The sequence below is a fragment of the Papio anubis genome, chromosome 2 (genome assembly GCF_008728515.1).
Source record: "Papio anubis isolate 15944 chromosome 2, Panubis1.0, whole genome shotgun sequence".
Lineage (NCBI taxonomy): Eukaryota > Metazoa > Chordata > Mammalia > Primates > Cercopithecidae > Papio > Papio anubis.
In genome coordinates, this window is record NC_044977.1 from 59,062,956 (window position 1) to 59,207,134 (window position 144,179).

A 144,179-nucleotide genomic window follows, 5' to 3' on the forward strand; every position below is an offset into this window, starting at 1 on the left:
CTGCCAGTCCCTCCCATCACAAGCCCTGAGGCCTATGAGGGGAAAATGGCTTCATGGGCAGGGCCCAGGGCCCCCATTGCTGTGTGCAGCCTCAGGATTTGGTGCCCTGGTTTCCAGCCACTCCAGCTTCAGCCATGGTTAAGGGGTAAAGGTACAGCTTGGGCTGTTGCTTCAAAGGGTGCAAGCCCCAAGCTTTGGTTGTTTCCACATGGTGTTGGGCCTACAGGTATGTGAAAGACAAAACTTGAGCAGTTATAGTAGTGTGAAAATGGACTAATACAAGTATGGATATTAGCACTAATAAATACGATTTAAAAAAGAAAGCAAGAAGACCACCATCAATGAAAATAAAGCATCTTCTAAATTAGGCAGGCAAAAGTTGCAAGTACAGGGTATGATTCTGGTCGTTAAGAAACTTTAAATAATTAATAAGAACTATCAAACTAGGGAGCAATGAAAGACTAAAATGAAATTCAAACTCTTGTGTGTTGGATAAATGTGAATTCTTCCAAAGAGAAGTGTAGCAACTTTCATCAGACAAATTCTCACCAGAACAATTTCTTTGTGACCCTAAGAAGTTGAAAAATCACTCCTATAAACAGTCAGGGCAAATGATTTTGAAAACATAACCATTTAAATCACAGGAAAACCAGATGTTTAATACTAAAGGCAAAAGAGGAATTAGCATACTTCTGTAACAATGATAACATCAACAATGATGGCTGATATTTATTGAATGCTTCTTATATTCCTCACCACTGTTCTATGACTTCTCTGTATATTATCTCATCAATATGTTTAGGTTACAGTAGAAATTGTATTCCCAAATGGAAGTCATAGGTAGACTTCACTAAGTTATAACCACAAAAGTTTTCTTTCAGACCCTGGAACTCTTCATGCTCACTTTCTACCTTGGGGCCACCGTACATATGTTAGATATGAGTTCTAAATTTCTTTTCAAAGAATCAATATGTCAGTATGTTCAATTCTTTGCCTTCTACTTTTAAACTTAACTTACTCCTAAAGCAAACTTTTTTGATCACCTGCTCTACCCTGACTCATTTCAATCACCTCCTCCACCTTGACTTATTCCAATTACCTGCTACCTGCTCCACCCTAACTTATTCTCCACCCTGCATAACCATTTTTCCCACCAAACCACTCACCCCATCAGGCTCTTTAAATTAGCCAATCAGAATTAGTTTAGCCTGTGCATCTAACCCTAGCCAATAGGGGAATGACACAGCAGCAGGGGCCATGTGCTTCAGGGATAAGAACCTCTTCCCCTCCCTTGTCCAAGTGTGCACTCACCATTGCTCCATCTGTAAGGGCCCACTCTTCTATAGAAGTAACTTGCCTTGCTGAGAATTAAAAAGAAAATTTTATATTTGAGTGTTATTTCTTTTGCAGCACCAAAACTTTATAACAATTTGGGGGCTCGCCCATGATTACTTTCCCCTCCGGAGGCAGTCTCTGGTTCTCTCTCATGAGGAGGTGCACCCCACCCCTTTGCAGCAGCCTCAGGAGTGAGAAATCAAGACTCACCCAGTGCAAGGAATAACCCAAGCTCTCAGCAACATGCAAAAAAAAAAAAAAAGGTAGCAACCTAGCTTAAAGGATCCTCACATACTACGGCAACAACTCTGTGCATAGACCAAAGAAGGAGAAGCCACGGGAACCAGTGAAGTATTTCCTTGGTGGTCAGGACTAAGGGAAAAAACCACGGGGTGGTAAAGCATTTTTTGGTTAGGACATACTAAGGAGAGATAAACTGCAAAGTGGTAAAGCATTCCTTAGTTGGGACTAGGGAAAGAAAGCCATGGGGGGTGGTGAAGTATTCCTTATTTGGGACGTCTTGGAGGTTAAAAGGAGGTGAAAAATCCCTATGAGTGGTGGGTTGAACCTCACACAAACCTCCAGTAGTAAGAAAAATATTCAGAACCCCCTTTCCTTTCTTCTCAGGGGAAGAAAGAGTAGCTCCACTCCCACCGGTCCCTCTAGGGGAAGGGAAAGGAGAGGGGAGAACAGCAGAATAAGCAGCTGGCAGAGGTAGGGAAAGAACAGCAGAGAGGAAAGAGAGTGGGGAGGAAGAGAGACAGAGGGGAAAGAGAGAGAGAGGCAGAGAGAGAGAGGAAGAGACAGAGAGTCAAAGAGAGAGAGAAAGAGAGGCAGAGAGAGAGAGGGGAAGAGACAGAGACAGAAAGTCAAAGAGAGAAAGAGAAAAAGAGAGAGATAGTAGTAAAGAGAAAACAGTGTACCCTATTCCTTTAAAAGCCCATGTAAACTTAAAACCTGCAATTGATAACTGAAGGTCTTTTCCATGACCCTGTAACAGTAACCCATGGATGGCCCATATGCATTCAATTTGTAGCAGCAACTGCTTTGCTAGCAGAAGAAAGTAGAAAAATAACTTTTAGAGGAGACCTCATTATAAGCACACCTCACCAATACAGAACTATCCTAAGTCAAAACAAACAAAAAAAAGCAAAAAGGTAGCTTACTAACTCAAAAATCTTAAAGTATGGGGCTATTCTGTTAGAAAAAGATGATGTAACATTAACCACTGATAATTCCCTTAACCCAGCAGGTTTCCTAACAGGGGATCTAAATCTTAATTAATTACCATACAAAGGTCCAACCAGACCTAGAAGGAACTCCCTTCAGGACAGGACAATAGATGGTTCTTCCCAGGTGATTGAGGGGAAAAGACACAATGGGTATTCAGTAATTGATATGGAAAATCTTGTAAAGGCAGAGTTAGGAAAATTGCCTAATAATTGGTCTGCCCAAACGTGGAAGCTGTTTGCACTCAGCCAAGCCTTAAAGTACTTACAGAGCCAAGAAGGAACCATCTATAACAATTCTAAGTTAATTTGGACTAAACAAGGTCTTAATAATAGCAAAGGATCATCGAAATCCCAAACTTACAAGGTTTTCAACAAAAGTAAAGTTTGCTAAAAGTTAACAGTGTAACATGTATTATCCTAACTTCTAATTGGTGGCCTTAGTTAAGTCTAGCCCACAGACATGAAGGAAGTTCACTTTAGAAAAGAATGTTTATCATCTTTGGGAAAAAAATGAGGCTGTGGAGAATTTATGTAAAAAGAATGTTATATGGTAAATTCTTGTCCTAAAATAAATCAACTGGCTGTTTAAAGAAAGGGATGTTTACAACAAGTCAAAAAGTTGAGACATGTCGAAGAATTGTCCATGAAAGTAGTGAAGCAAAAAATGTGTTATAAAAGGGTATTCAAGAAATGAATAATTTTAAAGTAATTAGACCTCCTGAATGTAAAACTATTGAAGAAACAGTTTATGTGCAAGGTGTATAAAGAAAGTAAAATATAATTTTGGTTAAGGATTATAAGGAGGCATAAGAATGTGGATTTTTACCTACATTAAAAGGTTTAAAAGTTTTTTGTTTTGAAGGTTTAAGCAAGTTTTAAAACATTAATTGTAAAGGAAATTCTGTGTGTAAACATATTGGCTAAAGTTAAAAGGGTATCATCCAGTTTTTCTGTGAACTGGACATTAAAATAAAAGCACAACAGGTTTTTCTTAAAGCACTAACCTGCTCTTCAATGAAAATTAGAAAAGGGTAAAAAGAGTCTGGAAAAATCTTACCTTAAGGTCAGACATTAAAATTGGATAAATATGTCTACAAGGTTTTATTAAAATTGAGTTTAACATTAATAACACACTAATATAAAGGTGAAATTTAGCTTATCTGGTATAAATACAGGAAGCATTGTCAAATATAAAATGGCGTTTGGCTTTCTTTGGTCTAAAAACTAATAAAAATAGGTGCTAAACGAAATTTCTCAGTAAGGCACCAAGGACTATAAAGTACACTGCTGATGTCCCCATATTTTAAAAAGTAAGATCAATTTCTTAGAAATTATATACTTGGTTTATCTTCCACTTTCCTTTCCCTCAAAACTGAAAGTCTTTTAGCACAAGTACTACCCCTAGAATTTCTGGTAAACCAACACCAGCCCGAGGAGCACATTCTCATCAAAGGGTGGAAAGAAGGAAAATTCGAGCCAGCCTGGGAAGGACCCTACCTTATGCTGCTAACCACTGAGACTGCTGTTCATACAATGGAAAGGAGATGTACTCACCACACCCAAGTGAAGAAAGCGCCGCACCCTTCAGAGTCATGGGCCATGGTCCCAGGGGAAAACCCTATCAAACTAAAGCTAAGAAAAATTTAACTCTCTTTCATCTATTATATTACTCTTTCTTCTTTCCTTGCTTTATTGCTGACCATCTAGTTACAACATAACCAAGTCAATTTTGCCTCAAACTATTGCATTTGATGCTTGCCTTGTTATACCGTGTGGGGACTTAACAAGTCAAAGACAGCTCTCTACTTCAGAAAAGTACCCTCTGTCCCTCCTGACTCTCCTCAGACTGGGCCTTAGGAAATTGGGACTATTTAATCTGGGAGATTTTGATAAAGTCCCCAGTGTCAACGAGGAGTCTTGCCCCCCAGTGTAGAGCTTTTATGCCATAGTTGGTCCAACATTCTGTGGACCACTAAGGAGCAAGGATGGACTGCCCCAACCGGTTTTTGTAATTTCCTAAAACCACACATTCATTTTACTAGAGGATCATAGATGTTAAAGACTTAAAACAGACTTTGGCAATTAAGACAGGATACCAAGTTGCAACTGCCTGGTTGGAATGGATCAAATATTCCACCTGCATGTTAAACAAAAGCAATTGTTATGCTTGTGCACGTGGCAGGTCAGGGGCCCAAACTGTCCTCTTTCCACTAAGGTGGTCCTCCAGTTGACCTGGTGTGGGATACATGGTAGCTTTTTTCCAAGATTCTACAGCCTAGAGTAACAAGTCATGCCAAGCTCTCTCTTTGCTATATCCCGAAGTCCAGCACCCTGTGGGTCAGCCCCTGAGGGCCATCCAGCTTCCATCTCCCAACACTAACTTCACTTCATGTCTCTCATGACAGGTAGGAAACTTAGCGTCCCTTAGAGACCTGAAGGGATGCAGTGAACTTAACAATTTTCAAGAGCTTATCAATCAGTCAGCCCTTGTTCATCCCAGAGTGGATGTGTGGTAGTATTGTGGTGGACCTTTACTGGACACTCTGCCAAATAACTGTAGTGACACTTGCACTTTAGTCCAATTGGCTATCCCTTTCATCCTGGCATTTCATCAACCAGAGGAAGGAAAAATAAGACATTGTAAAGCAAGAGAAGCTACTTATGGGTCTTTTGACTTTCCTGTCTATTTAGATACAATTAGAGTCCCATGGGGAATACCAGATCAATTTAAAGCCCAAAATCAAATAGCTGCATGATTTGAGTCAATATTTTGGTGGGTGACAATAAAAACATAGATTGGATAAACTATATCTACTACAACAAACAGCGATTTATTGACTACACTAGAGATGCTGTTAAAGGAATAGTTCAGAAATTAGGGGCTACTAGTCACATGGCGTGAGAAAATAGGATAGCCTTAGACATGATATAGCAGAAAGAAGGGGAGTTTGCATCATGATTAAAATTCAATGTTGTACTTTCATCCCAAACAACACTGCTCCTGATGGAAGTATAACAAAGGCATTGCAAGGTCTGACTGCACTGTCCAGTGAGTTAGCCAACAACTCAGGGGTAAATGGCCCCTTTACAGGATGGATAGAAAAGTGGTTCGGTAAATGGAAAGAAATAATAGCCTCAATTCTTACTTCCCTCGCAGCCGTAATGGGTGTACTTATTCTTGGCAGGTACTGTGTCATACCATGCATTTGTGCATTGGTGGAGAAGCTCATAAAAACAGCACTGACTAAAACCTCCCTTGACTATCCTCCACCTTATCCAGAGAAGCTTTTTCTTTTGGAAAATCAATCAAAACAACTAAGCCAAGACATGTTTAAAAAAAGTTTGAAAGAAAGAGCTGTAAGAAAATGCAAGAGGACGGGTTGTTAGATATGAGTTCTAAATTTCTTTTCAAAGAATCAATAAGTCAGTATGTTTAATTCTTTGCCTTCTACTTTTAAACTTCCTCCTTAAGCAACATTTTTCAATTACCTGCTCCACTCTGATTCATTTCAATCACCTGCTCCACCCTGACTCATTCCGATTACCTGCTACCTGCTCCACCCTAACTTTTTCTCCACCCTGCATAACCATTTTTCCTGCCAAACCACTCACCCCATCACTCTCTTTAAATTAGTCAATCAGATTAGTTTAGCCTGTGCATCTAACCCTAGCCAATAGGGGAATGACACAGCAGCAGGGGCCAGGTATGTCAGGGATAAGAACTCCTTGCCCTCCCTTGTTCAAGTGTGTGCTCACCATTGCTCCATCTGTAAGGGCCTACTCTTCTATAGAAGTAACTTGCCTTGCTGAGAATTAAAAATAAAATTTTATATTCTAGTGCTATTTCTTTTGTGGCACCAAAACCTTATTTATAACACAAACTATTCCATTTGGCTAGAATGCTCTTCCAAACTCTACCTGCAGACTTTCCATTTTTCAAATCTCAGCCCTTTCTCAAAGTAGCATTTCTAAATTACTTAAAGTAGGTCTCATGGACACCTTTTCCTTTCCTTCATAACATTTGTCCCAACCCAAACATATGTTTATTTGTATGTTTGCTTAAAATGACAAGCATTAACATTTATTTCCATTTACAGTGTGAAGACAATATTCCAAGTGCTTGGAGTCTAGCATCTCATTTTAGCCTTACAACACAAAATGACATATATAACCATTTTATATGCATGGAATCAGAGGCACTAGATTATGCAGTTTTAAGAAGGTGATTCAGCTAGTAAGTGGAGATGCTGGGATTTGAACAGCCTGACTCCATAGGTGTAACAACTTGATTAGTGTCTACATCATTAGATGTAGAGATCTCATGAGAGCAGAGAAGATGTCTTGTTTCTGTATAGTAACATTCTAGGCCCCTAACACAAAATCTGGCACATGTTCATAGCAGACTTATCAAAAACATTTGTTTAATAAATGAGCATAAAGATGAATTAATAATAAAGAGAAATGTTGCAGGAATTAAATAATTCAGAAAAGTTTAAAGGAAAGAGCTTGACATTGAGAGTAAGTATCCATTTTTTCCCTATAAATTAAAACTGTCACTGTTCACTTGTAATGATGGGCACTTTGGTTTAACTCACAGAACACCAATTTTCTTTGCCAGTGTAGAGGCACCAGACTAGATGAAATGTGAAATCCTTAGGGTGTGTGAATCTGATATGCCTGCCTATAAATGCCTCACGCTGCCTAGCCCAGTCACATAGATCCTTGCTGGACTGGCTGCTTGAGGAAGAAAGTTGCAATGTGGTCTTTAAATATTTATCCCATAGAATTCAGGGTCACAGGAGGCCTCAGGAATGCTTATCAAAATTTTCCATGGGATCCCCTAAGATGCTTCTCTACCAATAAGATGGCAATGGGGTGCAAAGCAGTTCTTTAGGCTACGGGTGACAAATTTCTGTAGGATATAATAAATTCCTCTTCAAAGGTTTTAGCCTGTAAATTGTTAAGTACAATGAGTTCTGAGATCCTCTCCAAGGAACCAATGTATCAGTGTTCAGCTCCTCTGTTCTTTGCTCTTCATTTTAAAGTTTAACTTCCTCGTTCTTTACATCTCCCTGCCCCTAGTTTCAGTAAACAACCCCCTCCTAGCCTCTATCATTTGCTCTGACCTTAGTCACCCTTGGTCACCTACTCTGTTCTTAGTCATCCTGAGTCACCTGTTCTGTAACCATCCTTCCTGCCAAACTACTCACCCTGCCACTCTGGCTCATACTCCTGCTCTCTTTAAAATAGTCAATCAGAATTAGCTTAGATTGTGTGATCCAAACCTAGTCAATAGGGGAACAACACAGCAGTAGGGGATACCTGTGTCAGGGATAAGAACACTTTCCCCTCCCTTGTTTAGGTGTGATCTTGCCATTGCTCCATCTGTGAGACGTACCCTTCTATAGAAGTAAAATTTCTTGGCTGAGAAAATTCATGTTGGAGTGCTATTTCTTTTGCGGCACTGAAAATTTATTTCCAGCAAATTTGGGGGCTCATCTAGGATACCCATTCTCCTCTGGGAAAGGGTCTTTGGTCCTCTTCCATGAGGAGGTATGCACCACTGCCTCGTTGTGGCAGCCTCAGGGGTAGGGAATCAAGAACCACCTGGTATGATGAATAAACCTGGACTCTCAGCAATGCAGAAAGAAACAGGCTGGCAGCTTGGGGAAAGGATTCTCACATACCATGACGACCAGGTAACTCCATTCACAGACCAAGGTAAGAAATATTGCAAAAGTGGCAAAGTACATTCCTGGTGCTCAGGGCCAAGGTAAGAAAAGTCACAGGGGGCAGTGAAGTATTCCTTAGTCGGGCTGTCCTGGAGGTTAAAAAGAGGTGAGAAATCTCCACTGAGGGGCATTGAGCCTCACCCCAAAAGGGGAGAAATTTCCAATAGGAGAAATTGAGCCTCACCCCAAAACCATCAAGATGTGAAATACCCCAAGTAATGTAAGAGATAAAAAGGATAAAGCTAGCAACAATAATATTCCCCCTAATAATCCCCTAGGCCTAATGTTAAAATATTAGAAGGATAAAACCAAAAACAAGAAAAAGCAGCTGCTGTTTCATAATATTCTCCTATCCCTGTTGTCCGCCTCCTTATAACCCTGCCTCTTGGGAATCAACCCAAAAGTCCACTTACTATCAGCCTAACTACCCTTTCCTAAAAGGACTTCAATGTGAGATAGGGCAATGTAAAAAGGTTATTCAGAACTTCCCTTTCCCCTCTTCTTAGGAGAAGAAAGAGGCATAATCCATAGAGCTGCTAAGGGAGCCTAGGTACATGAACACCCTCCTGGCCAAAATGTTCCTACAGCAGATCAAAAATTTCCCACCCAAGAGCCCTGGTGGGACAATAACAACACAGCCAACTGAGAAAATATGTAAGACCTTAGGGAATTGATAACAAAGGGCACTAAAGAACCAATACCCTGAACCCAGAATCTTCCCGAAACATTTGATATACAGCAAGGGGAAGATGAAGGGCCTATAGAATTTTTAGACAAATTAAAGGAACAAATGAGAAAATATGCTGGTCTAGGTCTTGAGGATCCTCTTGGACAGGGAATGTTAAGATTTCATTTTGTCACTTACAGTTGGCCAGATATTAACAAGAAATTACAAAAGATAGAGAATTAAAAAGATAAACATATAGAAGAGCTTCTAAGAGAACCCCAAAAAGTATACGTAAGAATAAACAAAAACAGAAGTCAAAAATTCTGTTGACCATGTAACAAAGTACCCAGGGGGCCAGAACCTATAAAGAACCTAGACCTCCACTCTCCAGGCAATATAAAGGGTACAAAAGAGTAAAGCCAGGAGACTCAGAGATAGGAAAAAAAATCTTAGCGAGAAAAAGACTGACAGAGCGAACAGAGGGAGTCCAGGAGAGAGAGAGTCAAAGAGAGAGAGACAGGGAGACAGAGAGGGAGAGAGAGAGAGAGAAAGAGTCAGAGAGAGACAAGCAAAGGGAGAGAAAGAGGACAAAACAAATGCTTCAAATTAAAAATAGATCCCTTCAAAGGAGAATGTCCCAAATGGGAAAAAAAAAGAAAAGTCATATATAAAAGCAAATCAGCTAATATTAAATGTCTGTTAATTCTGGAAGCAGGGACAAATCTGTTAGGAAGAGATTTAATGCTAGAATTAGGCTTAGGCCTACAAATCAATCATGGAAAATTCCTCCCCTCCCTAAACTTGCTCACCACCACGGACGAAGAACACATTTATCCTGAGGTATGGTCAATAGATGGGAATCGAGGAAAATTACAGATTCCTCTGATTCATGTTAAATTAAAAACCCCTGGGGAAGTAGTAAAGCAAAAGCAGTGTACCCTATTCCTTTAAAATCCAGGGTAAATTTAAAACATATAATTGATAATTAAAGGTCTTCTCCATGATGGGCTTCTTAAACCCTGTATATCTCCCTATAACACTCCAACACTGTCTGTAAAGAAGCCAGATGGGTCATACCGGTTAGTATAAGACCTTAGAGCTATTAATCAAATAGTCCAAACTACACACCCTGTTCTCAATCCTTATACTATTATCAGTAGGATCCCAAACAGTCACCAGTGGTTTACAGTAATAGATTTAAAAGATGCCTTCTGGGCTTGTCCATTAGCAGAGGACAGCCAGGATCTATTTGCCTCTGAGTGAGAAGACCCTCACGCTGGTCAAAAATAGCAATACCGATAGACAGTCTTATCCCAAGGGTTTATGGAGTCTCCAAATTTATTTAGTTAAATATTAGAACAAGTCATTTAATTAACAAAGGTAAACGGAAAATTGAGCTTGAATGGATTGAAGGCATCACATCCTTGCCTCCGCCAGAGACTAAACAAGAACTTAGAAAATTTTAGCATTAGTCAGGTATTGTCATCTATGGATAGACTCTTATGCCTTAAAAACATAACCCTTACACAAAAAGCTCATGAAAGACGGGCCAAACCCCCTCATTTGGCAATTACCAGAAAGCCAATAGGTGGAAAGATTAAAACATCTATTAGTAACTGCCCTTGTCCTTGCTTTATCCTCCTTACTCAGCCATTCCATCTTTTTGTCACTGTAAACAAGGGCGTAGCCTTAGAAGTATACACAAAAGCACAGAGGCCACTGACAACCCGTAGCCTTCTTATCAAAAATCCTCAACCCAGTAACCCACAGATGGCCCAAATGCATTCAGTCTGTAGTGGCAACTGCTTTGCTAACAGAAGAAAGAAAAATAGCTTTTGGAGGAAACCTCATTGTGAGCACACCTCACCAGGTCAGAACTATCCTAAGTCAGAAAGCAGAAAGGTGGCTTACTGACTCGAGAATCTTAAAGTATGAGGCTATTCTATTAGAAAAAGATGATTTAACCTTAACCACTGATAATTTGCTTAACCCAGCAGGTTTCGTAACAGGGGATCTAAATTAAAAGAGAGAGCGCACATGTTTAGGTTTAATTAATTACCACACAAAGGTCCGACCAGACGTAGGAGAAACTCCCTTCAGGGCCAGATGACACTTTATAGATGGTTCCTCTCAGGTAATAGAGGGAAAAAGACACAATGGGTATTCAGTAATTGATAGAGAAACTCTTGTAGAAATAGAGGTAGGAAAATTGCCTAATAATTGATCTGTTCAAATGTGTGAGTTGTTTGCACTCAGCCAAGCCTTAAAGTACTTACAGAACCAGGAAGGAACCATCTATACTGATTCTAAGTACGCCTTTGGCGTGGCTCATACATTTGGAAAAATTTGGACTGAACGAGGTCTTATTAATAGCAAATGCCAAGACCTGGTCCACAAGGAAATAATCACCCAAGTATTAAATAACCTTCAGTTGCCAAAAGAAATAGCTATTGACCATGTCCCCGGACACCAAAAAAGCCTTTCTTTTTAAAGTCAAGCAAATAACCTAGCAGATCAGATAGCCAAACAGACTACCATTTCTTAGCTGTACAACTGGCGTGCTTTGCAGCTAGGTAAAACATAGGACACATGGAGTTAAATGCTAGAATAAGCCAGAACTTATCTTCACTTATCTCTAGGTCTTAGGCTCTACACCTAGCACATAATTAAAATCCCAATCTTATAAGGTTTTCAACAAAAGTAAAATTTGCTAAAAGTTAACAGTGTAACATGTATTATCCTCACTTCTAATCTTGTGGCCTTAGGCAGTCTAGTCCACAGACATGAAAGAAGTTTGCTTTGGAAAAGAACGGTTATCATCTTTGACATTAAAAAGAGGATAATTTATGTCAAAAGAATCTTATATGGTAAATTCTTGCCCTAAAGTAAATTAACTGGTTGTTTAAAGAAAGAGATGTTTACAACAAGTCAGAAAGTTAAGGCATGTCTAAGATTGTCTGTGAAAGTCATGAACAATGTTATAAAAGGAAGTTTGTGCAAGAAATGTTGTATAATTTAAAAGTAATTAGGCCTCCTGAATGTAAAACTATTGAAGAAACAGTTTATGTGCAAGGTGTGTAAGAAAAGTAAAATATACTTTTGGTAAAAAGATTATAAGGAGGCATATGAACGTGGTTTTTACCTATATTAAAAGGTTAAAAAACTATTTTGAAAATTTAAGCAAGTTTTGAAATGTTGATTGTAAAGGAAATTCTGTGTGTAAACATATTGGCTAAAGTTAAAGGGGCATAATCCAGTTTTTCTGTGAACTGGACATTAAAATAAAAGCACAACAGTTTTTTCTTAAAGCACTGACCTGCTCTTTAACAAAAATTACAAAGGGTTATGAAAAGTCTATAAAAGTCTTACCTTAAGATTAGGCATTAAAATTGGATACATATATCTACAAGGTTTTATTAAAATTGAGTTTAACATTAATAACACACTAATATAAAGGTGAAATTTAGCTTATCTGGTATAAAATCATATAGGAAGTATTGTTAAATATAAAATGGTGTTTGGCTTTCTTTGATCTAAAAACTAATAAAAATAGGTGCTAAAGAGAATTCACAAGGAAAATGGATATGACCAGACCAGAGAGAAATGTTATCCAACCCGTCATGAGAAAAATCTTGTTCCAGCTGCATCAAGGGACCCATTGGGAGCTCCAAGCCACGTGTGATTCAGTCCTCAGAGTTTATGGGTGCATAGAAATTTATACCCTGGCCAAACAGTTACAGACAGTTGCTTAGTATATAAGAAAATGAATAAACAAACTATAAATAAATCACCCCTTGGGGGAAGGAGTCCAGGCTTAAGGCCATTCCAAAGTATCCAGATTGATTACATAGACATGCCTCCAATTGGTCGTCTAAAGTATTTATTAGTAATAGTAGCTCACCTTACTCATTGGGTAAAAGCTATTTCCTTTCCAAGTACAACAGCTAATAATATAGTCAAGCATTATTTGGAAATACTATACCCAAGTTTAGATTAATAGAAAACATTGATTCAGATAATAGGACTCATTTCACTGCAAATGTCATTAAGAAATTAGCTCAGGTACTGGATATAACATGGGAATATCATACTCCCTGCCACCCACCCTCATCAGGAAGAGTGAAAAGAATTAACCAAACTATAAAAAAGCCACAGAACCAAATTAGTCTTAGAGATTTGGTTGCCACGGACTAGATGCCTTCCCATTGCCCTGTTGAGAATCTGAACAGCAACTTGGAGAGATGTTGGCTTATCCCCTTATGAAGTGTTGTATAGGTTGCCCTGTTTGCATTCCACTGATTACATTCCCATGTTAAAAAAAAAAAAAAAAAAAAAAAAGATCAGTTTCTCAGAAATTATATACTTGGTTTATCTCCCACTTTCTCCTCCTTCAGAACTAAAGGTCTTTTAGCACAGGCCCCACCCCTAGAGTTTCCAGTACACCAGCATCAGCCTGAAGACCACATCTTCGTCAAAAGTTGGAGGGAAGGAAAACTCGAACTGGCTTGGGAAGAACCCTTCCTAGTGCTTCTAACCACTGAGACCGCAGTTCGAACAGCAGAGAGAGGATGGACTCATCGCACCTGGGTCAAAAAAGCACCACCCCCTCCAGAATCATGGGCAGCTATTCCAGGGCCAACTCCAACCAAGCTAAAGCTTGGTTTGATCCTCTTACACTGCACATCTTTCTTTTCCCCTTCTATTACTAGACCTCTCGTTAGTCATGTAACTAGGTCAAGTTCACCCCAAACTATTACTTTTGATGCTTGCCTTGTGATGCCCTGTGGAGATTTGCCAAACCAGAGTTAGCTCTCCACTTCAGAAAAATATCTTTATCCTTCCTAGCTCTCCTCAGACTGGAAATCTGTTAACTGGGATAAGTTAGTTTGGGAAGAATTTGAGGAAGATTCCAGTATGAACTGGAAATCTTGTCCTCCTAGAGCAGAGCTTCTCTGCTGAAGTTGGTCCAATGCTCTGTAAAATACTAAAGAGCAAGGATGGACTGCCCCAACTAGTACTTGCAGTTTCTTAAAACCATATATTCATTTTACTAAAGGAGTTACCCCTCCCCATTGTCAGCTGAACCAATGTAATCCAGCACAGATGACCATCTCTGCTCCCCAGAGTTCTTAACCTTCATTAAGCTGTTTCTATGGTATAGGAACAGAAGTCTCAGGAAAGGACCCCATAGGATCCTTTGCAATGCACTTCATTGCCTTCTCACCTCCTGCACTTGCTTCTCCCTCTCTTTAGTTCTCCAGTAACCAAACCTTCTCTTGTTGTATACCCAATGATAAAACCAAAGTAGTTGTAGAGGTTAAAGATTCAAAACAAATGACAGCAACTGAAACAGGGTATCAGGACGCAAAAGCTCGGCTGGAATGGATTAAACATTCTGTTCGCACACCAAACAAACGCGCCTGTTATACTTGTGTGACAGGTAGGCCAGAGACCCAAATTGTTCCCTTTCCACTTGGGTGGTCCTCTCACAGACCAGGCATGAGCTGTATGGTAGCTCTCTTCCAGAATCCCATAGCCTGGGGTGATGAGTCATGCAAGACTTTCACTGCTGTTCCCTGAGGTCAAGAGCCTTGCAGGTCAGTCCTGAGGGCCATCCAGCCTCCAGCCCCTGATGTTAACTTCACCTCGTGCCTTTCACGGCAGGGGGAAAAGTTAGCATTCCTTGGAGACTTAACAGGGTGCAGTGAAACCAAGCCTTTTCAAGAGCTTACCAATCAGTCTGCCCTTGTTCATCCTGGAGCAGATGTGTGGTGATATTGCTGGGGACTATTGCTGGGTACTCTGCCAAGTAATTAGAGCAGCACTCGTGCTCTAGTGCAATTGTCCATCCCTTTCACCTTAGCATTCTGTCAGTATGATAAAAAGAAAATTGTAAAAGAGGAAGTGCCTCACATGGGTCCTTTGAACCCCATGTTTATATCAACACTATTGGAGTTCCATGAGGAGAACCAGATGAATTTAAAGCCCCAGATCAAATAGCTGCAGGATTTAAGTCAATATTTTCATGGGTGACAATAAAAATGTAGATTGGATAAATTACATCTATTATGATCACCAGTGGTTTATTAATTATACCAGGGATGCTGTCAAAGGGATAACAGAACAATTGGGGCTCACTAGCCAGATGGCCTGGAAAAACAAAATGGCCCTAGATATGATATTAGCTGCAAAAGGCGGTCTTTGTGTTATGATTAAAACTGAGTGTTGCACCTTTATCCCAAACAACAGTGCCCCTACTGGGAGCATAATAAGATCCTTACAAAGACTTACTGCTTTATCCAATAAACTAACTAAACTTCTAGAGTAGATAACCCTTTCTCAGAGTGGCTAGAAAGATGGTTTGGTAAATGGAAAGAAATCATAGCCTTGATTCTTACTTCTCTTGCAGCCGTAGTAGGTGTACTCGTTCTTGTTGGGTGTTGTGTCATACCGTGCATCTGTGGGCTAGTACAAAGATTTATAGAAGTAATACTTACAAAAACTTCCCTTAGCTTTCCTCCACCTTATTCAGATCAGTTTTTTTCTTTTATAGGATTAGGTCAAGCAGCAAAGCCAAGACCCGTTAGAAAAGTTTGAAGAGAAAGTACTATGAAAATCGAAAGGGGGGAAATTGTAGGATAATAATAATAAATTCCTCTTCAAAGGTTTTAGCCTGTAAGTTGTTAAGTATAATGAGTTCTGAGGTCCTCTCCAAAGAACCAATGCATCAGTATATTCAGCCCCTCTGTTCTTTGTTCTTCATTTTAAAGTTTAACTTCCTCATTCTTTATGTCTCCTTGCCCCTAATTTCAGTAAACAACCCCCTCCTAACCTCTATCACCTGCTCTGACCTTAGCCACCCTTGGTCAACTACTCTGTTCTTAGTCATCCTAAGTCACCTGTTCTGTAAACATTATTCCCACCAAACTACTCACTCCGCCACTCTGGTTCGTACCCCTGCTCTCTTTAAAATAGTCAATCAGAATTAGCTTATACTGTGGTCCAACCATAGCCAATAGGGGAATGACACAGCAGTAGGGGCTACCTGCATCAGGGATAAGAACCCCTTTCCCTCCCTTGTTCAGGTGTGCTCTTGCCATTGCTCCATCTATGAGATACACTCTTCTATAGAAGTAAAATTGGCTTGCTGAGAAAATTCATGTTCTAGTGCTATCTTTTGTGGGACTGAAAATTTATTTCTGACATTCCTAACAGTACAAACACTTGGAATAAGTAGCTCCTTTCTCCCTTCCCCTTTTCCAGTGGCTGTAACACCACCAATACGAACTTGGAGATTGGCATATATCATCCTTCCATTTTAACCCATTCAAGGACTCTTTAGAAACCATCAACAAAGGCTATTCTCTAAGACATATGGCATGGGTCAGGGGCTAGCAGATGTTTTCTTGGAAAGATTACATAAACATCTTAGGCTGACAGGCCATATGTTCTCTGTCATACCTATTCAACTCTGCCATTCTAGCATGAAGGCAGCCATAAACATACATAAACAAATGGATGTTTCTGTGTCTCAATAAAACTTTATTTATAAAAAGGGCCAGATTTGGCCTATGGAGCTGTAGTTTGCTGACTCCTGGAAATAGACCTTATTTAATTAGTAATTACCTTAGTTAAATTTTCATCTTATTTCCCATCTTGGCTGAATTTGCATTCTGTTGCATACTAACTTCTTTGGAAAATCCCAGAAAAAGTATAGATAAAAGAGACTGGGCAGATACAGACAATGAAATAGTATTTGCATGAAAAAAGTTATCATTTCTATGGCTGGCTCTTTGCCTGTCAAATAAAACAATGTGTGTGTTGTTTCTTGAATACACTAACTCAGAATTATCCCCGTTACTTTAAATGAAATATGGGATGTTCATTGTTGAATATCTTTCCTTGCTACATACATTGATGCACAAAGAAATCAACGGAATTATTACCAATTCTGCTAAGTCAAACTCTGAATTTACAAAAAATAAATTAGTACTTGAAATCTTTTGATTTACTGTTCCGTAGAAACTCCATTCCATGGATGATAATTAATGAAACTGAGAGGTCATTTTAATTATGTGTCATTTTTATAAGATGTTTTTAAGAGTTTTAAAAGGCTGAAAGAGTCAAAGGATACAATTCTACTTAACCACAGAAAAAGTAATCTTGTGGTTCCTTTCCAATTACTGTAGGATGGTATTAGCTTCTTAGAGGGGTTTTAGGTTGATAAAATGATGACCGATCTTATATCCAAATACTTTTTTGGCATTTCTAAAGGATTATCATTTTGTCCTTTTTAAAGCATTTCTGCACCAGGCTCTTAAGACAAGATCCAATATAAGATATGTTTTGAAGACTTTATGGACTCAACCTAACAGACCTTAGAATAAATGTCAACTGAAACCACCAGGGTTCCTAAAGTCCAGGGCACACCCACTTTAGGAATCCTAGGTGTACAGAGTAGGAGTAAAGGAAGCAAATTAACACCCATAGAACTGCATTCTACAAGCATGTCCAGAGCTTTAGAAATATATTCTCTCATTGCATGATTAAGGCGAGTAAGAATAAAATGGGAATTTCAGGTTGCCTCAGATAAAGAACTGGTCTGGGAAATGTGCATTATACTTTTCAGCATCTATTTTCACAAGAATCTTTTCTTTCATATCCAATAAAGTTGGCAAGTAGGATAATTAAGTGGCTTGATAAATATTTGTGAATCTTGATTTTCTAGTGTAAACAGGATTTCCCCAACTTCCATCTTGGCCTATGTAACCCTTGGCCAGATGTAAGGCACTCATTTATAGGTCTATTATTTGGCTCTTTAGATACCTCTTCCAATTAAGAACATAGCTATGCATAATAATTGTACTCCAAGGTTACCTCACAAATGCCATGTTAGGATGCATGTAGAGGCACATTTATAGTCATTGTGTTTAGGAGTATTAACCGGGCGTTACAAAGAATCTGTTCTGCTCCCAACCCTGTGTCAGGTTTACACTTCTACCTGCTTGTCCTTAATATAAGCACACTAACATTTGCAAAGATGTGGGATTAATAATGCTTATTGTGTATTTAGTGCTATGTGCCAGGCATAATGTAAAATACTTCATACAACCCTGTGAGGCAGAAATTGTTATCCTCACTTTGCAGAAGAAAATCCAGCAGCCCAGAGAGAGGTTGTGATTTGAATAAATTCAAACCCTAGATAGTGGCTGAGACAGAATTTATACCAGGTCTGTCTCACCCCAAAGCCTGGGCTCTTAACCACAATGCTATGATTCTCTCTTATTTTCTTTATTTGTTTAAATTGTGGGAAGAATACTTAACATAGAGATCTACCTTCTTAACAAAAGTTCAAGTACACAACACAGTATTGTTAGCTGTAGGCACAATGTTGTGCAGCAGATAGATCTCTATCACTTAATCATCTTGCATAACTGAAACTTTATACCCATTGAACTGCAATGCCCACTTCTCCCTCCTCGTAGCCCCTAACAACCTCCAGTCAACCCTTAACATCTCCCATTTTATAATAATGATAGCTTTCAACTTGATTCCAGAGAATCTTTCCCAATCCATTTAATCCCCAGCCTCAGTACTCCTAGGAAACTCCCTCCTCCCATCATCTACCTTAAAGAAGGCTCTTTCCTGTGCCCCAGTTGGCTTTCCAATCATTTCCTCCTAATCTTCAAGGGTAAACAAAGCCAAAATGGTGGAATTAGAATCCCAAGTCTGTCAAGTACCTGCTGACTAGTCTTGGGCAAATTACTTAACTTCTCGGGGCTTTAGTTTTCTTTCCAGCAAAATTGGGATCAATGTAGGTAAAATTCCCTGGAAGCAAACTCTGAAACAATGATTCACATGAAAACTTGGATTTATTAGAAAGTGTTCCCAGGAAAAAAATAGAAGAAGAGTGGAGAAGTGGAGCAGTGATGAGAAGGGAATATGATTTCAAGAGGAGTCCCACAGAAGAAAACCTTGGATTGATCTCATCAGGGAGCTTTGGAGATAGTGCAGGTCTTACCTCCAAGCCATCTTCATCACGGACAAGGGAACGGAAGTATTTATACTCCTATGACTCTCAGTCATTGGTTCAGTGCCACACCAAAGAGACATAAATTCCCAAATGACTCTTTATAAACACAGACAAAGCAGGCTTCAGCAGCCTGGGCGAAGGTCTATGTCTGACATGCAAGTGTTGGTTATTGGGGCTAAAAGTTCATTGGAAATGGTATATGTAAAAAGTCTAAAGAGATCTGGGCAGAACACTGATACCAGCTGCCACAGGAGTAATAACAGTTCCTTCTCTATTTCTATGAGGGTTTTTATTGGTAAAATGCTTATAAGAATGCCTAGTTCAATAGTAGGCACTATTAAATATATGTTACATGAAACAAATAAAAAGGCTACGTGGTGATAATACGCAGAGTCCACAAAACAGTAATAAAAAAAATTTAAAAGAAACTCTAGATTCAAAGTCTGATCTTTTCTTCTTTTGGGAATGATCTTGCAAAGTTCTCAGGCAGGTTATGTAGGTTCATCACCCCCAGGAGAAGGAAGAATGAGAATCCAGGGCAAGGTAGCATGAAGCTCTGGAGGCCTAATTCCCACTCCCTGACTCGGCTTAACTCTAACATATTGAGTTAAACTAAATAAATCAATTCAAGAGTTCCAAAATCACAACATAATATTGAGCTCTCTACCAAGGCTGAGGAAAGACCCTGAGTGGCCCTATGGGGACTGAAAGCAGCGTTTTCTCACCACAGCACCTCCACAAGAGAAGTCACACAGGGAACCTTACACCTCCCACTGTCCTCCCACATCCTTTTGCCACCCTCCCAGCTTGTTCACATCCTTTGCCCTGAAGCCCTGTTCTAATGCTAACTCTTCTAGCAACTCACCCCTAATTCCTCCACACCCAGCGATGAGATAGCAGCTTTCTCTCCTTGGAATGGCCACTGTACTTTAAAGGAAAAATAAATTATGAAATGTGTCTCATTTACCTGCAGTTAGAGTGGAATTGTCTCCATCTACTTGCAATGATCTCTGCTTGTAGACAGTTCCTTCTTAAAGAAAAGCACTATGTTTTACTTGTTCTACACCACCAGGTATCTAGCATTATAGGAGAATCGAATGATTTTAATTTCTTAGAAAAATTTGTAATTGGAGAAGAACGTTGAAAGCAAGGTCATACCAACAGGTATCAAACAAACTCTGCTGTCATGATTATGGCCTACAGTACCCCCACTAATAGCAGTAATCTTAATACTCATATTCAAACCCTATATCCTAAAACTTCTTGTAAAACTTATCTCTTCTCACCTAGAAGCAGTTAAACTCCAAATGGTGCTGCAGACAGAACCACGCATGAACATACTCTTCTTCTGAGGATCTTCCGATCAACCCCAGGAGGAGCCCTAGCTGCTGTCCCCAACACAACACCCCTTTTCAGCAGAAAGTAGCCAGAAAGAGTCGTCGTCCAAAACCCCCTAATAGCAGTTAGAGTTACCACTCCAGGGGGGTAAATTATATAGAAGTTAAAAAGAAATTATTTAGGCAGACAATGAGGGTAAGGAAGTCTTTAGGAAGGTTTTTCTTTTAATGAAAAGCAGCGTCCCAAACCATTTCTTTTCTAACAAAGAGAAGCCTGTAAAATCGAGCTGCAAACATAAATAAGCAAGCTGGAAGCTTTCATAGGTGAATGTCGGCAGTTGTGCCAATAAGAAAAGACTACTGGAAGGGCAGGCATGTTCAACATGGCGGCTCCATCTTCCCTTTTCTTTGTCAACCACATGTACAGTAAGGAACAGACAACATGATGCCAGCCAGGTAGAGAACCCATCTGCATAATAAAAAATTATAGTGGGATGGCCAGCTTCCTCACACGCTATGCAAATGTCACACCTGCTCGGACCGATCTCTTGAGTACTATGTAAATCAGATACCATCTCTTCAAGCTCATCTATAAAACCCCATGCATTTCATCATGAAGTGGAAGACCCACTCAGGTGCCCCTCTCTCTCTGCAGGAGAGAGAGTTATTCTCTTTTCTCTTTCTTTAGTCTAGTAAACCTCTACTCTTCACTTCTTGCATGTTCACGTCCTCGATTCCCTTGGCATGAGACAACAAACCTTAGGTATTTACCTCAAACAATGCCACTTCGTTACTTTGAAAGACACATAAATTATTCTTATATCTATGGTTATTGTCCTGGTCTCAAATCTTACTCAAAATCCAAGAATGGCTGTGTCTAAGGAGTGAATTATTACCCCTGTGAAGTGATTTGAACAAGGAGACCTCTCTCCTTCAAGACTGCCAACCAAAATGCTAACATTCCCAAAGAAGTAGGTTAAGGCATTAAAAGAGATCACAACTGTGATTCAGAATTTATTAGCTTCCTAACATGAAGCCACACCCCACTGGTGGTCTATAAAATGATTGTAGGTAGCCTATACATAGCCATTTTTTAAATTTGAGCAGTGATATACTAATATATCAAAATATAATTGTTATCTACAGGCTACCTAAAATCATTTTAGAGACCAAATGATTTAGTATATTAGAATATGCAAATGTATATGCATCTATATATATGTGCATGGTGTGTGTATATATTTCAAACCTGTAATTTTCCAATCCATTCTTTTAGAGATTATAAGAAAAAGTCAATTGGAATCTACTAGGTATGCACATATTCAGCAAAACTTGTAAAGGGGGCATTGGAGATAATTCAAGTTTAAGAAATATTGATAAAGTGAAAATTACATTAGAGTTATAATAGAAGACCTAGATTCAAATCCTGTGGTAAAAATAAAATCCATATTACTGAGCAAGTCACTTACCTTATCTGAGTTTCAGTGTTCTCTTCAATAAGATAAAGTTTTTATAGCCTGTGTTTTTAAATATCTGTTAAATGTAAATGTCCTGTCTATGGTGGACACACATATTCCCTTATCATTAATTTCATCTTAGTGCAACAGAGTTTATCATAGGATTTGTTCTGGCATCTAGCTGGGTCCTAGAGAACTCTCACCAAAGCCAGGTGTATTTGTATGTGGAAAGCTAAAAACATGAAAAATTTAGAAACTACCTGGGAGGTAGAGGGAGTCAGTCTAAAATAAGACCAAAGTCTTAGGTAGAGATAAAGATGCAAAGACCATATAAAAGATGGAGGTCAGGTGAGTAAAGATGACTTTCATCTAACTTACAATTTGACTAAAAGCCGCCAAAACTACAGTGGTGGCTCACACATGTAATCTCAGTATTTTAGGAGGCCAAGGCAGGTGGATTGCCTGAGCCCAGGAGTTTGAGATCCACGTGGGTAACATAGTAAGACCCCATCTCTAGAAAAAATTAAACAAAAATTAGCTGGGCATCATAATGCATGCCTGTAGTCCTAGCTACTCAGGAGATTAAAGTGGGAGGATCACTGGCACCCAGCAGGTTAAGGCTGCAGTGAGCTGAGATACCCACTACACTCCAGCTTGGACAACAGAGCAAGACCGTGTCTCAAAAAAAAAAAAAATTACACATATATACATATATATATATATATACACATACACACACATATATGTATATACACATACATGTGTATGTATATATATATCACTTTATATTTCTCTTGATGACAAATGTGATCCTTTAAGCAAGCAAGGCAAACCTTAGGGGAAAGATAGAGTGACTTAAAAATAAATAAAAAATTATCCTGAGAAGATAAAGTTGTTTCTGAAATTATATTATGCCCAATCTATATTAATAGCTTTTATAAACCTAGATGTGCTCTTGTGTAGTCCCACTTTGGAAAGTGCTCTGAGCTTAAATTTAAAAATAAAGGACTTGACATCTGCCACCCTGAGTCTCAGTGTCCTGTGACTGGTGCACCCAGATTAGCTGGAGTCCGTGTTGTGATGTCACAGTGGCTTTAGACTAAACAAGCCATATTCCTCACCCAGAGGCCACCCCCAGCTGCCTTCCCATCCCACCTTCAGACCTGCACTAGAACACCCCATGGATTTAGGAGCCACTGGTAAGGTTATGACTTCCCTCATTGAATGAAATAAATGGACTCAGGAAGGAATAAAACCCAAGGTCTCCTCTTCACCAGCATCATTCAGAACCACCTCGCTCCTCAGGGGCCACAGAAGTGCTGAATAAAATGGAAAGGTATCATATGTCTTTAGCAAGACAATCAGATTCTATTAGAAAGAGAGCGAGAGAGAACTCTAAGTGTATTTAGAACCATGGTCTTGTTACTCCAGAACAGGATTAAATCTACTACATATCAGATATCTTCCATCATCTGGCAAGTGCTTCAGAGATGCAGTAGGCATCTTCTGAAAAACATTTAAAATTCACCACCAAAGCTCTACGTTAAAGATGACCATTCTGCTCACTTTGTGCAGATTTCTTAAGAAAATGTTGTCTACTTCAAATCACAGAAGAGGATTTATGTGATTTCCCCAAAGAGAGGAGGAGCAGTTATTAATCTTTGCACAAATATGCTAAGGTTAGCGAATTCCTATTTCTAAGGGAATGGTTACTTCCTGGATTTACATAGTGGCCCCCTAAATTCTGGGGATCAGGGAAAGAAAAATTAGGTTGGCCAAATAGCAGAGGGAAGTCTTTCCCTGCCAGCAACTCCATCTCAGAGAATTATGATTCATCATGTATCAAACTAATTATGGCAATTTAGGACACAGTGAATTCATAATTCTGTGCATAGAAGGCAAGACTGCACTGTCTTAAACATCTGTATTAAATGTCTTCATACCATGGTTACTATGAAAAGACTGGGTCTTTGCCCTTAGCCTGCTAACTCTGATACATAAGACAAACAGTACTTGTGTCCATTAAATACAGGTGAAAGTGACACATTAAGAAACACATGAGAAACCTACAATTTAAAAGCAGATGTTGATGGTTTAGATAGATATGAGGTTGCTTTCTTGTGCATTCTTATGAAGACAATAAGACATTTTTGAAGTAAAAGAGGATGAATTACAGTAAGAAAGGAAAAGCAGCAGAGAAAATAGCAGGAGATAAAGATAGCAAAGAGGTGAAAAGCGGAAAGCAATTTCTTTGTTCTCTTCCAATATATTTTTGTGTTCCAAATTTAATTTGTCTTATTCCATATATTTATGGGGACCTTTTTCAGTTTCTGAAATATTTTTATCACCTCCACCATGGAAAAAAAATATGCATCGTAGTACTAGAAATGCAGCTGAAGGAATCACAGGATAAGCTTGTTTACTATTGGACCTCAACAACCCAAGCTGGTAACCTCTTACCATATCCAGTTTTTGGGTTTTCTCGTGGTTCAGGTACTATTTCAAAAATATCTTTATTTGTAGCTTCTACGTTATTAACTAAATCCACCCTGAAAACCCTGTTTCTCCAACATTACCATTCCCTTAGAAACAGCGTTGCTAGGTAAAATAAAAGATGCCTGGTTACATGTAAGTTTCAGACAAACAACTAAATTTTTAGTATATGTCTCAAATATTTCAAGGGGAAAAGCATCCTGGTTTTTGGTTTTTGTACTGTTTTCATTCCATTTGGTTTGGTTCTTGCTAAATCTGAAAGCCCTGCTTAGAAGACAAACTTCACTCATCATGATAAAATTACACTGAGTGCTGACTGGCTTGGGCAAGGTTGGAATAGAAGTTTGAAGAGTCAGGGCAGATGTAAGAATGTGATTGATGTTTATAGCAGGTCAAAAATATGTTTTCTACTATTACACATACCCTCAATGCTGCACTTCCGACACCAGATGTGAGGGGTAGGGGTTGTTCTATACCAGCAACTCTCTGTGGATACCAATCGGGCGTCCTACATTCAACTCAATTCTGGCACTAGCAGGAGTTAGCATAGACCCTACAGGCTTAGGGCTCAATCTCACAAGACTGGCCCCAATTTCAGATGCCATTCACAAGTTCTAGATTGTTACCTGTGCTTCTGACCAACCAGCTAGAAACTGGAGGTTCCTACAACCTCCTCCTTGAGTTTGATCATTTGCTAAAACAGCCCACAAAATTCAGGGCAATTCTTACTATTACCCACTTGTTATAAAACTACAGAACTCAAGAACAGCCAGATGGAAGAGATACATAAGGCAAGGTATGTGGGGAGTGGTGCAGAACTTCTATGCCCTCTCTTGGTGACATGGTTTAGATGTTTGCTCCCTTCAAATCTCATGTTGAAATATCATCCCCAGTGCTGAAGGTGGGGCCCAGTGGGAGACGTTGGATCACAGGGGTGGATTCCTCATGAATTACTTAGTGCCATCCCCTTGGAGATAAGTGACTTCTTGCTCTGTTAGTTCACATGAAGGCTAGTTGTTTAAAAGGAGCCTGGCACTCTCTCTTCTCCCTCTTGCTCCCTCTCTTGCCATGTGGTAGGTCAGCTCCCTCTTCACTTATCACCATGATTGTAAGCTTCCTGAAGCCTCACCAGGAACAGACACCAGTGCCATGCTTCCTGTATAGGCTGCAAAACTATGAACCACAGGAAACCTCTTTCCTTTATAAATTACTCAGTCTCAGGTATTCCTTTATAGTGATGCAAATGAATTAACACACTGGTATTCTACGCTGGACATGTACCACAACTCAGAAGCTCTGTCAGCCCAGTCCTTTTGGATTTTTATGAAGTCTCCATCACATAGGCATGATTGATTAAATGAGTGGCCATTGGTGATCAATTCAACTTTTAACCCCTCTCCCTCCCCTAAAATAAGGGGTGAGGCTGAAAGTTCCAATGCTTTAACTACAGGGTTGGTTCCCCAAGCAACTAGCCTTCATTCTGAGGCTCTTCAGGACCCTGAGCTGTCAATCATCTCATTAGCATACAAAGAAACACTTAATCAGTTCAGATGTTCCCTGGGTTTTAGGAACTGTGTGTCAGGAAACTGGGTCAAGACCAAAATACATTATTTATGATAGCCAAAATCAGAGTTTCTGAATGAGTTGAGAACCAAAATTTATAAACCTCCCAGACAGGTTTGTGGGTATCTGCTATTTTTACAACAAACTCTCAATTTTCCACTTCATGTTTTTTTGTTTTCATGACACAGACTCAGAGAAACGTGTAAGGAGAGAGAGATCTTGGAGAGGACAGGATGAGGATATAAATCAGACCAGAAAGAGCCGCGGTTTCCTTGGAAAAAAAAGAGAAAGAATGGAGAAAGGAGGAAAGAGCAGGGGGTAGAAAAGAGTGGTGAGGGCTTGGTTTTCAAACTGTTTTCTTCTTTTGAAATAAGGAGAGAACTTTAAGATATTTTGATGAGTATACAGATGTATTTTCCTCCTACTCATAGGTTTTGGGAGTAAAGACTAAATGATTCTTTTTTTTTTTTCCACTTTAAATTCTGGAATACATGTGCAAAACATGTAGGTTTATTACATATGTATACATGTGCCATGGTGGTTTGCTGCACCTATCAACCTGTCATCTAGGTTTTAAGCCCCACATGAGTTAGATATTTGTCCTAAAGCTCTCCCTTCCCTTGTTCCCCACTCCTCCCCAACAGGCCCCAGTGTGTGTTGTGCCCCTCCCTGTGTCCATGTGTTCTCATTGTTTAACTCCCACTTATGAGTGAGAATATGTGATGTTTCGTTTTCTGTTCCTGTGTTAGTTTGCTGAGAATGATGGCTTCCAGCTTCATCCATGTCCCTGCAAAGGACATGATCACATTCTTTTTTACAGCTGCATAGTATCCCAAGGTGTATATGTGCCACATTTTCTTTATCCAGTCTATCACTGATGGGCATTTTGGTTGTTCCCAAGTCTTTGCTATTGTAAATAGTGCTGCAATAAACATACGTGTACATGTGTCTTTATAGTAGAATGATTTATAATCCTTTGGGTATATTCCAGTAAGACTAAATGATTCTTAACTACTTTTTGCCAAGTATGTTTCTTTGAAAGTGACACCACATGGAGACTGTGCAATGTAGAACTCCGCTTATATATTAGGGTTACACACAGGCTCATTCACTGTGGACTGACAGAAAACTGAATGGGATTAGAAACAGGTCCTTATTCTCCCCTATCCTACAATCCACATGTGTCCTTGTATGTCTCCCCAGGTTTGCAGGGTTTATCATGGATGCAAGACTTCATGAAAATAAGAAACACATTCACACTTCACCAGGAGAAAAAAATTATTTTAAAAAATTCATTCATGACAGAAAGGTAATCCAGAAAATACCAACAATAAAGCAACGTGCAATTTGAAAGACACTCTTTCTGATTTATCCAATCTTCCCTGCTCCTCCCCCATATTAAGAAGGCCAGACTTAGGACAAAGTTTCACCTCACTTATTTTTACATGAACTTCAAGTTTGCTGTCACTCTAATTAAGCTGGTGTGATGCATGCATAGACAGGACTTTTAAAAATGCATTGCTAGTAAGTGGCTCTTCTTATTCCTTCCCACCTCTCAATTACATACTATTATTTCATTCTATTTATGATTTGCATATGTACTCTAACATCAGTATTCAGTTCTAACAGACATGAATAAAATGTCCATAAAGTGATCATAGCTGGGTTACTCCATTTTCACACTGCTATAAAGAACTTCCTGAAACTGGATAATTTATAAAGGAAAGAGGTTTAATTGACTTACAGTTCCACATGGCTGGGAAGCCCTCAGGAAACTTATAATCATGGCAAAAGGGGAAACAGGCACCTCTTACATGGGGCCAGGCAAGAGAGAGAAAGCATGTGTCAGTGCAGGAAAATCTATCATTTATAAAACCATCGGATCTTGTGATAACTCACCATCACGAGAACAGCATAGGGGAAACTGCCCCCATAATCCAATCATTTCCCTCCAGGTCTCTCCCGAAACACCCAGGGATTACAATTCAAGATGAAATTTGAGTGGGTACACAAAGCTTAACCATATCAATAGCCCACTATGAACCTCTTCACACTGTGCCTCTTTAGCATGTGGCTGTAAGGGATGGAACTAAAGGAGAAGAAAGGGGGAGGAATTGCCTGGAAGTGTCAGGGCCTCCATCTGTGTCTGCTTTGGTATTGAGCCACTTCCCCAGTTTATTTTATTTCTGTAACACAGAGTAAGCATGATAGACCAGGGAACCACAGCAGGATGAAGGGTCAGAGGAAAGGAAAACCCAAGCCATGCTGTCATACTTCCTCATTCTGATAAACAAGCCCTCCAAATGACAAAGTTTACTAGAATTAAATGGAAAAACATTTTTTTTTAAAGTTTCAGGTCAATTTTCTTTTTAAAATCAGAACAGATCACATATGGACTTGAAAAAATACACTAATATTTTTGTAGGTACCATCAATATCAACCATCATATTGATCTTTATTTTTTCTTATCTCATCACATCTGGTAGTTGGACAACAAAAAATCAGCTTGACAGCGAGAGAGAGAGAGAGAGATGGGAAAGTGCAGGAACACTTATACAATTAGCTGATGCAATAATTTCTGGCACGATTAGAACCTTGTGAAAATTAACACTGACACAAGCAAGCCTGCAAATATTTCATTAAGACAGCACAATTCATTCTTTTTAATGTTCATTATTTTCCCTAATTTAACACTATCCAGTTCATGTTGACCTGTTATAGGTGAAGTCTAATCCTACTGCCAGAAATATTTTACATGTCTACTTCTCAGAAGTATAGAAAATGAGAGGAATAGAGAAATGAAAAAGATATAATTGAGTCCCTGAGGGAAAAAAACAGTCTACAAATGAACTAGAAAAAGCCAGGAAGGGGCAGGAGGTTAGTCACTGGGTTTTAAAAAATGATCATTACAGTCCTGACAAAAATAGCAACAGGAGGCAAGGTTTTCAGATATCAAGTTGAAAGTGAATTATAAATAGCTGAACAATATTATTAAATCCTGATTATCCTCAGGAGAGAGCATAGCACTTCTGTCCATAAATGCAGTGCTGGGAGAGCAGTAGAGAGGCACTCATGGTTAGGAGAGACTTTAGCTATGAGGGTAAGTCTTTCTATGTTCAAGCCCTCATTCCTGGCCATTCTCAGGCTACCAGTGTCTTTCCTGAGCATTCTTTGTATGCTTTGACAGAATTTAAGAAACAGAACCAGGGAATGTGTTCATCGAATTCCAGCCTCACTTGGTGTTAATGTTGTTATATGATTAAGGAAAGATAAGCATCAGATGCCATTGTAGACACACAATCCAGATGGTGACCCTGCAAAGCCACCACCTGCTTGCAAGCCTGTCTCTGTGCTTCTGTTGAGAAACAGCAAGCAATTTCCTTTAGTGCCTGTCTTGTAAATAATCACCCCTCCCCAAGTAGCCATTCCCCAAATGACAAGAACCATCCTGTGACCTTCTCCACTCCCCAGCCTGGCCTGGCCTCATTGTGCTTTGGAACTCTGTCCTCCCTCCTCACTCAAAAGGTACATGATTTGCATCTTACTCCCACAACAGAGTGATCCAATGTGACCACAGGCAGGGACTTTTAATGGGGTAAGTGGCTATTACCTGTCCCAGGTTACATTTGCATTCTAAAATGTGTTCATGAGTTCTGGCAATTTCAGTGGTCAGGAGGTGTGCTGGGGAGGTGGCTGCGGAGCATTTACTGGCATTTCAAAAAACTATCTGGTGGATGAATGCCAATTCAATCTTATAAGAGATGGCTTGTGTTTAGGGATGTTTCTCAGAGGTCTGGGGAGGAAAACAAGCTCACAAGTGGCTTAGAAAGCAGCAGCTCCACATAGAACTAATATTACCATATAATTGGCCAATTTCATGCCAGGATCTTTTGCAGAAAACCCAGCTGCCTTAAAGTGCTATGCTTTGGGCCACTTCTAGGAGAGATGATACCCTTCCTGTAGGAACAAGATTGTGGAGTTTTCTCCATCTCTGTCTGAACATTTCTCCCACATGAAGCTGGTGACTGGGATCTCTCTCAAAAGTTATTCTTTTATCATTTCCTTTCCTTCTTTCTTTCTCCACCCATCCACCAATCCAAGAAAGTTATGATGACAACTGGCAGCCTGTGGTAGGGGGGCAGCTGTCATAGGCCTTTCTTGCCTTGCTATAAACAAGCACCTGAGGCTGGGTAATTTATAAATAAAAGGTTTAACTGGCTCATGGTTCTACAGGCTTTATAGGAAGCATGCCACCAGCATTTGTTTGGCTTCTGAGGAGGTTGCAGAGAGCTTACAATCACAGTAAAAGGTGAAGGGGGAGCAGGCATCTCGCATGGTGACAGCAGGAGGAAGAGAGAGAGAGGGAGGATGCCACATACTTTTAAACAACTAGATCTTGAACAAACTATCATGAGGACAGCACCAAAAGTTTGGTGTTAAATCATTCACAAGAAATCCACCCCATGAACCAATCACTTCCCACCAGGACCCACCTTCAACATAGGGGATTACAGTTCAACATGAGATTTAGAGGGTGCAACATCCAAACTATATCAGCAGCACTGAACAAGCCAGACAAGATTGCTGCCCTCATGGAGTTTACATTCTAATCCCAAGGGGGAGGGCACAAAAAATTACAAAATATGTGGACATAAAACAAATAAACAAGGCAATATGATGTGAAAGAAACTGGATGAAGGGGTGACCATTTTCAAGAGTGTGGTTAGGAAGGGCCTCGTTAAGGAAGTAAGATGCTAGCTGAGGTACAAAGGAAGAGAAGCAGTCTATCATAGGGGGAACTGAAAAAAAATAATGTTTGAGAAGATATAGCTTGTGACAAGATTTTTGAAGTAGAAATGGTTTGACATGTTCAAGCAACAGAGAGCAGAACAATTTCTTGGAGTATGGTGAGACAGAGGTGCATGTAAGGTAGAGGGTTTCAATGAAAGGGAGCCCATTGAACCCTGTAGAAATGGAAAAGCACATAGATATTATTCTCAGAGTCATGGGGAGCCACTGGAAGATGCTAAAGTGGGGAATGGCAAAATGGGATTTGCACTTTTAAAAATATCCCTCTATCTAATCTATGGAGGAGAGGCTGGGAAAGGGCAGGGAATCATTAGGTGGAAATTACCTGGAAATGATCGTTCAGGTGTGTGTCGTGGGGGCAGGGCAGGGGGGAAGAGGAGGGTTGTAGCAGAGGGAACAAAGGCTTGGCTTAAGTGTGCCCTGGAGAGGGACAGAAGGGGATGGAGATTGAGGGAGAAAAGCATGAAATTAGTTTTGGATGTGTTAATTCAGAGATGTCTATGCAGAACTCAGCAACTGATAGTTAAGCAAACTAGTCTGGGCCAGGTACTGTGGCACACACCTGCAATCTCAGCACTTTGGGAGGCCTAGAAGGTGAATCATCTGAATTTAGGAGTTCAAGATCAGCCTGGGCAACATGATGAAAACCCCATCTCTACAAAAATAAAAATTAAAAAAAAATTAGCCAGGTGCCATGGCATGCACCTGTAATCCCAGCTACTTGAGAGGCTGAGGCACAAGAATCACTTGAACCTGGGAGGTTGAGGCTGCAGTGAGCCAAGACTGTGCCACTGCACTCCAGTCTGGGTGACAGAGCAAGACCCTCTCTCTCAAAAAAAAAAAAAAAAAAAAAAAAAAAGAAGAGTCTGAAGTGTAGGGAGAGGTTGGCACTGGAAGCCTCCTTCTATGTAACCACCAAAGTTTCTGGGAACCTGTCAGGATGTCTTAGCAACCTGCTATGTATCAGATGCTATAGAGATAGAAACGCTAAGAAGCTAAGCAATATGGTTTGGATCTGTCCCTACCCAAGTCTCGTGTCGAATCATAGTCCCTAGTGTTGGAGGTGGGGCCTAGTGGGAGGTGACTGGATCATGAGGGCAGATCCTTCATATATGGTTTAGCACCATTCTCTCAGTGTTGTTCTCGTGATAGTGAGTGGGTGAGTTATCGTGAGATCTGGTTGCTTAAAAGTGTATAGCACCTACCCTCTCTCTCAGCTCCTGTTCCTGCCATGTAAGATGCCTGGCTCCCCCTTCACCTTCCGCTATGATTGAAAACTCCCTGAGGCCTCCCCAGAAGCAGATGCTGCCATACTTCCTGTACAGCCCAGGCAATCATGAGTCAATTAAACCTCTTTTCTTTATAAATTACCCAGTCTCAGGTATTTCTTTACAGCCGTGTGAGAACGGACTAACGCACCAAGGATGTAGCAGTAATATCTCAAATAACATACACATATTTAAAAAGTATATAGAATATGTTGAATGCTAAGTGAATCGTAGAGAAAACAAAAAAAACAAGAGCTAATAGGGAGGCCACAGTGTCACTGTGCAAGGAGCAGCGTGCATGAAATTTAGTAAACCTGAGTTTTATTCTTAGCCCTTGCTGGCTGTGTAAACTTGAGCAATTCTTTCAGGCTCCCTAAGCCTTGATCTCTTCATGCTAAAATGGGCACTCTACCGCCATCCCCAGGTGTTGATATAACGTACAATAGAACATATTTTGCCGCATAAGACTAGCATCTACTAGGGAGAGGAGAAACCCAGCAGAGTTCCCAGAAGAGGTTGGATTTAGGATGGGCCTTGAAGAACAGCCAAAGTTGAGAACAACAAAGAGGAAAAATGAGGGCAATACGTTCCCCCCATAGCACAACTCGATTTTTGAAACTCAATGTATTGATCTTTGAAATGGGTCTCAAATAAATTTAGGCAAATGATTGTGTCTTCTTCAAAATGAAAGAAAAAATGACAATTTGCTTTCAGTATCATCCAGTATACCAGGAGTCACCATGAAAAGAATTTCAGTCCACTAAGACATAAAAGTTCATTATAGAGTTATATAAAGAATACATATAGTTACACAGAGAGACTATACATAATTACACATATAGGGAGACTATACATACATAAACTATAGTTACACATATAGAACATATGCATTATACATATATAGTAATATATATTTAAAAATATAAATACATTTAGGGTTCACTACATCACTATATAAGTTCTGCTATGGTTTGGCTGTGTCCCTACCCAAATCTCATCTTGAATTGTAGCTCCCATAATCCCCACGTGTCATGGGAGGGACCCTCTGGGAGGTAATTGAATCATGGGGGTGGTTTTTCCCAAGTTGTTCTCATGATGGTGAATTAGTCTCATGAGATCTGACGGTTTTATAAAAGGGAGTTCCCCTACACATGTGCTCCTGCCTGCCACCATGTGAGACATGACTTTGCTCCTCATTTGCCTTCTACTATGATTGTAGGCCTCCCCAGTCATATGGAACTTGAGTCCATTAAACCTCTTTCCTTTATAAATTACCCAGTGTTCGGTATGTTTTCATTAGCAGCACGAGAACAGACTAATATAACTTCTCAGTATAGCCCTAGTGTAAATGCAAAGAATAAAAACTCTTTGTATTTCTTGGAGGTCAGAGTGAACTTGGCCGTCTGAATACAGTAAAATGTGAAGGTTATAAGATACAGCTGGGTCTTGTTCAGGATCATCCCTGTAGCATACAGTTTTAATTTGCCAACCTCCTTTTATAGATATTTGTACAGTGATTTACAACTTGAGGGCAATTGATCCTCCTAAGAAAGAAGCCCCCCCATCTGGACATTCTACATCGGGCAACATGAGGGTTGTTCTGGGACTCTAGAGATGAAATATCATCATAACACTCTCCCTGGCTCTGCAAGGAAAATATTTTGCTAGGCACAATAATGAAAGCACTGTTTATTTGAAACCAGTCTATAGAAAACCTGCAGAAGATTTAATTAAGGTTATACCATAGAATGTAAATGTTATCAACCTTAGCAATATTAAAATTACAGTGCATCTGATAGAAACTGGAAGGGTGGGAAGATCGTTGGTATAGGGAACTGTTCCATCCATTAGGGCTTTGTAATATTATTTGATTTTTAATCAAAGTTCTTATGACTATAATCATATTATTTTATAATTAAATATGTAGAAAAACAAATTCTTGCTGAAGTGAACATCACCTTTGTCTAGTCAGTGGTCATGCTTCCTAACCTACACAATCCTATTTTTGTTCTGTAAGCAGAATACATTTGTGTATTTTTATATATTTGTGGAATGGTCACAACTGTGACCTCTGTCTAGCACTACTGAGGCAGACTGTTTGTACCCTCTAGTAGAGTATCTCAAAATGGGATCCATGGACCACCTGCCACAGAATCACCTGGGGCCTCTGTTTATTAAATAATAATACCACCACCACCTTCTTAGACACTATCTGAAACTAACAGATTTCTATGGTGGAATCCATACCTTTAACAAACTCCTCCCAAATTATGTTTATAAACATTACAGAGCTAAGAATCATGGCTCTAATGTTCCATTTCCAACAAAATATCCTCTCCTTGGGACCATAGATACTCAACTCTTTTTCTAAGAAGCTGGAATTAAAAGCGAAATCTCAAACTCTATCCCAAAGCTCCCCAAATGAAAGGTTTTGTTTTGTTTTGCTTAATTTCTATCAGTTTGGTTTAAGAATCATACAAATTTTCTGAAGCCTAACAGCCACAGTGCTTTGAATTTATCCTTAGAGAGAAGTTATATTTAGTACATTTACCACAGTAATTAGTACATTTAGTAATTAGTAATTTAGTACATCTTCCACAGTAGAAAGGGTACTAATGAATCAGAAGACTCAGACCTCAAGAAAATTTTAAAACAACAACCCCAGGAGCAGCATTCTGGAGGCCTTGTGCTGTTCCAGTCTTTATGCCGCTACTGGCTGGACCTGGAAAAGGCCCAGAAGGGAAAACTTGGAGTGCCCAGGGTAGTGGGGTCACTCAAGGCTGCTTGGGAGGCTGGATAATTACCAACTAGTGTGGAGTACATTAATATTTAAACAACCAGCGAGGCTGAGCAAGCACAACTAAGACACAGCAGCTGAATATCAGCCTGATCTCTAATGAGTCCGAAGTGGAAGCTCAGAGAGGTGATTTTACTGTAAGCTATGAAGGGCATGATTAATCCTTATTGCCTTGGTACACGTTACTTCTCTAACAAGTGACAAGTGACATGTTTGTGAAGGGTGTGAGGGAAGCAGGGGTGGAGCAGGTGCACAGATGAGAAAAATAAGGATTTTCCATACCAATTCCAGAATTATTTTCCAAAGGGTAACTGATCATGTTTCATCTGCATAAAAATATTTCGGACTCTTTTGCACCTCCCAGATTATGTTAAAACTTCATAAGGCAAGAAATCTCCTTCACAATCTGCTTTATGATTATCTGTCAAACCAAAGTAATGACAAAAACTTAGCACTAGTACCAACCTCTTCAGCCCTACACTCATGACAGACTTCACCACTCAATCAGGCATGCTCTCCATTAGAGCACCAAGTGAAAGTAGCTTCCTCCTTATCACAACTCCCAGGAAATTCCTGCCATTTAAAATAGTTGGCACAGGAGTCCATATCTGCTTTCCCCTGTTCTAGGTCACATAGAACCAAGATTCACCAAATCTGCTCTGATCTTTCTCTTGCAATGGCCATTCCAACTACCTAGACTGCTCACCCTCAACCATTAGGAAAACTTCTACTCATCCTTCAATAAGTCAGTTCACACATCATCCCCTCTCTGAAACCCTTAACCATGATTCTTTGATCCTAGGCTGTGTTTGAGCTTCTATGCCCTTATAATATTTTGTGAATATTATAGGAGACCATCTTTATTATTGTGCTGTGATTACAAACTGGCATACCCTTCTCTTGGCTAATGTTTGAACTCCTTAGACATGCATACTTGAAGCTTGACAACTCACAATCTGGAGATAAGCTGTACATTGCTATAAAATCTCCAACTACTAGAACCAAATCAAGTATGATCAGGATCAATGGCTTCCCACAGATGGCCAGCAACCTCTGTCAGTGACATGTTGGAGACCACATAACAGTAACCACTCTGTCTTTATTCCTATTTGTTAGCTCTAGGTCTCAGATCAAGGCCTTGGTTGTACTCACTAGTTGAGAATTTGGCTTATGTAAATCAAAATACTTGAGACTGGATAATTTATAAGGTGTAGAAATGTGTTTCTCACAGTTATGGAGGCTGGGAAGTTCAAGATCAAGGCACCAGTAGATTTGGTTCCTGGTGAAGGCTTGCTGCTTCTGGGATAGAGCCTCTTTGCTGTGTCCTTATGGGGTGGAAGACCAAAGGGCTTAGCTAACTCCCTGGAGCCCTTTTATATGAGTATTAATCCTACTCATGAAAGCAAAGCCCTCACAACTGAATCACCTCATAAATGTCCCACCCTCTTAACACTATCACGTTGGGTCTTAGTTTCCAACATTTGAATTTGGGGTGACACATACATTCAAATCATGACATATGGCAAAAAGTGGCTTAACACTTAGCCCCTGCCCTGCAAGCAAAAAGATTCAGTATATATATATGTGTGTGTGTGTATATATATAAAATTATATAGTTTTATATAAGATATACAATATAAATTATAAGTGATTAATAGTGTTGATAAAAATACTACATTTAATATATCTAACTTTTCAAAATTTCATATTTATCAACAAAAAATAAAATAGAAACACTTCAATCAAAATTAATAAAGAACAAACATAATCAGTTAATTTGCAGAAGAAACTCTAAGTGGTTAATAAATGACAATAATAAACGATATAATTAATACAGTGGCTAATTTTATTGTGTGTTTACTCTGTGCCAGACATGTTTCATATATTTTACTCATTCATTTTTCTCAAATTCATTAAGGCAGATACTTCATTACCCCATTTTCAAATGAGGAAACTGAGGTACAGGGCATACATGAGATACAGACACATTGCAATGGTTAATTTTATGTATCTGCTTTGCTGGGCCACAGTGCCCAAATATTTGGTCAAACATTATTCTGCATGTAAAGATGGTTTTGGGATGAGATTAACATTTAAATCAGGGAGCTTTAAGTAAAGCACATTATCTGGCATAGTGTGGGTGGGCATCATCCAATAAACTGAAAGCCTGAATAGAACAAAAACAGACTCCTGAGCAAGAAGGAGTTCTGCCAGGGGGAAGCCTGCAACTCTTCCCTGGGTTTCTAGCCTGCCAGCCGACTTCACCAAATTTTGGACTCTCCCAGCCTCTACTATTTGCTGTATTGTATAAGCCAATTCCTTAAAACCCCAGTCTCAACCTCCCCTTGTCCCCTCTCCCCACCTTTCTTTGCATATAACTATATGCATGCACATGCACACGTACCTGCAAACACATGCATATACACACCCTGTTGGTTCGGTTTCTTTGGAGAACTCTAATACATTATACATTTAGTAGCTGATAGATCCAGGTTTCAAACTCAGATTTTCTGACTCTCCACCACAACCAGTAACTTCTCTACCAATGTTTCATTGATATGAAAAATGCATGCAGCCTTTTGGGATAACAGTTTTGCTATATACCTCAAGAGCCCTTTAAAAGTTCATACATTCTAGGAGTCTCTTCTAAGTAAATAGTCAAATTCAGATGAAGGTTTATGTACACAGCACTTTCCTTAGAGTAGGAAAACTTGAATTCATTTAACTGCCCGACAGTAAGAGCATTAAATTATGATGCATACATAAGAGTAAATATTAGGCAGTTATTAAATTATGTTTCTGAAGAACAATGCCATAGGGAATTATTCAGAAGATAATATCAAATCTTTTAAACAAGCTAAGTCATTATATATAGGGTGTGATCTGAATTATGTTAAAAAATAAATGTGTATTCATAGATGTGTGGAGGAAAGAGAAAATTGTATCAAGATGTTTATAGTTTCATTTCTGAGTGGTGTTATTCACTCATTTTGTTCATTTTCTCATTTTCTTCAGCCAAGGCAACAAAAGGTAGCCATGGGTTCCACAGACCTTTGTGAGAGAAATATGTGACACATTAGGAAAAACAAGGTGTCTGCAGCCTGAAGACCTATATTCCCCATCAAGATTTCTTTACCTAATTAGTATGTGTGAGAACTTCAACAAGTCAATTGACTGGTCTAAGCTTCAGTCTCCTCAATGGTAAAATTGTGGTACTCTGCATACCTGCCCCATTATTTCACAGTAAATAGGAAGTGACAGAGTTTGGGGATTGAATGGTGCTAATTTATACAAATTGCTTTATAACAAGTATGAAGCACAATTTGTCATGATTTTTAACAGCTCTATTAAGATGTAATTTACATACTATACAGTTAACTCTTTTCAACTGTAAAATCCAGTGGTTTTAGTGGGTTCACATAGTTGTAAAACCATCAGTAGAATTTTAGGGCATTTTTGTTACTCCAGAAAGACACTCATATTCACTAACAGTCACTCCCCACTCCCTAATCTTCTCAGCCCCTGGAAACCATTAATCTATTTACTTTCTCTGTAGAGTTGCCTATTGTAGACATTCCATATAAATGGAATCGTACAATATGTGTCCTTTTGTGACTGGCTTCTTTCACTTAGCATAATATTTCCAAGGGTCGTCCATGTTGCAACATGTGTATTTAATTTATTTTGTCAAATAATATTCTACAATATTAATATACCACATTTTATTTATTCATTAGTCAGCTGACAGACATTTGAGTCACGTAAACTTTTGAATTATTATGAATAATGCTTCTACGAACATGTGTATACAGGTTTTTGTGGGAACATATGTTATGTATCTTGGATAAATATCAAGGAATGAAATTACTGGACCACCTGGCAACTCCATGTTTAGCACTTGGAAAAATTGCCAAAGTGTTTTTCAAAGTGGCAGTATCACTTTATAATACTACCAACAATGTATAAGTGTTCAAATTCTATTCAATGATTTTTAATTATATATTTTTTAATTTTCTGTTAAGTTCATGGGTACATGTGCAGGTTTGTTACATAGGTAGACTTGTGTCATGCAGGTTTGTTGTACAGATTATTTCATCACTCAGATATTAAGCCTAGTATTCGTTAGTTATTTTTCCTGATCCTCACCCTCCTCCCACCCTCCACCCTCTGATAGGCCCCAGTGTGTGTTGCTCCCCTCTATGTGTCCATGTGTTCTCATGATTTAGCTCCCACTTATAAGTGGGAACATATGGTATTTGGTTTTCTGTTCCTGTGTTAGTTTGCTAAGGATGATGGCCTCTAGCTCCATGCACGTCCCAGCAAATAACATGATTTCGTTATTTTTATGGCTCCATGGGGTATATGTCTAAATTTTCTTTATCCAGTCTATCACTGATGGGAATTTAGGTTGATTCCATGTCTTTGCTACTGTAAATGGTGCTGCAATTAACATATGCATGCATGTGGCTTTGTAACAGAATGATTTATAATCCTTTGGGTATATACTCAGTAATGGGATTGTTGGATCAAATGGTATTTCTGTCTTTAGGTCTTTGAGGAATCACCACACTGTCTTCCACAATGATTGACCTAATTTACACTCTCACCAACAATCTATATGCCTTCCTTTTTCTCCAAAACCTCGCGAGCATCTGTTATTTTCTTGATAGTAATAGCCATTGTGACTGGTGGGAGATGGTATCTTATTGTAGTTTTGATTTGCATTTATCTAACAATCAGTGATGTTGAGCTTTTTTTCATATGCTTCTTGGCCACATGCATGTCTTCTTTTGAAAAACATCTGTTCATGCCCTTTGCCCACATTTTTATGGGGTTTTTTTTTCTTGTAAATTTGTTTAAGTTCCTTATACATGTTGGATATTAGACCTTTTTCAGATGCATAGTTTGCAACACTTGTCTCCCGTTCTGTAGATTGTCTGTTTACTCCATTGATAGTTTATTTTGCTGCGCAGAAGCTCTTTATTTTCTTAGTGGTTGCTCTAAGACTTTAAAAGAGCATCTTAACTTTCATACTAACTTAATTTCAGTGAGATATACAAACTTAACTCTTATACAGCTCTATTCCTCCTCTCCTTCTTTTGTTCTATTATTGTTATACATATCACAGATATATATGTTACAAGCCCAACTATAGATTGTTTTAATTTTTACCTTGTATAATTTCATGTCTTTTAATGAAGGTGAGAGAAAGAGGGCAAGTATCTATTTATACTGTTTTAATATTCACTTCATTATTTGCCATTTCTGGTTCTCTTCATTTCTTCTTGTATATTTTTGTTTTTATCTGATGTCATTTTCTTATTCTAAAATAGCTTAGTTTCTACTCACCAGTTCCCTGTTATTATTTGCAAATGTATTACATGTCTTACACATTATAGGTATAATACCTATACACATATTATTTATGCAATTGCTTCTTAAATTAGTTAAGAAAAGAAAGGTTAAAACATTTAAGAAATGAAATATTCAATTATACCATCTTTTACAATTACCTTTAGCAGCCCTCTTTGCTTCTTTCTGTGCATTTGAATATAAACGTGATGTCACTTGCTTTCAGCCTGAAGAAGTTACTTTAGTATTTTTTCTCAGATGGGTCTGATAGCAACAAATTCAGTTTTTGTTCATTATGGATGTCATTATTTCACCTTCATTGTTGATAAATAACTTCAGTGGATGTAGAGTTGGTAGTTGGCAGTTGTTTTCCTTAACCACCTTGACTATGTCATCCCAATGCCTTCTGGCCTTCATTGCTTCTTATGAGAAGTTACCTGTTTTTCTTATTCAAGTTCCTTCATGCTATGGTTTAAAGGTTCCCTCCAAAACTCAAGTGGAAATTTAATTGCCATTGTGATAGTATTTACAGGTATCACATTGAAGATGTGATTAGATCATAAAGTCTCTGTTCTCACGAATGAACTAATGGATTATGATGGGGGTGATTTAGTTATCACAGGAGTTTGGTCCACTTTTTCTGTCTCATGCATTCTTTCACTTTCTTGTCATGTGATGCCTTCCACCATGTTATGACATTGCAAGAAGGCCCTCACAAGATGTAATACCTTGATCTTGGACTTCCCAGCCTCTGGAATCATCAGTCAAATAAACTTCTATTCTTCATAAATTATCCAGTCTCTGGTACTCTGCTATAGAATACAAAATGGACTAAGGCAACTCATACGTAATGAGGCTTTTTTCTTGCTTTCAAAATTTAATTTTTGACTTTAGCTTTCAGCATCTATGATGTAGGTTATTGATGCCTTAGCATTTACTTAGAGTTCTTTAAGCTTATTGGGGAAGTAGATATATATTTTTCATCAGATTTGGAATGTTTTCAGACATTATTTCTTTAAATATTTTTTCTGCTCTTTTCTCTGTATTCTCCTTCAGGGGCTCCCATTCTGCACATTTACTGTGCTTAACAGTGTCCCAGTGTCTCTGAGGTTCTGTTCACTTTTCCTCATTCTTTTTTTCTCTCTGTTCTTCAGACTGCATAATCCATAATCTCTATTGATCTGTCCTCAAGTTGCTGATTCTTTCTTCTATCAGCTCAAATTCACTGTTGGAACCCTCTAGTTAATTTTTCATTTCAGTTATTGTATTTTTCAATTTCATGACTTCCATTTGGTTTTTTATAATGTTTACATATTTACTAATATTTTCTATTTAATAAGACATAACCATTAATATGCAAGTAAATTTTATGTCTTTGAACATATTTTTAAACTCTGCTTTGAGGTCTTTGCTAAATCTAGGCTCTCTTCCAGACAAGTTTCTATTGCCTGCTTTTATTCCATGGTGCATGCGACACAATTTCTCATTTCCTTGTATATCTTATTTAATTTTGTAAATAACTGGACTTTTAAAATAATATAGCAACTCTGTATGCTGAACCACCACTATCAGCCTCTTTCTAAGGCATGTTATTTTCTTGATTTTTTAAAAATTTGTTTAATGACCTAGTGGACAATTTCACTGAAGTCTGTTTCTTCCACAGTGTGCAACCTCTATCATCACTACTCAGAAGGTACAGACTTGGGCATACACACAGTCTCTGTATATTTGGGCTGGTCTACCCATACTGGTATCCCACCAAGCTTTTAGTGTCTACTAATTGCTATCTGATTCCTTTGTTTTTGACATTGCAAAGACTTATCCAAATAAGGGAGGACCCATTTTCAGGGCAAAGTTTTGCCAGTCTTTGAGGCTCCTCAGACTCAGAAGGGCTCTCCTTAGCTGTTTTTTTTTTTTTTTTCTGATTCTCTCTTCTAAACTTTAAGTAGGTCTACAATTATGCTTATTGATATGATGAGTGTCATAGAGCCACCAGCCTAAGGGCACCACTACTAATTGGTCGCCACCAAGATCAACACCCCCAAGCATGGACTTCCTTACACTTTATTCCAAATAAAGTAAGTCCACTTAGGAAGATCTGTGGAGCTCTCTAGCCTTATAGCCTGCCTATCTCCATGGGCAGAATGTCTGTTTTAATACAACGGAACTTGGAGTAGGGAGAGTGGCCTGCATCTTCCAGAGGGTGATATCCTTACTCTATGAGCAGGGCTTTGTTCAAGGAGAGTAGCCCTTGATCTCAGGTTGCTTTTCCTGTTGTAAAATTCCCACCCTATAAGAAAGACAGTGTGGGTAATTCACAGCCCAGTATTCTTGGCCTGTCATTCCTTGATACAGTTTGGATATGTGTCCTGTGTAAATCCCGTGTTAAAAATGTAATCTCCAATGTTGGTGGTAGGGCCAGGTGGGAGGTGTTTGGGTCATGGCAGTGGATCCCTCATGACTTGGTTCTCTCTTCACCATAGTGAGTGAATTCTAATGAGTCTGGTTGTTTAAAAGTGTGGTGCACTTCCCCCCTCTCTCTTGTACCTGCTCCTCCCACCACATGATGTGCAAGCTCCCATTTTACCTTATGCCACAAGTAAAAGCTCCCTCAGACCTTGCCAGAAGCAGATGTCAGTGTCATGCTGCCTGTACAGCTGCAGAACCATAAGCCAATTAAACCTCTTTACCTATAAATTAACCAGTCTCAGGTATCTCTATAGCAATGTGAGAGCAGCCTAACATATGCCTGAGTGGGGTTCCAGCCGTAAGAGTGAGCACTCATTTTGGGTGAGGAGACTAGCCCTCTTGACAGCATCTGCCCAAAATGGAGCTTCTGCAGCACAAAACTGGGGAGACAGCGGATAAGAGATGCCAGTGTCATGCCCTCCTGTGGTAAAACAGCAGCACTAGACTAGAAGTTGTGGAAGAAAGAGACTCGTCTTCTTGGTTACACATGCCTGGAGTGTGGTTTCTACCACACTCAGCTGGGGGAGGGGGATTGAGGGAGCAGATCATAGCTCAAATGATCTCACCATTCTTACCAAGGTTTAGTAGATTTTTCATGTCTCTCCATTTTCTACATATCCTTAGGGCAATCTCCAAAGATTTTTTATTTAAACAAATAATTTTCAGCAGTGAAATAGTTGTTTCACTGGGAAGAAGGACCACTCTGCTGCTCATACCACCATCCCAAAGTCAATCTGATTGAGTTTTATAAGAAAAGACAAGTCATGGATACCGTGAAGTCAACAGCACTCAAAGAATCATAGTGCATGACATCAGACTGTCAATGTGGGAAGTGAAAACACTTAATAGGAAAGTCTCATTGTTGACAGCTTTTTCTACGGTGTCATATGCCACTGATCTCTTTCATATACTTGGTGCACCAGCAGAAGGAAACAGTATCACTGAAATGCAGCTAAGAGTTGATCCAGCATTCTCTCCTGCTTTGGAAATGAAACCCTTGATACCTAACTATAAAATTTAGCCATACTGATTAAAAGCACCTGCTAGAGGCTGCAGAGGATAAAGCAAACAATTCCACTTAAACATCTCAGAATCTGACTCTTAGAACTTTGGAGCCCAAAAGCCTAGTAAACCCACTTTAAAATCTCACATTGAAAAATCACATTTAATAAATATATATACCTTTCAATGGAAGCCCTTTGAGGCAACAATAAAAGGCCCATAGAGAAAAAGGTAAAAATCTTTTAGGAAAAAAAATTGGTAAGCAAGTAACTTAAACAACAGGCAGAAAATGCAAGGTTAGGCCATTTGGAAGCTTATAATTCATTTAACATTGAGATATCAAAATTCATTTTACACTTTACTTCAAGTTAGAGAAGTTTTCACAGCATAGGGGAAAAATATTGGAAAAATTTCATTCTCCAAGTACTGTAATTTAGCTATAGAATGCCTACCTAGTGGCAGAGGACCAGCAAGGAGTAGTACAAATAATTACAGTAATAAAAGTATGACAGACCAAAAATGCAGGAAGAGCTACCGCTGAGAAAGCAGCCTTGGGGATAGGTAGTTGAGAAAGAATTGGCATGACAAAAATGACTAATTCATAAGCACTTCCATGGGAGGCCCATATGTACCACCATCCCCTAGGAATCAGCCCTGGAGAACAACATCATCATCACCTCAAGAAGCCAGAAGGATGAGATCTTCTTTTTTTTTTTTTTTTTTTTTTTTTTTTTATTATTATACTTTGAGTTCTAGGGTACATGTGCATAATGTGCAGGTTTGTTACATATGTATACTTGTGCCATGTTGGTGTGCTGCAGCCATCAACTCATCAGCACCCATCAACTCGTCATTTACATCAGGTATAACTCCCAATGCAATCCCTCCCCCCTCCCCCCTCCCCATGATAGGCCCCGGTGTGTGATGTTCCCCTTCCCGAGTCCAAGTGATCTCATTGTTCAGTTCCCACCTATGAGTGAGAACATGCGGTGTTTGGTTTTCTGTTCTTATGATGAGATCTTCTTGTTGCATCTCAGGAAGAACCCTCCAGAAGGTATCTGAAAACAAAGGCCCCTCTGCTTTAACATGAGCCATCACGTGATGCCAGAGTTTGAGATTTCAAGACAGAGCTCTTCATCTAAGTCTCATCATCTTCCACTCCATATACTTCCTCCAGTTGTGATCACCAAGAGCTTAGTCATAGTCTTTTCTAAGGATATAAAGCCAGCAGTTATTTAGAGGTGGTACTTAAAGGTCATACTATCTACCTACCTTAAATGGTTTGGATCTGTGTCCTTGACAAATTTCATGTTGAAATGTAATCCCCAGTATTGAAGCTGGGGCCTGGTGGGAGGTGTTTGGATCATGGGAGCAGATCCCTCATGAATGACTTAACACCATCCTATTGGTGATGAGTGAGTTCACATGAAATCTGGTTGTTAAAAAGTGTGTGGCACCGTTATCCTCAGCAAACTCACATAGGAACAGAAAACCAAACACCACATGTTCTCACTTATTAATGGGAGCCGAAGAATGAGATCACATGGACACAAGGAGGGGATCAACACACACTGGGGCCTGTCAGGGGGGTAGGGTATAAAGAGGGAGAGCATTAGGAAAAATAACTAATGCATGTTGGGCATGGGTTAGCTAAGAACTATAATAGGTATGCTGGGTGATGGGTTGACAGGTGCAGCAAACCACCATACCACACGTTTACCTATGTAACAAACCTGCACATCCTGCACATGTACCCCAGAACTTAAAACAATTTTTAAAAAGTGTTTGGCACCTCCTCCTTCTCTCCTTTTCTCCTGCTCCTGTCATGTGAGACTCCTGCTATCCCTTTGCCTCCATTATGATTGTAAGCTTCCTGAGGCCTCACCAGAAGCAGATGCTGGTGTCATGCTTCCTGTACAGGCTGCAGAACTGTAACCCAATTAAACCTCTTTTCTTATAAATTACTCAGTCTTAGATATTTCTTTATAGCAATGCAAGAATGGCCTAATACAGTACCTCATCATCTCCATTCAGATAGTCCACCAGGCACCAACCCTGCAGCCATAGAAGGATACATACAGTATGGTCTTTGTCCTCCACAGCTGGACTGACTCTTGTGCCTGTAGAGTCCTTTTAAACCTCTTCTACCAAGTTACACCCTACTGTTTTTAGGGTTTATCCCTGGCAGCCTATTTTGGGGATGGTCCAGAGTTGCCTCAAGTTAGGGAACTCCTCCTCTGGGCTCATCTGGCACCTAGGGCTTTCTTCTGGCTCACCACTGTGGGCTTACTAAACCAGATCGCTGAGCCCCACTCTCAGAATATCTAATTAAGTAGGTCTTGAGTGGGGACTAAATACTTGTATTTCTAACAAGTTCCAGGCGATGCTGATACAGCCGATCCAGGATCACACTTGAGAACCACAGCTCTAGACGATGAGCTCTTTGCCTGCATGCACTCAATTCTGTGTGCATTTTTGTATCACCAGCAAATATCCAAATGCCTAGCACTTAGCAACTTCCTTAAGAGCCCATTGAATGAAGGTTAGATAGACAAAACTGAAAAATACCAGCATATATTACTTTACACACTAAAGAAACTGAAGTAACACAAATACAGTTATTCAAAGATGGTAGTCACCCAATGTAAGTATGTCATAGATGAGAAAGATCTACAGGTCCTTTCTGATTAGTAAATTATCAACTCATTTTTTATGATTGTCACTTATAGATATCAATACACACACTGCACAACAATAAATCAAGCAAAGCAAAATACCTAGGCTTCTGATATAGGCATGTTTCTTTTCCCCTGATAAAAAGTCAAATATGCAGTAATTAACCCAGAATTAACCTGTTTTATATTTACTAGGAGTCCTGATCTTGAACTTACATTGTCAGCTCCTTAGCTTTGTTGTGCTCCTACTGCAGGAATGTTAAACCTTTTGCTTCCCTCTGCTCAGAGATTCCTCCCAGATGGTGACACAAGTTCCCTCTCTTAGCATCTTAGAGTCTTTACTCAAATGTCACCTTTCTGAACCCCATTTAAAAAATTACAGTCCTCCCCCAGCACTCTCTATACCCCCTAACTTGCTTTATTCTCTGCAGCACTGATCACCATCTACATATTAAATATTTTACTTATTCTTTAACTATCTGCCTCTCACACTATAATGTAAAATGCATAAGGGCAGACATTTGTGCCTGTTTTGTTCCTTGATGTATCCCCCGGTGCCTAGAAAATTTACAGAAGTTCTTGGCACACAGCAAGTGCATGTAGAAGACACATGGAGATGCACTGCCCAGAATCTCTTTCAAGGCCGGGTTTGCTGTCCAACTATGGGTAGTGTGATCAACAAAAGGCCTGCAGCTCTCAGCTCCTTCGGGGTCTACCTCTGCTGCAAGGAGCTGCCTTGCTCAGGGTCACCTCCATCCTAGGAGAGACCAACCCTAAGCTCTGTCAATTGGACCCCTACACAGGTCACTTTAACAGGCAATATTGGCTCCAGAACTGCCCCCTACCAACCCTTGCAGTGGCTGGAATTTGCCAGGGCCTGTATCAGCATTTGATTACTCCCCTCCTCAAATCTATTATTTCCCCTTCCTTTCACAAGTGTTGATCTCTAATAAACATACTGTACCCCAACTCTGTCTCAGCATCTGCTTCCAGAACTCCCCAATTTGTAACATCACTCAATAAGTACTTGTTTAATGAATGAATAAAGGAATGAATGTGCTCCTGTATCAGAAGTGGTCTCAACATTATTCCACTATAGGGCACCTAGCATAATCTCCAAGAACTGAGGCAACTGAACTTCAGAAGTGATAGTGACACTGAGATCTGAAAGCTAATGAGGAGTTCAGGTGAAGACAGCAGGGCATTTTAGGCAAAAGGTCTGAGCCTGTGTCACAAAGAAGCCTAGAAGAAGGCCTGAGTGGCTGGAGAAGGCAGGGAGGGGAAGCATGATGGAAGAAGAATTGGAAAGCCATATTTTTTTCCTGCTATTTCATTATAGCTCTTGATGGCCAATCTGGAAGAGCCTTTGAGAGGTGAAGCCGGCTGGGCTTCTGGGTTGGTGGGGACTTGGTGAACCTTTGTGTCTAGCTAAAAGAATGTAAATGCACCAATCAGCAGTCTGTATCTAGCTAAAGGTTTGTAAAACGCACCAATCAGTGCTCTGTCAAAATGGACCAATCGGCTCTCTGTAAAACAGACCAATCAACTCTCTGTAAAATGGACCAATCAGTAGGATGTGGGTGGGGCCACATAAGGGAATAAAACAGGCCACCGGAGCCAGTAGAGGCAACCTACTTGGGTCCTCTTCCACACTTTGGAAGCTTTGTTTTCTCGCTTTTCACAGTAAATCTTGCTGCTGCTCACTCTTTGGGTCTGTGCCATCTTTATGAGCTGTAACACTCATGGTGAAGGTCTGCAGCTTCACTCCTGAAGCCAGCGAGACCATAAACCCACTGGGAGGGAGGAACAACTCCGGACGGGAGGAATGAACAACTCCGGCCACACCACCTTTATGAAATGTAACACTCACCGCAAAGGTCTGCAGCTTCACTCCTGAGGCCAGCGAGACCACGAGCCCACCAGGAGGAACGAACAACTCCAGACGCGCCACCTTAAAGAGCTATAACACTCACCGCGAAGGTCTGCAGTTTCACTCCTGAAGTCAGCAAGACCACAAACTCACCAGAAGCAAGAAATGCCAGACACATCTGAACATCTGAAGGAAGAAACTCTGTACACACCATCTTTAAAAACTGTGACACTGACCGCGAGGGTGTGCAGCTTCATTCTTGAAGTCAGTGAGACCAAGAACTCACCAATTCTGGACACACCTTGATCCCTATTAAAACCAGAGCCTCAATTATTAGAAACAAGTATATGGGTTCTCCATTCCTCTAGGAAATGAAAGATCCTGTGGCATGCAAAATAATGGTGCCCAAGATGTTCAAGCCCTAATCCCTGGGATCTATAAATATGTTACCTTAAAGGCAAAAGGGAACTTGTAGATCTGATTGAGGATTTTGAGATGAGGTGGTTATCCTAGAGTATCCAGTGGATCCAATGTCCAGAGACTGGAAGATGCTATGCTGCTAGCATTGAAGATGGAGGAAGGGGCCACGAGCCAACGAATGCCAGCAGCCTCTAGAAGCTGGGAATGGCAAAGAAATGAATTTTCCTCAAGAGCCTCCAGAAGAAACACAGCCCTTCTGACACCTTAATTTTAGTCCAGAGATGTCCATTTAAGACTTCTAACCTCTAAAACTGTAAGACAATAAGTGTATGTTTTAAGCCTTGAAGTTTGTTATTTGTTACAGCAACAACAGAAAACCAATACAGACCCATCCTTCAGAAACATAATTTCTTAATGTTCTCCCACTTCAGGGAAAGAGAAAAGGCCTATATTCTCCATCAAAGACTAACATCTTCCTCTACAGACTAGGCCAGTGACCCTTTATGTATAAGTGCACATACATATGTGGATGCTTTCCAACAAATGCAGTTTTCTCATAAAGAAATAACAGATTAAATATTCATATATTTATGAATATATGAATATATAATATATAGTGCCTATATATATATTGGCATTTCAAGAGTACCAACTTTGTCAAAGGATGATAATATCTGGCCCTTTATCATTTACTTCACTCCATACCCATCATAGTCCTGTAAATATTACTGTCTCCATCTTACAAGGAAATAAATATGATGTCAGAGAAATCAACTGTGTCCAAAGCCAAGATTCCAACACAGACTGGTCATACTCTTCCCAAGTTCATCATTCTGCCTCTGAGAGATTTAGGGAATCCTCACTACAAGCCCCTTTCTGCCTCTTTAGCTTTTCCTCTTTTCACTGTGCTGTCTGCCTCCCCTACACTCACACACCCTCTATTCTCCAACTGCAATGGAATTCTTTCTCCCCCATGGCTTCCTACTCCTTGGCCTTTATACATGAATCTGTCCCTATAAACTGTATCAAAGAAGTCAGGGAAGGAGGAAGGGGGAGAAGTGAGAATAAACTGAGCTGGCAGCACACTCAGCATTCATCATGAGGTCAGCCTGCTCTGGGACCTGCTTCCTCATAGCAGTACATATTGCCTCAGAATCACACAGTTACTGTCGCAACAGTATAGTTCCCTTTAACTGCACTATAGATAGCAACCTGAACATTGTGAAATGTTAAGCTTTCCCTTTGAGATACGCTTTCAGAGCCTGCATAATGGTGAAACTACTGACTCAGCTGGTCTGAGGAACGCCGCAAGAAGCTGGCTCACAAGCTGAAGTGCTCACATTTCATCTCCCTTACTCTGACCACTCAATGACTACAATTTTTCAGCCCCTCACCCTCCATGATCCCCTTTAAAAACTCCAGCCCAGAACTTCTTGGGGAGATAAATTTGAGAGTCTACCCCTATTTCCTCACTTGGCTGCCCTGCAATCATTAAACTCTTTCTCTGCTGCAAACACTGCTGTCTCAGTGTAATTGGTTTGTTACTGTACAGAGGGCATATGAACTTGCTGGTCCTGTAACATACATGCTGCCTTCTCTACATAAAACTCCCCACTCATCTTTCCTTGGTATGCTCCTACTTATCCCTCAAGTCTTGGCATAAACATAAATTTCTTCAAGAAGCCTCCCCTCAAGCCCAGGTCCTAAAATGGCAGATGCTTTTTGTTAAGCATTTTCATAGTATTCTGTCCTTCCCCAATCTTTGCACAAGAACAATCATGTTTTATGAGCTACTACCAGTTAGTTTGTTCCCCTTTTTCCATCCCCAAGATGTAACTTCCATGAGGGCAAGGATCACTTGGATCTTGTCCACTACTATTCTCAGTGCACACTACAAAGCCATAATAGAAACATAATAAATATTGATTATGTAATTAGGTAGGAGTGAAAATACTTCTGCATTTAGTAGTTGAAAAAGTTAAACATATTAAGTTATACAGTATAACAAATGGGTCTTAGAGTTTTCAACAGTTGATTAAAAGAAAAATGCTTCTATAATGTTTCCTTGTTCCATGTATTTTTAAATGATACCTTCCAAGAGGAGCTTCTGGGCTTGACACTGGGCAAGATTATATCATTTATTGTGAGCTTTGAGTCATGTAGCTGGTGATAGGGACCTGCATGAAGTTTTCTTATTTCCTGAAGCTAATAGTGATAAAGAAGCTCATTTTAACTTTCATTCTGTTTCACCAGAGTTAATACCTAAAGAAACAGTTTATTCCAACCCATTTGGTTGTCACTCTATGATCCAGGGGGATAAGGAGCAAGATTCATATAAACCATTATGTGAAAGTAGAATAAGGGAAATTTCTGTTCCGGATATAAAGATCCGCTCTTATATCAGTGTAAGATGTAGTATATATGCTGATCAGTACCCTGTGGCCCTAAAGACATAGAGATAGCTTTTGAATACTAGCCTTCCAAAATGGTTAGACAAGATGACTGATTATTAAGATGAGGGATTATTAGAACATGAAGAGTAACAACAGTGATAGTGGTAATGATGGTATCAGTAATCATTTAAGAGACCACTTCCTATGCGCCAAGCACTGTGCGTTATATGCATTATCTGAATTAACTCCTCACCATAGCCCTCAAAGGCAGATGCTATTGTGATCATCATTTTACACATGGGGAAACTGAGCTCAGAGAAAAGAGGAACTTCATATCCATGTATTTTTTACTCCAAATCTTGTGCTGTCAACTGCTATGATAGTTCTTCCCATCAGTTCATTGTGAGCACTGGTTTCCTCTTTGAGGGTAATTACACTAAGAAGGATTGTGCTTTACAATGTTTTTAATTGCATACAGATTAATATACATGGTTTGAGGGTGTTATTTTTAAAAAAGAAAATTAAAATGCTTAAGGAGTGATAGAAAGGAGTAATGGACAAGGGTTGAAATGGGTTCAAACAGAGTTTAGTAACTGTGAAGATTTATCTTCAACAGTAGTGCAAAGGAATAGCCCTAGTCTAGAATATCTGACTTTGCTTGCTATGTAAGAGGCTACTGTGGCAATATATGAAAAGTACCAGACCTAGAGTCAGAGGATCTGGGTTTAAATTATTCTGACTTAACACCTTGTACAAATCTAGAAAGATAGGAAAACATCTACTACAATGTACTAATGGAAAATTTTAAAATATCATTGTATAAAAGCTTACAACTCAATAACAGTGAATTGAATCTGATTTCACATTGAATCTAACAAATGACATATTCCAAAGGGAAATAATTCTGGCACCTCTGTTGCACAGCAGTATCACTGTTGTCAGCCAGCTGAATTATTTTTCTAGAAGACGTTGGCAGGTGCTTAACAGGTCATGGAAAAGTAACGTTTTAGGTTTAGTGCAATGAAACCACAATAGCCCCTCAGGACCAATTATTAAACAGCCTTTAGTATTTTGAAAACATAACATCAGTGTTCTATAATCCAATACCTATTAGTCTAGATTTAAATTTTAATTAGTAATTGACATTTTCAAATGTCCTATTTTGTACCATTGTTGATGTAACTATAGCTGAGAAAAAGTATATTCTTAAAGATGTTTAAGCTGATTTGAAGAAAACAGTTTAACATAGGCAGCTAGTTAACTCCTCTCCATCTCTGTGGTAGCCTTTTGTCTATCACATGCCCCAAAATACAATTATCTTGACCCCTCTCCATCTCTCCATCAAATGTCTGACAAGGTATTTGGTGTTTCCTTTCAGTATGTAGCTAGCCACATGAACATAAGTATTTCTCTGCAAGTCACTTACCTCCCTCATTAGAGAGAAAAACCTTTTCAGTGAACAAAATGTATCACGTATCTAATATGTGCAAGAGTCCTCTCCATCACTTGCTGATGGAAAGACAATAGGACCATTCACAAGTAATTTGTTAGAATCAGGAAACTCATTGTATTGTAACTCACTCCAAACAAACCCAGCAAACAACTATGTATAACAGTTTGTAATAGGATATAGCATCCATGTGTAACAACTAGTCCCTGAGACAAGTAAAATACATGTTTATCCAGATTGGTTAGAGAAAGTACATGTCTACATGAGAAGCAGAAAATAACTGTTCCTGCCCCAATCCATGTTATCAACCCACTGACACAGTAGTAACTACCAGACAGCCAGACATCCCAGATAGAGAACAGATGCGAATCCTTGATACAATCTCTAAGTATTCTACATATGACTTACTCATTTCAGAACAACCAGATTAGTCAAGTGAAATGAACTTCAATAGATGCAGATAGAATACCCCATGACCAAAATAAAGGCTTTTCAAGTCCTCAGGCATATTTAGGAATCTTGCAAGATTCAAAGACCATCAGCCACAAGTTACCTGGTTGACGTTTATTATTTTTTTATTTTATGTTACCATCTTGTTATGTTTCTAAGTCTAAGCTAACAGAACTTGCATGATCAAGCATGTGAGTAAAGAGTACAATGTGATAAATAGTTAATGGGTGTGACACCAAATAAATGTTTTTCTACATCTAATATATAATTCATGAAGATTAAAGGTATGCCCATAAGCTTTTCTGAGACCTGCTTTAGTAATATCTAGGCTACTTCCAAATGTCCTTTGCCTGTAATAAACAACATGTGGTTTCTCAACTCTTTTAATTTCCAGATTATATTACCCTTAAGGCACTAATTCATTCTGATTTCCAAGGTGGGCTCCAATATGATGTAACCTTACTCTTTTCCATAAAGCCAGTTCATTGTTAAAACTAAATGTCATGGGTTGTAAGCCTTTATTAAACTTCTCAGGTGAACAAACTCATGAACCGGAAAATAAATAGCCTTTTGTCAACCATATGCCCCCAGATATGATCATGTTTAAAATGCTAAAACATTCCACAATATAAAGTAGTCACTGAGGCAAACATAGCTCTAAGGTTTCATAACTATGTAGCCCACTGACACAGACAAACAACAGCCATTTGGATTTGGCCCAAGAATTTGTTCTCTTTCTCTCCAGGGGTGAAAACTCATGTGCATAAGAAAAATGATCACAACTTTGGGAAAAAATTAACTGAAATTGTAGACTTCATAGAAGAAGACAGAATAGAGTATCAACAACAGCAAACAGAGAGGAATTCAATTCCCTAAGAAATTATCCAGTTAAGTCAAAATATGTGGTTCAGTGTTATCATCACCAACCACCATTCCCTTGGTGACCCCAGGGATTTGCCAAGATACAGGTTGAGTGCTCTGTCTGCCCCCAAATAAGTGCCTGCTCTTATCCCTGACAGATATACAATAGTTTTATTTGGAAAATATTTCTCAATGAAGCAAGCACTCTCCACACAGAGCATCCCTTGGGCAGTAAGCATGTGTCCATATTAAATGTTTATCTGTTTAAATTAACAAAGGACAGCAAATGATGGAATAGGGCCAGCCTCACACCAAAAGCCATACATATTGACAAAGGTGTTTCTTGAAAAGCTACAGAACGGTGTCACTGAGACACATGTGTATGGAGCAGATGTATCTCAAGTAATTTGCATGGAACTCTGGGATCATTGTAGAGAGTAAAGATCAATGAAATTCACTAGAGTGGGCCATCCGCTAAGAAATAAGGGCCTTCTTCATTCTTCAACAAGACCTCTTTTGGAACACAGACTCCCAAGAGACACAATTGGAACAGATCTCTGTGTATCTTTATTTACTGTAATTAGAGGACTGTTGATAAGAAACACCAAGGGTAGATAAAGGAGGAAAACATTATCAGACCTCTCAATAAGCTTGCAGTCAGATCCTACCACCTCAATTTTATCAACTGACCTGGTGATCTAGCAGAGGCGTGATTTATAAATGTAGGCGTGTTTATGTGTCATCCATTGCATTATAAACTGAAGGGAGCACTGTCATTAAGCACAACTCCAGTGACCGTTCCCACCTTCTTCAAAACGCAAGCACATACTAAACCCCAGGGACCCTTTGCCATCCCTGTAAGCTACCACAATGCTAACCGGCTCACTTAGAGACAGGTTTATATAAATCTATATGAAAACCCAGCAAAGCACAAGAAATATTCACAAAGAAAGAGAATTAAGTGAGAATATAAAACATTACCTGGAGAGATTGACAGAGGACAACTCATTCAGAACCATGAAGGTCATGTGAAGGATTTTTTGTTCTTTATACTAAATTGGTGAAAAACTGTTGAAGGGTTTAAAATAGGGTAGTAGATAACATAATTCACTTCGCCAATTTCAAAGAGAACTCAGGCTCGGTGGAAGGAATGCATCAAGATCACCAAGAGCCCTGTGCATGTATGGTTATGCTGTCCTTCTGAAACTCATATCAACAAATAATGAATGTGTTTTCTGAATGTCTTTCCCACCTTGACTAGGAGCTCCATGAGGGCAATAGCTCAAGTCTTAACACTTTTTCTGGGCCTCTTCAGAGAGTACTTAAATGAATAAAACTTAATTAATTAATGAACTGTTTATATGCAAAATCTTCAAAAAAGAGTGAGAGGAGACTTGTTTTCTTATATTGGATTAACACTCACTGTGGAATCCATACAGATTCCCAATGTCTCTTCCCTGTAAAATGGTTTTCCATGTAAAGGTAACAAACCAGTACTGAACCGTGTCTCTCTGGGAACCTCTACTTTGAAAGTAATCCTCCCTGTAGTCTTTTCTCTTCTGCTGATAGGAGCTCTTCTTTCCATCACCTCATTAACCCCATGTGTAGACTGATAAAGATTCTGTCCTTTAGCAAATTACAGACAGGCTCTTTTAAGTCTGGTTAGACCCCATGTTTGGGCATATTCCTTACAGACCCAATTTAACACAAATCCTGCTAAGTCAGTTTGGCAAGAACTTACTACCCTCAATATCTGATCACTCTTTATAAATAAATCGAGTTCCTTACCCTCCAGCATTCCCCAGGCAATATCTGATCATCTTGGCCTGTCTTCAGCAAGAATCCTGTTAGGTCAGTTTAGCCAGAATCATCCTTGTACCCAGTATTTCCTCCTAGTAATTTTCCATTCACTGAGCCCTACATGTTGCTCCTTGGCTACAAAAACCCATTTATCCTTGTTGTATTTGGAATTTAACCCAATGTTTCTCTCTTACTACAAAGTCTTATTGTAGTGGTGCCTGTGCCTATCAAGACAGTGCCCTCAATAAAGTCTGCCTTTCCAAGCTTTAACAAGCAATATGCAAGAGGAGTTGTAGAATCTTCAAAGAGTCAAGTTAAATCTTTCTCTTTTAAGAAAAATAGAAAAGTTTTATCATTTCTGATGTGAAAATATAGGTCTGGAGGGAGAACATTTGGATATATTTTAATATTGAACATGTACAGAATAAACTCTTATTAGAATCTTCAAGTAAGATATTCTGGACTCAGGATACACTCAGCCCAATATCTTATATCATCTTCAGCACAACCCTGTTCAATGAGAATCTTACATCATAAGCAACCAGTAAATATTTGTTGACAATAAGAAACCTGGGAACTGTAAAGCCTTTCAACCATCACTGATAATTTAAACATATATTTTATTTTCATGGGCAGAGAGGAAAGTGACATTTTTCAGAAAGATTTTCAACAAGATTTAAACAGCAAACAAAAAGATTTCAGGTGCAGTATGAAGTAACTGAAAATTCCAGCTACCAAAACCGTCCCATTTAATGTAAAATTTTTGGTTTATCTACATTTTTTCTTTTTTTTTTTTTTTTTTTTTTTTTTTTTTTTTTTTTTTTTTGAGACGGAGTCTCGCGCTGTGTCACCCAGGCTGGAGTGCAGTGGCGCGATCTCGGCTCACTGCAAGCTCCGCCTCCCGGGTTCACGCCATTCTCCTGCCTCAGCCTCCCGACAAGATAAGTGAGATCATAAGGAAATAAGAATGGAAGAAAAACAAACAAAAAAAACACCTGAACCAGAAAGACATCATCATGAATTCAAAGACCTATCAAACCAATGGGGTGTTAAATACAGGGGAGCCCAAGGCCATTATACTCCAAAAAGAATTGTGAAGCTAACTGTCTAACTCACTACACACTTTACTTTGGAATTTCCCTTAAAAGAAATCTTTGTAAAGTGCAAAATCCCTTTATATTGCATTTTCCTCCAAGGTAACCAAAAGCTTTCCAATGAAAATGTCTAATATAATTTCAGTAACAGATGACTTAGGTGTCTTTGTTCTGTTAATATGTTAACTGAGATTTACCACAATGTCAGTCTTGATTGCTTTTCATTTTGATAGCTGGCTTTCTGAAAACATTGCACATAATATGCTAACCATTCCATTCACAAGGTTTGTCAACCTGAAATTTTACTGCCATTTTTTGACCACATATTATTAATAAAATAAATTTTTAGAAAAAACAAAGCATTGGAAAGACAGGCTATAGGAAGCAAGTGATAGGTTGGAGAGTGTGTTAAACAGCTTTATTGATGTATAATTCACACACCATACAATTTACTTATTTGAAGTATACACTAACAGGCCAAGCGCGGTGGCTCATGCCTGTAATCCCAACACTGTGGGAGACCGAGGCAGGTTCAAGACCAGCCTGACCAACATGGTAAAACCCTGCCTCTACTAAAAATACAAAAATCAGCTGGGTGTGGTGGTGGGTGCCTCTAATCCCGGGTACTTGGGAGGCTGAGGCAGGAGAATCACTTGAACCCGGGAGGTAGAGGTGGCAGTAAGCCGAGATCATGCCATTGCACTCCAGCCTGGGCAGCAGAGTGAGACTCCACCTCAAAATAATAAATAAACAAATAAGTATATACAATCAATGCCTTTCAGTGTATTCACGGAGTTACTCAATTACCATAATCAATTTTAGAATATTTTCATTATCCCAGAAAGCAAGGCTGTAGTTCTCCTTCTTTTCCCTCTCCCCTCAACTCCCAGCAACCACTAATCTTTCTGTCTCTACAGATTTACCCATTCTGGACATTTCATAATAAATAGAAACATACAAGAGGTGGTCCTTTGTGACTGGCTTTTGTCATTTAGCATGTTTACAGGGTTTATCCTAATATTTTAGCATGCATCAGTACCTCATTCCTTTGTGTCACCAAACAATATTCCATTGTATATACCACATACCATTTGTCTATTTATCAGTTAATGGATATCTTGTTTCCACTTTTGACAGTTATGATGAATAATGCTTCTGTGAATATCCACGTATGAGTTTATGTGTGGACATATCTTTTCATTTCTCCTGGGTGCATACTTAGGAGTAGAATGGCAGGTATATATGGTTACTGTATGTTAATCACTCGAGGAGCTGTCAGAGTGTTTTCCTAAACGGTTGTACCATTCTACTTTCCCACCAGCAGTGTATGAAGGTTCCAGTTTCTATCTGAGAGGTTTTAAACTCATGAACTCATATCTGTGTCCAATATTTGAATCCTTACTAAAATAGAGTTTTAGCAAAATGCTTAATGTCTTAGGAAATAACCTGTTTGCCTAAAAATTTATCTTGGACTTTTTTCTCCACTGAATTCTACTTTTGCCTTTCTCCTTTAAAACAAGATCTATTAAATTATACAGAGAAGTATTTGGCTAAAAGACAAGCTAGGAAAATTACTGTCAAACTGGTTTCTGTTTTTCGCACAAATATTTCTTCTGCTAAATTAGGCTCAAACCTGCACCAACCTGATTCTGTGGAGTTTCATACTTTTACTTCCAGGTTATGCTTAGGTTAACAATGATAATTCTGAGACTCCATATTTAGCATTTATATTACACCTGTTAAGTCATTTATTATTATCCACTTACACACACACACACACACACACACACAAAACAAGGTTTATTTTTCACCTCTACTTTCCCTCTGTTTTCTTCCATCTTAAGGTTTCTATAGTATGATGCTTCTGTTTGGTCACAGTTCTTTTTTGGACATATAATAATATATTAACATATAATAATAATATAATTAGTTACAATGAGATAGTATCCAAATCTTTTTCTATCTCAAAATATCTTTCCTTCACTTGACGTGGAAATGATTTTTTGACTGTGTATAGGAGCCCTTTTTCCAGTAATTACAGGTGCTACTCCCCCTTCTTCCAGTGTCCAGTGTAGCAATGCAGAGAATTCAGATGCCACTATGAATTTTTTTCCTTTGAAAATAACTTATTCTTTCTGTCGGGAAGATTGCAAGATTTGTTCTTTATGCTCAAAGCTGAAGAATTTTACTAAGCTTGTATCTTTTCTTATTAATCCTGCCTAGAAATCTAGGCGACTTCACAATCTTTGATTCAAGTCTTTATCTCAAGGAATTTTTTTAAATATCATTTATTTAATATGCCTCCACTATAATTTCCTCCTTCTCCCTCTGAGGGTACTACTACTGACTCATTAGAGCTCCTGGATCTGACTTCCAACTAACTTATCTTTTCTACCATAATTTCCATGCATTTGTAATATCACTCTATATTTTGCTTTTTTTTTTTTTTTTTTTTTACTTATTCATCAAGGACCTAAGTCTCTATAGTATTCATCCATCTTTCAATTAACATTTTCATTTGAAAGCCGCACCAGTTGAGTGTGTGTATGTGTGTATATGCGAGTTTGTCTGCCATCATGAAATCTACATGACTGTTCTGTCATTTGTTTGTTCAGATTGTTATCTAGCTCTTATAGCAGTTCTATTTTCTGAGAAGCCATTTGTTTTTCCTTTGTTTCGCTTATTCTCCCTCTTTCTGGCTGCAAAGTCAAAGTAGGTATATTTTATTTTCCCTTGCCTGCCCACTGATGCTCTGAACTAACTCCACCCATAGGCAGGCTATATTCCAGCTCACTGCCAATTCCATTTAAATGCAGCAGGAGCAAAACCCTCTACTTTCTGATTTTCTCAGCTACAGGAGAGTAATCTTTCTGCTTCTGCAATAAAACCATCTTTGCCCACTTATATGGCGGTCCTGCAACCTTTTCACAAATATGAATGCCCAGGAGTCTTCTTGAGAGCCATTCTGAGGACATGTGACCCCCATTTTGAGGAGGTTTCTAGGACGCCCCTTGTCACACTCTTAGGTTCCAATTGTTTCCCCAGGGTTCTTGAAGTTGATGCCCAATCCCTAAATACAGGTAAGAACTATCTCTCCTTTACAAATATAGAGCCTAAAGCTTATTTCTCTCCTTTCAGTCCCTCCTACTTCTGACCTGGTAATTTCTTCACTCAGGAAAGGTAAAAATAGTATTATTAACAGTAACAGCAATAGCTAACATTTCTGCGACACCCAAGATATAAAATATAGTATAGTAATAAACTGGAGGAGCATTCTATCAGGTGCCTATTCATTTTTCATTAATCAGCTCAAATGTGTACAATAGAAATTTCAAAGCAGGTGCAATACCTCTACGAGTAAAATAAGGCAAAGAGTTGGAAGAAATTGTAAACTGACTTGAAAACATTTTAGCAATTCACTATTATGAGGTTTGGAAAGGCTTCATACAATAGAAAAAAAATACAATCAAAGGTTTAGGTTTAGAGGTTTAAAAGTTCATGGTAATCAGTGTCTTTGAAAGAGCCAAAGCTTTGTTATTAGAGGAACCTGCAATTGAATCCCTAGGACAGACTTTATTTTCTGCATCTCAAATTCCTCTTGTGAAATGGGAACCATAACTTCTACAGAGGGTCCTTGCAAGGATTAAATGCAAAAACACTTTTTAGGACCTAGCATGTAGTAGGTGCTCAATATCATCATCTTGTTCCTAGACCTAACCGAGGGTCGGGCTGCTTATTTTCACAGCCCAATAATGAGATACAGATGAACTATGAAAGAAGAGAGTTTATTTCTATAACTGTGTACAGGGAGAAGGCTGGGAAAATATCTCCAGACCAACCCAAAATTACAAAGTTTTCCAGAGCTTATACAACTTCCAATCTATATATCATCTAAAGACATAAGTGATTAACTTCTTATCTATAACTAAGATCTGAGTCCTGAAGACCTTCCTCTGGAGCCTCAGTAAATTTACTTAATCTAGATGGGTCCAGGTGCTGGGGTGATTACCCTTATCTTGTCTCCCGCTAAATCAAGGAGGTTTAAGGAGTTCCTTTAGACTCCCACCAAAACTTGTTTGTGGAGATCTAGGGAGTTTCTCCAGACCCCCAGCAAAACTGGTTTAATCCTAAACGGGTCCTGTTAAGAACTCCTTTATTATCTTGTCATGCTTCAAGGCCCAGGAAAGGCCTAAGCAAGGCTTTTGGTGGGATTTTGTTACCTTCCAACCTGTGTATACCGTATACCGGCACTGGCTCTTTCAACTTTGAATATTTAACTCAACCACTCAGTCAGTGCTGAAACAGCTGTCATGGCGGCCTGCCTGATTAGCTGTTAGTGAGGCCCAGCCTGCCACAAACTCCCATCCTGCTTTCATGGAGGCCTGCCTGATTAGCTGTTAGTGAGGCCCGGCCTGCCACAAACTCCCATTCTGCTTTCTTTCAAACTAACTTTTCAAACAAAGCCTCTCAGGAGTAAGAGGTTTGCTTTGTTCTAACAACAGAACCGCTTCCTCCCCCCACCCAACCTCAACACACACACCAGAATATTAGTTCCCTGGTAGCGGGTGGAAGTGTGTGTCTGGCTCATTTACGTTGTGCTCCCAGCTCCTAGAATAGTCCCCGGCTTGTAGTAAGCACTCAGTAAGTATTTGTGGAATGTTCAACAGTAATATCAGCGCATGTAGATCTTAGCATTCACTGTCTCATCTGAGTAGCACAATAGTCTCTTTGTTATTTCTTCCATTTCTTAGATGGGGAAACCAAGACTCAGTGAGGCAAAACAGCTTCCTGAAATGGCAGAGAAGAGGGAATGATGCTCTGTCTTCTCATTCCAAGTTTGTGCTCTTTGCCCTTGTTTATACTGCCAGATGCTATTCTCTGATGACTTCTACCAGGGTATAAATGAGTTCCACCACAATGTCTATCTTTTTAAAAACAACCCATTCCAGTGGGTCAGGGAGGATCTGGGAGCCAAACGGTACAGAATGTACATCAGCAGCTGCTTAATAGTTCAGCATTCTCCTTCCCCAGCAGTACAGCAATGGCCTAAGGCAGCTAAGAACACAAATACTTCACAAAAGAGAATTAAAGTTTCCATATTCCAGGAGAAACTAGAGACTAGTACCACCATAGGGAGCTCAGACACAAAAAGGTTACAGGACAAGTTGCTCCAGGCCAAATTTATTCATAGACCTGGAGGAAACTTTAGCCATTCTTTGTGAAATGAGGAAAGCCAGTGTCTTTTACAGAAGAGGAAACTGAATTCTAGAGAGGGTAAGACACCTGCCCAAGATCATACAAGTTTCTGCAAGAACTGGGATGAGCAAACACAGGATTCTAATCTCCCAGATTATGAAACAGCACAGGGGCCCCTCTTAGGGGCCTGCCATCCTCACCTCCCTCTAAGCATGGAAATAAAGAGAAATTTTGAGTCCCTCCAAGGAAATTCTAGGCATCCAGCTAGCCCTACATGCAGCAATTAGAAAAATAAATGAACAACACACTGAACATGAAGTCACCCAAGGAAATCAAACTCTCAAGGTGTTTGGTTCCCTATAGAAAATAAAAGATAGCATCTTAACATATATTCTTGGTTTTTTTTTCCTTTTGATTAAGTTCCAGGGTATAGGAGCAGTATGTGCAGGTTTGTTACATAGGTAAACATGTACCATGGTGGTTTGTTGCACCTATCAACCCATCACCTTAGTATTAAGCCCAGCATGCACTAGCTATTTTTCCTGATGCTCTTCCTTCACCCATCCTCCCTAACAGGCCCCAGTGTGTGTTGTTCCCCTCCCTGTTACCACGTGTTCTCATTGTTTAGTTCCCACTTATGAGTGAGAACATGCAGTATTTGGTTTTCTGTTCCTGCATTAGTTTGCTGAAGATAATGGCTTCCAGCCCCACCCATGTCCCTGCAAAATACATGCTCTTGTTCATTTTTATCACTGCTTAGTATTCCATGGTGTATATGTACCACATTTCTTTATCCAGTCTATCTTTGATGGGCATTTGTCTTTGCCATTGTGAATGGTGCTGCAATGAACATACATGTGCAAGTATCTTTTTAATAGAATGACTTATATTCTTTCGGGTATATACCCAATAATGAGATTGCTGGGTCAAATGGTATTTCTAGTTCTAGGTCTTTGAGGAATTCCCACAGTCTTCCACAATGGTTGAACTAATTTACACTCCCACCAACAGCATAAAAGCACTCCTATCTCTCCATAGCCTCACCAGCATCTGTTGTTTCCTGACTTTTTAATAATTGACATTCTGACTTGCGTGAGATGGTATCTCATTGTGGTTTTGATTTGCATTTATTTAATGATCAGTGATGTTGAGCTTTTTTTCTTATGTTTGTTGGCTTCTCAAAGGAAGACATTTTGAGAAGTGTCTGTTCATGACCTTTGCCCACTTTTTAATGGTGTTGTTTGGTTTTTCCTTGTAAATTTGCTTAAGTTCCTTGTAGACTCTGGATATGAGACCTTTGTCAGATGGATAGGTTGCAAAAATGTTCTCCCATTCTGAAGGTTCTCTGTTTGCTCTGATGATAGTTTCTTTTGCTGTACAGAACTGCTTTAGTTTAATTAGATCCCATTTGTTAATTTTGGCTTGTGTTGCAATTGCGTTTGACGTTTTCATCATGAAATCTTTGCCCATGCCTATGTCCTGAATGGTATTGCCTAGATTTTCTTCTAGGGTTTTTATAGTTTTGGGTTCTACATTTAAGTCTTTAATCCATCTTGAGTTAATTTGTTTAGAAACCAAGACCCTGACCAGATGGAAACTGCTGACTGCTGTCACATAGACCTCAGACAAAGGAAACTGAAGCCTGAATGGACGGCTTTTCTTTGTTCTAAATTTCTTCCTGAGGGGCCTGGTGAGATAGTCATGACTGCAGGCTATCGATCTTGATAACCTGATCACTCTGACCCAATACATAATGGCTGTGACCTGACTCTCCCTTAGCACCCCATGATGGTTAATAGATTTCCTTAACTAATGTAGGTTAAAGCCAAACCTTAACATCCCTTTCTGCTGACCCCAAGTTTTTAGACAAAGCCTTCCTCCCTTAACCCATTGCAAATTAAAGAATCTATGAATTCACCTATGACCTGTAAGCCTCTGCTTCAAGATATCCCACCTTTTTGGGCCAAACCCATCTGTAACCTCCATGCATTAATTCATGATTTTGCCTGTAACTTCTGCTTTTCTGAGATGTACCCTTGCCTTTAAAAACCCTCACTTGTAAGCCACTGGGAAGTGTAGGTCTTAAACAGAAGCTGCCAATTCTCCGTGCTTGGTGTCCTGCAATAAACGCTTTCTTTTCTCTCATTGCAAACCTCGGTGTCAGTGTTTGGCTTTGCTGAGCTGGGTGAGCAAACCTAGGTTCAGTTCCACAACAATTATGATATCATCATCATTATTAGAGTCATGAAGATGAAGATGTGAAGATGATGCTGATGACGCTGATGGTGACAGCTCTGCAATCCTATATTGAATATTTCCGATACATCAAGTTCTGTGTGCTGATACATTTTATCTCATTAAACCATCTATTAGCTTCATTAATTCTATAAGCTCCAAATTAAAGCAAGTTGGGGGAAAAATTGTCCAAAGTCACATATCTAGGGAGTACTGAAATAAACATACTTTCCTATCCTATGTTAAACAATTCTGAGAGCAAGCCAAAAAAATTGAATTATTTACTTCAGAAAATGTTCTGGAAGACAATGAATTAACTAAAATACTACATATTTTGAAATTATTAGCTTGCCTTTCTAGAATTTAAGATCCTCACCTCACTTTGTTACAAACTCTGCCCTTTCTTAACCAGTCCTCCCGCCTTACAAGAACAGCCTAAAAATCACCCAGCACCAGTGCTAATATACATCAAATATCTTCCTATGATCTCTTTCTTTCAAGATAGTATGAAGACTCTTTTAAGGTGCTGTCCTCCTTACTGCAGTAACTGATAAACTTGGCTTTGCTTGGTCAACAGGTTACACAGGTGGTTTTGGAAGGCACTGGCATATGCACATGGGAGAACTGGAGCTCAAACTCAGGTGTGCTGAACTACATAGTCCATGTGCTAATCATTACAATACTATCCCCTTTTTCATGAAAACGGTATCTCATAATCCAACTCAAATGCCATGTATTTTAGAACCTTTCCCAATTATCCAAGTCATATCTAAAGGCCTTGTATTCCTAACATAGACTCTGTTGGGAATAGCATACTCTTCAATGTGTATACACATACACCCACTGCCAACAGACCCTGTATCATGACAGCAGGAATCATGTCTTCATTCATTCATTTTCCTCAACAAATATCTATGAGAACCTACTCCATGCCAGGTTCTGAGATAGGCATTTATTCAAGACTGTATTTCTGTCATCTCAATCCTCTGCAATTAAAAGGCTTTTTATAAATATTTATTTTAAAATAAATTGGATAACTGAATGGATGGATAGATGGGGCTATAAATTAATCCTACTAGAAACAAGCTGAAGACATCAGTGTTGAGCACGGTTACCTTTCACACCCTGAAAATTCTTGCAGAGCCCAAAGGATATCAAATGAAAGAAGGAACACATTATATTTTTCTTCTAACACAGGAGTGGAAGCTAATGGATCTGCACAGGAGTATAATAGAAAAATAAGACCTTGTTCCATTTCTTCCTATTAGGAACAGGTTATAGCCCAATAGTTTGAGAGAAGAGATTCATGTGAGCCTCATGACATTACTGAGCAGTGCTTCATGGTGGCCTTGAAAGTTGGAGGTCCTGTTTCTCTTTTCATTCAGAGTCACTTGTAAAGCCAGTTAGCAGGCTTTCAGCCTTAGCCCAAGCCTCCACCCTGCACTCTTCCAAATAAACACAGGAAAATGAGGTGACCAAATTTAAGCGTGTTCTTGTCATTGGTCTCCCCACTTTCTCCAAACGACTATAAAGGTAAAGATTGTCAGGGAAAGACATCCAGTGCTAGAGACAGAATAGTAGAGCAGAATACTATCAAGTTACCAAAGAGAACATTGCCAAAATTCTTACAGGTCTGTAGTTCTTCCTTTCTTGCTTCTGACATTCATGGCCATAAGTGAAGAGGTTAGACAAAAACTTCTCAAGATGAAAAGTTCCAAAGAATGTTGTCTCTATCCCCAATCTCTTAGAACACAGTGGCCAATGGTGCTGACAATACTAGAAAAAGGGGTGGACAGTGTCATCACCCTTATCCCAAACACATCTTCACGCTCAAACCTCAAGTAGACATGAAAAAGTAGCTCAAAGCCTCACCACCGCTTTCCCTGACTCAACAGGCCACAGTAACCACCACCTGCCTTTCTCACACTATAACGGGATTTGACAGAGGGTTATGTTTACCAGGCTAAGAAAAGAAGAATCTCACTGGGTATGAGCAATGGAAATGCAAAGAGGAATGTATTAGTTAGGGTTCTCTAGAGGGACAGATCTAATAGGATAGATGTATATATAAAGGGGAGTATATTAAGCAGTATTGACTCAGACAATCACAAGGTGAGGTCCCACAATAGGCCATCGGCAAGCTGAGGAGCAAGGAAGCCAGTCCGAGTGCCAAAGCTGAAGAACTTGGAGTCCAACATTCGAGGGCAGGAAGTATCCAGCATGGGAGAAAGATTTAGGCTGGAAGGCTAAGCCAGTCTAGTCTTTTTATGTTCTTCTCTCTGCTTTTATTCTGGCTGTGCTGGCAGTTGACTAGATTGTGCCTACTCAGATTGAGGGGCACAATCTATAAGAGGGTGGGTCTGCCTTTCTCAGTCCACTGATGGAAATGTTAATCTCTTTTGGCAACACCCTGACAGACACATCCAGGAACAATACTTTGCATCCTCCAATCCAATCAAGTTGACACTCAGTATCAACCATCACAAGGAACAAATCTCAAAGAAATCACAACAAAAACACACAGCAGGAAACTCGCCCAAAAAGTCAGCAGAGATAACAGGGATTTAAAGATCTATACTGACTCCAGCTTCTGTTTGGAATGCAGTCCACAGAAAAAGCATTGCAAGCTCCAGCACAAGAAAAGACAGACTCGGGACCACTGGCAAATTCACAACTTTCTCCAATAATTTGGAGGACTGATTAATCCAAAATTTAAGGAAAACAGGCACCTGCAAAGAGAGAAAGGACAGAACACTAGCATTTGCTTACTTGGGACAGATATTTCCAGAAACAGATAAGAAGAATTTATCTAAAATCCTTAACAAATTGGTAAAGGCTGAGTGTGTGCTAGTGAGAGAATGTGGAACCCCTAGGGGTAACAGATATAAGGGGAATTTGTACCTGTTTGTAGACTTTTCTCCTAGAAAAAAAAATGGCCAGAGTCCTGAGAAACCACTCATTGAAAGGAAGGAAACAGCAGCTCCAAGAGAAAGGTTAGAAGCCCCAACGCCCTGCCCAGAGCATTAATTTCAAGGCAGCTGAAGCCTTCAAGTGGTGGTGGGTGGTGGGGGGGGCGGGGTAACACACACTGGCATTTGGGCCACATCATTACTTCTGTGGACCCTCCGCACTTCTGCCTTTGTGTGCCTCTTCCTTCATAAAATACATATATAAAAAGTTATATTTTACAACTTTATTGGTGTAAAGATGAATATAATCCAGGCTGGATATGTTATTCCACTCTCTTTATTATTGTGTTTTCTCTTATGATTCTAAAATAAAGTTAAAACATTTAGGAAGAGTGCTAAAAGTAATATGTGCCCAAGACAGCGTACTCCACTACTAGGACTAATGAAGACATCTGCTCTGGTCATTGACTTTAAGGTACTGGGAAAACCCACTGCAGCTGAGAACAAGGAACAGAAAATAGTCCTCTGCTCTCCCAGGAGCAGCAGATCTGCAGCTGGAGATGCACCAGGAGCACTGAGAAAGCTCCATCAGAGACCCAGGAACAGGTGCCACCTGAGACAGAGCCTTTATCAGAACCACAGAACTCCCCACTTCACACTATCAGGCTAACAATCTAGCAGGCGAGTGCATGGAACAAAACCTTTTCTGAGAGAAAAGACAAAATGATAGGATGGAGAAAACATCAGTAGTTGGCAGGGGTTGGGAGTCGGGGGAGATGTTGACCCCAAAAGAACAGCATGCAGGGACTTTTGGTGGGTGGTGGAAACTGTTCCATATCTTGACTGTGGCTGTAAACACAGGATTCTATGAATTTATCAAAACTCAAAAATATTGTCCACCCCAAAGAGTGAATTTTACTGTATATTAATAAATTAATAGAGAGGTTAGATATGCAAATGGAAAACTGCCTGGTGACATAAAAATAAAACTTTAATCCAGAACTTGCAGCAATCTGCCCAGGAAACCAACCCCTTATCTACAACAAACAACCCAGGATGCCAACCTGGTATAAAGCAGGCTTGCAGAAAGCCAGATTGCTATGTCTAGTGACAATTCAGGAAGCTAAACAATAACTTTTATAACAATCAGTCCAAAATGGCCAGGACTTCATTAAATTTTTGTCCCCACGACCAACCAGAGAAACCCAAATAGGTATCTCTCACCAACCATGTAGGGTTCCCTGCTTCTAGTTAGCCTGCCTCCTGCTCCCCGACACCAGGAGCCTCCGATCATGGCATGCCTGAAGCCTTCTCTTTTTCCACTTTAGCAAAGCTTTCCCCTTTCTCTGCCTGCCTTTGAGACTCTGTCCAATGCAGATGATGGTGACTGACTCCCTTGCTATAGCAAGCTCAGAATAAACAGCCTTCGCTTTTCTCATTCGGCTGGTCTTTATTTATTTCCACAAAATTTTAAATAGCCATCACTGGAAATGCACTTATACCTGTTTCCTAATTTATTGAGCTAAATTTAGCATCCTAGCTCCTGCAGCACTTATCTTGCATGCTGCCATCTCCACACGGCTGACCATCAGGAAGAAAAATTGCTAAAAATAAGATAAAGGCATCCCACCAATGAAATGTTTAAATAGATATTATTAATTTAAGCACTGTTTATGACTGAGACAAACTGAGTTTAGGGGGGAATACAGAAGTTTTAAGTACTTTAAATACATTCTTATTGTATTGTCCAAATTCATTGCAATTCATTTACTGCTTGGATAAAGAGATAAAGTAAAATTATCAATGTGCCTTTGCCATAAATAATTAACCTCATCATGGGAAAACGTTGGGAAGCTGGTTTTAAAAATGCTTCCCCTAATAGTAATTGATATTTGTCTCTTCTGTCTTTCTAACTATTAAAGGCTGCTCATAACACTTATTACTGTCACTATGAGAAAGAATACTTAATTCATCATAATTCCAGATGATTTATATATAGATTGTGAAGGGGGTAGTTCTTCTCTTCTGCCATTCATAAAATGGTAAATTTCCAATAAATCACTCAGCAAAGATTTCCATTCAAATGGCATCCTCTCATGTTTTAGCTTAAAGGAATAGGTCCTCGATGCACGGATTATAAATCAAATCTCCATGTTTGTCATTGGACTCATGTGCTGCTCATCAAGAGATTTCAGACTCGAGTAAGTATCCTGCTCTCTGCTAATTCTGTTCAGAAATGTGGCTGTTTATTCATGAGAAAGGTGAGATTCCCCAGCCTTCACTGGGATAAGGATATAGATAGAGTCACTTTCCTGATAATAATCCATACTTTGCAGGCTCTCACCTGCACAAACAGGATCTCAGTTACTTCTAAGGATTCACCCTGGGTGTCTGGAGCCCGCACAGACTGTCTCACAAGTGCTCAAGGACTAGGCTCAGCTACTGTCACCATAAGGCACCACTGTATCCCCTCTCCTGATCCAGCCCTGTCCTCTGCCTAGGAAGACATTCTAGAGACTCTCATCACTATCACCGCTGGTGAGACTTACCATGGGATAACAACACCCATACCAAGAACATTTGATCTAGCCAGGGCTCCCTAAGCCACCAATCCTCAAGGTAATAGAGGGCTTTCTCCACCTCAGGGCTCCTCTCCCTATTTTGATTCACATCAAGTTTGAATGTGTTCCCTACAAAATTCATGTGTTGAAGCTTAATGGCCAACGTGATAGTATTAAGAGGTGGGGACTTAGAGAGATGATCAGGCCAGGAGGACTCCTCTGTCTTGAATGGGATTTAAACCCTTACAAGGAAGACTTCACACAGCATTCGTTTTGTTTTGTTTTGGCTTTTTTTCCCTCTTTTATTTCTTCCACCATGTGAGGACACAATGTTTCTCCCCTCCAGAAGACACAGCAACAAATCACACTCTTGGGAGGAGAAACTGGGCCCTCACCAGAAACCAAAACTACCAGCATTTTGATCTTGGACTTCCCAACCTCTAGAACTGTGAGAAATAAATTTCTGTTTTATAAATTACCTACAGTATTTTGTTAAAGCAGCACAAACAGACTAAGATGCTATGTCATCTGTTTTAACACTTGATAAAATGAAGACATTACACAGGCCTATTGCAATAGGTGTCATGACTGGCAGAAAAAGAAAGAGAGGCAGGTTCAACCCCCAATACAACAAGGACTAGTGGGGATTTATAGCCAGAGAGCAGAATGAGGGGGCGGTGAATAGAATATTACCACGAGAAAATATAAAGGGTAGAAAGACGCTTGCAAGACTGACTTACAGTATTCTTGTTGGAGGCAGGCCAGGTTGATCAGATACCAAGGGTGGGGGATTCACACTGAGCTGACTTAGTAACATTCTTACTACAACTGGAAAAGGCAGGCCTAAAACAGGGCCCAAGAATGAGGCTTAGTCAAAAAAAGGGCTCAGAAGATTCTGTTTACAGTTTGGTCAAGGACAGAGTTTTTGCTACAGCCAAGCAGTCATTTATCCCCCCAGTTCTTATAAAGTCCCTCATGAAAACCAATCCTTTTGATTCTCCTTAAAATTCTGTCTACTGGATTAAGCCCAGAACAAATGAGATGCTACACTTTTTATCCCCAAAACCCTCCCTCCAACCCAGGCCCTCAACAAACCTCTCTCTCCCTCTTTCAAACAAGACCAAACACCTAAAGCAAAATGACTTCTCCAAGCCTGTCCATCAGTTCACCAACCACATCTAAATCTCATCTGGGACCCAAGAAAGGATATGAGACAGAAAGGGAGAGAAAAAGAGAGAGAGAGAGAGAGAGAGAGAGAGAGAGAGAGAGAGAGAAACACACGCACACACACACAGAGCCTTTAGTTTTCAAAGCTAACTTCCCCTCAAATACCTTTCCCAGTGCCAAACAGCCCCACCACTTTCTACCTTATTCACAGTTTTACTTGGAAGGTGACTGAGCATAAGGTACTTCAGACAATCAGTGATAGCACATTTTTTCTCTCTAGAGTTCTTCTTTTGTAGAATACAGCCTCACTGTTTTATAGCCTAGCTATGTAATTTCTGATTCTCATGTCCTACTATTTTATAGCATATTCTGATAGAAGCCTCGCCACCACCCTATAAGGCACAAGAAGTACTATTTCCAACATACCTAGGGAAACTGAGGCTTGAGAAGCTAAATAACTTGCCTGAGGCTACACAGCAAATCCATGTCTGAGTTTGAAGTAGACCTCATCTGTCTGCAGGGCACTTCCCTCCATCTACTGTAACTCATGAAATCTCTCTTGATAGGATTGCTGGAAGTTACGGTCCAAAGGGCATTAAAATATCCTATTCTGCAATTGCTCTGAGTCTTATACTCTCATTTCTTTTCCCTTGCCTCTCTCTCTCTTTTTTTTTTAATGGGATATTTAGATCTCCCACGCTAAGGAAAAGGAATCAGATGAGCTTTCATTGAAAAAACTTAATTCTCAGTATTTCTAGCTAAAGCAGAAATGTGAAGGCAATCTTTCATGTAGCTTCTCAAGCAGTGTAAGTTCAAGAAATTGCCACTATTTCCTTATAAATGTAACATGCTTACTATCAAGCATCATGACTTAAAAATAATTTATAGCATTCAATCAAAAATAACTTCTCATAAGTCTTATATCCTAAGTTGTATGTTGTCATATAATTTTTTCTTAATTCATTTTTAAGTTTTTATCTTAATCTACACCAGAAATTCTGGTAAAAATAAATAAACTCATTGCAAATGGAATAAGTTGTGTATACTCTACACACACTTTCTGACATGTCTTAGCAATAACCTGTGACCCAGAGATATCATCATAAATTAAATACTAGACATAATCATACTAAGAGTCATGATTTAAATATTTCTTTTTTGGTATCCAAGAAAATAACTTCCCTTTTCTAGCCTTCAGTCTTCTTTTTCTGTTCATAAAGGTGATTAGACTAAACCTTCTCAAGTGTTCAAAGCTGACAACCCAAGATTTAAAATGTTGATATGGGCAGAGGATTGCATTTTGAATTTTAGCTCCAGATCAACTGCAAGAACAAACCAGCAATCCTGAGAGGACCCACAGACCCTACAAAGAAAGCAGACTGCTCCTGCAGGACCTAGGAGACACCCCAAATACTGTGAGTGCCCCAGCTGTGGAACTGGGAAAGGGAGACCCTCCTCTCCCGAACACATGCCCCCACTGGAGAAGCTGAAGTTCTGTTTACGGGAGAAGTTTCCGACTTTACCTGGAGCTGAGTCAAGTTAGAGAGCTGAAAAATACAGGGGTACAGGAAGCAGCAGTAAAGCCCCGGGAGCTTGCTGGGTCCCTGAGCAGCCCATTCCTGCCTGGCACCGCAGGGATCCATCTGGAGGATGGCCAGAGGAGCAGGGGGTAAAACTCCACAGAAAGAAGGAATTCTCTGACTGAACTTTGCAACAATATGAATGGGGCAAGAAGCCTCCTGGCCAGAACTTGGGGGAGGGTGTGAATCGGGTGTGCAGACTTCACAGGTGGGGGAAGAATTAAAGCCCTTTTCTCTCACAGCTGGGAGGTGGATAGCCTTGGGCAAATTTTCAAGCCCATCTCACCCTCTGCCCTCTGCCTGGAAACAGACTCTGGGCTGTCAGAGGTTGGGGGCATGGTGGGAGTGAGATCGGCCCTTCAGTTTGTATGGGAGCTGGGTGAGGCCTGTGACCACTGGCTTTCCCCCACTTCCCTGATAACCTGCCTGACTCAGCAGAGGCAGCCATAAACCTCCTACGAACAAAACTCCGATGACCTGGGAATCTCACCCCTACTCCCCACAGCAGCTGCAGCAAGACCTGCCCAAGAAGAGTCTGAGCTCAGGCACACCTAGCCCCACCCCCACCTGATGGTCCTTCCTTATCCACCCTGGTACCTGAAGACAAAGGCCATATAATCTTTGGAGTTCTAGGGCCCTGCCCACTGCGGGTCCCTCTCCACACTACTGCAGCTGATGCTTTCTGGAAATCACCACCTCCTGGCAGGAGGCCAACCAGCACAAAAATGGAGCATTAAACCACCAAAGCTAAGGATCCTCATGGAGTCCATTTCACCCCTCTCCCTCCCCATCCCCCACCAACTCCTCCAGAACAGGCGCTAGTATCCACGGCTGAGAGATCTGTAGATGGTTCACATCACAGGACTCTGTGCAGACAATCCTCAGTACCAGCCTGGAGCTGAGTAGACTTGCTGGGTGGCTAGACCCAGAGGAGAAACAGCAATTGCTGCAGTTCCTCTCACAGGAAACCGCATCATAGGAAAAGGGGGAGAGTACTGTATCAAGTGAACACCCCGTGGGACAAAGGAATCTGAACAACAGTCTTCAGACCTAGACCTTCCTTCTAATAGAGCCTACCCAAATGAGAAGGAACCAGAAAACCAACCCTGGCAATATTGTGTCTGGAATTGGTGGGTTCTTGGTCTCACTGACTTCAAGAATGAAGCTGCAGACCCTCGCGGTGAGTGTTAGTTCTTAAAGATGGTGTGTCTGGAGTTTGTTCCTTCAGACGTTCAGATGTGTCTGGTGCTTCTTCCTTCTGATGGGTTCATGGTCTCGCTGACAGGAGTGAAGCTGCAGACCTTCGTGGTGAGTGTTACAACTCTTAAAAGTGGCTCGTCTGGAGTTCTTCGTTCTTCCTGGTGGGTTCATGGTCTTGCTGGCTTCAGGAGTGAAGCTGCAGACCTTCACGGTGAGTGTCACAGCTCATAAAGGTGGCGTGGACCCAAAAAGCGAGCAGCAGCAAGATTTATTGCAAAGAACAAAAGAACAAAGCTTCCACAGTGTGTAAGGGGACCTGCGGGAGTTGCCACTGGCTAGCTAGGGCAGCTTGCTTTTATTCCCTATCTGGCCCCACCCACATCCTGCTGATTGGTCCATATTATAGAGAGCTGACTGAACTGTTTTGACAGGGTGCTGATTGGTGCATTTACAATCCCTGAGCTAGACACAGAGTGCTAGACAGAAAAGTTCTCCAAGTCCCCAGTAGGTTAGCTAGATACAGAGTACCAATTGGTGTATTTACAAACCTTGAGCTAGACACAGAGTACTGATTGGTGTATTTACAAACCCTGAGCTAGACACACAGGGCTGATTGGTGTGTTTAGAATTCTTTAGCTAGACACAGTGCTAGACAGAAAAGTTCTCCAAGTCCCCACTAGGTTAGCTAGATACAGAGTACTGATTGGTGTATTTACAAACCCTGAGCTAGACACAGAGTGCTGATTGGTGCATTTATGATCCCTTAGCTAGACATAAAAGTTCTTCAAGTCGCCACTAGACTCAGGAGTCCAGCTGGCTTCACCTAGTGGATCCTGCACCTGGGCCGCAGGCAGAGCTGCCTGCCAGTCACGAGCCACGCTTGCACTCCTCAGCCCTTGGGCAGTCGATGGGACCAGATGCCATGGAGCAGGGGAGGGTGCCAGGGAGGCTCGGGCCATGTGGGAACCTGCCTCGGAAGTGGGGGCTCAGACATAGTGGGCCGCAGGTCCCAAGTCCTGCTTCATGGGGAGGTGGCTGAAGCCTGGTGAGAATTCGAGTGTGGTGCATGCAGGCCGGCACTGTTGAGGGACCCAGCACAACCTCCACAGCTGCTGGCCTGGGTGCTAAACCCCTTACTGCCCTGGGCTGGCAGCACCCGCCGGGCCATTACCAGTGCGGGGCCCACCAGGCCCATGCTGGCACCCGCCGGAACTCATGCTGGCCTGTGAGCACTGCACACAGACCGGGTTCCCGCCTGCGCCTCTCCCTCCACACTTCCTGGCAAGCAGAGGGAGCTGGCTCCTGCCCTGGCCAGCCCAGAGAGGGGCTCTCATAGTGCAGTGGTGGGCTGAAGGGCTCCTCAAGCGCTGCCAGAATGGATGCTGAGGCCAAGGAGGCACTGAGAGTGAGGGCTGCTAGCACATTGTCACCTCTCGATACGACAAAACAGGGCTCTTCAACACCCCCCATCCCCCAAAAAAATCACACCAGTTAACCAGCAATGGATCCAAACTAAGAAGAAATCCTGATTCTCCTGAAAAAGAATTCAGGAGGTTAGTTATTAAGCTAATCAGGGAGGGACCAGAGAAAGATGAAGCCCAATGCAAGGAAATCCAAAAATGATACAAGAAGTGAAGGGAGAAGCATTCATTGAAATAGATAGCTTAAAGAAAAAACAATAAAAAATTCGGGAGAGTTTGGACACACTTTTAGAAATGCAAAGTGCTCTGGAAAGTCTCAGCCATAGAATTGAACAAGTAGAGGAAAGAAATTCAAAGCTCAAAGACTAGGTCTTCAAATTAACCCAATCCAACAAAGACAAAGAAAAACAGAATAAGAAAATACGAACAAAGCATCCAGGAAGTCTGGAATTATGTTAAACAACCAAACCTAAAAATAATTGGCATACCTGAGGAAGAACAGCATTCTAAAAGCCTGGAAAACATATTTAGGGGAATGATCAAGGAAAACTTCCCCGGCCTTGTGAGAGACCTAGACAGCCAAATACAAGAAGTACAAAGAACCCCTGGGAAATTCATCACAAAAAGATATTATCCTAGGCACATTGTCATCAGGAGAAACCCTACAAGCTAGAAGGGATTGGGGACCTATCTTTAGCCTCTTCAAACAAAACAATTATCAGCCAAGAATTTTGTATCCAGCAAAACTAAGCATCATACATGAAGGAAAGATACACTCGTTTTCAGACAAACAAATGCTGAGATAATTCGTCATTACCATATCGCCACTAGAAGAACTGCTAAAAGGAGCTCTAAATCTTGAAACAAATCCTGGAAACACATCAAAACAGAACCGCTTTAAAGCATAAATCACACAGGAACTATACAACAAAAATACATGCTAAAAAGCAAAAACAAAAAACCAAAGTACATAGGCAACAAAAAGATGAATACAATGGTATCTCACATTTCAATACTAATATTAAATATAAATGGCCTAAATGCCCCACTTAAAAGATACAGAACCACAGAATGGATAAGAACTCACCAACAAACTATCTGCTGCCTTCAGGAGACTCACCTATTACATAAGGACTCACATAAACTGAAAGTAAAGGGGTCCGTTCATGCAAATTGATGCCAAAAGTGAGCAGGGGTAGCTATTCTTATATCAGACAAAACAAACTTTAAAAAAACAGCAGTTAAAAGAGACAAAGAGGGACAGTATATATGGTAAAAGGCTTTGTCTCACAGGAAAATATAACAATCCTAAATATATATGCACCTGAACTCAAGCTCCCAAATTTATAAAACAATTACTAATAGATCTAAGAAATGAGATAGACAGCAATAAAATAATAGTGAGGGACTCAATACCCCCCTGAGAGCACTAGGCAGGTCATCAAGAGAGAAAGTCAACTAAGAAAAAATGGATTCAAACTATACCTTGAAACAAATGGACTTAACAGATATATATAGAACATTTCATCCAACAACTGCAGGATACACATTCTATTCAACAGTGTATGGAACTTTCTCCAAGACAGACCATATGATAGGCCATAAAATGAGCCTCAGTAAATTTAAGAAAATTGAAATTATACCAAGCACTGTCTCAGACCACAGTGGAGTAAAACTGGAAATCAACTCCAAAAGGAATCTTCAAAACCATGCAAATACATGGAAATTAAATAACCTGCACCTGAATGAGCACTGGGTCAAAAATGAAATCAAGATGGAAATTTAAAAATTCTTCAAACTAAATGACAATAATGACACAACCTATCAAAACCTCTGGGATACAGCAAAGGTGGTGCTAAGAGGAAAGTTCATAGCCCTAAACACTACATCAAAAACTCTGAAAGAGCACAAACACACTCTAAGGTCACACCTCAAGGAACTAGAGAAACAAGGACAAACCAAACCCAAACCCAGAAGAAGAAAGCAAATAACCAAGATCAGAGCAGAACTAAATGAAATTGAAACAAACAATACAAAACATAAATAAAGCAAAAAGCTGGTACTTTGAAAAGATAAATAAAACTGATAGACCATTAGCAAGAAAAACCAAGAAAAGAAGAGAGAAAATCCAAATAACTTCACTAAGGAACGAAACAGAAAATATTACAACTGACACCATTGAAATACAAAAGACCATTCAAGGCTACTATGAATACTTTTATGCACATAAACTAGAAAACCTAGAAGATGTGGATAAATTACTGGAAAAATACAACCCTCCTAGCTTTAATCAGGAAGGATTAGATACCCTGAACAGACCAATAACAAGCAGTGAGATTGAAATGGTAATTAAAAAATTACCAACAAAAAAAGTCCGGGACCAGATGGATTCACAGCAGAATTCTACCAGACATTCAAAGAAGAATTGGTACCAATCCTTTTGACACTATTCCACAAGATAGAGAAAGAAGGAACCCTGCCTAATTCATTCTATGAAGCCAGCATCACCCTAATACCAAAACCAGGGAAGGACATAACCAAAAAAGACAACTACAGACCAATATCCTTGATGAACAGAGATGCTAAAATCCTTGACAAAATACTAGCTAACTGAATCCAACAACATATCAAAAAGATAATCCACCATGATCAACTGAGTTTCATACCAGGGATACAGGGATGGTTTAACATATGTAAATCGATAAATGTAATACACCACATAAACAGAATTCAAAAAAAAAAAAATCACATAATTATCTCAATAGATACAGAAAAAGCATTCGACAAAATCCAGCATCCCTTTATGATTAAAACTGTCAGCAAAATCAGCATACAAGGACATACCTTAATGTAATAAAACCCATCTATGATAAACCCATAGCCAACATAATATTGAATGGGAAAAAGTTGAAACCATTCCCTCTGAGAACTGGAACAAGACAAAGATGCCTACTCTCACCACTCCTCTTCAACATAGTACTGGAAGTCCTAGCCAGAGCAATCAGACAAGAGAAAGAAAAGCGCACCCAAATTGGTAAAGAGGAGGTCAAACTGTCACTGTTTGCTGAAGATATGATTGTTTACCTCGAAAACCCTAAGGACTCCTCCAGAAAGATCCTAGAACTGATAAAAGAATTCAGCAAAGTTTCTGGATACAAGATTAATGTACACAAATCAGTAGCTCTTCTATACACCAACAGTAACTGAGCAGAGAATCAAATCAAGAACTCAACTCCTTTTACAATAGTTGCAAACAATAAAATAAAATACTTAGGAATATACCTGACAAAGGAATCAAAAGACCTCCACAAGGAAAACTACAAAACACTGCTGAAAGAAATCATAGATGACACTAACAAATAGAAACACATCTGATGCTCATGAATAAATAGAATCAATATTGTGAAAATGACCATACTGCCAAAAACAACCTAAAAATTCAACACAATCCCCATCAGAATACCACCATTATTCTTCGCAGAATTAGAAAAAACAATCCTAAAATCCATATAGAACCAAAAGACAGCCCGCATAGCCAAAGCAAGAATAAGCAAAAAGAACAAATCTGGAGGCATTACACTACCTGATTTCAAACTATACCATAAGGCCATAGTCACCAAAACAACGTGGTACTGGTATAAAAATAAGCACACAGACCAATGGAAGAGAATAGAGAACCCAGAAATAAATCCAAATACTTACAGCCAACCGATCTTCGACAAAGGAAACAAAAACATAAAGTGGGAAAAGGACATCCTTTTCAACAAATGGTGCTGGGATAATTACCTAGCCAAATGTAGGAGAGTGAAACTGGATCCGTGTCTCTCACCTTATACAAAAATCAACTCAAGATGGATTAAGGATTTAAACCTAAGACCTGAAACTATAAAAATTCTAGAAGATAACATTGGAAAAACCCTTCCAGACATTGGCTTATGTAAGGATTTTATGATCAAGAACCCAAAAGTAAATGCAATAAAAACAAAGATAAATAGCTGGGACCTAATTAAACTAAAGAGCTTTTACATAGCAAAATGAACAGTCAGCAGAGTAAATAGACAACCCACAGAGTGGGAGAAAATCTTCACCATCTATACATCTGACAAAGGAGAAATATCCATAATCTACAACGAGCTCAAATCAGTAAGAAAAAAAACAAACAATCCCATCAAAAAGTGGGCTAAGGACATGAGTAGACAATTTTCAAAAGAAGATAAACAAATGGCCAATAAACATATGAAAAAGTGCTCAACATCACTAATGATCAGAGAAATGCAAATCAAAACCATAATGTGATACCACCTTACTCATGCAAGAATGACCATAGTCAAAAATCAAAAAACAGTAGATGTTGGCATGGATGTGGTGAACAGCGAATGCTTCTACACTTCTGGTGGGAATGTAAACTAATACAGCCACTATGGAAAACAGTGTGGAAATTTCTTAAAGAATTAAAAGTAGAACTACCATTTGATCCAGCAATCCCACTACTGGGTATCTACCCAGAGGAAAAGAAGTCATTATTTGAAAAAGATAGTTGCACACGCATGTTTATAGCAGCACAATTCACAATTGCAAAATTGTGGAACCAACCAAAATGCCCATCAATCAACAAGTGGATAAAGAAACTGTATATATATATATATATAAATAGATATAGATATATATCTATATTTAGATATAGATATATATCGATCTATATATCTAGACATAGATCGATATATATCTATATATCACCACATAAACAGAATTAAAAACAAAAATCACATGATCATCTCAATAGATACTGAAAAAGCATTCAACAAAATCCAGCATCCCTTTATGATGAAAACTCTCAGCAAAATCAGCATACATGATATGTATGCTGGAATACTATGCAGCCATAAAAAGGAATGAATGAACAGAATTTGCAGTGGCCTGGATGAGATTTGAGACTCTTATTCTAAGTATAACTCAGGAATGGAAAACCAAACATCGTATATTCTCACTGATATATGGGAGCTAAGCTATGAGGACACAAAGTCATAAGAATGATACAGTGGACTTTGGGGAAAGAGTGGGAGGGGGCGAGGGATAAAAGACTACAAATAGGGTGCGGTGTATACCTGGATGATGGGTGCACCAAAACCTTACAAATCACCACTAAAGAACTTACTCACATAACCAAATACCACTTGTACCCCCATAACTTAAGGGGGAAAAAAAAAGTTAATATGGTCATTACTACAGCATCCACTAGGCGGCAGAAGAGGCCACTTGACTGTAGTCATGGAAAAAGTGGCTAAAATCCTACTAGTACAAGGGTTCTAGAAAAGTAATTACAGGCTGGGCGCAGCACTTTGGGAGGCCGAGGCGGGAGTATCACCTGAGGTCAGGAATTCGTGACCAGCCTGACCAACATGGAGAAACCCCATCTCTACTAAAAATACAAAATTAGCTGGGCGTAGTGGTGTGCACCTGTAATCCCAGCTACTCTGGAGGCTGAGGCAGAAGAATCGCTTGAACCCAGGAGGCAGAGGTTGTGGTCAACCAAAATCGCACCATTGCACTCCAGCCTGGGTAACAAGAGCGAAACTCCATCTCAAAAAAAAAAAAAAAAAAAAAAAGAAAAGTAATTAGAATATGATCCTATCATTTTGTAGATGAGGAAACTGAGGCCCAGAGTAGTTATATTTCACTTTGTCCTTTCCTGAATCTGTGACACCAGGCAAGATACTTAAACTTCATAGTTTGTCAACTATAAACTAGGCCTGTCTGTCTAGTTGCAAGTTTATAATAAGGTGGTATACATAAAGCACTTAATGCCCAGCACACGGTAAATGCTTAATAAAAATTACCTATCACTATTTTACCTAAAAAACAGTTATTGGTAAAACTGAAAAGAAAAAGTGGACCTACTTTCTGAAATGTCAGAATTATAAGGATGGTTAGATAATTGACAACCTGAAAAAGATTACCGGCTCACATTTTGTTACTTTGTATAGGTAGCTGTTCAATCTGAACTGCATGCTTTCTGACCTAAGTTGTTCCATTTCTTTCCTTCTTTATCTTCCTGTAAAGCACTAATACTTCTTGAGATAACTATTTTTGCAATTTATGTTTCAAATGTTTTTAACCAATATATATGGATACCTACCTTAGATCTCAAGGGATATGAGATAACGTGGCCCTAGGAATGAAACTAATGGCATTGCTCCCTAACATTAAATAGGAGCTTAGTGTCTACCAATAGGAGTTTAGTGTCTCTTATTGCACTAAGAGCTCTCTCTGTATTAACATATTTCATCCTTACAGCAAACCTTTGAAGTAGGCACTACTCCATTTAACAAACGGGGGAAGTGGGGCCTAGAATCTCTATAGAAATTTAATATATTCTATCACATAATAGTGTTTCCAGTAACCTCAGAATAATTATTTCCTTAATAAAATATATGAAAGTTGATCACCTTCCCAAAAGATAAGACTTTCTAAAACAATTTCCCTTCCCACAGTTAGGGAATTGGTATCATCTGAAATCACTTTGTAAGCCAACATCAAAAAGAATATGAACCAGCCTACCAATATCATACTATAGTCCTGTCTCAAGCATTTTCACAGACTCTTTACTTATTCCTTTTCTTAATGGGATTGTTTATAATATTTATAAATATTGTAATTTTGTTACAATGCATTTGTCTTTTATATATAATTTATAAAAATTATAAATATTTATAGTATTTAATAAGGACCATCACTTTTCACCAGCTGATGTGTTTTCACATCGCATTGTTGCTTTAGGAAATAAAAACATGAAAATAGACCACCTTCTCATAAATCTTGAGATTTTCTTGCCCAATGCTCTTAATCCATGGTGTGTTTTCCCCCAAATCCCTCCACTAATTGCATCTTCATATAACTAACAACTTCTCTTCTTAGCTCTCCAGGCTGGGACCACCTTGCATTGGTCTCTTTTTCTTGTCTTCCAAAAGAGCTCTACATGCCTTGAGAATAGGAATAACATATTATAATATTATGTTTTCCCCAGTCTTCCTAATACCTGAAAACTTTCTGATTGATTCTGATGAGACAGTAAAGGACCAAAATAGAAAATATTAGGAACCTAAATCATCTAGGGATCTTGTCTTGCCTCCGTAGCCAAAGACTATCACCTATCAACCCCTTCCTTGCTAAATGTTATTCAAAGAGACTTGGAACAAGTTGGTATAATTAATAAGCATAGCCAGTCTTCCTTCAATAGTAAAATACAAGTAAATATTTTGCTCAGGTCAACTGAACATTGAAGAAGCCTTACTATGTATCACAAAAAATGCTGCATGCTGGTCACACACAGGTAAGACAGGTTCTGCCTTCTGGATTTATATCCACACATTATGAGAATATAAAGGTTCACGAATCCCACCTGCTTTGTTCCTTGGTGTCCTCATCCCTGTTGGTGACAAAATCTTTTGGTGTAATAACACATCAAAGTTATACTATGAAGGGACATAACCAATGGGTACCTACAGGTCAAACTGGGTCCCTTGTACATTTACAAGGAGCAAAACCATGAGAAGAGTTTTGCAGACTTAAACACAAGGAAAGGGGCATGACAAAGCTATGGGCCATAGCAAGGTAAAAACGAAGGAACAATAGAGATCAAAGGAGAGGGACGTCCAGTTACCTATGGAAAACAGACTTGGTAGCAACTAAAAAAAATAGCTTATATAAGGGTAAGGAAAACTGTATATCCTGAAACCCAGGTATATTGGTGATTGGCTGAAAATAAGAGTGGGTTCTTTGTGACAGGAAGTGAGCCTGTCCACCATCCTGTCATTGTAAACTGTTAAGGTAGATAAATATCACTAATGGTAAATATGGACACAAAACATAGAAGTAATACTAAAGAGGGTGGTGGTAATGTGGCTCTAAGGACGAGATGATGGGGATTGACACAACCTAATACGAGATGGGAAGGAATTTATGTCCGGTTAATCCATATTGTCCTTTACTTGAGAGTTGTCACCGTAACACAGAAAGGGCTTTGAAACTCACCACCAATGCCTATAATTATCAATCACTGCAACCATCATCCTAAACACCTAAGGACAATGCAGCCTTTTCTGGAAAAGTTGCCTTTTCAAGCTCTCTTACAAAGCCATGTACAAAAATAATAATAAATACAAGTGTGTAGCAGCCCCTCCATCTGATAATTTCTCAGCTGCCTAAGAACATTAAATTTCATCTTTCTTCTTGTCACTGTCACAAAACTGCATGTGAGGCCATGCTAATTCATCTTATAACATACTTTCTCAGGCATGTCATGGGAAATCTACTGTTTTTTCTCAAAAAGTAAACACTTGAGTATGCCTTTAATAGATTTTCCTCCAAAGGTTCAACTCCACAGAGTCAAATATAAAAACAGAGAAACAATTTAAAAATAAATCGCTTGCCTTAGATTATGGACTAAATACAATCAGCCCTAATGGTAAAATGCATATTTTTTCATTATAAAAGAAAATTATTTATTGATAAATCCAGCATTTTCTTCCTTGATATTCAGTTAGCATCACTGTTTAGCAGAACATAAACCAAAATACCACAAGTAACTATCTGCAGCAAGTGATTTCATGAGACAAAAGCCACTGGCATATTAAAATTTCAGATCACTTCCTTTTTAGTCAACTTCTCTAGCACAATCCTTCATGCTGTTGAAAAAAGATGAGCAGTATCTTATACTTCCTATTAAATCCATGTTTCATCCTTTCTCAGTGTCTTAGCTTGATGTCAAACCCACAGGAAAAGATCAATGAACATGGCCCAACCTATGAGAAATAGGGGCAACTATGGCAAATTTTCCCATTGAACAGAAGATGGAGAATGTCTTAGCCATGATAATTATGGGACTTAAGTAAGAGCAAATATTTTTGCTAAGGCATTGTGGCATCCAGACATACACAAATTGTTCCTGCCAAGAAATACTCAGAACTAGACATTCAAATCATATGTACATGACTATCCAAACTTTTCATAAAACATTTATTTTGAAAATACACAGGTTAAAACATTATTGCATATTGCTAATATCATCATAATGCTTATAAAATGAGGACTGTTACAATGTTATCTAAAAAGCATATTTAAGTGTTTCTGCCTTATTTTTTGGAATATGGAATAGATTCAATGCCCATGACATCAACTTGGCACTTTATCCCACTGACTACATTTCACCCCAAGCCACAAAGTCCACGTAGAGGACTTCTTCAGATGGTTTGCAAGGAGAGGAGGTTTATCTGACTCTCTCTCCTATTATATTGGTTACAGGGAACCAACTTTCTCACACTACTAGGCTGCTCTATCCATCCCCTCAGGGCCACTCAGGAAGTAAGTTCTGGGCCGCAAACTATGATGTTTCATTCACGTCTAAGAGTAGAGGGAAAACCAGCCAAGATGAGACAACAATCAAAGCAGAGAGTAAAGAAATTAAAGGCTGAGGAATCCCAGAAAGAATTCAAGGTTTGTATCTCAACATAAATGCATAAATGAGAAAAGTATCCTAAACAAATATTAAGCATATGGTGAATATTTTATATATATAGTATCATATTTTATATATGCACATAAGGCATAACTATATTATTTCATAATATATATGAAACTTGGGGGCATGTGCACAGAACAAAAGAACAAGATAGGATATCCAAAAGTAGAACCAAGTAAGTATGGGAATTTAATATATAGTAGGTGTAGCATTTCAAATCAAGAAGAAAAATATTTATATTAAAAAATATTGTTTGAATTACTAGCAAACTAGAAAATAAAATAAGGTTGAATTTCTACCTTAGAGCAAATAAAAACCTGAGAGATAAAAATAACTAAACAAAAAAGAAACCACAAATGTGTTAGAGGAAATTATGGTGAGATTTGTAAGACCAGAATGGAAAAGTTTCTTAAGTATGGCACAGAGTCCAGAGGCATGCAAAGAAAGATCAAAGATTTTATTTCAACTACGCAAAATTTTTAAATGTTTGCATATAAGCAAATCTAAACAAGATCGAAAGAAAAATGACAAAAACTATTTACAACTCATTACAGAAAGAGGACAAATTCATTTGCTATACAAGTCACAAAGTAAAACCAGTAACAGATGGAAACGTGGGTAAATGGTATAAATAGCTGGTTTAGAGAAAAATACAGTGGTTAAACACATAACATTATTCTTTACCTTGTATTTAGACAAATAAACCTATAACGAGATAACAAACCTGTTAGATGGAATGCTAAGACAGAAAATGTGTTAAACACTAAGTTGATGGCAAGGCTGTAGAAAAGGATTTTTTTTTTTTTTTTTTTTTTTTTTTGAGACAGGGTCTCACTCTAACATCCAGGCTGGAGTGCAGTGGCATGATGACGGCTCATTGTAGCCTCAACTTTCTAGGTTCAAGCAAACTCCCACCTCAGCCTCCTGAGTAGCTGGGACCACAGGTGCGTACCACCACACATGGTTAATTGTTATGTTGTTTGTGGAGACAAGGTCTCAATATGCTGCTCAGGATGGTCTAGCATACCTGAGCTCAAGCAATCTGCCTGCCTCGGCCTCCCAAAATGCTGGGATTATAGACATGAGCCAATGCCCTGGCCAGAAAAGCATATTTTTATATGTGGCTCTTGGGAATGCAACTTGGTAGAACCTTCAAGGATAGAAATTTAGAAACATCTCTCAAAATTGAAAACATATACTTACCCATCAAGGAATCTCATGTTTAGAAACATGCCATAGACACACACAAACATGTATTTATGAGGTCATATGTAAAAGATACTCATCACAGCAGTGTTTAATAACAGCAAAACCCTAAAAGCAATCTAAATGTTCATCAATGTAGACTAGCTAAATTATAATACATCTGTAAAGTTGAATAATTGGCAGCTATTCAAAATAAGGAATAATCTTTATATCTACTAAAATTGGATATTACCTGAGATACATAATTACATGTCAAGGACTAGGGCAAGACACTGTTTATAGTAGACAGAGTTGTGCTTTTTAAACAATATATTACTGAATATGCACAGAATGTTTATAATTACAAATATGCAAGTATTTAAAGTGTTATTTCTAGAGAAGAGAAAGAAGTTCAGAGTCAATATATATATTATATAGGCAGTAGAAAAAGTTACAGATATGTTAAAAGAGTTTATGCACTACAGGTAAAATACCAGCATGGACAAAAACATACTAAGCTAGCACTAATCAAAAGAAATTTGGACTAAGTTCATTGTAGACATAACAGAATTCTAACCAAGTAGACTTATCATAGATAAAGTGGGCATTACATAAAGATAAAGGGCTGAATTCTCTAATAAGACATGATGATTTTTAATGTGTATGTCCCTAACAAAAAAATATCAAAATATGTGAGACAAAAACTGAGAGAACAAGTTGAAATAGATGAATCCACTAGTATAGCTGGAGACATCAACACTTCACTTTTAGTAATTGATAGATCCAGCAGACAAAATCAGTAAGAATAAAAATGACTTGAACAACACTATTATTCAACCTGATCTAACTGACATTTGTAGAATACTACATTCAACAACAGCAGAATACACATTCTCCTCAGGTTCACATGAAATATTTACAAAAACAATTCATATTCTGGACCATAATACATATCTAAGCAAATTGAAAGGGACAGAAATTATACAAAGTGTGTTCTCAGTCCACAATGGCATTAAACTCAAAATCAATAACTGAGACGTGGATAATCACCGACTCTTTGGAGATTAAACACACTTCTAAATAACACATGGGTCAAAGAAGTCTCAAAAAATTAAAAATAGTATTTAAAAATAAAAGTAAAATTCAAATTATTAAAATATGTGGGACCCAGCAGAAGATGGGCTCACAGAGAAATTTATAGCATTAAATACACTTATTAGAAAATGATAAATAATAAAAATTAGTAATCTCACCTTCTACCATAGAAAACTAGAAAAAGTAGAGCAATTTAAATATAAAGCAAACAGAAGAAAATAATAATGGAAGAAAGTAATAAAAATTAGAGTGGAAATCAAAAAGACCAAAAACAGAAAAATATCAATGAAACCAAAAGCTTTTTCTTCTAAAAGGCCAATAAAATTGACACATGTCTAGTCAAACTAACCAAGAAAAAGAGAGAGAAATCAAAACAACAATGTGAAAAATGAAAGAGGTTATCACTACCGATCTTACGGACATGAAAATGATAAGCAAAAAATGCCACAAAAAATTCAGTAGCCACAGATTTGATAACTTAGACAAAATGAACCAATTACTTGAAAGATACAAACTACCAAAACACACAAGAAGAAATAGATAACCTGAATATGATTGCATCTATGAAAATAAAATAAGTCAATAATAAAACAAGGCATAAGGCCTACTGAATTCATTGGTGAATTCTACCACATATGTAAGGAAGAAATGATACTAAATCTTCATAATCTCACCCAGAAAACAGAATTTTTAAGAGAACATTTCCTAACTCATTCTATGAGAACATTCCTGTAATACCAAAACCATATTAAACACATAGGTTTTCCTTTCCCATAAGAAGGGAGAACTGCAGGTCAGTATCTCTCCTGCCACAGGCTACAAAAGCAAAAAAAGACAAATGAGATTATATCAAAATAAAAAGTTTCTGCACAGCGAAGAAGAGAATGTGTTTCTGCACAATCAACAGAGTGAAGAGACAACCTATAGAATGGGAGAAAATATTTGCAAACCAAACATCTGCTAAGGGGCATATCACTAAATTATATAAGAAACTTAAACAATTCAATAGCAATAAAACAATCTGATTTTAAAGTGGGCAAAGAACCTGAATAGACATTTCTCAAAAGAAGACATGCAAATGGCCAGCAAGTATATTAAAATATGGTCATCACTAATCAGGGAGATGCAAATTAAAACCACAATGAGATATTACTTCATACCTATTAGAATGGCTATTATCCAAATGACGACAGATAGCAAGTGTAAATGAGGATATGGGGAAAGGGAACTCTTGCACATTATTGGTGGACATGTAATGTAAACTAATATAACCACCAGGGAAAATAGTTTGGAGATTCCACACAAAAAATTATAAACAGAAATACCTTATGATCCAGCAATCCCAGTACTGGTTATATATCCAAAGGAAATGAAATCAGCATGTCAAAGCAGTATCTGCACTTCTATATTCATTGCATCATTATTCTCGGTAGTCAAGAAGGCATGAATAAATCTTAAATGCATATTAATAAGTGAAAGGAACCAGTTTTAAAAAGCTACATACTGTATGATTCAAACTATATGACATTCTGGAAGAGGCAAACTGTAGAAGCACTGAAAAGATCAGTCACTGGCCAGGCGTGGTGGCTCACGCCTGTAATCCCAGCACTTTGGGAGGCCGAGGCAGGTGGACCACAAGGTCAAGAGATCGAGACCATCCTGGCCAACATGGTGAAACCCCCTCTACCAAAAATACAAAAATTAGCTGGGTGTGGTAGCATGCACCTATAGTTCCAGCTATTCAGGAGGTTGAGGCAGGAGAATCACTTGAACCCGGGAGGTGGAGGTTACAGTGAACCAAAATCATGCCACTGTACTCCATCCTGGCAACAGAGTGAGACTCTGTCTCAAAAAAAAAAAGATGTCATTGCTAGAGATGTAGACGGATGAGAACGGAATTGAAAAGGTGAAGAAGTAAGCACAGGGGAATTTTTAGGTCAGTGATACTATTCTATATGATTCTGTAATTGTGGATAAATGACAGTATGCATTTATCAAAACCCATTTAAATTTACATCACAAAAAAGAACCTTAATGTACAGAAATATGTTTTAAATCATTTAGAATACTGAGGTAACAAAGTCTCCCTCCTTGACCCAACTTTAGTCAGGCTCCTCTGAACCTTCCTCTTGACTAGACCTCAACCTTGACCTTTCATGTCTATCCTTAACAAGCCTAGTTTTAGAAAAGAATCATGCTTAGTCAGTTTAGCAAGAATTTCCCCACCCTTCATATTGGATTAAATTATTTATCCCCAACCCTCGATGTCTAAACCCTTGGCTTGCCTTCAGCAAGAATTCTATTAGGCCAATTGGCAGGAATTTCTCTACCCTTGATATGTCTAATAAAGTTCCTCTTAGTAATTTTCTATCCATTGACCTCCTCACTCTGATCATTGGCAGATTCCCAGGGTGTCTCTGCTGTATTCAGAGTTGAACTCAGTCTCTCTCTTTTATTGCAATAGCCTTGAATGAAATCTGTCTTGCCATTTTTAACAAGTTCCCAGTGAATATCTTATCAAAATTCCAAGATTAAAAAAAGAACGTGATACAAGAATCTAATATAATTACAAATGTATGAAATAACCCCACCAAATAGGGGGTGGAGGGATACGTTGATGACCTAAATCACTCTGGAAATAAGCAGCATCTGTAAAACTAGAGGCAAAAGAAACTATTCAAAAGCACTGTACTCTAGCTGATAAAGGTATTTCCTATATATGTATGGGTTAAAAATTCTCGTGTTACTAGAACTATATAATGGAATTGAACAATTAAGCAATTGGATCTCCAATGTTGAGAGCCAGGTTTCTTGCTGTGGGAGTAAAAAATTATAGATATGCATGGAAAGAAGACTAGACTAATCCATATGGTAATGGACTACCGTTGCAGACATTAGCAATGAACCCATATTTAGCTTAACATACATAAAGATATAGGAATATTTATAGATATGTGTGTATATATAAGTCAGTATACACATACTTATTTCTTTGCTCTATCAGCTAAGGAAGTCCAGAAGCATTGATACTTGAGTAGCCATGAGCATATATAGTGCCCAGTTCTGTGTTTCTAATATCATTCTGTGATAAAAGGAACCAAAGCTCCTTGGAGAAACGACGAATTCTACAACTGGGGCAGAAAATATACAATAAGGAAGTACTGCAAAATAAAAGCACATTGATGAGGTTATGTCAAAGAGACACATGAGCCAGCTGAAAGAGCTCCTAGTGGCCAAAACTGGAGCAATTTCAGCAACAAAATAACGAAGCTAGTATTGGATGATAGCCCAAGGTGTAAAAAGCCCATGAGTCCTTATCAATATAAATGATTGGTTGAATCAGTAAATAAACTGGGGAGACAAGAAAACTCTCCCATGCAAAAGAATACCAAATTATTTATGTATATACTCTGCCCTCAAGGAAGTGGTACATAACTCCCCGCTTATTATGGGCTGCACGTAGTAATTTCCTTCCACAGAGCACAATGCAGGAAGATGAAAAAAATGAGTAACTTTCCAATGGAGAAACCTGACAAACACTGCCTCACCCAGATGATCAAGGTCAACATCAACAGAGAAAATTCATGCTGTTAGCATGTACCTGCAATGGACTAAATGTTTATGGCTCCTCAAAATTCATATGTTGAATTTCTAACCCCCAAGATAATGGTACTAGAAAGTATAGTATTTGGAAAGAGATGAGGTCATGAAGGTAGCACTCTCATAAATGGGATTATTAGCCTTATAAAAGAGACCCCAGAGAGATCCCTTGCCCCTTCCATCCTGTGAGGACACAGAACAAAGCCATCTGTGAACCAGTAAGGAGGGCCTCGCCAGACACTGAATCCACTGGAAACTTGGTCTTGGACTTCCTACTCTCCAATACTGTGAGAAATACATTTATCTTGCTTATAAACAACACAGTCTGTGATAATTTGTTATAGTAGTCCAAATGAACTAAGGCAGAACCCTTGATCTTGTATAATAAACATGGGTACAAGGTATATGGGAACTCTCATATTATCTTCGCATTTTTTTTCTATAAAGTCTAAAGCCATTCCAAAAAATAAAGGATATTTTTTAAAAGAAACTAAATAAAATACATACAATTTGAAAATGACGCCAAGGTAAAGACTTAAATGATAAAAAAAAAAGTTCCATACACAATTACCATAGAGCCACAGAACTTCTGAGTAAAGACAATAGAGTGACAACTAGTAACAGAATCTTCCTTCTCCAAAATGAGCAAAAAGTAGCACTCCCCCCAAAAAAAATTCACCAGTAACAAATAACCGAGGAGAATGGAGTAATCTAAGGCCATGAAGTTAAATAAGTTGGCATCCAGGTAAATATAAAATTCTAGAGCAGAGCTAAGAAATAAAGCAAAGCCAGTCCCTGTACTCATTGTCCTCTTAAATCCCATACAGAATAGTTGAAAAAAAAAAGTCGTAGAACTTTCACTAATATTCTCAAATCAAGTGAGAAACAAACCACTATATAGGTACCTGTGTTAGGCCATCCTTGCATTGCTATAAATAAATAGCTGAGGCTGTGTAATTTATTTTGAAAAGAAGTTTAATTGTCTCATGGTTCTACAGGTTGTACAGGCAGCATGATGCTGGGATTTGCTCAGCTTCTGGTGAGGCCTCAGGAAGCTTACAATCAAGCAGAGGCAAAGGGGAAGCAGGCATATCACAGGGCGAGAGCGGGAACAATAGGGAGGGGGAGGTGTTACACACTTTAAACAATCAGATCTTGCAAGAACTCACTATCATGAGGGCAGTACCAAGCCATTCATGAGGGATCCACCCCCATCACCCAAACACCTCCCACCAGGCCCCACCTCCAACGTTGGGGATTACATTTCAACATGAGATATGGAAGGAACAAACATCCAAACTATTATTAGTAACCTTATCTTTTTCCTATGCTAAGTAGAAGAAGAAATGGATGCTGGGGATGATACATCCTGAGAAGGAAAAGCTTCAATTCTTAATTGGAGGAATGCTCTGAAGGCTGAGAGCAATGCCTTCAACCTGCGGCATATTTTCTTAGTAAGTCTAGTAACCTCCAGTATAGGATATTTACCAGAATCTCAGATCCTAGAGTGGAAACTGAGCTAGAGCATCACCCTTGGCCCCCACACCATGCCCTCCATTACCATTTCTCCAGAAATAGAACAAGAGTTAAAACATAACAAATGTAGTAGTCAAAACAATGGCCATGGAACCACAGAACTGGGGAGGCAAACAAATCACCAATACCATGTTACAGAAAAGAGAAGGTTTGCAAGATCTAGAAACCCAGCAGGTCAACAGGGAAAGTCAGCACTCTAAAACTTAAATAAAAAGAGAAGCTTTAAAAATTGTGTTTGTACATATGTATATATACGTATATACATATGCATCCACCTATCTACCTGAATGAATAAAATGGCACCTAACCCACAGGAGAACATATTCCAAAGTAGAAAACATTTCCCCAAGTGCTTTATACTGCAGGACAACATAATAAGGACTTGGACTCAATGAAAACAAGACTTCAAAGAGACATGTGATAGAGTAAAAAGAAGAAGAAAATGCAGACTCAGAAAACAAATTGAAGACAAAAAGTCTTATCATTCCAGGACCAATAAATGAATTATATGAAATATATAACTGAAAAGTAAATGTTGATTAATAGGAAATGCTTAATAACAATAAATGCAGATCTGAAAGACCATTAAATTTAAAGAGTTAGAGAAAAGCAAGTACATAAAGAAAACTGACAAAGAATGCAACTTATTGGCTGGTTATAAGAATCCAAATTATTGATGTTCCTAAAGGATCAATAAATATAACCCAAGAAGTACAAAACAATAATGAAAATTTCCCTGAAAGGCAGGGATGGAGACCTGACTCCAGAAAAAAAGAGTTCACACTTCATTATGCGGAAATTTGACACAAAATGTTCAACACAACTTTATCTTAGTTTAACATATTATACCCTAAGCATAAAGGAAAAATTCTTAAGTTATTCAAGAATAAATATATTTATATTTAAGTGAGGTTGGCTTCACGATTTTTCAAAAGCAACATGGAAACAGGGGGAATTGTGGTTATATAACAGAATGTGAATATTCTACACCCAGAAAATGTAAAAATAGGCAACAAAAAGTCAAAGGGTGGAGAGAAGAGATTAAAGAATACTCTCATTTTTTTCATCACATAATATCTAAAAGGGAATTCTGTCATTAGTTCCAACCACTTAGTGTTTTTCCAACGTTCTTAGTCTTAGAAAGATTATTTTAGGAATAGATGAACCATCAGCTTACCAAGTACCAAGGTCTATCTATGAATTTGAGTATGTACATGGTACAAATTGAGGGTTATCTCTAGCCTGTCCCATTGCTTTTAAGTAAAAGCATTTTCTTCCAGAACACATACCTGAAACTGGACCATTTTTCAAAGAAAATGCAATATCATATAAGTATATATTTATTTACTTAAATTGTTTTCTTACTAGAATGAGGTATGGGAAATCTGGAAAGTCCAGTCGTAAATATTTTAGACTTTATAGTTATAACTACTCAACTCTGCTGCTGGAATGCAAAAGCAGTCATAGACAATAGGTAAATGAATGTGCATAGTAGCTATGTTACAATAAAACTTTATTGTAACAAAAACAGGGAGCAGGCCAGATATGACCAAAGGGGGGTAATTTGTGCACTCATGCTCTAGAGTCAAAATTTTGTGCATGTCTTGCCAGACAAAATAATTAAATTATATATTTTCTAAAAACACTCTAACCTTTGCCTACATTTTGTGACAAACGTATATTGCTAAAATATGTGAATATTGTTGAAAACTCAGAAAAATAGAGAATCTTAAAAATTGAGAAAATCTCATTCCATCTCCCAGGCTAGAGTGCAGTGCCACGATCACAGCTTATTGCAGCCTTGACCTTCCCCATACGCAGGTGATCCTCCCACCTCAGCCTCCTGAGTAGCTGGGGCTACAGATATGCGTCACCAAGCCCAGCTAATTTTTGTAGAGACAGGGTTTCACAACATTGCCCAGGTTGGTCTCCAACTCCTGGGATCAATCAGTCTGCCCACCTCCACCTCCCAAAGTGCTGGGATTAGAGGTGTGAGCCACTGCACCCAGCCAAGAATATTTTGAAAGGAGAATAAAAGTTATCTATAGTTCCACTATCCAAAAATAGAGGCTATTTAATATTAACACATTTCCTACTTTTTACAAGCATTTTTTTCAGATGACACAGCATTAACAAGTTCATATCCTTATTTTTACACTTAACATTATATCATAAAGAACTGTTATAAAATTAAAACTTGTGTAAATATGCTGTTTAAAAGGTGTGTAAAATTCCATCAGAGTTATTTCAAGATTGACGTATTTATCTTTTTTATTTGGATCTTTGGATATTCCACTTTATCCCTATAATGTAATCCTTAAATGATTATGTTTGTACTTAAATTATTTTTCGCATCTCTGGTAATTTGTTAGGATAGACTCACAGAAGTTAGAGAGTGTGAACATTTACAAAATACTTTTTAAAATTCCTTTAAATTCGCATATACAGTATCTGAGATGTGCCCATGAAAAAAAAGGAGTTACATATTCTCAACTTAAAATTAGGAGCCACTATCCCCCTCAAAAATAGAAATCTAGCTTATAAATTAGTCTTTAAAATACTCCATCCAATACAAGCTATGTATCACTTGCTTAAAAGAAAATAAGTTTAACTGTTGTTCTACACCAAGACATAAGACATTTATTTGCTTCAGAGTTGGAGCTACAGAGGTAAGCACCACAACAAAATATTAGAGCAGCGTAATTAATCATCATGGACGTTTCATTGTCAGTGAACATAAATCAAAAGGCAAGCACTTTTCTACCCTGAGTGATATGAAACCAACATAAACATGGCAAGAGGAATCAGATGCTTGTCAGTGGCTGATAGTATTTTTCACTTCTCCCACAAATAAGTAGTAGAATGTTGCACATGAATACTTTCTACCCTGTGATTTATTTTCTCAACCAAGTATTACTCAGAAATAGCAAAACTGCAGGAAAACCTTTCTTACAGCATCCTGGCATAAAAATGTCAAAAGATAAAATAATCTAAATATCAATACGAATTGCCCAGGAACACATCAGGCTTACAATGATCATCGTATAGGTGGCCAATTCAATTGCTTAGCAACATTGTCCTTCTCAATTAGATGTGTAGAAGACCAAGTTTATCTTTGAAGCAGTTGAGTAAGGCTGAAACAGCAGAGAAACTGAATCTCATAGACCCAGATATGAATCCCATCTCTCTAGTTATTGCTATGTGATTTGAGGCAATTTCCCTCTCCAACACTGTTTTCTTCATTGCAACATGGAGAAAATAATACCTGTCTCACAGGTTGTAGTTAAGAACAAGTAAGATAATGCACACAAAGTGACTACCATGGGTCCTGCAAAATAAGTGAATCTCAATGTTGGCTGAATCAGAAGCTCTTCCTACATGCAAATGATGGAAAACTTTTATTATATCTCTCTCAATTATTTAGTATCTCTCTTAATGATAGCAAAAGTACACTTTACCTTTGTATTTCACTGGCTTAAACAAGCTTAAACCTTATTCCAAATCATTAGCCTTCTAATTATGATGCTTCAGTAACTGTCTTTAATTCCACTGAACATAGAAGTTGATAAATAACTTTAAAGCCTCATAAGCAAATTCATGCTCCAGGACAGCCTTGATCAAGTGAATTGTCACGTGGGCTGCCACGCCTCACATTTTTCAACCTTGTGTTTTTATAAAACTCAGATATCATTTTCGTGTACATATTTTATATGCACCGTTATTGCTTCTTTCACTTGTGTTAAAGGAATGATTAAAATCCATATAAAATGAATATTAATAATCCCCTAGAATAAAGAACTCTTTAATATTTTAAATATTTTAAATAAATGTCCACTTATTCAATAAGTGAATGAGACACATTGAATTCATCAGAATATGGTGTAAATATATTATGGAATTCTTAATAATCGACGTTGTTGACTGGAATTTAGCGCTTTTGTGGCAAAAAGAAAAAAAAATCCATTCAGACCCTTTAAAGACAGATACTACAATATATTCCTGACATATAAGCAAGATGATAGGGAATCTGTTAATGTCTCTCATGCGAATACACTTGTGGGTTTTATGAGCCAAAAATAGGTCAGGTGGTTGGCTAGGTGCAGTGGTGCACCTCTGTAATCCCAGCATTTGGGGAGGCCGAGGTGGGTGGATCACCTGAGGTCAGGAGTTTGAGACCACCCTAACTAACATTGTGAAACCACGTCTCTACTACATACAAAAAACATTAGCTAGGTGTGGTGGCACATGCCTGTAGTCCCAGCTATTCAGAAGGCTGAGTCAGAAGAATCGCTTGAACCCAGGAGGCAGAGGTTTCAGTGAGCCGAGATTGTGCCATTGCACTCCAGCCTGGGTGACAAGAGTGAAACTGTCTCAAAAAAAAAAAAAAAAAAAAAAAAAAATAGGGCAGGTGGTTACAGAATATTGAAGCAGAAGAGAGTTTCAACCTCTTTATAAACGCTAGTGTTTGGTATTGTAAAAGAGTGCCTGTGTGAGTCCACTGTGACTTCCTTTCGTAATTGTAGGAGTGTCTACAAGCTCTTCTGGAAGCAGAACAAGCTCTTCTGGAAGCAGAACCTGAGCCAGTGATTTGAGTACAATGATCCTTTAAGAAAATGCTCTCAGAAGAAATCAGTATGGAAGTGTTGTCAGAAGGATAATAGAAAAGGGAGAAGCCAAGAAGGATCTGACTTCAGATCCTGCTGGGAGCTCTGCACTTTACAATTGAGCAGTAGCATATATTGTTTTCAGACATAATGTCCCCAAAGAGCACAGATATTACTGGTGAGTGGAGGCTGTTTTATTATATCCAAAAATATCAAAAGTATGGGCCAAAATTGATTTTGCACATTTATTTATTCATTCAGCCAACATTTTTAGGACTTTCTTGAATTCCTGCTTTAAGTAATACTTTTATTATTTTTATATTACAATCCCTCAGAGTCTGCCTCTATGGAGTCAACAAATCTGGGCTTTTGCATGAATACACCAGAAAGCCATTCTGCCATAGGTAGACTGCGGAGGAGGAAAGTCAGTGATAAAATATCCCTGACTCTAAGGGACAAGGAGGTTCCAATACACAAGGGCCATCCTCTGAAGGTCACAGGAACCTGCTTTTAGCAGAAAAATATGCAAAGGCTGGGAAAGGGGAAAGAGGTGGGATAGGATCCAGATGGGCACTAACAGGGTCCTCTGCAATAGACATAGTTTCCATTCAAATCAGTGTGGAACAAATGCCCTGAAGTATTTGTATCTCAATCATCTCATTTGTAAATATACAAAAAATATAGAAACGGGAAATTATTCAGATTAGAAAAATGTGGTTGGCCCAATGATGGAGAAAGTTTTTCTTCATTATGTGAAGTTATTTTTTATCATGTTCTACAACCAAGTTCACCTACTCATTCAATATGTTCACTAAATACCTCTTATTATTAGGAATTTCAGTGATAATAAACTTAGTTGAATGAAGCAACGGTATTAAATTGCTTTTCACTAATCAAACACTGTTCCATGGTTATAAGTGCATTCAAGTTTCTCCAAATTTGCCACATCTTCATTTGTTTGAGCTGATATAACAGAATACCTGAGATGGGACTGATGCAGGCAAATGTCAAAACTGGGACATGGCTCAGAAGGGTTCCTGGCCTTAGACAGGAAAGAATTCAAGAGCAAGGCAACAGTGAAAGAAAGCAAGTTTATTAGAGCAATAGTGTCTAGCAAAATGACTGTCCCACAGATAGAGCAGGGCTATCCCAGAGGAGCGCAGAGCAGCAGTGGACAGCAAAGTAGTAGCTCCATAGGCAGAGCAGCCCAAAGCAGCAGCAGTCCCAAACGACAGTCAGAACAGGAGCAGGAGTCCCAACAGCTGCAGCAGGAATTTCTGGCTAGCTGTATTTACATCCGCTCTTAATTATAATCCAATTAAGAGGTGGGTGATTTGGAATTTTCTAGAAAAGAGGCAGGGAGTTCCTGGAACCATATAAGGTCATTTCCAGGTTGTTACCATGGCACATTGACATTACATTTGTAAACTTTCATGGCACCTGTAGGAGTGTCTTTAATAATGAGCAGTGAGGGCAACCAGAGGTCATTGTCATTGCCATGTGCTGAAATCTGCCAGTTTCTTTACTCCATCCTGTTTTTGATTAACGGTGTTGTTTCTGGTGCTTGGAAAACAAGTCCTGCTTTTCTCCTACATCAAGACAATTTATAATGAAAGGAAATTTATTTCCTTACAGTTTTGGTAGCTGGGAAGTCTAAGGTTAGGGCACCAGAAGGTTCAGTGTCTGGTGAGACCATTCTCTTCTTCCAAGATGGGGCCTTTCCTGCTGCATTCTCTAGAGGAAAAAGTGGCTGGATCGCCACATGGCAGAAGGACACCAAAAGGGCAAGAGAGGGCCAGACTCACTCATTTCTAAGGTATTAACCACAACCAACAGGACAGAGACCATATGATCTGATCATCTCTTAAAGATAACACCTCTTAATACTGTTACAATGGCAATTAAATTTCAACATGAGTTTTAGAGGGGACAAACATCCAAACCATGCCACCACAAAGGGAATGGGAACTCATCTCAAAGCCATCCCCTCCATAATCTCCATAGTGTACAACACAAAATGTATTTCCTACTGATACTGAATTAGTGGCTTTCAGTGATGTGTCATTTCATTCATGAGAGAATAACTCATCAATAGGAATTTCGAAAGTAGAAAAATGGACTGTTCTAAAAACTCTCATGTTTGTGAAGATTACCTCTCTGGGCTCCTCCAAAGCCTTTACAGATCCCAAATATCTATAAGCCTCCTCTCTTCCTGCTGCAATATACCTCAACTAATGACCAGTTGGGACTCAATTTACTATTTATCTAGTGGTTTCTGGTTAAATTAGAGAAACAACCTAGATACTCGGAAAAATGTTTTTATTTAGCAAGTGAAAAAGAGATCTCATCTATTGTCTGCACTTTACAATTAAGCACCAGTATATACTGTTTGCATACATAATTTTGTCACATCCCTAAAGAGAGAGCACAGATATTCCTGGTGAGTGGAGGTTGATTTATTATATCCAAAATATCAAAAATATGGACCAAAATTGATTGAGTACATTTACTTATTCATTCAGCCAACGTTTTTAGGACCTTCTTGAATTCCTACTTTAAGTAATGCTTTTATAATGTTCGATATTACAATCCCTCATTTTATATATCTTCATTAGCAGACTTTTACCTGTCTTTTCTACCTCTAATCAATCGTGTGTAATATTTCTAATATTCTGACAAACTCAAAGCTATTTTTCAACACAAGTATAAGTTTATATTTTCTGTAGAGTTAGGTACAGGCAATGCTGCTTTGGATGTTTTGCAAATGCTCTCAGTCCTTTAAAATATTAATAAAACTTTAAGTTCTCAAGTTTCTGTAAGAAGAAAATATGAAGTGAATTAGGGTGAACCTAGAATACTTCCTTTAGAAACTTAAACCCCACTTTGGGAGGCTGAGGTGGGCAAATCTCTTGAGCCCAGAAGTTTGACACCAGCCAGGACAACATAGCAAAACCCGGTCTCTACAAAAAATACAAAAATTAGCTGGGTGTGATGGCACACACCTGTAGTCCCAGCTACTCAGGAGGCTGAAGTGGGAGAATCACCTGAGCTTGGGAAGTCAAGGCTGCAGTGAGTGTGGTTGTGCCACTGCACTCTAGCCTGGCTGACAAAGTGAGACCTTGCCTCAGAAAAAGAAAGAAAGAAAAAGAAAGAAAGGAAAAAAAAGAAGGAAAGGAAAGGAGAAAGGAAAAGAAAAGAGAGAAACTTCAACCAACAACTTTAGCATGGAGTGTAATGAGAACAGCAGGAAACTACAGGGATCAGGTTAAGCCATGGCATTGAGCCACACCTTGTGAATGTATTTACAACACATTCCTATTATATAATATGTATGTTTCAGTGAAATGTAAACTTTTAATAAAATAGAGCAAAACATTTCTTAAAAAGTTAGGGAGCCAATATCTAGGGTATGCAATTTTCTAAATTATTGTAATTGAAGTTATTGTTAGGTTGTGACAGGGATGACTTCAAGAGTTCCCTAATTGGTCCTCAAGCATGCCAAGACTTCACCCGATAATGAAATGCTCCCATTAACCCATGTTCCCTTAAAATCTCAAGAGAAAACTGCTAGTTTCCAGGTTAGTGAAGATGCCAAATGTTCTCCTTGCTCTGGATTTCTGACTGGTGAACTGACACAGGGGAGAGAAAAGGTTTACATATAATTGTTAGTCGTAAATCAGGAGCTCTTCTGATAGGTGAGTCAGGGTACCAATACTTCATGACTCCCAAAGACATTCAGGAAGATTTCCAGGAGCAACAGAGACATTAACAGTGATATAATTTATATTGTTTGCAAAGATGTATATTGGGTAATTCTATTTCTCTAGTAATATAAGTTCAAAATATCTGGTTACTGAGGAAGCTAAGCACTGAGAAAAGTCATCTAGTTGCACATGATATCCAGCTCAGAGCAAATTACTGAGGAGTGATTGTGCTTGCCTTTGTGAACTTGCCTGAACATGCATGACCAAAGATATCCACATGTAAAGCCACCGTATCACCAGCCTCCAACCCACACCCCATAAGCCAGGTCCAAGATCCCATTACTGAGGCAGAGTTATCTAGGTATGGTAAACTCAAAAATAAAATGAGAAAAATGTAATTGACAAGAAGCCCACTTATGATCCTCACTTTTCTATAACTATATTAAAATACTCTTTGCTGTGAAATAAAAAGACCATATATTTAGAAAAAGATTTGAAAAAGGAAATGATGGATGAGAAAGAGGAAGGGTAGGAAGGAACATAGCAGCCTCATAAAACAGGTAGAAATATTTCCTCACATATTTTAAAATTTTGTGTAAAATTGGTATTATCTACTCCTTAAATGTTTGATAGAATTAACCAGTGAGGCTAGATGAACCTGGGATTTTCTTTAAGTGAGGCATTTTTAATAAACTTTTATTTTAGCATAATTGTAGATTTACAGAACAGGTGCAAACATAGTCCATCATCCCCATTCCCCTCTCACACAGTATCCTTGAATGTGGGTTTTTTCTACCTTGGCATAATTAATATTTCAGGCCAGATCATTCTTTGTTGTTGGGGACTGTCTTGTGCATTGTAGATCTTCACTAGCATCCTAGGTTTCTACCTTAGATACTGGTAACACTGTTGCCTCAATGGTGACAGCCAAAAATGTCTTCAGATATTGGAGATGTTCCCCAGGGAAAAAAATTATTGCCTAGTGGAGAACTGCTGCCCTAAAGTTAAGATCTTACATAACCATGTAAGAAATTAACACGGTCTGACCGGGTGTGGTGGCCCACACCTGTAATCCCAGCACTTTGGGACGAGGCAGGCAGATCACGAAGTCAGGGGATCGAGACCATCCTGGCTAACATGGTGAAACCCCATCTCTACTAAAAACACAAAAAATTAGCTGGGTGTGGTGGCGGGCACCTGTAGTCCCAGCTACTCAGGAGGCTGAGGCAGGAGAATTGCTTGAACCCAGAAGGCAGAGGTTGCAGTGAGCTGAGATCACACCACTGCACTCCAGCCTGGGCAACAAGCAAGACCTCGTCTCAAAAAAAAAGAAAAGAAAAGAAAACAGAAATTAACACTGGTACATTACTGATTACTGTTAACTAAAGTACAGTACAGACTATTCAGTCTTCACCAGTTTTTTATTACCATCCTTTTTCTGTCTGGGTATCCAATCCAGGATACCACATTGCATTTAATAATGGAATTATTTTAATTACAAATCAAATTTATGTTATCGATATACAAATAATCAGCCTATTCTGAGGTCACTTTTGATGAACATGTCTCTCAAAGACTTGGTGCATTTCATCTAAGCTGTTACATTTATTGATATACAGTTTATTGGTCCTAATATTTATTATCCTCTATCTATAGAATGTGTGATGATATTCCTATGTTTATTCCTGATACTGATAATTTGCATTTTCTCTCATTTCTTGATCACTCTGGTGAGAGATTTGTCAATTTTACTGATCTTTTCAAGAATCAGCTTTAAATTTTATTAATATTTTCTCTATTGGTCTATTTTCTATGTTAATGATCTTTACTATTTTCTTTCTTCTACTTTGGGTTTAACTTGATCTTCTCTTGAGATTCTTAAGGTGCAAACTTAAATTATTATTTGACATCTTTCTTCTTTTCTAATATAATTTAACACCATAAACATATCTCTAAGCACTGATTTGGATCCATTCCATAAATTTTTGTATTCCTTGTTTTCATGTTCATTTAATCCAATTTTTGTTTTCTTTTATGATTCTTCTTTCACTCAGGGATTTCTTAGAAGTGACTGCCTAATTCTCAAATGTTTAGGGAAATTCCAAATATTTTTCTGTTAGTGATTTCTAATGTAATACTTTTTTAGTAAGAGAAAATACTCCACAGTACTTTGCTCCTTAAATGTATTGTCTTATGGCCAAAGGTATGATTATCTCAGTGCCTGATATAATTTGGCCATGTCCTCACCCAAATCTCATCTTGAATTGTAGCTCCCATAACCCCCACATGTCTTGGGAGGGATCCTGTGGGAGGTAATTGAATCATGGGGGCAAGTTTTTCCCATGCTGTTCTCATCATAATAGTGAATAAGTCTCTGAATAGTGAATAAGTCATAATAGTGAATAAACCAAGATCTGATGGTTTTATAAAGGGCAGTTCCCTTGCACATGCTCTCTTGTCTGCTGCCATGTAAGATGTGCCTTTGCTCCTCCCGTGATTGTGAGTCCTCCCCAGCCATGTAAAACTGTGAGTCCATTAAACCTCTTTTTCTTTATAAATTACCCAGCCTCAGGTATGTCTTTATAAGCAGCATGAGAATAGACTAATACAGTGGCTATTCTATGTGCACTTTAGAAAATGTGTATTCTGCTCTTATTGGATTGGATGTTCCATAAATGTCAATTTGGTCAAGTTGATCTATAACGTTGATCAAATTTTCAATAGCCTTATAGATTTTTTCCTCTACATGTCCTATCAGTTACAGAGAAAATAAAGTTAAAATTTTTATCTCTAATCATGGACTTGTCTATTTCTTTTATTTGTTTTACTTTATGTATCTTGAGCTGTTATTTGGGGCATATACATTCCAGGTTATAGGTCTTTTTGAAGAAATGATCCTTTATCATTATGAAATGCCCACATCACCCCCTTAATATTTCTTGTTTCTAAGTCTATGTGCATAATATTTACATTGCTATTACAATTTCATTATTAGTTTTTCTATGGTATAGCATATTCCATTATTTTTATATATCTGTATGTCCAATTAAAGTGAGTTTTATGTATTCAGCATATAGTTGGGTCCTGCTTTTTTTATCCAATGTGACAGTTCTTCATTTGCCTTCATGTTTCAAACATTTTTTCTGGTTATAGAATTTTAGTTCTGTTTTCTTTTCAGTATCTTAAAAATATTGTTCCCTTGTCTTCTAATTTACATAATTTCTGGTGAGAAGTCTATAGTCATTCTTAATTTTGTTCCTCTGTATATATCTTTCTCTGATTGCTTTGAGGTTTTCTTTTTATCATTGATTTTTAAAAGCTTTATTATTATGAGCCTCAGTGTGGATTTTGTATGTGTGTTAATGCTGCTAAAGTTTTGTTGAGCTTCTTGAATTTGTGGCTTTGCAGTGTTTTAACATAGTATTGCTGAAAAGTTTTAAAATTTTTTGAAAATTCTTGAAGAATTTCAAAATTTTCTGCTCTAACTTCTTCAAATTTTTTTTCCATTCTCCCCTTTTGTGACTTTAATTGCACGTTAGATTGTTCAGCTGCTTGATGCTGTCCCACAGATCACTGAAGCTTTGGTCTTTTTTCAGTCTTCTCTATGTGTTTCACTTTGTTAGTTTCTATTCCTGTGTTTTCAAGTTCATGCATTTTTTCTTCTGCAGTGTTTAACCCACTGTTAATCCAGCAAAAGTTTTATTTCAGGTAGTGTATTTTTTTAATTCCTGAAGTTTCATTCGGTTTTTATATTTCCTCTCTCACACCTCAACATGTCATGTTTTCCTTAGTCCTATCAATCATACTTATAATAGTTGTGATCTCTAGGGTATGCTCTCTTCTTCCTTGTCTCTCTCTGTGCAACTATCTTCCATCCATTGCTCTGCACCTCAAATTCTAATTGCTTCAGCATCCCTAGACCCTGATCTCTGCCTCAGTGAGATCACCAGGCTTTGTTTCGGTTCTTCTTCCCCATGCCACAGTGGAGAAGGTACCTCTAGGAAGAAAGTTGAGGTAAACATAAGGTTCGCCTGATTTGTTTGCATTCTCTCATGAATCACAGTCCTGTATTTCCTACCATATTCAGAAACGATTGTTCTGTGTAAGTTTTCTGCTTGTTTCTGACAGGAAGGCAAGTCCTGTAACAGAGACTCCTTTATAGACAGAACTGGAAGTCTGCACACAGCCTTTAGATGGCGTTATCTGCCGCCACTAATTTTGATGATGACCTAGCAAGTATGCTGGATATGGTACCAGGTATTTTCTCGCAATCACTCAGTTAGTTTTAATGGTTCTTTAAGTCTGTTTTTCTTCCCAAACACAGAGGGGTCAAAGGTCATAAGGATAGTTTTGAACTATCCTTTTTAACAGTGGGTTAAACACTGCATGACAGATTTGAACCTAGGTTATCCTGACTCTTAACTGCTCCTCCACTTCAAAGAGTATCCTGTTTTTAGGGACTTTTGAATGAGTCTCCTGACATTCATTCTCTCATTCATTTCCCATTTTTGTGGGTTTTCAAAGTATCACTTAGCCTTTTTCTCTGCTTTGAGGAAACAGATATTAATATGCTCATCTAATAGATAGGTCAACTGAGGTCCAGAGGGCTCTGTAATTTTTCTCAAGGTCTTACAATTAGTAAACAACAGGAGGAAGTAGAAAAACGAGATTAGCGCTTATATCTCTGAACACCTAGAATACCATTCTTTCCATTACAACTCACTGGAAAGCAAAAGCTATTTAACTGCACACTTTTTAAAAAGAAACAACCATTAAAATAACAGATCCTTAATTTAAATTAACATCTTCAATCTACTCTTCAGCTCAACCTCTCCAATATGATCTCCAGAAATGAGGTTTAAATGCACTGACATTCTGTCAACTATATCCTTAAGGAACGGATTCCAGAGTCTGCTTTGTTTGAAATGACTGTCATGAGTTGGGTTGTAAAAAGTAATTGGTTCTATAATTTCATACATGCCAAAATATGCTACACACTGTTCCCTAATCGCTGTTTTGTGTGTGCACACAGGTGTAAAATCAATTTGGTTTCTCGGGTAGCTCTCTGGCACTGTCTATAAGTCACAAGATAGTAAAATGCAATGACTGTTCCTAGCCTGCAGCTCAAGTTTTTCCAAGCCTCTCTGTCATCTAAAAGATTATGTCGAAGTCACAAAACCAACTGGGCCTCAGTTTCCCCAGCTGTAAAATGGCAGCTGGAGACAAATGACCTAAATAACTCTAAGCTTCCTTCCATTTCTGACATTTTAAAATATAATTTTTAAGTAAGTTTAGATGGAATTGTATCAACTAGGAACACCTATTAATTGGCATGTCCATGCCTATACAGTACAATGATAACCACGGTCCATTGTCCCCGTTTTCCTGTAACATTTAGAATCATGTCCTAAAGGATACTGCTGTTGTGCTTTTCTGAATCACAATGCTATCTAGTGCCTTTTGTAAAAACTGTAGAATGCAGAGGCCATGAGAGAACTCTTATAAAACAGGAAATGGAAAAACGCAGGGAAATTCCATGTTAACTGATCTTTAATTTGTTTAGTATAACTTTAATACTTTTTTAAACTTCGGTCTATTATTTTGGTTTCTATGTCCTCTGATTTTTTCTTCTTCCAACTTTTATTGTAGGTTCAGGGGGTACATGTGCAGGTTTGTTACATGGGTAAATTGCATATTGCTGGGGCTTAATATGCAAATGACTTCATCTCCCAGGTAGTGACTATAGTACCTGATAGGTAGTTCTTCAATCCTTACCCTACCTCCAGCCTCCCTCCTCAAATAAGCCCTGTTGTCTATTGTTTCCCCTTTGTGTCATGTGTAGTCAATGTTTAGCTCCCACTTACAAGTGAGAATGCGTGTTATTTGGTTTTCTGTTCCTGCATTAGTTCACTTAGGATAATGGCCTCCAGTTCCATCCATGTTGCTGCAAAGGACACAATTTCATTCTTTTTTATGGTTGTGTAGTATTCCATGGTGTATATGTACCATATTTTCTTTGTACCATATTTTCAACAGTCTACTGTTGAAGGGCATTTATGTTGATTCCATGTCTTTTGCTATTGTCACTAGTGCTGTGATGAACATTTGGCATGCATGTGTCTTTATGGTAGAATGATTTATAATCCTTGGGTATTAATATATACCCAGTAATGGCATAGTTGCATTAAATGGTAGTTTTAAGATTTTTGAGAAATTGTCACACTGCTTTCCACAATGATTGAACTAATTTACACTTCCACAAGCAGTGTATATGTGTTCCCTTTTCTCTGTAACTTCACCAGCATCTGTTATTTTTTAACTTTTTAAATAACAGTCATCCCAACTGGTGGGAGATGGTATCTCATTGTGATTTTCATTTGATTTCTCTAATGATTAGTGTTGAGCATTTTTTCATGTGCTTGTTATCCATGTGTATATCTTTTTTTGAAAACTGTTCATGTCCTTTGCCCACTTTTTAATGGAGTTGGTTGCTTTTTGCATGTTAATTTGTTTCAGTTCCTTATAGATTCCAGATATTAGACCTTTTTCAGATGCATAGTTTGCAAATATCTTCTCCCATCCTAAAGATTGTCTGTTTACTCTGTTAATAGTTTCCTTTGCTGTGTAGAGGTCCTTTAGTTTAATTAGGTCCCACTTGTCAATTTTTGGTTTTTTTGCAAGTGCTTTTGATATCTTCATCATGAAATGCTTGCTTGGGCCTATGTCCAGAATGGTATTTACTAGGTTATCTTCCAGGGTTTTATAGTTTTAGATTTTACAATTATTTAATTTATATTGAGTTGATTTTTATACATGGTGTCAGGAATGAGTCCAGTCTCAATATTCCGCATATGGCTAGTTAGTGATTCCCACACTATTTATTGAATAAGGAGTCATTTCTGCATTGCTTGTTTTCATTAGCTTTGTCAAACATCAGACAGCTGTAAAAGTGTGGCTTCATTTCTGTGCTCCCTTTTTGGTTCCATTGGTCTATGTGTCTGTTTTTGTACCAATACCATGCTGTTTTGGTTACTGTAGCCTTGTAGTATAGTTTGAAGTCAGGTAGCATGATGCCTCCAGTTTTGTTCTTTTTGTTTAGAACTGCTTTGACTACTCAGCCTCTTTGGGGTTTCATATGACTTTTAGGATTTTTTTTTTCTAATTTTGTGAAGAATGTCATTGGTAGTTTGATAAAAATAGCATTGAATCTATAAATTGCTTTGGGCAGTATGGCCATTTTAACAATATTTATTCTTCCTATTCATGAGCATGGCGTGTTTTTCCATTTGTTTACATCATCTCTGATTTCTTTCAGCAGTGTTTTGTAATTCTTGTTGTAGAGATTTTTTTTATCTACCTGGTTAGCTGTATTCCTGGGTATTTTATTCTTTTGGAGGCTATTGTGAATGAGATTGTATTGATTTGGCTCTCAGCTTAGATGTTGTTGGTGTATAGAAATGCTACCAATTTTCATATACTGATTTTGTACTCCAAAACTTTGCTGAAGTTGTTTATTAGACTAGGAGTTCTCAGGCAAAAACTATGAGATTTCTAGGTATTGAATCCTATTGTCTGCAAACACAGATAGTTTGACTTCCTCTTTTCCTCTTTGGATGCCTTTTATTTATTTCTCTTGCCTGATTACTCTGGCTAGGTCTTCCACCACTATGTTGAATAGGAACAGTGAGAATGGGCATTCTTGGCTTGTTCTGATTTTCAGGAGGAATGCTTCCAGCTTTTTCCCATTCTGTATGATATTGGCTGCAGGTTTCTCAAAGGTGGCTCTTACTATTTTGAGGTATGCTCCCCCACTTCCTACATTGTTGAGAGTTTTTAACAACAAGGGATATTAAATTTTATCAAAAGACCTTTCTACATCTATTGAGATGATCATGTGGTTTTTGGTTTTAGTTCTGCTTATGTGATGACTTGCATGTGTTGGTTTGCATGTGCTGAACCAACCTGGCATCTCAGACATAAAGCCTACTTGATCATGGTGAACTAGGTTTTTGATGTGCTGCTGGATTCATTTGGCTGGTATTTTGTTGAGATTTTTGTATCTATGGTCTTCAAGGGTATTGGCCTGACATTTACTTTTTCTGTTGTACTTCTGCCCGGTTTTGATATTAGAATAATGCTGGCCTCATAAAGTGGGTCAAAGAGGAGTCCCTCCTCCTCAAATATTTGGAATAGTTTCAGTAGGAATGGTACCAGCTCTTCTTTGTACATCTGGTAGAATTTGGCTGTGAATCCATCTCATCCTGAGCTTTTTCTGATTGGTAGGCATTTTATTACTGATTCAATTTTGGAACTCATTGTTGGTCTGTTCAGGGACTCAGTTTCTTTCTGGTTAAGTCTTGGGGGTGGTTATGGAACCAAGAATTTATCCATTCCTTATAGGTTTTCTAGCTTTTGTACATATAGGTGCTCAAATAGTCTCTGATGTTTTTCAGAATTCTGTGGAGTTAGTAGTAACATCTCCTTTTTCATTTATAATTGTGTTTATTTAGATCCTCTCTCTTTTTAAATTATGCTAACTAGCTATATATCAATCTTATTTATTCTTTCAAAGAAAAAACTCCTGAACACTTTGATCCTTTGTGTTTTTATTACATCACAATTTCATTCAGTTCAGCTCTGATTTGGATTATTTCTTGTTTTCTGCTAGCTTTGAGGTTACCTTGCTCTTGTTTTTCTAGTTTTCCTAGATATGACATTAGGTAGTTAATTTGGGATCTTTCTAACTTTTTTATGTGGGCAATTATTGCTATAAAATTACCTCTTAATACTGCTTTAGCTGTGTACCAGAAATTCTGGTATGTTGTATCTTTGTTCTCATTAGCTTAAAAGAATTTCTTGATTTCTGCCTTAATTTCATTTTTCACCCAAAATGCACGCAGTAGCAGATTGTTTAATTTTCATGTAATTGTATGGTTTTGAGCAATCTTCTCAGTGTTGATTTCTATTTTTATTTTGCTGTGGTCTGAAAGTGTGGTTAGTATAATTTCAGGTTTTTAAACATTTGCTGAGAATTGTTTTATGGCCATTTTTTGTGGTCAGTTTTAGAGTATGTGCCATGTGCTTATGAGAAAAATGTATATTTTGTTGTTTTCAAGTGGAAAGTTCTGAAGATGTTCTTAGGTCCATTTGGTCAGGTGTCAAGTTCAGGTCCTGAAAATATTTTTTAGTTTTTTGTCTCAATGATCTGTCCAATACATTGGTGGTGTGTTGAAGTCTCCCACTATTAATGTGTTGTTATCTAAGTCTTTTTGTAAGTCTCTTAGAACTAGTTTTATGAATCTGGGTGATCTTGTGTTGGGTGAATATATATTTAGGTTAGTTAGGTCTTCTTGTTGAATTGAACCCTTTACTGTTGCAAAGTGCCCTTGTTTGTCTTTTTTGATCACTGTTGGTTTAAAGTCTGTTTTTTCTGAATTAGAATAGTAACTACTGTTTTTTTGTAATGTTTTCCATTAACTTGGTAGAATTTTATCCTTCCCTTTACTTTGAGCCTATGGCTGTCAGTGTATGTGAGATGGGTCTCTTGAATACAGCACACAGTTCAGTCTTGCTTTTTTATCCAACTTGCCACTCTGTGCCTTTTGAGGCATTTAGCCTGTTTATATTCAAGGCTAATACTGATATGAGTAGATTAGATTCTGTCATCATGTTGTTGGTTGGTTATTACACAGACTTGATGTATAGTTGTTTCATAGCGCCAGTGGTCTATGTACTTAACAGTGTTTTTGTGGTGGCCAGTAATGGTCTTTCCTTTCCATATTTAGCTCTCCCTTAAGAACTTCTTGTACGGTCAGTCTGGTAGTAAAGAATTCCCTTAGCATTTGCTTGTCTGAAAAAGACCTTATTTCTCCTTTGCTTATGAAGCTGAGTTTGGCTGGGTATGAAATTCTTGCCTGAAATTTCTTTGAGAATGCTGAAAATAGGTCCCCAATCTATTCTGGTTTGTAGGGCTTCTGCAGAAAAGTTCACTATTACCACAAAGGGTTCCCTTTGTGGGTGACCTGATCCTTCTCTCTTGCTATCTTTAACATTTTTTTCTTTCATTCCAACCTTGAATAATCTGATGACTACGTGTCTTGGGGATGGTCATCTCGTGTAGTATCTCACAGTGGTTCTCTGCATTCTCTGAGTTTGAACGTTGGCTTCTCTAGTGAGATTGAAGAAATTTTAATGGACAATATCCTCAAACATGTTTTTCAAATTGCTTGCTTTCTCTTCCTCTCTTTCAGGGATGCCAATATGTCATAAATTTGGAATCTTTACATAATCCTATGATTCTCAGAGTTTTTGTTCATCTTTATTCCTTTTTTTTTTTTTTTTTTTTTCTTTTTTTTTCTGAGTCAACTTGCAGAACCAGTCTTCAAGCTCTGAGCTTCATTCCTCAGTCTGGTCTATTCTTCTGTTAATACTTCTAATTGTATTTTGACATTTTTTTTAATCATGTTTTTCAGCTTCATCAGGTCAGTTGGTTCTTTTTTAAAAAATGGCTATTTTATCTTTCAACTCTTGTATAATTTTATTGTTTTTCTTGTATAGGGTTTCAACTTTCTCCTGAATCTCAATGATCTTCGTTTCCATTTAGATTCTGAATTCTATGTATGTCATTTCCACCATTTCAGTCCAGTTAAGAACCATTGATCAGGAGCTAGTGTGGTCATCTGGAGGTAAGAACATATTCTGGCTTTTATTGTTGTCAGAGTTCTTGCCCTGGTTCTTTCTCATCTGTCTTGGCTGATGTTCCTTTAATATTTGAAGGTCCTTGCCTTTGGATTGAGCTTTTTGCTTTTATATTCTCTGAGGTCCTCGAGGCTTTGACTGTGGTGTAAGTTGGATTTAGTCAGTAGGCTTCATTTTTGGATGATTTCAGAAGGCCAAGGCTCAGCCCAGCACTGCTGGGTTGCATGCTCTAATCCTTGGCAGCTGGGCCCAGACCTGCAGTTTTTTCCTCTGGTACCTCAAAGTTAAGAACCTGCTGTGCTGGAGGGGCTGAGGTGCTCCCAGTGAGCTGACAACAATACTCCTACTGGGCGGGGCCAGGGGCGGTGCCATCATAAGCACTTCAACAGGGTGGTGGTGCCAGCAGCAAGTTGGTGGTGAGTACCTCTGATTATTCAGAAGTGCTAATATTCATTCAATTGACAGAGATATAAGTTAAAATAGTCATCTTTCATAATAATTCAATATTTTAAATTAAAGGGATGCTTTTAATAAATAAAACTATTAATATCACCATCTAGCCTACAAACAAAAGAAATAGAGGTGTTAGCAGTACCTATTATAGATGTTTCTCAAGATAGCAAATCTAAGAATTTCACCTCTAAAACCTGTAACTGTTACATGATTATGAATAAAAAGATCTGTATTCTTTTAACTACGTGGTTTTGTTGGAGCATACTACAAAACAAAAATGTGCAGTGGAGCTGTAGTTTCTTTCACTCTATTTTATAAACCCATCCGCTTCAACTTAACTTCTTAGACAAAACATCTGGAAGGCAGAGGAAGAATAGGAAGGAGAGGAAGAGAAAGGGGAATAAATGTAGAAGAAAATCAGGCTGCTTCTGAGACCACTGGACCCTCATAAACTTACAGAACATAATGAAGTTGAGCAAGTTCTAAGAACTGAAAAGTCTCTGTCCAAATAACAGTCTACTAGTAGGGATATCTCATGTCCACCTATGGTACTGGTAAAGCTAAGCAATAAATCATAGGTCATGAGAATGCTGGAACTTTTTAACTACATGTCAAAGGCACTAGACCAAATTAGCAGGGTTCTAGGAAATGAACTAGTCAATTCAATATCAACACCCTCTAACCAACTCTGAAGTTTATTTCTGTTGTTTTTTAAATTTATTTTTGAGGGAGGAATGGGTAGTGAATGCTGGCTGTGACCTGACTCACCGGTCCTGAAAAGAACAGTAACCATTAGCCACAGTACATAATTTTTATCTTTCTTCTTGTATTGGACCATTTCTATTTTATAGCTAATTGCTTATCTAGAGCAATGAATTTCAACCCTAGCTGCCCATTAGAATCACCTAGAGAGCTTTAGAAAAATAGATGCCCAGGTCCCAGCTCAGTTCGATTAAATGAAAATCTCTATAACTGGGACCTTCCCTAGTTATTTAATTTCTCTAGTTATTCACAAAATTGAGGTAATAAGAGCCCCTATCTTATATGGTTGTAGAAAAGATTAAATGAAACATATGCAGGCTTAGCATGCAGACTGCCTCAACAATAAGCTCTTGTAATAATTATTATAGCAAATATAAGAGGGAGGACTGTATTTATTACATTACATTCTTCAATAAGATCTCCATCTCAGGTGAGAGGGAACATTATGTTTATAGAGGTCATCAATTTTTTTCTCTAAGAGTGAAATAAAAAAGGAAAACAATCCAAAAACAAATTGTTTGAGCTTAAAACTGTGGACCTCAGTCATCCCTGGGAGAAAATGGATTACTATCATTAATGTCTGCTGTATCCAGCCCAGATGCAAGAGCCAGAAGCATCTTAATTACAATCAGCTTCACAAATTAATCTCCATAATTCTAATACTTCAGAAATTAACCTCTTGTCCTCAGAAGGTCAAGTTAAATGTCAGCCCCAGATGGAACCCAAAGGGGCCTTCAGATTTAAGATCAACAACACATATGGCCACACAGCTGTGCATTCTTCCCCCAAATTGCCATTGATCTTTCCAGAAGCATCACTCTAAAGATGTTCAAACAAATAAGAGATCCGAGGTAGAATTCTTTTTTCCTCAGTTTTAGGTATAATTCATCTGAAGATTCAAAATGAGTTGAATTTGTATTTGGCTAAGAGTCTCATTTTGGATAGGAAGATGATGAGAGGCAACAGAACACATTACTTGGTTTCTGTAGGTCAGGGTGACAAGGGAGGATGTATCGGATCCTTGCTGATTATACTACACAGCTTTCTCACTGGCTTTGGGCCTAAAGATGAACACTACTTTCCTAATTTTGTAACTGGGGGCACAAATATATTTAGCCTCTCGTTAGCAGCAAGAAAACATGAAGCCATAAAAAACAATATATAGCTCAAAAGGATGCAAATGTTCCTGTGTTTGTAAGTTAGTCAACACATCCCAAGCAGGTCCCCCAAAGTAGCTGTCAAGTCAGATTGTACCTAACAAGAGATGAACCAGTAAGAGTACTATGGTTTTAATAAGAAAGTTTGTTATTTTAGAGGAGCTTTAAACAAAAAAAAAATACGGAGTCTACTTTGTTACTCGGGCTAGAGTGCAGTGCCGCAATACTGGCTCACTACAACATCCGCCTCTCGTGTTCAACCCATTCTTCTGCCTCAGCCTCCTGCATAGCTGGGATTACAGGCACCCATCACAATGCCTGGCTAGTTTTTGTATTTTTAGTAGAGCTGGGGTTTCACCATGTTGGCCAGGCTGATCTTGAACTCCTGACCTCAGGCGATCCACTCACCTCAGCCTCCCAAAGTGCTGGGATTACATGCATGAGCCATGCCCGGCCTGAGATTAACTTTTTAAGATACATAAATTTTATGTACAATCATTAAGGTGTTAATAATAAAAGGTAAATAGTGTTAATGAGCACAAGAAGGTAGATAGAGCCTTCTAGAAATAAAATTACTGTTAGAGTCAACAACAACAAAAAAAACCTGTATCATGTTAAACAACATTCAACCCAATGACAGGTCTGGGGCACTACCATATCAGCATCTTATCAAACAGCTGAGCTTTTGAAAACAAATCCTAAAATAATCTCTTTTATTATCATCCTATTTTCAGTATTGAGAATTTTGCTGTATTAACTGGCAAAATAAAAATACATGGATTATTTCTCTCAAGATTATCAACCAAAAAACTATTGCAGTGTATAAGCTTGGATCTTTTTTTCTGGAAAAGTCATTTATAAATCTCTCATTTTTTTATTTCTCCTTTCTGTAAAGTGGCAGGAGGAACTCTTCATTTCTTTAGTTCACCCTGCCCTGCCCCACAGGAAAAAAAAAAAAAAAAAAAAAAGTAACTAAGGTAACTACTGAGTATAGAGAAAGGGGAGATTTGTGTTCCATGATTGCCTGTGAATTACCAACACCTTTATATGGGGTATTTCGATCAATCTGCACAAAATTTTTCTTAGTAGGTTTTAATGTCCACTTTCTAAAACTCACAATCTGAGGCCCAACAAAGTCAAGCCATTTGTTCATACAGAGAACACGGCTGAATCCAGGTCTTCTAAATTACTTCTCCCCAGCATGGAAGGAAATAACACAGAATTTAAGCTTTGACTTACCTTCAGCATGCCAAACCTCAGGTAGATGTAATTCCAAGAAAGGAATCCTCTGTCTGAACAGAAACGGCATGGATAACAACTGCAAGCAAACGGTTCTGAGACCGTATGTAGATCTGATAGGAAGACAGTTACATAATGGACTAGCAATGCCTGCAAGTCACAGAGGTGTTACAGGCTGAATTGTTCCCACCTCCCCCCACCGAAGAAAAGATATGTTGGAGTCCTAACCCTCAATACCTCAGAATGTGGCCTTATTTGGAGATAAGGTCTTTACAGAGGTAATGAAATTAAAATGAGTTCATCAAGGTGGGCCCTAATTCAGTATGACTGGTGTCCTTATCAAGAATGGCCATAATCAAAAAAATCATAGATATTGGCACGGATGTGGTGAACGGGGAACACTTCTGCACTGCTGGTGGAAATGTAAACTAGTACAACCACAATGGAAAACGGTGTGAAGATTCCTTAAAGAACTAAAAGTAGAACTATCATTTGACCCAGCAATCCCACTATTGAGTATCCACCAAGAGGAAAAGTCATTATATGAAAAAGATACTTGCACACTCATGTTTATAGCAGCACAATTTGTAATTGCAAAAATGTGGAACCAACCCAAATGCCTATCAATCAATGAGTGGATAAAGAAACTGTGAGATAGATAGATAGATAGATAGATAGATAGATAGATAGATAGATAGATAGATGATGGAATACTACTAAGCCATTAAAATGAATGAATTAATGGCATTCGTAGCAACCTGGATGGGATTGGGGACTATTATTCTAAGTGAAGTAACTAAGAATGGAAAACCAAACATTGTTATGTTCTCGTAAGTGGGAGCTAAGCTATGAGCATGCAAAGGCATAAGAATGACACAATGGACTTTGGGGACTCAGGTGGAAAGAGGATGAGGGATAAAAGACTACAAATTGGGTTCAGTGTATACTGCTCAGGTGATGGGTGCACCAAAATCTCACAAATAGCCACTCGAAGAACTTACTCATGTAGTCAAATATCACCTGTTTCCCAAAAAACTATGGAAATAAAAAAATTAAAAGAAAAAAAAAGAGGAAAATTTGGACACAGAGCCAGAAATGCATAGAGAGAGAACACCATGAAAAGGTTGTAGTTAAGCTGCTGCAAGTCAAGGAAATACCACAAGGTAGGAGAAAGGCCTGGAACAGATCCTCCCTTAGTGCCTTCAGAGGGCAGAGCTCAGACTACACCTTGATCTCAGAAGTCTATCCTCAAGATTTGTCAGAGAGTAAAAGTAGATTATTCAAACCTCCCAGTTTATGGTATTGGGTACCCTGTTACCACAGCTCTAGGAAACAAACACAAGGGGTAAGAATATGGCACCCTGAGAGCGATCTATTTACAATCCTCTATTAAAGTGTGAGTTACCTCGTTCACTTCTGAATCTTTAGCCTGGTGCCTGATGTAAAAGGTACTCAATTTTTAAAACAATTTTTAAAAAATATTTAATTGAATAATCTGAGGAGAGTATAATGGGAGTTTTCCCACTGTTCATGTTAAGTCAGATGATCCCATCACACATTGCTCTTATAGGTATTCTTTGGGAAAAAGAAGAATTAATGCTCATGCAAAGAGGAAAAGGAAAAGATGGAGGATCCCAGCAAATGGAAAACAAATTGATACACTGAATGAGGAAACTCTTTTACAGTGTCTGGGGATAGTGTCATATCTCTAGGGAGTCCAGAGAAAAATTAAAGTGAAGAAGATTATCATTAGGCTTGACAGGATTTCTTTTTTTTCCTTTTTTTTTTTTTTGGTTGAGACTCCACAAATAATATGTATAGGGTACTAATGGCACAACTGTAACTGACTCTGTTTGAATGTCATTGGATGAAGTTACCCCACTTGCAATAAAAGTCTGTCTCACTGCATTAGTGCATTTCTTAGTACCACACTATTTGCATGAAACATTTTCAGATAAATATTATATTTTAGCATCATTTTCATGGACCGTAACTAATAAAAATTGTAAAATTAGCACACTGGTAGAGCTTAACTATCATGGAGGCAGGTTTATTAGTTCAGAAAGCTAAGGAATATAAGTAATATGGGGTGACCTCACAGCTTTTCAAAATCAAATGGACATGTCTCACAGGCAGCTTGCAGATCTTCTCCCAGGAGATACTCATTCATGTCTACCCCTATGTCTCAAAAGAAACTCACGTTGGTGGCTTGCATGGAAATGGAGAATCTTAAGGTGTAAGTACCCAGTGCAGCTTGTTTTGCTTACATTGCGTCATTAAATCACCATGAACACCCTACATCATACTTGCAACACTTTTTTTTTTTTTTTTTTGAGACGGAGTCTCACTCTGTCGCCCAGGCTGGAGTGCAGTGGCACGATCTCGGCTCACTGCAAGCTCTGCCTCCCGGGTTCACGCCATTCTCCTGCCTCAGCCTCCCAAGTAGCTGGGACTGCAGGCTACCGCCACCATGCCCAGTTAATCTTTTTATTTTTTTATTTTTTGTATTTTTAGTAGAGACGGGGTTTCACTGTGTTGGCCAGGATGATCTCAATCTCCTGACCTCGTGATCCACCCGTCTCGGCCTCCCAAAGCAACACTTCTAAAGAAAGGAATTATTATTATTGCTATTTTATAATATAATATAATTGCTATTTTATAAGCTGGCACTCAAGTTGGTCAAGTAAGTTGCCCAGGTAAATTCAGCTATGAAGTGACAGGATCTGTATTTATACCTACATTCTCTGCCTCCTAGTATTCTACCTGTGACGATTCCTTCTAATGTGTACTGTCTCATTTCCTGCTCCCCAGTTTCCAATCTTCTTTACCATGACATGATTATTTGGGATATAAAGGGGAAACTGGAAGCCAGCATCTGTAGTTCTGGGAGTCATTTCTTCTCCCATTTACTCAGCAAATGTGTATACAGAGAGTACTATCAACTGGCATTATTGTGATTAAAACAACAAATAAAAGATAGATATAATCTTTGCTACATAAATTTATCTACAGCTACCATACCTCCCAGATTTTTGAAGGACAGTCTTGGTTTAAAGGACTGAGGCCACTAATTTTGTTTGGACCACTTATTTTTACTTGGGGTACAGAAAATGTACTTACTCTAATAGATAGTTGAAATTGAGGAATATATTAGGCATATTAAGACAACACAGAATTCCATTTTTTGTTTGTTTGTTTTGGTTTTGGGGACAGAGTCTTACTTTGTCACCCAGGCTGGAGCACAGCAATGTGATCTCAGCTCACTGCAACCTCTGCCTCCTGGGTTCAAGTGATTCTACCACCTCAGCCTCCTGAGTAGCTGTGACTACAAGCATCCACCACCACGCCTGGCTAATTTTTTGTGAAATCAAGATGGGATTTCACCATGTTAGCCAGGATGGTCTCAATCTCCTGACCCCGTGATCTGCCTGCCTCGGCCTCCCAAAGTGCTGGGATTACATGCGTCAGCCATCGTGCCCAGCCCCCAAATTCCTGTTTCTAAATAAAATTTAAGACTTGAGAAAAATAAAAAATACTCTTTAGGAATGACCAAAAAGCCTGTTTTAAGTTACCACAAACATTAATGACAATTATGACAACTTAATTTTTAAATACGTACACACACACCAAACATAACAACAAAAAGGACAAAGGGGATTCAGCTCTACAAGGTACATCTCAAGATCTAATATGACAATTATCATAAGAAGAACAGTTTACTGAGAATCTACGATGTACCAGGTACATTACATAAAATCTCATTTCATCATTGTTTCCATTTTCCAGATGAAGAACATGGATGTTCTAAGGGGCAAAGTAAATTCCCCAACATGGTTAGCAAGTGGTAGAGCCTATATTTGGATATAATTTCAATGCTTACAGCTGTCATCATTTTATTGAATAGTAAATCAGTACACATCTTAATTCGAATCTGACTTTCATACCCAGACTCCATGTGTGTTACAAATGAATCAAGCTTTAGTGGCAGGCACTGGTCTCAGAGAGAAAAAAAGGATAGAGGAAAGGCTTCGTCTTTGAAGAAGAAAAGTTTATTCATTTTAGCTAATGTCTATAAAGTACTTTACAAAAGTACTAATTTACTACAATAATCTTGCAAGATGTGTAGATTGGCATGGCACTGTTGGAATCCTCAGATTTTAATTTCTCAGAAAGTACAGAAAAATTCAGAGAGACCAAGATCCCTTCCTAAAAATTAATTAGTTTGGAGAAACAGAATTTGCCAATAATCCTATTTTTTTTCTCATGTTAGGATTGTCTTTGAAGTACTGAGACAGTTGTGTTTTAAAACTATCAGGTGGGGATGGGCATAAAGATGGGCATAAAGATAAAGGAAGGTAAATGCAATAGAATGCATTGTCTATTAGGTACTTACTGTTAGTTTTCATCCTATTCAAAATATCAAGAGAGTCAAATTGCAGCAAGAAAGATAGAAATATTCCTAAATTTGGTTTCATTTTATTTCTTTCCACTAGCCTTAAAAAATCCAAATTCACGAATGTAAGACCCAGCGTGTTAAAGGATGAAGATACTATCTATATTTCCTTCCTCAGCAGGAAGTATATTTTTTGGTGATTACATTAAATTTATAACATAACAGAGGCATTGTGATGTGTGTGATTTTTTTTGGCGATTATATTAAATTTATAACATAACAGAGACAGCATGCAAACAGACTTGCAACTTATTTTTAATAAGTGCTAATACATTTATGGTATTTTTGCCAGACTCTCTTGCTACAAGCATTTGGCTTCCCAGATTATATCCATGAAAATTAATGATCTGTCACTGGCTTGCCTCCATCCTAATGAAGTAGTTACTCAGAGTGATTGAAGTCAGGTGTGGGAAACTTGCTTCTCCTGCAGATGATAAAGCCATTTCCTTATTCTTTACACAAATTTAATTAGGTGAAAGCAAAAAAAAGAAAAAAAAATTAATTACTGCCACAGAATGATTTTGCGTTTTTCAACAAGTGAAAAGGGTTTTGTTGGTGTTTGAAAATTTTCTTCCCAGAAATGGCAATAAACAGAAGACATATCAAAAACTCAAATGCATTTGTTATTTCTTTGTTCTGTGAAAACCAAAATACATGATTCATAAAGTGAACATCTCTATTGAGCAACTCATAATTCACAGGGCTAAGTGCTATGAAACAAATAAAATGGAGGGCTTGATAAAGAGTAACTGAGAATAGAAAGAAGAGGCTTGGGTTAAGTGGAGCCATCAGGAAAGTCCCTCTAAGGAGATGGCATTCAAATGGAGACCTGCATGCCATAAAGCACTGGCCAGGAGAGGGTATGGAGGAAGAATGGTTCAGGCACGGGGAAGACCCAGCACAAAGACCCTGAGGCAGGAATAAATTTGTCACATTCAGCAAGGTTTCTCAACTGTGACACTAGAAAGACTTGGGGCTGGGTAATTCATTGTTACTCCGCATTATGCTGTGCATCATGGCATGTTTAGCAGCATCCCTGGCCTCTACCCACTAAGTGTTGATGCCATCCCACTGCCTGTGCTTGTGCCAAGCAAAATATCTCCAGGTTTTGTCAAATGTCCCCTGGCCTTAGGGCGAGAGCACCACCCATGACTGAGAATTATTGCATTAGAGGAAAAGACATAGGCCGTGCAGCTGAAGAGCAATGAGCAACGGCAAGAATTAAAACTATGGCAAAAATTTAAAATTAAGCTAGAGTCCATCTCTCCCTACTAGCACCACTACAGGCCTCACGACCTCTGAGATCCTTGTTCTCTGGCATACTGCCAAATGCACACTGGCCACATTTTAGTTTGACAAAACAAGAACTAATTTGTCTCAGAGAATTAGGGAACACAGGTCTCTAGTGCCCGATGCCCACGTTCCCACCTGCACCACCCTGATGGGCCTATGATGCCCCTTTCTTCACTCCAAGTCATGTAACTGGACTCACCTCAGCCTGGCTTCACAGGCTCTGCCTCTCGTGCTACCCAGTCAACTAATGCCTTTGTCATACTCTGCAGAAGAGCAAAGACTGATTTTCTCAGAAACCCAGAGAGATGAGTGTTCTAAGATTTTAGAGAAATCTCATGAAAATGGAGATTATAAAACATATCTCCTTGGTGTTAAGAAAGAAATGTCATGAGCAAATAAGGATTTCAGATTTTAATTCCTATTTTATGCATATTTTTTCTCATTTATTTTGTTTCTTTACATTTAAAATGGGATTATTTTTACTAAATACCTGTTGAGTCATCAGATAAGTGTAGGGGAAAATGAATTACAACATCATGCTCTTAAGTAAGCCTTTAAAAACCCTACACAAATTAGTGAAAGGGAGGCAGAGAAGCACATAGTATTGAAATAGCAATGGATTACCCATAGAAAGTTAACTTTGCACCAGGATAAATTAAAAATGTGTAATTACAGAATATGCTGACTGGAAGCAGAGCTAACCTCACCTTTCCTTTGAGCCCCAAACCTAGGTGATGCTCTGTGAAGTCTGTGCTAGCAAAAAGATCATTCCAATCCTTTCCAGAGGGTTTGATTTAAATAGACACAACTTGTATTTAAAGAGTTCATAAATAGTGCTGTTTGGACATATTTACTTACTTTCTTCTATATCATATCTACTGAATCAAAGTTTTACAAGAAATCTTATAAGGGAAGGTAAGTGCAATTGCAGTCATTTTATCCTGAGTAGGAGAAAGCGGGTGGTCTTATTTTTATGTTTAACTTAATTAGCATTGATTATATGCCATGAAGCATTTTTCTAAGCTGCTTGTATGCCATGAAGCATATTCTAAGCATTTTTCTCATGTTGATACATTAAATCTGACAACAATCCCATGAGGCAGGAACTACTGTTTTCCCTATTTTAAAGATAACAAACATGGGCACAGAGAGATTAAGTAACAAAGTTGTGCAGCTACTAAGTGAAGGATCCCATGTTAGGACCCAGGCAGAATCTATGAACCTACCACCCCAATAAGCTTTCAGCAAAAATTCAGAAGGTGGAAACACAGGGTCATCTGCTTTTCTTTATTCATTTGGATAGAAATAAGAAACACAATTCTCCTAAGAATCAAAGAGCTTCAGGCATAGAAAATAGGAACTTAGGGTACACGCAAGAAAAAAAATGCCAGCCCATTTGGGTTCAAAGATATCACATCAGACTGCTTCCACATCTGTAGACTTCATTCTCTAAACATTTGAGAAAAAATAATAGGTTGCTAATCATCAACTGCCAATTTCTGATGAGAAATGGGGATGTGGGTGAGTAGTGATCTGAGAGGTGCTGGAAAGGGAAGGGTTGACCTCATAGGAGACTTTATTGGTTCACTTTCTGTCAGGCTCATGATTCCATCTTATGCAATCTGGCATCAAATAGGCCTTGAAATCTTCCCTCTGTGCCCTGTTTCCCTGCTCACTTCACTCTCAAGATTGCTAGACCCATTTGTATCTTTCATTTCCCTCACTTCTCTGAAACACAATAAAGGGATGTGATACACTCTGCAGATTAGTGCCTTGATAATGCTATTTCAGGTTTGGGAGGCATCAAATAGCAAAATACATGGTTCCATCACTGATAACATATTTTCTAATCAAGCATTATAGGTGTCCTGTGGGCAGTACTGATGTCACAGTAGACATGAAAAGAAATAATGTTATTTGGATAGAATTTGAGTCAAAATAGCACACAAAATTTTAAAATGACAGAGCTATACCTACATTTCCTTTTTCGAGTGTCTATGTAAAAAACTTAGCAGCTTTCATGAATTCTGTAACCATCAATCCATTTTAAAACTCATAGATTATAACAGTTTTAAAAAACTTCACATTTTTTCTCTAGCACCTACCTGGACCAATCATTATACAACTTTTAGAAATATATAAATAAATTATTCTTTAATAATGCATTTATGCTTTGGCTAGAGAAGAAATGACTGAAGGTTATTAGGTGACATATTTGTCTCTGGATATAATGAGACCAGAACTGGTAGGTAGAGAGTTTTTTAAAACCCTATGATCTATGCATAAACTAAAATTAGGCTGGACTCCGAAGCCCAGGACTGGTTCAAGACAAATGCCATTATTCAATCAACAGGCTTCATCAAATGTCTGCTTTGTTCCCGGAACTGTGGTGCACATTCCAGTATGTCACTTAATATTCATGATAATCAGATTAAACAAACATCACCAGCCCGTTTATTTTTAAACAGATTAGGAACTAAATCTCAGAGAGAGGAAGTTTCTGACCCAGGCCACAGCCCTCAATTGGAAATCACACACAGGTCTGCCTAGATCCCAAGTAGGAGCCCAATAAATGGTAGCTCTGGGGATGTTGGCCATGATGATGTTTCCATTTCAGTATTCCTATACAGCACATAGCTGTCATTAAAGGCTGTTGACTGAATGAGCCAAATTAAGTCAAATAAAACACAAATGAATTCATATTAAGCACACGACAAAGTTCAATTGGACTTGTGGAAGAGGGGAAGCAACCTTGGCTTTTTAAAATTAGCCATATATGAGCCACGGAGCCAGGCAAAGCTGCTTAGTAGCGGGAAAGCCAACGTGGTTTCTTCTGCACGGAACTCTGTTGTTCCCTTTGCCACCTAGGTAACTCATGTTCATCTTCAATCTTGGTTCCTCCCTTCCTCAAACGCTATCCTGGCTGACTAGATCAAATTCTCCTGTGACCTGCCCCGTTAGCACACAAACCTCTTCTACGGAGAGCTGGCCACAGTCAAGGTTCAGATTGGACTGCATGAGTATGTGGCTGACATCTCTGCCCCCTTGACACCATACACTGCTTCCTGGTGGCGGGGGCCATGCTGGGTTTGGAATGCCATGGTGTTGCTATTGCCTGGACAGGTAAAGCAGGCACCCAAGAAATATTGACCGAATCGGAGAACAAAAGGTTCAATTCTCATGATGGCAACTAACAAGCAGAAAGCCATTTCCAGGGCTCTGATGCTCGTTTTAAGCAAACTTGGCTGCGCAGAATACAACACTAATGAGACCTCCCTGTGTGACGGACACAACGAGTTCTTGAGTCAGGATTGCATGGCAGCTGCATCTCATTTCTCCTTTCACTTTGTGCCTAATTTCTTGGATGGGCAAATATTACTCTGGCATAAAAAGCAAGGTGAGCCGTCTAAGGGTTGCTGGGACACATCATAATGAATGTAATGAAAGCATTGTTTTTCACATGTTTATTATCTGCCACTGAGAGGGAGCAGTTTCTAGGAGTACCAGGCACAATGCAGAAAGAGCCTGTGGAGAAGATTGACAACATATGCTCTCCCCAGAACACAGTGGGCAGGTGCACTTAAACTTCAGCCTCTTCCCAGCTGGAAGTAAAATGGATCTGATCAAGGTATTGGGACCAAAAGGGTTTCTGTAGTAAAGCTGCTCACAACAGCCCTGAATGGAAGAAATTGTGTTAGTGTCAATTCTATCACCGGCTTGCTCCTATTAAACAAAGCTGGTAAAGCTCCTAGAGACCACTTTCAATTTCTATTTTAACACTAGAAGCCTCTGTTTTCCCCCAAGAACATGATATTAAACCTCCAAGTGCCATCTATTCTGTTTCTTCACACCAGGTGTTCCTTCTGAATGCTGGACTCCTTCTTTAGCCAAGAAGCAAGGAACATGTGGAAGCAGGAACCGACCACAGGGAAAGTTTTTTGCTGTGGTATCATTTGGCACAGCACTTTATCTTTTTATGACCTTCGTGTCACATTACCACACTTGATTAAACTTCCTTGGCACGTCCTGCCCCCAGCCCCACTGAGGTGGTGTTTCTTAGATCCTAAGATACTGCTCCATCTTTCCCACCATTGTAACAACTGCCGCGCGAGATCAACTGCTTAGTTAACCCGTCTCTTGACAATCTGAGCTCCCCGAAGGCACACCAGGCCTTAGGCATGCATTTCCAGGCTCTACATGGTTTTTGACTTCACAAAACCTGACCTTTGAAGCTCAGATTTGAATCCTGGCTGTGCCACTTATTCAGGCATCTTCAAACTTTTTCTGTAAAGGACCTCATACTCAATATTTTCAGCTTGGCAGTCTGTAAGGTGTCCGTCACAACTACAGAACTCTACTGTTGCAGCACAAAAGCAATCAGTGAATATACACAAATTGTATTGTGTTCCAATACAACCTTATCCATGGAAATTTAAATTTTATATAATTTTTCACATCATGAAATGTTACCTTCTTTATACTTTTCCCCCAACCATTTAAAAGTGTTAAAGAACCACTCCTAGTTCTCAAACATATGAAACAAAATGACTGACCAAACTGGGTCCATGAACAATAGTTTTTCAGTGCCTATACTTATTAACTATGTGAGCTTGGACGTAGCTTAAACCTCTGTGTAACTGTTTTATCATCTGTAAAGTGATAACACCTCCCCAATAGAGTTTTTGCACAGATTATATTAGGTTAAAATACAAACATTTAGAACATCACCTTGCACATAATATGCACTTAATCAGCACTGTTGTTATACAGTATGCTTAATAATTTTTAAAATATGTTTCAGTTCATAGCCTGCTATCTCTTCATAATCCATCAGTCAAGTACTGAATGGTTAATTCTCTCTTAAACATCTGGTTCCCTTTCATCATTCCCCTTGCTACTGCCTCAGCATTACCATCAAAACCTTTCCATTGGTCCCCCTATGCCTTCATTTCCCCCTCTCTAATCCATCCTGTCAACATTGACCATTAGAATGAATACGCTAAAACCCGAATATAAGCACAGGATTCCTTTATCATAATCTCTCTTCATTATCTCCCCAAAATGAGCTCTGGGGATCATTAATTCCAAGAGTTGTTTAAAAAAAAAAAAAAAAAAGAGTTTGTCTTCTTTATGAAAAAGCTGCTTGTTTAAATAAGAATAAACAAAATAGGATAAAACAAAATTAAGCAGGCTACTCTCTTCACCTTAGTACTTATAAAACCCTTTAATATGCTAATGCACATTGTAAATCTTCAAGAAATTCACAAAGGGAGGTAATTTCCCAAATACAAGTGATCATAGTACTCTGTTCTCAAAGGGCGACTTCCAGGGTCCCTGTTTTTAGGGACAGGCTTTTTAAAATGCTGGTCCATCCAAATTCCTTAGCTTGGCATGATGATTAAACATGGTCTAACTCCTGCCTGGCACACCAGCTACATGTTCGCATGCTTATTGCTCTTTTGATATCTTGCTGTGTCCTCGTGATTGCTGCATCTTCTGCCTGAAATGCTTGTCCCTTCCTTGATCTGTCTTGTTTTCCTTTAAGAAGTACTCTTTACTTGCCCTGGGCAAGGACAAGGGGTTTTCCTTGAAGTTCTACTAGAGATGTGTTCATGCCTTGATTGTGTACTCAGCACATTGCTGTGATATGTATGTACATATACAGTGCACCCTTGAACAACATGGGTTTGAACTGCCCGAGTCCACTTATATGGGGAATTTTCTTTTTAACCAAATGTGGATCATAAATATCAATAATCACAGGGTGTAAAACCTGCATATACAGAGAGCAAATTGTTATATCCAAGGGTTCTGAAGGACCGACTGTAAGACTTGAGTATGGGCGAATATTAGTAGATGCAGGTGTCCTGGAACCAATTCCCGTGTATACCAAGGAAGAATTGTATCTATTTCCCTCAAAACAATGACTGTGAGAGAATAGAAACTATGTTGTGTTAATGTTTTTAAAAGCTTTCAAATAAAGTCCTTTGTGTTCAAATCTGATTGTATGCCTCACAATCACCCTATGATGAAAACAGTAGAGATGGCATTACCTCCATTTAATGGTCGAGGGCAGTGAGATTCAGCAAGTTGAATAACTTATTCTCAAGTCAAAAACTGAGTGTTAGAAACCAGATGCAACAGCTTCAAACTCCTAGCCCAGGGTCCTTTCCATTACCTACACAGCCTCACCTAACGAAGCATGCCCAACTACAGCCGCAGTCATGACTCACCTCTGATGAGTGTCCTTGATGTGGCACAGGATAAACAGCAGAATCCAGAGGAACCCCAGTGTGTTGAGTCAGCTGATCCAGGTGGGTTCAAATACTCTCCCAGATGGTCCATCTACAAAACCTGGGATCAGAAGTCTGCTGTGGAAGCCAAATTGCAATTTTTACAGGAACCCTCAGGGGAATCCCACCAATTCCTAGCTTAGGCTTAACTTGTTCTCTCCTTGGCTAGCTTTCTCTGCACACTCTTTTCCTCCCCACAGCCTCCTAGCATTGAGTCTTCCTTCCTGCCTTTACCTTCTTAAACTGTCACCTCCTCCTCCTTCCTCATGTTAGGGTCTTTACAGCCTCTCCTCCAAACCACCAAGGCTAATCATATGGGGCTGGTAAACAGTAGGTAACAAAAGTGAACCACAGGTCCATCACTAAGAGGATCATTTCCATTGGAAGTGGGAAAACATTTTCAGCTCCTCACATGCCATCCAGCAGCTGGGATCCTAGGGGGGTGTGTGTGTGTGTGTGTGTGTGTGTGTGTGTGTGTGTGTGTGTGCGTGTGTGTGTGTGTGTGTTTTACAGCCCTCTCTCCTATCTCCTTATTTATGAACTGGTCCATCTTATAACCTTATAAGGTTCCCTTCACACCTTTCAAAAGGCTTTTCTCCCCATTCCTCTACTAGGTAAAAACACATATTGGTTTGGATATTTATGTCTACTGACACTGAAAGTGAGGGAAACAAATTTCAAGATCTCTCAAAATCTCTGCCATGTTTATGGATGAAGATCAAGACATAGAAGAAAAAGGCACACTCAGTGGGATTCCACAGGGAATGTAAGGAAGGGACTATTTACAGGGGCAGGGGCAGGGGCAGGGGCAGGGTTGGGGAACTGAAAAGGAAAGATGAGTAATCTCAGTACCAGCAACAGCAGGCAGCCAGACATCATAACCACCTCTCTAGGCTGCAGGGGCAAGGAGACAAAACAGAGTTGTTGGAACTAAAGAAGAGAGATGCCCAGGTAGGATTCGATTTGATGAACTGCAGTCACTGCTGACCTGCAGCCCAGCCAGCACAGGAAAGGGTCAGGGTAAGAAACACTCCAACTTCTCCTCTTCTGCCCTCCAGCTTCCTGTGGGTACCTCCCATTCTCCAAACCCTCTTGGAAGTCACAGCTCTAGGAAGTCCAGGTGACACAGTCCATAGAAGCCAAAGTCCTGGACAGGACAGAGGTAGCAGAGAATGGATGGAGGACAGCACCATACGTTACCATGAGTCACACAAGAAAATACAAGCATCTCCCTGGTTTTATCCTAAGCGATTTTTATACAATGTTTGCAAAGATGGCTTATCATTTCTCTCTTGATAAAATGCCCTGTACTGCCTCCCCTCTCTACACCTCCCATCCTCTGATGAGAGCAGTGAGGCTATCAGAAAGGATAGCTATTGTTTTTCCCTTCCCAGTGCAGCTCCCTTTTCCCTTTAAGGAAAGACCTTTCCCATTCAGCCCATTGCATCCCACTTATGCTTCATCCCCCAAATTAGAAGTGGGAATGTGGCCCTGGCCTAGCCAATCAGTGTGTTCCAGCACCCTGGCCACAGCAAGAGAGTCAGGAATAAGCTTACACTCAAACCGGCCCAGGAAATGGAATTCAAAGATTTTTGCTAGAGACCCTGAGAAAGGGAAAGTATGTTTCAATTGTTGCTGGCTTGTGAAATTGTGAATCTAGAGTTTCCAGAAGACATTTTTCTGTCTTACGGAGACAGCTTGCTGGTGACAAAAGTCAGCTTAAAGGAAGACGGAGCTGAATCATAGAGACAGGGAAGGGAAGTGAGGGAGACAAACTCGCAGACACAGACTGACTCCAAAACTTGAAGAAATTGCTTGAGCCCCTGAATCCAGCTGTGTCTGAAACAGTATTCCTGAACTTTCCTGTAGGTAATCCACTAAATTATTCTTTGGGGCTTAAGGCAATTAAAGTCGTATCTTGATTACTTGAAATGAAAACCTCCAAATTAATACAGATAGCATGCAACTAGGGGCCTCACAGCTGGACAAGGCTGCACAGTGAAATTTTGGAATAAAGACTCTCTTGAGAACTATGTAAGACTTGGCAAAGAACATGCATTAAACTTTGAGATAAGCTTAAGACATCATATTGCAGATGTGCCACAGTCTCCTGTTCTACGGACAATAAGGTGTCCTGTGCTAGCCAGCCTGGAAGGACTCTGTATTCTCTTAAGATGCTGTAGAGCGGCCGGGCGCGGTGGCTCAAGCCTGTAATCCCAGCACTTTGGGAGGCCGAGATGGGCGGATCACGAGGTCAGGAGATTGAGACCATCCTGGTGAACACGGTGAAACCCCGTCTCTACTAAAAAATACAAAAAACTAGCCGGGTGAGGTGGTGGGTGCCTGTAGTCCCAGCTGCTCAGGAGCCTGAGGCAGGAGAATGGCGTAAACCCGGGAGGTGGAGCTTGCAGTGAGCTGAGATCCGGCCACTGCACTCCAGCCTGGGCAACAGAGCGAGACTCCGTCTCAAAAAAACAAAACAAACAAACAAACAAAAAAAGATGCTGTAGAGTTTCAAGGAGATTTGACCAACTGTTTTAGTCAGAGTTCTCCAGAGAGACAGACCAGTAGTACATTTGGAGAGATATATGAAGAGGGATTTATCAGGGGAATTGGCTTAACAGATTATGGGGAAGTGGAGAAGTTCCCCATAGACAGGTTATGTCTGCAAACTGTAGAACCAGGAAAGCTTACAGTATGGCTCAGTCCAAGTCCAAAGACCTCAGAACCAGGGAAGCTGATGGTGTAATTTTCTATCTGAGACTGTTAGTTTGAGTCCCAGAGTCCAAAGGGTGAAGAATCAGGAGTTCTGACATTCAAGGGCAGAAAAACATGGGTGTCCAGTTCCAAGAAAGAGAGAGGAAGAATTCCCCTTCCTCCACCTTTTTGTTTTACTCAGGCTCCATGGTGATTAGATCACAACTTCCCACATTGAGGGTGGATCTTCCCCGGTTCAGTCCCAACCTCCCCCAGAAATACCCTCACAGACACACCCGGAGCAGCCCATTCATTCCAGTTTAATGCCAAACTGTCTGGGTTTCCCTTTCAGCAGAATAGGGATAAGCTAAGTACATACTGAAACATGGGAAATAAATACTGCTTTCCCAGCTCCCTAAGTATCTTTAATCCCGTCGAGTTGAAACCCAAAACCAACCATCACACCAAGGAAAACCACAGCAAAGACGCCAGAGTCCTAGTAAATTCTCCTAAACCTTGCCCCTTACTTATCCCTCTGGCTCCCCTTATCTTTACCTAAAGATGGACCACACACTAAGTCCCATTTTCACCCTACACTCTCCTTTGGTCATGTTCACCCCACACTCTCCTTTGGCTATGCATCTCTCCTTTCCTAAATGTAAGATTAAGACTTTAAAAAATGGAGACCAGGCACAGTAGGTCATGCTTGTGATCCCAGCATTATGGGAGGCAGAGGCAGGCGGATCACGTGAGGCCAGGAGTTCACCAGCCTGACCAACATAGCAAAACCCTGTCTGTACTGAAAATGCCAAAAATTAGCTGGGTGTGGTGGCACATACCTGTAATCCAGCTACTTAGGAGGCTGAGGTATGAGAATCGCTTGAGCCCAGGAGGTGGAGGTTGCAGTGAACCGAGATCACACCACTGCACTCCAACCTGGGCGACAAAGCAAGACTCTGTCTCAAAAAAAAAAAAAAAAAGGAAATCAGCAAGAGCTAGAACTAGAGGTCCCTTGCCTTAGGAATACTCTTTCTAGCTCAGCTTAGTGAGCCTCTAATATCTCAAAATAGGCAATATTTTCCCCCATACTAGTGGCCACAGTTGAATGTTGGGTAGCATCCTCCAGACCCTGAAAATGAGTCAGATTTCAAAAGTTGGGGAATGTCTAACCCCATTAATATCCTGCATGTACCAAAAAATCACCTTCTCTCTAGCACTGTCGGCTAATGAGGCAGTTTCCTAAATGTAATTAGAAAAAAATGGACATCTGAAAATGTATGTCTAAAACACTAGCTCCACAGGGCAGTAATAGGAAAAATTCTCCATGGTCAAATAAGTGTTCAAATTTTCTGGTTAAACAGAGATAGTTATATACATCTTATTTTATACAAGAATACAATGTTATTCTTGAGGACTCTAATAAATTTACGTGCAAGGCAAATTTTAAAAAGCAAAGAGATCTTAGTCCATTTGGGCTGCTCTAACAAAATACAATAAACTAGGTGGCTTATAAACAACAGAAATTTATTTCTCACAATTCTGGAGGCTGGGAAGTCCAAGATTAAAGAACTGGCAGATTACATGTCTGATGAAGCTCACTTTCTGGTTCATAGAGGGTGCCTTTTTGCTGTGTTCTCATGCAGTAGAATGGGCAAGGGATCTCTCTTGGGTGTCGTTTAGAAGACCACTAACCCCATTCATGAAAGCTCTGCCCTCATGACCTAATATCCTCCCAGAGGCTCCACCTCCTGGTACTCTGTCACTTTAGGGGTCAGAATTTCAATGAATGAATTTTGGAGATGCATTAACATTCAGACCACAGAAGCATCACAAACAACTTGAGTGTCCCTTATCCAAAGTGTTTGGGACTGGAAGTGTTTCAGATTCAAATTATCTTTATATTTTAAAATATTTGTATTTTACTTTGAGCATCCCAAATACAAAAAAAATCCAAATATCATTTTGGCCCTTAAAAAGTTTCAGATTTGGGAGCATTTCAGATTTTTGTATTTGGGATGCTCAGCCTGTACAGTATTTTTCAATCTTATTTAGCCATGGGTTTGTTTCTGGTTATTTGCTTATTGTGCTTGTCTTGGGACAATACTGTACAAAAAGACCCTGTAAAAAATATAAGAGATCATTCTCTAAATGTCCAAATAAATAAAGCTCTGAGTCGACAAAAATATAGAGCTATCATAGCCTGGTTTTACAATAGCTATCCTATTTTTTCCATTTTGTTCTCTCTTTTCTCTCTAGCTACTCTATTTTAATATCAGCAGGTTCATTCCAGCCTGCTCAAGCCTTTTCTCCCCTCCCTCTTGCTGAACTCTCATCTCAAGAAGACAACCCTCAATGTGAATTGTGCAAGGGACAGTTGATGTCTGGCTAGGAAACGGCTACCATTGCCCAAGTTCCCATGTGACCACATCAATCCAGGATGCCCTATTTTTCACTTAGGAGGAATCACAAAATCTGATCTTTCACAGTCAGACCGCCAGCCTCAAATGCCCAAAATCAAGCTCCCTGAGCAACAGCAAAACAGACAGAAGCCCCACTCCTTCCGGATTGATTTTTATTGCCATTATAGCACAATTCAGTCTCATTTCACATCATTGTATTTGATAACTGCCATAAACCTGAAATCACTGCTATTTGATGTCAGCACAGAAGTCATTCCCTGAGCTGAACCCTACCTGGGCCAATCAACAAACTTTTATCAGCTTCCCTTTTCACATGGATGTAAAATAACCTACCAGCTCATTCTTATCTAAAACGTCAGGCAAAGGAATCAAACAAGTGCTTGCCTGGTTTCACAGCTCAGGAGAAACAACCTATCTCCATCTCACTTTCTAAGAGAAGACAACAGAACAAGATTTTCTTTATCCTATACTCAAACCTGATGTTCTGAAGTTCAAACAGAATTAAAATATTTATAGGGTGTCTGACCAGGATCTTGAGAGAAACTTGCTTTGATCTTTAGATGTTTTTTTCCCTCAAAACCAGTGAATAGCTCAGTTGGTTCAGGTCCAGTGTTATAAAGATTACAGTGTAGAATTCAATGTTCAATCCCCTCGTGGCCCTGTTAGCAAAATCACAGAGAAAAAAGCTCCATTCCTCAGTGCAGAATATGGGGTACCCCCTTCCCTTCTCTGTCCATGATATCCAGTGAATAATCCACTGGGGAAATGTTCAATAAATCTTTTCATATGGTAATAATTAATGTCTGTTATTTATCACTGCAGATAAAATAATGAACTCAAAGTTATCAAGCACATATTAAATGCTTAATAAACATCCATTTCCTTGTGATTTTATTTTTCTTCCCACAGAAAGCCACTTGGGTTGAGATCTATGAAAACAAAAACACCCTTTCAGAGTCCCAGCCTGCTACGTAAACAACCAAACTCCTACCTCATTTTGCCTTACAGGAACTATAAGTGTTGCTATGAGGATTTTCTACTCCTCTTATCATAAGATAGAAACTAGAACACTGAATACACTAGCAAAAAAAAAAAAAAAAAAAAAAAAAAAAGACTGTGAGGTGAGATCTGTAAGTTCTGAATTTAAATCCTAGTTCTATGACTTTCTAGCTATGTGAACTGGGGCAAGTTACAAATCTTACAGGCATCAATTTTCTCACCTCTAAAATTGGAGTAATATTTGAAACTACCTCAAAACATTGTAATGAAGGGAAGATAAGGTCAGCAAAAATCTAAGAACAGTGCCTGGCACAAAATAAGTACATAACAAAGCAAAGAGAGATTTTTTTTCCACAAAAGACTGGGAGCATGAACACTTGAGCCAGACTCTCTGAATCTAAATTCTGGTCCTGTCACTTACTTGCTCTCTCATCTTGAGAAAATTATTTAAATACTTGTACCTTAGTTTCTTCATCTGTAAAAATGAGATAATCACTAACATGTTGTGTTGTTGGGGGAATAAATGAGTTTATGCATGCCTGGCACTTAGCAAATGCTGTGTATTATCTGTTACTATCTAAGTCCGCGTCTACAACCTATTCATCCTTAGCTGCCACCTCTGACAGGGAAGCAAGAGAGAAGTGTCACGAACACCCATTTTCTTGATGATTTAAGGACACATTAGGCACCCAATGTAGTTACAGATGCTTACAGGGTCAAGCATGACTTTGAGCCACTCAGTGGAAAAATCAAGAGTCTGAAAACCTTGGTTTCTGTCTACTCGACAGTTATTAGCTGAATGGCAGTCTGATTTATTTGGAAAGTGACAGTTACATGTAGGGGACACTGTGAGGCTCACCAACATCCCCTCCTCAGGTTCTTGCCCCCATCCTCCAGCTGCTGGGGACATGGGTTGCTGTCAGCTCCCTGCTGCCACTCTCACTGCAAACTTCCTCACCCAGGCTAATGCCCCCTCCTGATGGCTGGCTTTCCTGAGCACACAAAAGCTATTGGCTTACCTCACTTTGTGATAACTCCAGATGGACATCCCACCAGGGTTTCCCTGAAGATATATGAATGGTCCTCAGTTGCAGCTGCATTTCAGAATAGCTAACTCTTCTGTCTAATCCTCTCGGGAATCCTGGAGAGCACTGCTCAATAAACTTTCTTCATGCAACTCTCCATCTCAGAGTCTGTCTTCCGGGACCCCAATCTAGGACACTATGCTAAGTGCTATTCTAACAACCAGAAATAAGACCAAACAAACACTTTTGCTGAGGACTGACACATACAAGTCATGCTACTGGTGAGAAACATCAAACAGGATAAATATCGTATATTGAGACAGCCCTCAAAGAATTGTCTAGTAGGGAACACAGCGATGAAATAATTCATTATGTAATAAATGCGTATAACAACTGTTGCAAGGGGAAAATAAGGCTGTGATAAAAGTATATAGTGGAGACATGAAGCAGCGAGGAACAGAAATGAAAGAGAAAAGGTACTCAAGGAAGTAGACTTGAAGAAATTATTTTTTGTTTGTTTACTGCCCACCAAAAGATGAGTATCTACAGGGACCAGGAATCTCTTTTCCTCTTCCTCAAAAAAGAAAGTTCACTGGTTCCATAAAATCATAGGCCTAAAATGCAACACACAGTAAGAGCTCTCACTCTTATTTGCCTAAAAGTCTCCATTATTTAAATTATTTAATCTGCTCTGAGCTCCGAACACTTTCTCCTTTCCGAAAGCATTTATGCCTACAGAATCTGGGCCAGGTTTTCCTGATGAAATCCACATTGACTTATGATATTATGTTTCAATCTAGGTGCTGATGTAAGAACACACAAATTATGTAAGACAGAATTTTGACCAGTTTAAAGATTCGTGGGGCAATTCTCCCACCTAAAGTTTCTCTCTAGATAAAGAGAGCTTACTTGACTGATACCCTCTCAGCTCTTGCCCATCTCTCACTCACTCCTCTCTTAGACAAAGAAATTCATGATGCTGTACTAGGGAGGTAAGGCTGCCTAATTTGGGTTTGAATATTAGAAAGTCCACCTGCATACAAATATTGGGCATATTCTCCACTGCCTGACCTTAGCAGTAATAAGGTAACATTTTGGATTCAGTCTGCCTTATTTTTTTGTCTTATATCTTAAATTGGGTGGCTTAAAGCCCTATAGTTATAACATTAAAATCCTGGTTAGATTCTGAAATGAGAATTCTGACAAGGTCATGACACTAGAATTCAATCTAGTCTGCCACACTACATTTGGGACAAAGTTAAACATGACAATATAAGGCTTGACAAATCTCTTAAGGTTCAGCTTTCACAAATATGGAGGTAGGACCCAGTGTAGTCTTAAATACTCTACTGGGTCCCCTTTGAAGAATCCACACCCCATGGGGTCTTTGGAGTAAAGGACAAGGTAGAGAAAGCAGTTGAGAAAAAAATCCATTAAAACTCCCCTTCAATTAAGCAGGATATTTTAAATCCCAAAGGACCCATCCAAGGAGACAAGCAGGCTTGCTGGTTACACGGGCACATTTGTATAGGATGATTTCCCTTTCCACATAACATACAAGTCACACTATTCATAGCTTATACGGTCTACTACACTCATCATCAAAAGCGTTTTTCTCTGTTCCTGGTCAGATCATATGTAAGGTAAATTCCCAAACAAAAATTTAACTGCCTCTTACCCTCTGAGAGTATTTTGTCAATAATTTAAAAAAGAGACAGGATGAGTTTTCAATTGGTAGAAAGTATTTTTCCAGATCTCAAGATACTTGGAAAGATAATTCACATAACTGGGAGATAAGTTCATAGTGGGCGATATTTTCTCTTCCTTCCTTGTTATCCCTTCATGACAAAGGGCTGTTGACCATATTTTGTGTTTTCTCTGATTGTTTTGTGCCTCAATCACAGGATATCACAATTCGGTTCTTAGAGAATACATGATCCCTGCTAACATTCAATTCTACCTCCTAAATAGCTCTCAAGCCCAACTGCCCTTCTCCATTCATTTCACCAAGTCATGCGGCTCTCTCTCCTGGCCTTGAGCAATGACCTGCTAACTAGTCTCCTGCCATCCACTCCTGCTCCCTTCCACCTCAGTCTCTACACAGATCAAAGAGGTCACATAGAATGAAAGGCCATACATTGAGGAAGAGAGAAAAGCAGACCACGACAGCTGGGAGCTGGCCCGACATCATCAGCTAGGCCCCGGGTTGCTAGGAGCTGGCCTGGCCCTAACAAGTAGGCTTGAGCATTCTCCTGTGGACTATAAACAATCTCACAGAACATCAGCATTAGACAAGGCCACTCTGTGACAATGATGAATCAAGACAAACAAGACAACTCCGTTGGCACGTCTGGCACAGATGAAATGTGAGCATTGTCCAAACTACACAAATGGCCACATATTCTTCGTGTCCCAGAGAATGATGACTGCAAGTTTTGGTTTTTCTGTTGTTTTTTTTTTTTTTTTTCTTGAGATGGAGTCTTGCTCTGTCACCCAGGCTGCAGTGCAGTGGTATAATCTCGGCTCACTGCAAGCTCCGCCTCCCAGGTTCATACCATTCTCCTGCCTCAGCCTCCCAGGTAGCTGGGATTACAGGTGCCCGCCACCACACCCGGCTAATTTTTTGTATTTTTAGTAGAGATGGGGTTTCACCATGTTAGCCGGGATGGTCTTGATCTGCTGATTTCATGATCCGCCCGCCTCGGCCTCCCAAAGTGCTGGCACTACAGGTGTGAGCCACCACACCCGGCTGACTGCACATTCTTTATCAATTCCAACTCAAGCCTCATCATATTCCACTCTTATTTATAAAGATAAAATTAGGAAACCCAACCAGAATTACCCCATTTTATGACAGCATGCAATCCAGAAGAAAGCTTTCACTCACTGAAGCCTCCTCAAATCACCCAGCACAAACCCCTATCCTATAAGTCCTTCTAACAGCCTCTTACAGAGAGAACCCATGGTTCTCCCTGAGGCTTCTCCCTTGTAATGACCACTAAATCCAACTTGTTGAACCACAGGCATGTTCCTGGTGGTCTTTGGTGCAGAGTACTGACCACTCTTAGCTAACAAAGAACAGACTTCTTCAGATAGATCACCTGGGTTCGAATCCCAGCTCTGCCACTTCCTCCCCCCCATGTACTTCCTAGGCCAAGTTGTGAAACTTCACTGGGCCTCAATTTGCTCATTTGCTCATTTGTGATATGGTAACAAGGAAATTTTATTTACTTCTGTCAATTTTTTTTGAAAGTTATAAAGTAATACACATAAAGTTTATATAACATAACACTTAAAACACACACCAATCAAATCAATCCTACTTAAATTGATAACCAAAGTCATGACTGTGGATAATAAAGCCTTTGTTAAATGGCTGCTGCCCACCTTTTTAGCCTCAAAGTACCTCAGTTTTCTCCTCCATAATAGGACGATGATGGAATAATAGAAAGATAATGACATTAAATCAATAGTATTAAAAAGGTTAGGTAAATTTCACAACCACACTTGGCTGGGTCTTTGGAATACCTCTCACCATCAGCACTCAGTAGGCACACAACAGATGTTACTTTACCTCCCTGACCTGGGCAAACAATTAACTCTTTCAGTCCCTCTTTCATCTCATCTGTAAAATCATGGGATTAAATTAACTGTGTTCTGTGGAGTACCCCATGTAGGTGCTTTGAGGGTTCTGCAAAATTTTAATTTGTATTGTAAAAATGTATTTGAGGAGAAAAAATTTTTAATTTTGTAGATGCTGTGACTGATACAAGGCTGTGATTGTCATTCACAACCCCTGGAATCTGTATAGAAAACACGGTCCCTTAGCAGTGTCTCACACCAAACAGAAAATCAGTAGATACCTGTTGAACATATGAAGTACTGATTTCAAATTTTTGAGTTTTAAATGTGTTTCATCAAAATGACCTCACATATTAATATCATACTAAACAAATGTTATTATACTTGAATTTGTAAGTTTATCCTATTAAAATGTTAATTTTTGTGAAGTATACATTTATTGTCAAAAAAGGTATGTAAAATGTTAATACGTTTTATATATTGGGATTCTAAGTATTTTTTCTGGAAAAAAATTAAAGCATCTACAGCTATAAAAGTTAACATATAACTTGACTAGATCATCTCTAAGCATCTTCTGATTCAGGATACAGAATCACATAATTTCAACATGGATGTTGTATACTGTATAAGTGCCCAATTACTGCTCTTTAAGTAAGTGGGTTGTTCTCTTAGGTAGAAAACAAAAATCTCCTTTTGGAAAAAAAATAGCACCATCCTGTATTACTCACAGTTAGCAAGAAACACATAAACACACACACATATCAGAGCCAGTGAATACACCCATGACTGCTGTTGGCCTCCTGAACCTGTGTGCAGTGAATTATACTTGTAGTGCTGGGCTATTACTTTTAGATACACTAGTAACAAGCCCTTAAGATGATTACACTCTCTCCTGCCTGAATAATGTTATCAAGTTATACGGAATCATTTTACCCTTAACAATCAAAAGTCTGCCTGGAAAATATTCAACAGGGCACTGTTCAGCATCCCTCTGATTACAGTAGCTGAGATGCTGAAACACCTTGAACATAGACTGTACAAAAGGCAGCCATGATAACAGAAATTGGCTTGGAAGAAACTTGGATAATCACCTCCAAAACATGGAAATCATCAAAGCATTTTAAAGACGCAGAAGTGATCCAAGTCATCCCTATCGCATAAATAAGGAAACTGAGGTCCAAAGAGAGTACATACTTTCTTCATCCTCAATTACCAAAGCAATAAATATACTAGGCCAGAATCTTGGTCTCAACCTTTCCTATTACATCATATGTATTCAATATAGTTTATTTTAATTGAGACCTAGTTGAATTGAAATCTAGTGCAGAATATGTTTTATTGCTAGGAATGTGGTAGACAAATAATCTCAATGTCTGTCCTAACCAAAATGCCTATAAATTCTTTAAAATCTTCTTAAATGCAAAGATAATCTAGCAAGAAAATAAGGAATACTAAGGGTAAGACCTAAATGAACACAGGCAGAACACTGAAGCCAGCACTCAACTTAAGGGCAATTATTTGTGGAAATTGACCATTGGTTTTCACATGCCTGTTATGCTGGACCCACCCCATAAAGCCATAACACAAAAAACTATACCTTCAGTAAATAGGTAAATGGGGGGGAAATGTGCTATTAGGGAGCTTCGAGGAAGGTTATCTTGCTGAAATATTGTCGCCAAGAAAAGAAAATGACCAGAATTTATAGCTCACAAGCTTGCCTTGTCTGAAGCAAATAAAATTCATTCTAGGGATAATTTGCTCTTATCCGAAGCTTTAAAAAATTTCCACTGGTAATATATCACACAAAAAAATTATTGTAACAAGAATTCTGAACATACAAAATTTAAAAAAAAGAAATTAGAAAAAACTCAAATGTCACTTTACAGGTGAGTGGAAAAACAAATTGTGGTATAACCAAACAATAGACTACTATGCAGCAACAAAAAAGAACAAACAAGTAATAGACGACAACTTGAATGCATCTCAAATGCATTATACTAGTGAAAGAAGCCAGTCTCATAAGGTTTACATTCTATTTGATTTCATTTATACAGCATTCTGGGAAAAAGTATAATGACAAAACACATAAGTGACTGCCAGGGATTAGAGGTAAATAACTTACTGAGTGATTTTGCTGAGAAAGAACTTTCTATTCATCAAAGCTACTGACTGCACTCTATTACTCCACGAAGTAATGAGAGTCCTAGTCATTAGGGGTATCTAAAGTCCTAGATAATAATATATCAAAGATATTACAGAAGGAATTCATATTTTACAGTTTGGACAGATACCCTCTATATAATTTATTCCACCCCTGAGGGACTCTATGTATCAGATAAAGGCTAGTTTGCACAGAAGTATACCTGGCCACAGCTAACATTAAATAAATACAGTGCCTGCATGTTTGTCATTGACAGCTCATGGAAAAACTCTCAACGTATAAGTACTTCACAAAATTGTGTGCCATCAACAAATTTGGAGTGATAACTGATACGATTTGGCTTTGTGTCCCTACTCAAATCTCATCTCAAATTGTAACCCCCACATGTCAAGGGAAGTGATGGGATTATGCAGGCAGTTTCCCCCAGGCCATTCTCTTGCTAGTGAGTTCTCACAAGCTCTGACTGTTTTATGTGTTTGACAGTTCCTCCTTCACAGACTCACTCTATGCTGCCACCTTGTGAGAAAGGTGTCTGCTTTCCCTTCCACCCTGATTGTAGGTTTCCTGAGATCTCCCCCATCTTGTGGAACTGTGAGTCAATTAAACTTCTTTTCTTTATAAATCACATAGTCTAGGTCAATTCTTCTTCTTTCTTTCTTTTTTTTTTTTTTTTTTGAGACTGAATCTTACTCTGTCACCAGGCTGGAGTGCAGTGGCACTCTGGCAACTCTTTATAGTAGTTTGAGAACAGAGTAATACAATAACTTTATGGTAACTACTATACTAAGCTTAGCTAAGGAGACAGAAACCTACGACATATTCATCATACTCTAGAAGTTGAAAATATTGCTGGGAAGAGCAGTCATTAATACCTGAAAAGTTAAATAACATACAAGAGTTAAATAGTAAGGTAGCAACACAAGAAAGACAACGTGTAAAACACGTCTAAATGCCAAATCAGGTGCAGGGGTAGTAAAGTCTATGGAGGAGGGGAGCTACTGGATGTCTTCTATATGTCCCCCAGGTTCCCTCTGTATCCTGTCTCCCCATGCTGTGTGCCCACAAAGCTAGTGCATTTGGATACCCTACTGACAGACTCTCTTCTTTCTAGATTGTAATTGGATTCAGTCAATAGGGGGCCCAGTAAGAGATCAAGAGGGTGGAATAACTCAGGTGAGGGTATTTATTTCCCTTATTCCTTCCTTCCTATTCACTGAAGGCTTCCATTAGGAATCCACCTCTACAAGTCCCTCTCAAAGTTCTGGTCATCACTCGCTCCACTTTCCCCTTTGGTCTAGGGATGGTAATGGTTCCCAGTTATTGCTAGTTTCAGAGTGCTTCACCATCCTCTTTTGGTATTTCTTAACTCTAGTCTCACCTTTCAAATAGCCTATTTAATTATCTTCAAATTACTCCATTTTATTTTGCCATGTGCTGGAGCTTGGACTGATGCTGTGGAGAAGGGAGGGCTTACTCTGTGTACTGTAATGATCAGGAGAAGCCTTATGGGTTGGAGCAAGGGTTTGAAGGATGAGTAGAAAATAGATATTACTATATCTATAAGGTTTGTCCAATGGCTACGGATTACATTATGCATGGAAAGGGATTCAAGATCTATACAGTGATGGAGAAGAATGTGCCTACTGAGGGTAGAGTGGACCCAGCTGATTTCAATGGGAATAGTGGATGTACGTGTTTGTGCATATAGTTGGGGGAGGAAGACCACATTCATACATTCAAACAGTATTTATTAAGCTCACAATACAAGACATGCACTGTGCTAAGTTCTTGGAAAACAATGGAGAGCAAAACACACTTTTCCAGAGTGTATTAGTTATTCATTACTGCATAACAAAAAATCCTAAAACTTCGCAGCTTAAAACAACAATGTTAGTTGTTATCACACACTCTTTGAGTCAAGAATTCAAGAGTGGTTTAGCTGGACAGTTCTAATTCCAGTTTCTCATGAGGTTTCAGTCCAAACATCAGCTGGACTGGTCAACCAACTGGAAAATCTGGTTCTAGGATGGCTCACACACATGCAGACAAGTTTATTCTGGATGTTGTCAGGAAGTCTTGTATCATGGACTCCTCTATGAGACTGCCTGCCTAACATGGCAGCTGGCTTACCACAGTGAGTGATCCAAGAAAGCAAGGTGGAAGCTGTAATGTCTTTTATAACTTAGCCTCAGAGGTTACAGTCTGCCACTTCCCCCAATGTTCTATTGGTCAAACAGGCTGACCCTACTCAGTGCAGGAAGGGACTAAACATGGGTATGACTTTCAAAAGCGAAGAATCAATGGGGGTCATCAAGGAGACTGGTTACAACATGGGGTTTACAGTTTCTATAAATCATAAACACACACACACCAAAGGCATAATGTAACCTATAGTCAATACAGGGAAGAAAACTCAGAGAACCACTAGGTCATCTAGCAGAAGAATCTGAAACTGGAGGTAGAAATAGGGAGAGACTCATCAGTCACAAGGCAAGTCAAGGGCACCTGACCCAGAACCAATGGCTCCGGACAAGTTTAGTTATTGTACAATCACCACATTTTCACATGGAATCTCGTATCAGCTAAAGTTTCCATGGCAAGGAGCAGGATAATCGTCAGAATTCTCAGTGCATCTTTTTCTCTCACTTCCACCTTCCTACCTTTCCCTGCATGTTTCCTTTGTCTCACCCCAATCCAGACCTATTTATATCTTCCCTCTAGTTAACAGGCACAATCTCCTCATTTTCTAATTTCCTCATGATGATTCTAGTTAAACTGAGGGAAAAAAATCAACAAAAATAATCAGTGCACGTAGAATATAATTTCAGTCTCCCTATTTGGAAAATAAAAACAACTAGGTGTCACTCTCAACAATAATGAGAATGCCAAGAACCAGCCATCTGGGCCTCTGAAGTCAAGTCAGATAATGGAATTGAACTCCAGCTGCAGAGACACCTGGAAGGGGTCTCCAGCAGGCCCGTAGCTGCCAAAGTCCCAGTCTCACACTGAAGTAGCCCCTAAATTAGAGGAAAAACGCAGGCGTTCAAGTCTTCTTGATGCTCACAAATGGTTCTGTGCTTTCTTCCCCTACAGAACTGAGGGACAGGGCACAGCCTAATGGTGGCTACTGGGGTCAATAATTCTCACTGGGGAGAGAAAGCCACTTGAAGATGTGTTGAAATTCCAGCAGGGTGAAGTCTAGACCAGCCTCCCAAGTGATTGATATCCAACATTTACAGGGATACTTACCCACCATTAGAATTTCTGCTGATGTAAGATCATTTAAAATTACTATAATTCCAGAACCTATAAAAGAACAGACATGTTGATTCGTCTACTTCGCTCAGAAAAAAAAAAAAAAAAATGCAACGCAGAAAAAAGTACAGAGGAGTTAGGACCTGAGAGACTGCATTGTAGTCCCAACTCTGCTACTTGTTAGATACCCTTACTGAATAAATCCTTTCCCCTCCCTCAGGCTCAATTCTCTCATCTCTACAATGAGGGGGCAAACTGAGGTAATTTCTAATTATCTCCCCAGTGGCCTTAAGACTGTATGCATCTCTAAGCATGTAACTAACAAATTAGGGATCTGTCACCCTTAGAAAGACACATACTGCCAGAAAATTGTTTTGCTTTTTAATGAAGTAGGGGTATAAGGAGGCTGTCCAACTCTCTCTTGTGATCAGGGTATACAGGCGCATATTTGGAGGAGGAAGAGGAATTAGGGAGAGGGTGGAGGTTCAAAACAAACAATGAAAGGTCAATTTATTGATCCCAGACCTAGTGTGGTATATTAGTTTATTATTCAAGATTATTTACTTCCCCCCATTTCCACTCCATGAAAGGAATGACCCTCCTTTTGCTTTGCCTTTGCACTGGACCTGGTGACTTGCTTTAACCAACAGGTTGTTTGCAGACATAACTACAAAAGAGTGGCTGGAAAACTTCTTGTGCAATTGGATGTGCCCTCTTGTCCTTCTACCACTGTGTGAGAAAAGTTTCCTCTAGGAGCTGCTGCTCCTTCAGCCTGGGCCTCAGAATGTTTCATTCTGAGACCCAAGTCACCAGACCCACAGCATGAAGCAGGGATGCTCCAATCAACCTGTAGATAGGTGAGAAAAAATGATCACTGCTTTAAGCTCTCATGGGATTGTAACCCAGGAAAAAGCTAGCTAATATACCTGGTTATCTGTAAGAATCACATGATAACGTTTTAAAACAATGAGATTCCCCAACTTATAAGGGATGTGAAGGACCTCTTCAAGGAGAACTGCAAACCACTGCTCAATGAAATAAAAGAGGACACAAACAAATAGAAGAACATTCCATGCTCAGGGACAGGAAGAATCAATATTGTGAAAATGGCCATACTGTCCAAGGTAATTTACAGATTCAATGCCATCCCCATCAAGCTACCAGAGAGTTTCTTCACAGAATTGGAAAAAAATTACTTTAAAGTTCATATGGAACCAAAAAAGAGCCCACATTGCCAAGACAATCCTAAGCCAAAAGAACAAAGCTGGAGGAATCATGCTACCTGACTTTAAACTATACTACAAGGCTACAGTAACCAAAACAGCATGGTACTGGTACCAAAACAGAGATACAGACCAATGGAACAGAACAGAGCCCTGAGAAATAATACCACACATCTATAACCATCTGATCTTTGAAAAACCTGACAAAAACAAGAAATTGGGAAAGGATTCCCTATTTAATAAATGGTGTTGGGAAAACTGGCTAGCCATATGTAGAAAACTGAAACTGGATCCCTTCCTTACACCTTATACAAAAATTAATTCAAGATGGATTAGAGACTTAAATGTTAGACCTAAAACCATAAAAACTTTAGAAGAAAACCTAGGTAATACCATTCA

The 144,179-nt window shown here is 39.0% G+C and overlaps 1 long non-coding RNA gene across 1 annotated transcript; it reads left to right on the forward strand.

Moving 5' to 3' along the window:
* Positions 1 to 22,945: 22,945 nt before the first annotated feature.
* On the forward strand, positions 22,946 to 84,544 carry LOC116273748. The gene is made up of 3 exons (XR_004182120.1): positions 22,946 to 22,992; positions 69,006 to 69,101; positions 84,130 to 84,544. It is a non-coding gene; the product is annotated as an uncharacterized LOC116273748 (long non-coding RNA).
* Positions 84,545 to 144,179: the final 59,635 nt, after the last annotated feature.